The 137,868-nt window shown below is 37.6% G+C and overlaps 5 protein-coding genes and 1 long non-coding RNA gene across 12 annotated transcripts in view; 2 read left to right on the top strand and 4 right to left on the bottom strand.

Annotated features, from left to right (window-relative positions):
- Positions 1 to 1,362, bottom strand: part of LSM2 (Small nuclear ribonucleoprotein family protein) — a 2,101-nt gene extending 739 nt beyond the window's left edge. Inside the window, exons 1-2 of the mRNA XM_086589908.1 lie at positions 1,226 to 1,362; positions 984 to 1,142 (exon numbers count right to left, since the gene is read on the bottom strand). Of these exons, the coding sequence (XP_086446034.1) occupies positions 984 to 1,142; positions 1,226 to 1,228 (162 nt within the window). The 5' untranslated portion in view covers positions 1,229 to 1,362. The remainder of the gene's footprint in view (positions 1 to 983; positions 1,143 to 1,225) is intronic.
- A 49-nt stretch (positions 1,363 to 1,411) lies between these two features.
- LOC147517833 (BTB/POZ and MATH domain-containing protein 2-like) lies at positions 1,412 to 6,333 on the bottom strand. Its single transcript, XM_086589906.1, has 4 exons — positions 5,672 to 6,333; positions 4,475 to 4,823; positions 3,402 to 3,678; positions 1,412 to 1,901 (listed from the first exon to the last, which is right to left on the bottom strand). The coding sequence occupies exons 1-4, from the start codon at positions 6,064 to 6,066 to the stop codon at positions 1,723 to 1,725; spliced, it is 1,200 nt and encodes a 399-aa protein (XP_086446032.1). The 5' UTR covers positions 6,067 to 6,333; the 3' UTR covers positions 1,412 to 1,722.
- A 10,782-nt stretch (positions 6,334 to 17,115) lies between these two features.
- On the bottom strand, positions 17,116 to 58,407 carry LOC147517832 (uncharacterized). The gene is made up of 3 exons (XR_015213950.1): positions 58,278 to 58,407; positions 57,863 to 57,961; positions 17,116 to 17,177 (listed from the first exon to the last, which is right to left on the bottom strand). It is a non-coding gene; the product is annotated as an uncharacterized LOC147517832 (long non-coding RNA).
- A 40,859-nt stretch (positions 58,408 to 99,266) lies between these two features.
- LOC147517831 (uncharacterized) lies at positions 99,267 to 103,441 on the top strand. Of its 3 annotated transcripts, XM_086589905.1 has the most exons (6): positions 99,460 to 99,575; positions 99,749 to 99,982; positions 100,303 to 100,486; positions 100,940 to 101,393; positions 101,770 to 101,856; positions 102,857 to 103,441. In XM_086589905.1, the coding sequence occupies exons 3-6, from the start codon at positions 100,408 to 100,410 to the stop codon at positions 103,353 to 103,355; spliced, it is 1,119 nt and encodes a 372-aa protein (XP_086446031.1). In that variant the 5' UTR covers positions 99,460 to 99,575; positions 99,749 to 99,982; positions 100,303 to 100,407; the 3' UTR covers positions 103,356 to 103,441. The 3 variants fall into 3 exon arrangements, with proteins under 3 accessions (XP_086446030.1, XP_086446029.1, XP_086446031.1); XM_086589903.1 differs by lacking the exon at positions 99,749 to 99,982 and having other exon boundaries at positions 99,269 to 99,575; XM_086589904.1 differs by lacking the exons at positions 99,749 to 99,982; positions 101,770 to 101,856 and having other exon boundaries at positions 99,267 to 99,575.
- Positions 103,442 to 114,874: 11,433 nt separating this feature from the next.
- On the top strand, positions 114,875 to 118,385 carry LOC147517830 (uncharacterized). The gene is made up of 2 exons (XM_086589902.1): positions 114,875 to 117,617; positions 117,769 to 118,385. Exons 1-2 carry the CDS (start codon positions 115,530 to 115,532, stop codon positions 118,192 to 118,194), a joined length of 2,514 nt encoding a protein of 837 aa, XP_086446028.1. The 5' UTR covers positions 114,875 to 115,529; the 3' UTR covers positions 118,195 to 118,385.
- A 12,355-nt stretch (positions 118,386 to 130,740) lies between these two features.
- On the bottom strand, positions 130,741 to 134,944 carry LOC147517829 (uncharacterized). Of its 5 annotated transcripts, none has more exons than XM_086589900.1 (6): positions 133,174 to 134,944; positions 132,905 to 133,079; positions 132,515 to 132,827; positions 132,259 to 132,427; positions 131,251 to 131,340; positions 130,741 to 130,984 (listed from the first exon to the last, which is right to left on the bottom strand). In XM_086589900.1, exons 1-3 carry the CDS (start codon positions 133,386 to 133,388, stop codon positions 132,588 to 132,590), a joined length of 630 nt encoding a protein of 209 aa, XP_086446026.1. In that variant the 5' UTR covers positions 133,389 to 134,944; the 3' UTR covers positions 130,741 to 130,984; positions 131,251 to 131,340; positions 132,259 to 132,427; positions 132,515 to 132,587. The 5 variants fall into 5 exon arrangements, with proteins under 5 accessions (XP_086446026.1, XP_086446023.1, XP_086446027.1 ...); XM_086589897.1 differs by lacking the exon at positions 131,251 to 131,340 and having other exon boundaries at positions 133,174 to 133,490; positions 134,665 to 134,944; XM_086589901.1 differs by lacking the exon at positions 131,251 to 131,340 and having other exon boundaries at positions 133,174 to 133,436; positions 134,665 to 134,944.
- Positions 134,945 to 137,868: the final 2,924 nt, after the last annotated feature.

Here is a 137,868-nt window from a genome sequence, read left to right as displayed (position 1 = left end):
CATCAATGAAACTGGAACAAGTCCATGTGTACAATTGATTGGCTACAAAAAGTTTAAACCTTGGTGCCCTGATCCTTCTTTTATGTTTCTCTAGTTACTAGTGCCTTACTTCAACAAATGTTTCTCTACCTTAAACTTCAACAAATGTTTTATTGATAAAAATCAAAACTGAAAATATAAAAAAGAAAAACCACTTCCAAATGATGGTCTATCTTGAATAGAAATCTCTAACATTGTATCATCACCTACTTGAGCAATCTCTAACATGGACTGTTATCAGATTCCAGAATGCAAACAAAATTCCTTCAAGTATTTAACAACATGTAACACAAATCAAGCTCGAAATCCCAAATGCTCCCCTTAAAACTCTACCAAGTAAGTATCTTCAATTTAGCTTTGCAGATTATTAAAGATGATTTCGCTTCCAGCAATTTATAAGCATTTATCTAGGTAACCAAAACTATGCAAACAAGGATACAACAAACAAAAAGTTCAAGAAACAGGGTCTAGTTGCCCCTGGAAAGAACATCAAAAACCCAACAAGGAAAAACTCTGGGAAGCAATCCAAACGCAAGAAAAAAAAAAAACTAAATAATATGAGGTTTAACTTCACGAATAAATGACTGATGTAAAAATCTAGGTGAGGCTATGGGATGTGCTTCGTGTAAGTCCCTAACAAAAATGGCCTATAGCCTATGATAATCAGTCTTATTTCAATTCTTAATCAAAAGAAAAACCGCTTGCAATTTTTCCTTTTTTCAAATAAAGGCAAAATACAAAGGCTTCAATCTGAGGCAGTGTTTAGCATTGCTTATTAGTCTAAAACTTGTGTAAATTTGCGTTGTTGAGAAGAAATCAACAGTAACAGAAAAAAACCCTAAAACCTCACATCTTTTCTCATCAGCCCAATTATGTTTCACATAATACTCTAACAAACCCAAATAACTGAAAATTAATCGAAAAAATAACATAAAAATTGATACCATGTGAGGGTACTTGTCTTGATCAACAACTCTAGTATTCTCAAGCTTGATATTAAGATACTGGTCAACAGAATGCAAAGTTCCTCTTATTGCCAAATCGTTTTTCAACTCTACTGTCACTTCTCTACCAACTAAATCCTTGAAATACGAGAAGAACAACTGCACACAAAAATTAATAACAATAATATTAATATTAGATATTTAAACGATTTTATCAAGAGGAATTCGAGAGAAAACTTTACCATCTTTTGTAATCTCTATTCTCTATTCTCTATTCTCTAACTTATACTATTTCAATATTTCAATAATATCTCGACGATATTTCATACTTCTCCTTCTTTATAGCAACGATATTTATTTTTATTAAACCTACGCAGTTACTAGTTAGTTTTTGAGCCCCGTTAAACCCGTATCGGTTGTTCAAGTAATGGAAAACGAAACACCATGAGTTAATATTGCTAAAAAATGAATGTTACAGACAAGGATATAATCCTTCTTGTTCGCAAACACAGAGGCAAAGAAAATTTCACAATACACCACGTACACAGATGTTACATATCTAGCAATTCAAACTAAACAACACAAAAATAATCCTAAACTCTAGAAAGCTTTCCTTTCCCTCTCCCCTCCCTCCCCCCCCTTTTTTTTTTGTCCTTGTTATAGATACACGCGTGTCTGCAGAGTTCATCAAGGTACCCTTTCTTTTTTATCCTTATTGATACAGCGTATCTCCGTGGAATCATATTCTTTGCTTCACGCGTCTTCCATTGATATCACTACCATCGAGCATGGCTTCATTACCGTGCCGGCAGATCATAACAGAGTGCTCTCCAACCCTTGCAACATACTCCAAAAGCTCTGTCAGGACTGAAGGGCAACTCACTTTCAAGTAATCAAAACCATCAGTCTGCATCACAGCTGCAAACAAAACAAAATAATTTGGTCAATCATGATATATTCATCACACAAAGTGAGAGAGAGGGCCAGAAAGAAAAGTAAATTGTTAAATTCCAATCTACAAAGAAATAATTCCATACAAACCTCAAGGTCACCACTATTAAAAGATAATAACTAAAAGCTGTGGTGAATTCCTAAACCCAATACATTGCCTATGGAAATACGAATCTGAGACCGACTTCCCTCATCACCAATTAATCAGAAAAGTAAGTATCATGCATGTTCTCGCGTCTTCATAATGTAAACCAAACAGCGTAAGTCAATTTGTTTGAGGTATGTCCAGTGATAGCACTCCTAGGACACGGTCTCCACAAACATTCGTAGACTGACTTCCCTCATCACCAATTAATCAGAAAAGCAAGTATCATGCACGTTCTAGCTTCTCTATCAAGTAGGCCCAAAACCAAAAACCAACTCATCTCAGATGTTTCCCCTGATAAGGCTCCCTACGACACAATCTCCACAGCTCTCCACAAACAACCATTTCTATTAGAGGATTAGAGCAGTAGTGATCCTTTCAGGTGTCCACCCAGACAAGCAAAGAATGGCCCTTGTATATCCACTGGACAATCCAATTCGGTTCAAGTGTCAGGCTCCGAAGGAGTAAATAAAGTTTTGCTATTGGTTGCAATATACAGTGCCACCTTATCACGAATCCAGAAAAGACAAACTCCAACGATATTAGTAAAATAATGTAATTCCCTCAAATTTATCCCTTTGACTATAACAGGATACCATTCTCATCTCCAATTGTTTAAAGAGCCACACCCCACATGACATGGTGTATGAAAAAACTTACAGATCCACATACCACAGGATATGGTGTATGATAAATTTCCTTCTAAACTACCCCCGAATCATCCCATTTTATTTCCACTTTTCTCTCCTTGTTCCTCTCTCCTCATCTCACACGTCATATCATGTGGTGTTTGAGCTCATTGTTTTCTGTCAAAACGAATCCTATATATGAGAATGAATATGATAATCTAACTGAAATAAGGTTGACATTATCACAGTTTGCTTATTTGTTGGTGGGTTTCTGTACATATAGCAGTTTGGTATTGGGTTGGAGTTAGTCTAGACCACCTTCACAAATCATCAACTAACTGGTAACTAACCATCCAAAACTTTAAATAAAGCTGCAACATAGGCTGTGCTTGGTATAAAAAGAAAGTTGCAAAGAAAATTTTGAATGGACTTCTAAGGAGTTAAGAGTGTGGTGGTGCCCAAATATAAGTTTCACTGTCAAGGCCAGGAGGTCTTGTATACCTTGGAAGTGGCAGCAAAGTTGTGACTCTGATCTTTAATGCTTAAAGGCAACTAGCCAGACACACCAAAATATTCCTTCTTTTACGTCCATTTTGCCAACATTTCTACCATATAAACTCTAACCAAGTAAAGCAATAGATACTGAATACCAGAAGTTATCTAACAGACAAACTATAGAAAAATCAAACTTACCTCTCAAATTTTCAGGCAACGCAACGAATTTGAGACAAACAGCTTTCAGCTGGAAACAGTGGTGCTGCTCTGCCAAGGCTAAGGTGGTTGCAACTGTGTTTATAGCAACATCCTCACAAAGCTTGGCCTCACAGAGCAACCTTAGCCTCTCAAGTCCATACCGGTCAGCTGCTGCAAGTAGATGCTGGCTCATTAGTGTGGAAGCCCACTTTGAGTTCAAACCAGTAAGCTCTACCATGTCAGGCAAATCATCCCAGTATATGAAATGTAGTAGTGCCTGCAAATGCACAAGACCAATGAAGTAAGGAGACCATATCCAAGTTAAGAAATATATACATCAATATCCACCCTACAACCACAAGCCTATCATACCAACAATATATTGTATGCAACAAATTTTAGTTCTAACAGATACAAGAGTGCTGCTTAGACAAATGGAACACTAGGTTTTTTTATTAAATATAATTTTAAATTACCCCCACCACCACACCCGCTATCCCTCGCCTACTCGCTCCTGCTTCGTGCAACTAAGGTACAACTAAGTAATATCGTAGTCAGGATACGGATACGTGTGTCACTATCCACAACGGGTACTACCACTGGAGTGTTCAACAGAAGACCTATATAAAAATAAGACTAAAGACAACTGCTACTGCATGCTTCCGATACTATGTCATTTGGGACACAACAAAGAGACCCATAGGTATATATGGGGTGTAATCGTATCACATTCTGTTCTGCAACTATAATGAAACTTAGTTCTAATACCTTCTAAAATATACGTTCTCATACAATCGAGCACATATAAAACCATAGCCTCAACATGTAACAGTCTTACTGTATAAGGAAACACGCAGAAAGTAAGATATTTTACTTGAAAATTTTGACTTAAAACATATAACAAGCATCACCTAAAAGATGCATTCACTATACTTAACACACTGCATCATGTACATTTTGAAAGTGTAATTGATATTAGAGCCAAAGGGAATAGAAAATTTTGCATATAATCATGCAAGTTTGAAGAGTGAAAAGAAATAGAAGAATGTGCAAAGAAAGTAAAAGTGAACCACCTTAAAAACGGGAGCTTCCATGTCTTCCACCTTTATACACTCTGTATTTCGATCCTTCATTGGACCATAAAGCTGTGCCCTAAAAACAGGTGAACGAGCTGCAAGTACCAACTTATGAGCAGAAAAGATCTCCTCTCCTACTTCAAAATTGGCATCAATTCCTTTCCCACTTTCAAGAAGCTTCCCAAAGTGCTGACCTATGTTAGATGTTGGCACCGCAATGGAATAAATCTTGGGTCCCTCTGTCTGTGACTTGACAACACCGACACTACAGTGAACCGAGAGACAATCATCTTTAAGGTAATCCGATGTCTCTAGAGAAGTTCTTTTGAAAAAACGTTTATAGCCCCTGTCACAAATAGGCAGGCATATAGAGTGAGTGAGTTACATACGTAGTCCTAAACAAAGCGACATACAAAGTCCAGCGAGTTGCCATAAATGAGATTAAAAAGTAAGATTTGCAAAAAACAAATAATGGTGTTCCTGAACCCATTGAAATACTGTGAAACTACACAAATTTTATGAATATCAAATAAGCCATTTCAGCTTCTGCCAAATCCCAAAACAACTGATGCTATCTTCAGGGCTGTTGTAATGGTAGACCAATATATGTGTATTTGTCTAACTAAACTACAAAGAGTTATCAACTGGTAGATTAACATATTTTTTCAGCCTTACGAAATGCATATGACATGCAAGTAACACGCAAGAGGCATGGCTTGTTATATACGCAGTCATCCAACATCATATGAATCACCATCACAGTCGAACTCTAGAATATACTCTTTTAGAGGAGGGATCTAGACCTCATCTGCCTTAATCACTCTAATTGTAGTTTCCTAGGCATGGAACAACGGACAACCAATTGCCAAATTTTAATAGCACTCTATGCACACTAAATCACTAAATAACATTTACACAAAGAAATAAAACAATACATATTTTCTAAATGTCTAAAAGCTAACAGCACATCGCAGCTCCCATAACTAAGGCTCATAGGAACAGATGCTATTATAATAAGAACTAGTCTATCTATCTCTAACTACGTCAAAATGTCATAGCTAACCAACCTAAAATCATCAATAACAATAAGCAACTCTATCAAAAAAACTCATAACAACGATAGCATACGAACAATTAAAATGCACAACAAAATGTCAATTCCATAAATATCCAAAAAAAAGAAAGAAAACATACCACATACTACCGCGATACTTAAGCGTATAAGGACCACTTTCAAGTGCTCTACCAAAATGACTATGAACCTTATGCCTCTCCTTCCCACTCTGATCCAATAAAGTCAATTCAAACAACGCCCTAACATCAGTCCCTTCACTAGCAAGCGCGATAAACAAAGAAACATAAGTTCCATTATCTTCATTACTTTTCCCATCTGGATAAAAATATATAGCCCAATCATAACCACCAACCATAAAAGTATCTGATGCAATATATTTCCCTATGCCTAAACCTTTAGATAATGAATACCCAGTTATTTTAAATTGATGGGAACCATTTACTGTTTCTGTTATTGATGTTGATGATGTTGGATTACTATTAGAAGTGGTTTCTCTACATATTGGTTTACCCATTAAGGGAAAATTGAGGGTTTTAGGGAAAAGATTGAAACTTTGAAGGAGATCTTGGGTTTTGAGGAATTGACTGGTTTTTGGATTGGGGAAAAAGGGTTGTTCTAAGGGTCAGGGGAGGGGAGAGAATTTTTTTTGTTTTTGTAAATAAAAAAGAGTGGAACGTTGATGAATTATTGGACGGGGGTTTATATCTGGTGTTCCGAGTTTTTAGATATGTCGGTGGGAGTTTTTGGTTGATTTGAAAATGCTCAGAGAACGAGACATTATGCCAAAATATTAACCATACTCAGATTTGTCACAATATTTGTAATTTTCAGTTTTTTGCAATTAAGCTAAAATACTTTTATATAGATCATGCACGTTCAGTTTAGTGTCGTGTTCTCCACGAGACGTGTAAAACTCTACGTTGTTCACGAGCCTCATGAGCGAGTTACAAAAGAATATTGAAGTTAAACATCATCAAAGACATACAACTAAGAGTTTTTAGTATGCTAAAAGTTACAACGTTATTTTGATTTAGTGAGTATTTCCTTCAAACTCAAAAGATTGGAAGAGAGACAGGATAGATTCGAGAGAGTTGAATAGAGAGAGGATAGACCCTTATAACTTAATCAACTTAACTTCTCAGGATAGATTTGAGAGAGTTGAATAGAGAGAGGATATAACTTATAACTTAGGGTGTGTTTGTTAAATTTTAACTCATGGAAAGGAAAGAAAATAAAATGGGTGGTCCACTATGGAATGGAATGGAATGGAAATGAAATAATTTTAAATGTTAATCAACTTAAATTCTCAAAATAGTCGATAATTTTTTTTTTTTTTTTTTTTTTTTATAGAAAAATAAGACTCCAAACAATTTTTGTTTGAGTTTTTTTAAGGCTTATTTTGAAAACATATATATATGAGTGAGGAGAAATAAAAACAGAGATACTTGAAAAGAAATTCTTCAGCATGGATATTTGTCTAATTTTATTATTTACAACAAAAACAACTTATAAAACCAACTCTATTAAACTTTGGATAGTAGTATGCCAAGGGATATGCTACATAGTAAATTATAGGTTTTAGAATATTCATCATATGCTTCTACATGCCCCCCTTCATAAAAAAAAAAAAAAAAAGACTAAACACAAAATAACGTGTAACAGCGTTTCACTAGTTATGACATGGCGAATCCAAGTGATTTTTGGATTTGTGCAATCAAAGATCATTAATACTGAGTAGTAGGGAATGCTCCCAGTGACCCACGCCAGCCCATTTTTTTTCTCTGAGATTGACACATCAGATTTTTCTTAAAAAAAGTAAATCTACGCCCTTTTTTCCATATTTCAATTGTTCGTAACCCAAACAAAGATAATAAAATAAAACTCTTCGCCATACAAAAAAAAAAAAAAAAAAAACCTAATGGAACCATCGATCCAATGCTAGCACTGTTTCTTCTAAAGCAGAACTCTCTCAGCATCAAAGTTGTCCATGAAGTTCTCTTTCATTTTAGTACTGTGTTTCAGTAACGTCAATCTTGAAGCAATCTTACATGAATTGTCCATATTGATCTCATTTCCAGGTACGTTGACATATTGTTAGTGGTGTTACCATCTTTGAGTTGGTTCTCCCCAACCAGTGTTGCATTTGTTTCGGCTAAATTTTCCTCTGTAATCGCATTCGGCAGGGCACTCCTCATGAATTGAACTTCTTCTAGGCCAATATCTTCCTATCTCTTGACCGTTCAGCCAAGCTAGGCCTTTTCCCATGTCTATCATGTCCAGACCAATCGGTTCATCTCCAGATGGGGGATCCACAATGGCCTGCAATATCAACCAGGTTTGTTTTCTTAAAGAACCGAATAATCAATTTCTTAAAAAGCGGGCTAGAGGGATTACTACATCATCAATTTCTTTACTATTCCATATACACGTGGTAGAGTCCTTCATTGTGTTATTGTACTGCATTATTACTGCACTCACCTTATACCATGTGAGAAACTAATCTTTAAGTGGCTCTGAACTTGATTGCCACTTGACACTATTCAGGCCAATTTCCTGGTAATGATGGCTGCGTTAAACGAACTGGTATTTTTATAATTAATTTTTCATTATGTTTTTTAAGTAGTTGTTTCATTCTTTGTTTTACATGTATCTTGATTTCTTATGGTGACTGCGTTTGCATGTTTTTGGTGAAGGGATCAAGAGTGCATCACCGGAACCTGGTTGCTTTGATGGGATATTGCGAGGAAGAAGGTCAATAGATACTTTCTCAGTTTTTCCTCAATTCCTGGATTAATTTACCCATTGATTACCATTTGATGTCCTATTAATCACTTTACATACTTTTCACATTAATCTCTTCAATTTGTCAGAGCACATTGATCTTCAGGGGAATAATCTCAATTGCACATTTTATGGCAACAGCTTGCCAAACCTATGTCTGAAAGAACCCGCTGTCCATGGTGGTGCTCTTATTGTGTCAACCATCCTTAGTAGTCCGGACTTAAAGAGCACGTGGTGAAGGAAGTCAAGGTAACCCCTAAGTTCTAAGCGTTTCACAATATTATCTTAAATTCTTAATTGTTAACTATGATATTTTTTCTCAAGTGCAGTGAACATAAGCTGTTCTATTCACCTTTTAAGGATTTAATTTGGAATATATATCATTCAATTCATTTAAGTGACGCTGAGTGTTATTAGAAATTAACAAATACGAATCCCAATAATAGTAATGGTTTGCGGTTTTATTTATAATGGTAGGAAATTGCAACATTTTTTTTTATCCCTTTCATTGCTTTGCAAATCTGTTTTAATTTGAAAAAGTGGCGAATTTCTACTCATACGTTTTCCACTGTTGCTTTGTCCATAGGTATTTTTCTTCAACTTTGTTTCATGTCGTTTACATAAGTTAATAGCTTAATATTCTTGACCTCATTTCTAAATACTTAAATACAAGTTGAAGTAGGTTTCATTCACTAGAATTAAATCTGAAATGTATCCACTATCAATTCGGTAAATCGATACATTATGTACACAAGCTCACACAACGTAATTATTAGAAACCAGTACTTACTAACAATGAAAAAGACGGTATTTGTTATTAGACTTCTCATTGCCAAACCTATACAAGTATATGTATATTCTTATTTGCTATAAATTTTTGATGTATATATGAATTTCTAAGGATTCATCGTGATTTTGTTAAGTGTGAGGTTGTGGGGCAGAGTTTTATGCTTCATCATATTAGGAAGCTGGTCAGGCTTGCAGTTGCTATCTTGAGGGATTGCGCACCGGAGTCTTTGATTGAAACAGCTCTGCAGAAGTAAGTACTTTTCGGTTATGTTTTTTGGAACTATCAATTTCCTATTGTTTGCAGTATGAATTTGTTGTTTTTGTGAAATTTAGGGATGGATTAATGTGTCCATAGCTCCTGAGGTTGGGCTTTACCTGGAGGAGTGTTTCTTTACTTCATATAATCAGAAGTGGAAAGACACGCACGACGAAATTTCAATGGAAGCCTATGTGGAACAAGCGGAAGACTTCAAAATGAAGCAAGTGTACTCTCATATCGCTTCCATGGAGCAGAAGGAGGGTTCTGTGGCTGTTTGGCTTCACTCCCTAAACCTTCGAAACTATCCTGATTTGCGTTTTGTGGAGGATAATGAAACTTGCACCATTGGAGAAAATGTTCAAGTTGAGAGCATTGGTGGCAAAGTATGATTGGCTCTGCTACATCATCTATGAGGAAATATCAATGTTCCAAAGTGGATGCCAATCAAGGGCTGGTCACTAACTGTGTACGTGCCTTACATTTACTTTTTGGATACTAATTATCCTCCACTGAGCATGCATCTAGACTCTGGAGTAGATTTTGTAGGAAAAACAAATATGGACCCAATTTGTTGCAATTAATAGTTACAATTATTGCCTTTTGTTAAGGATTTTTCTTTGGACTTGCTTGACTTTCTCAAATCATACTATGAATTGCTAAAAAGGTTCAAAATACTCTTCTTGACCTGTGGACATTCCGATGTTAGGAAGGATTCATACTTTGAGCATGCCTACATGAATATTGAATCTCACCACTTTATTTGAGCCTCTGTTTATGCTTACTGTTTTGTTATGCAACTGATCCATTTGTTTAATTTTGTGGCAGATCCTTAGTTGGTTGGATATTTACATGTGACTGCATTTGTAGGGATTCATCGTGGTAAATGAGGAGAGAGGTCTCATCAGCAGCTGTTGCATGCCACTTGCATCCATCAATAACTGTGCCACCCCTGCTCAAGCTAGCATGGTTGCACCATTCACTGGCCTCAAGTCCACTTCGGCTTTCCCCGTTAAGGTCAACGACATCACCTCTATCTCTAGCAATGGAGGAAAAGTTTCTTGCATGCAGGTACAAAAAATGTTCACATGAATTAAGTCTGTACATTTTATATTATTATCTTTTTTTCCAATTACATGTTTAATTGCTATTTTGTAAATTCGGTCAAGGTAAGCAATATTTGTTACAGTTGAAAGTTGAAACTAGAAAAAAAAACAGTTGAAAGTAGAAAGCTACTAAAATATGTAAGCAGAGCAGAAGCATAGAGTCGACTTTTATATATTAGAAGGTTACAAGGTCGACTTCTACTTCTTTAGATGTGAAGAATCTTACTTTAGGAGGAGGCATCCCAGCAATATGTAGTGTCTTTGAACTAGGGGGTATAGATGGATTGGATCCCAATGGTTAAATTCATTGGAAGCATGGGACTAGACCAGAAGATCTTTGACATATCCATTATGAGAATGTGGAACGTACGTTGAAGAATATATCCGGCTGACCCAGGTGAACTGTGTTAAGGTTTCCTTAGTCCACTTGCGTGGTCTGATCCAACCATTCATCGTCATGCCATTGCAACACGAGTTATGCTCATTTTGCAGTAATTGATAAGAAGTGGACGTAGTGTTATATGCTAATGTTACTAACGAATAAACTAATCTCCCATAACCGCTCTCTCTCTCTTTGCGGCCTGCGAGATCACGGAACACAATCAGCCTATTCTGGATTTAAATTGTGCTCTGAGCATACAGGGTGAAGTTTTCAATTATTTTTGGTTTTTTCTTCCTTTTGTTCTTTTATTGCCCAACACTGTTGTTTGTGAATGTAAGTAAATTTGTGCAATGCGTTTCAAGCTTATAACTAATTTGATTAATTCTTTGGCTGACTACGGTTTTGCTTTTATCAGTTTTCAAAACAGCAAAATACTCAGTCCTTGGCAAAAGCAGGCCAAGAGAAGCGTACTAGAAACTGAGCTTAGAGGGGCCAAGAGAAGTGTTTATGAAGTTTTTGAAGACATGAAAGAGGACGCCAGTTTCCATGTGAAGAAACTACTGACAGTGTACCTTGTCCATAGAGGGAGAGGTTTTGACATGTCTGTAAGTACCCAACCAACACGCATTTTATTTTTTTCTTGAATTTATATTGTTTTTTTTTTATTCATTTTGGGGTTTAGACTATTTTATGAATGATTTTTATTTGTTAATGGACATTTTATTCATGTTTTGTTGAATTTGAGTGATTTTATTGTAGGAATGCAAGTGTTTTATTTATTAATTTAAGTTGAATTATTTATTCCATATCTTTGAAACAAATGTAATTACATATCTTTGAAACGACTGAATTAAGGAGACTCTTGGAATCTCTAACCAAGAGCTATGAAGAAGGTAAACCGATTGATATAAGTGGCCTGGTTACGACAATGACTAACAATATTATCTGCAGAATTGTCATGAGCACAAGATGTTTAGATAGTTGTGATGAGGCTGAGGAGATTAAGAAATTCGTTAAAGAAACTTTGAAGCTAGGAGGACTACTGAGTGTAGGAGACGTGTTGGGTCCTTTATCGAAGTTTGATTTGTTCGGACATGGGAAGAAGCTAAAGGTGGTGATGGGATTGTTTGATAAGCTGCTGGAAGGGATCATGAGGGAACATGAAGAGAAGAGATGTCATGATAAAAGAGGAGGGGATCCGATGGATGTTTTACTAGAAATTCTGAGAGATGAGAATTCTGAGGTCAAATTGACTAGAAACGACATCAAGTCTTTCATCCTTGTGAGTGATCTTTTGTGTTTCCATTTCACCAAGTAGTGGGTTTTTGCAGAAAAGACACTACTGCTGAAGTGTTGCTGTATGTAGTGCTGTCGTATACATATGCCCGAGTCCTTGACCAATGGCTAGAAGCAAATCCGCTTAATTTTTTTTTTAAGATGAGACCATTACATGGCTATAGGGAGTTTTTCTATATTCTGCAAACCAATACTAGAAAATAAATTTGACCCGAGATAGCCTGTTAAACCTTGAAGTTTATTGGCACCTTCACGAAAACAGAATCAAATGGATGAGACATGAAAGACAAACACTAGGACTAGCATCATTCATAACTTAGCAGTTTTTTGTTGAATTGCCACCCTATTTTGTTTTGTTTTTCACTATTACAACTTGAACATCCTTACATTCGGAATCTAATTGGCTATTAGTCGATTACTATATCCTTTTTAGGAGCTTTTTAAGTAGCAGGTGTACTGACTTCTTCTACTTCAATCCAATGGGCATTGGCGTAACTTATAAATCATCCAAACAAATTCAAGAAACTTCGAGAGGAAATTGATGTAGTCGCCGGAAAAGTAGGCTTCTTCAAGAATCTGATGTAATCGCTCTCCCTTACTTGCAAGCAGTTGTAAAAAGAAACACTAAGGTTACACCCTCCAAAGACCCTTTATAATCCGGCATTGTGATGAGGACTGCAACATTAAAGGCTTCAACATAATGAAGGGTACTAGGACAATTATTAATGTGTTTGCTTGTTATAACCGCGCCTATGAGCCAATTTCTTGAGAACAAAATGTCCAAATCCTTCGTACCCGGCAACTACAAAGGGAAATGGATCCTAGAAGCTCTCTCTCCTTCGACACCACTATTATCAAGCTCTTACACAAAAAACAGGGCCTCTTTCACCGACGCAACACTTCTTACCAACATTGGTTCGGCCAAAGAGCTAGACAACTACGAGAATGACAATGCATTCATGGTACAGTTTTCCAAATCCATGTTGAAGATGGGAGCAATAGAAGTACTCACTTTGGAAATGCAGGGGAAATAAGGAAGAAATGTCGTAGTAAACCCTTAAGTTATTGAAAAAAAAATCGATAAACCCTGAATATCTCAGATTTCTTTATGTGCAACCAAAAAGTGTAAAATGTAATATGTCGTGTTTGACCTACACGTTTATACCGTAAAAAGGTTCTCAAATGAAAGTTTCGGGCATAAACAGAAGGAGATAAAAGGACAGGGTTTTCATTAACTAGGGTGATTAATATCTCAGTAATTTCTATTATGATGTTAGTTGGTTAGGTTCACTCTTAAATAGAAAGTGAAAATGATGATGAATTTCAAGATGAGATGAAGCTTAGGAACTCTAAAACTTCTGAAATTGGAGTAAAAGATATTCACAACTGATTTGCCGAACTCAATACTTAACGCCCCAAAACTATCTAAACGTTGTCTTGTAGCACCTATATATTATCCACAACAACTGATGGGGCTGAGCTTTATACTTGCACCCCATAATTATCTAGACATTATCTTGCAGCACCTATATCATCGGAGAGGCTTATTTTGCAGTGAAATCTTAACACGAGCTAGCACAAACATGAACAGAGCTATTATATAGGATCTAGGAATAGGATCCTATTTTATCTTGACGAAACTAGGAATTTGATTTTGTTTCACACTCTTTATTCAAATAAGTAGATAACCTAATAAATTACTACAAATGTTAACATTAAATTAAATACACACAAATTAAAAAACATTATCTTACTTGCATAGAAATTCAACTCAAATATCCAAGGATAAATTTAAGAAGTCTTATACAATTAAAACTCTAAAGCTAACTTAGTTCTTACACAATTACAAATCCTATACAATTAAAAGTTTAAAGGTAACACAACACTAACAAAAGCTGTAAGCAAACTGTTTTTTCTGCCGCTCAAGATCCTCTTCAGTGTCACATATCTTACGGTAAACAAATTGCCTGCCGAAGTAGTAAACTCCCCAACGCCCTTAGCACCTCCAAGAGTTTTAACACCCCAAGCACAACTGACAATATAAATAATTCCCCCAAACACTTGCAACTTAATCATAGCACTGATTATATCCTAAGGTTTCTAATATAATATTTATACTAACACCATAAACCCCATCAGCAAGAAGGGCACTGGAAGCCAACCCAAACGTAAAACAAATCAGCGTCAAAATCGGCAAAGCAACACAACAAGCAATCACTCTCGGCGTCACAAGGTAATCTACTGGGTCAGTACCAAGAACTCTCAATGTATCAGTCTGCTCCAAAACCTACATTGTTCCCAACTCCGATGCAAATGCACTTCCTATACGCCCCAAAGGAGTGCTGTCCAAGAAGACAATTTCTAAATTATTATCAGCTGCAGTGAATAAGAGCAACAACTATAAGAAGAGTTAAAGCTTTAGCCAAAGAGAGGAAGAGTTGTTCAGGTTTACCTTATGGATGACGAAAAAATATATACCTCCAGAATTGCTCAGTACAATAGACAATGTATTCTTGCACTGAAAAAGAATAATGGTACGAAGTGTTAATTTTTATTTTACATACTTGATAAATATTCTAACAAAAATAATATATTGAAGGGTATAACCTTATGCTTAATATATTGAAGGTTCTAACCTTATCGTCATAGAAGAATTATGATGTCTGCAAATACAAAGAGCAACCATAGAGAAAAAGTGTTAAAAGAGCATAGAAGAAAACATCCACAACTAATGGAATATCAAAGTCACACTGGTATGTAACTTGAGAAATAAAAAAAAATGCCATTTTATACTCTCATTTGATTTTAAGATATTGTATAGATGTAAGTAACTGATATCTATATTTTTCTTTATGCCTTTATTACAGAGGAATTGATACACAGACAAGAATTAAATGAGCAACAGAGCAATCATTTAAGCAATAGTACTGGTATGAACTTACTGATTTTATAATGACACAACAATTTTAATATCCTTTCCACAATAAATGGCTAAAGTTGACCCTTTTTTGGTATAATTCTCAAACAGCGAATGTTGAATCTACAAAGGAACAGACTGCTAAAATAGCTCGCCTTAATCGAAGTCGTTTGTTGGCTTTAAAGAAACAGAATCGTTTGTTGGCATCCAAGGAACACAACTTGCGTTCAAATAAAGGTAAAATTGTATTTTATATTTGGTTGAGGATTAATTAAAGTTTTTGAAATTTGATATTTTTTTATTACACAGGCCAAACAGGTACTTTGAATCTTACAGATGCTATGCGTCGTATAATAACTTCAATATCTCAAATCACAAATATTAGTGAAAGGAATAAACATTTGCAAAAGCAAAAAAAAAATTCATCGTGATCTAAGCAAGTATACTAACAGTGATGGTATGTGTTTTCTTCTTCAATTTTGATATTTTATTCAAAATGTTTGCCAAATTCACAACTAATTTTTATATTTTAGGAGTTCATGACTTTGGATCACCAACTAAAGAGTGTATGTACTGTGGAGCAATTCTTTGGGAAGAAGAAAGAAATAACAAAGGAAAATTATCTGTTCCAACATTCTCTATATGTTGTGGAGAAGGAAAAGTTCAACTTCCACTATTTGAGGCTGCCCCTGAGTTTCTTAATAAACTTTTAGACTTGAAAGGAGGAATAAGATCTACTAAATTTAAAAGATATATATGGACATACAACTCCATGTTTCAATTTACTTCTGCAGGAGGGAAGATAGATAAGACTATCAATGATGGAGGAGGTCCTTACGTTTTCAGAATAAGTGGGCAAAATCATCATAAAATTGGGTCTCTTCTTCCATTCGAAAATAAGCCTCCTCAATTTGCCCAGTTATATGTATACGATACTCAAAATGAATTGAAGAATAGGATGCAAATATTCAATGAATATAATGAACTTCCTGATCCTGCAATTGTTGATGGATTGATCAAAATGTTTGATCAACACAATAAAGTTGTATAGTCTTTTAGGATGGCTAGAGACAGATTTAAAGAAGATGAAATGATTGATGTCCGCCTAAGACTTATTAATTCTCAGCAGAGTGATGGAAGACAATACAATCTGCCAACTGGCAATGAAGTTGCAGCTTTAATTGAAGGGGATGGATTTAATGTTAATGATTTTAGGGACATAATTGTTGAAACTAGAGGAGGTTTGGAGAGAATAAATGAATTGCATCCTAAATTCATGGCTTTGCAATATCCTTTAATGTTTCCCCGTGGTGAAGATGGCTATAGACCTGGGATTCCTTATAGAAGATTTCCTAATAGTGAGGAAAATGAAAGAGTTTTTAATATAGATGATCATAAAATAGATACGGTTAGTATGAGACAATATTGGGCTTTTAGACTACAAAGAAGGACACTAAAAAGTCGATTACTCTGGATAGGTGGACGTTTACGTCAAACAGTCATTGTTGATGGTTATACATGTATAGAAGATCAAAGAATGTGTTGGTATCGGACATACCAAGAAGAAATTAGGGCTGATTTATACAGCAATGTGATGGATGCAGTGGTCGCAGGTATATAAGTAATATTATTTAATTTTTAAATTTTATTTCCATTAGTTTATGATTTGTTTTAATCTATCAATAACCCGTTTTAAAATAAACACAGGTGATACTACAGCAGCATCAATTGGTAAACGTTTGATCCTTCCATCAACATTTATAGGAGGCTCTAGATACATAATACAGACCTACCAAGATGCTATTGCCATATGTAGATGGGCGAGGACCACCCTCGATCTTTTATTACCGTGACTTGCAATCCAAATTGGAATGAAATTCTTAGTTATCTACAAAAAGACCACGAACTATTGCCTAATGATGTTCCCGATGTTGTGTCGAAAGTATTCAAATGAAGTTGGAGTCCATCATGAAAAGATTGCATTATGGAAATCATTTCGGCAGAGTCATTGCAGGTTATAATCACATACCTTTTTTTTTTTTTTTTTTATAGAATAGATAATGTCCAGTAAGACTATAAATTGACGTAGAGGAAAAACCTGCAAAATGTGAAACAATAGTTAATAATTTATTCATAAATGTGGAATTCATGTTTGCTATTAACTGTAAAATGTAAATTTACCTTTATAATTATTTAAAGACTGCTACTAAATAAATTTTTCTTTTTTTTTTTGTGCAGTATTGTACGTTATTGAATTTCAAAAACGAGGACTGCCACATGCTCACATTTTATTGTTTTTACATCCGGAAGATAAAGCTAAAAGTGCTTCAGATATAGACAAGATGATATCAGCTGAATTGCCAGACAAATCCAGTGAACCTCTACTATATGATATTGTAGTCCAAACAATGATTCATGGTCCGTGTGGTGAGAAGAAAAAGGGTTCTCCATGTATGGACACTAAGAAGAAGAAATGTATAAGGAAATTTCCAAAGGATTTTTGAAGTGAAACGACATTTGATGAGAAAGGTTTTGCAGTTTATCGAAGGCGAGATATTAAAAGAACTGCAATGGTGGGCCGTCAAAATCCGGTTGAAATTGACAATCAGTGGGTTGTTCCTTACAACCTTGAACTTACCAAAGAATTTCAGTGTCACATCAATGTTGAACATTGTAACCGTTCACGGATGATTAAGTACTTATTCAAGTACATTTCAAAAGGGCAAGATCGAGCTATAGGTATTGTTGAAGAAAATAATGTCTATGACAAAGATAACCATAAGCGGGTCGTACATCAAGTTGATGAGATTAAGCACTATCTAGACTTCAGATATGTATCTGCATCAGAAGCAAGTTGGAGGATTTATGAATTTGACATCCAAAGACAGATCCTTCATTTGAAGAATGAGTTTCCATCTTGAAAATCAGCAGAATATTGTTTTTCGTGCAAATGGGGATCCAGCTGAAATTGTTGCAAGTGAAAAAAGACAAAAAAATATGTTCACTGAGTGGATGCATATTAATGAAAAAGACCCGAGTGGAAGACATCTTACATATGTTGACTTCCCTTTACAATTTGTGTGGGACAGAAATGCAAAGGTCTCAATACATTACAATTTCCAAACAAAAATATATATTTGAAATTACATATAAAATTTATATTTATTCATAACATACATGTTTGTTAATTTTTTCAGGAATGGAAAAAAAGAAGCCAAGGATTGAAGATTGGAAGAATATTCTATGCTCACCAACACAAGGGGAAAGATACTATATCGCGACGCTTCTAAACATTGTAAAGGGAACTAGAAATTTTGAAGAAATCGAATGTTAATGGTACTCTCTATGATGATTACAAGTCACTTGCCGCGGCGCTTGGTCTTTTACAAGATGACAATGAATGGCATCTTGCCATTAAAGAAGCAGCTGAATGGTATTCCAGTCCGTCATTACGCCAGTTATTTGTAACACTCTTAGTGTTTTGTGAGTTATCCAATGCTATTGATATGTGGAACTGCCATTGGGAGTTACTATCTGATGATATCTTAAGGGCTAATCCAAATTTATCTAAATCGGAACTGGAAAGGAAAACACTTCTTGAAGTTGAAATTCTAATGAACGAGAATGGGTGGAGTCTAAAAGATTATAAGTTTGATATCCCAGAACCAGATGAAGCTGAGAACAGAATGATACAAGAGGAACTAAATTATAATTGCAATTTACTTTCCTCACAATACTTACAGCTTCATGGGGGATTGAATGTCGAACAAAAAACTATTTTTGATGCTGTCATTAGCGCTGTTGAAAGTAATGCTGGAAGTCTCTTCTTTGTATATGGAAGTGGAGGAACAGGAAAAACTTATCTATGGAATACAATAATTGCAAAGTTGCGCTCTAAAAGAAAAATAGTTCTACCTGTAACATCATTAGGCATAGCATCTCTTTTATTACCAGGTGGTCGAACTGCCCAATAGAGGTTCAAAATTCCCATTCGATCAGATGAATCTACAACTTGCAATGTTACACTAAAGATGCACTTGGCAAAACTCATTCAGAAAACAGATTTGGTCATATGGGACGAAGCACCAATGAGTAAGAAAAATGACTTTGAGTCTGTTGACAAGACATTTAGAGACATAATGTCTGTGATTGATAAAAGCTTGAAAGATAAACCATTTGGCAGAAAACAGGTTGTTTTGGGAGGTGACTTCAAAGTGACAGACGCTTCGATTATAGAAAAGGCTCAAGAGAAGCTATTGTATCAGCTTCGATAAACAGATCCTACTTATGGCGTCACTTCAAGATTTTTTGCCTTTCCATAAACATGCATTTGAGTAGAATAGATTCTACATCACCAAGTACCCAATGATGGTCGTTCGTAGGGGTATGAGTACATTGGTACATACACCGCCCCATCTTCGTCAGATGGAATACGTTCCTTGCGGCGAAGAATAAACATAATATTACTGCAAAAGAATGGAACAGTGTGATTGACATATCTGCGGTGCAAGTGCATGACAAAGCTGATAGTAGCAACCTCCCGTTTGACATGACATCTGTTAATGCTAGTGTTGGTATTGCTACCAAAAAAGTCATGGAGTGGGTGATAAGCACCCAAAACTGTAATATTAAACCCCGAGAGACATAGCATTTTGGTCGATTATGTGTTTAATAATCATGTAATAATTATATTTTCATACTTTTGCAGGATTCCACAATTAAAATAAATATAGTGATAAAACATGCATCGAAGTACGGGAATACGGGAATAATTGAAGTTTCCCACTCGACCCTCATGAAGCCCAACAAAGCCTGACTAAAGCCGAAGTTTCCAAAAACAAAACCAAAGTCTTAAGCGGGTCCATATATAAAGAAGCAAAGAAACTTCCGGCTCAAATCGGATAAATCTAGATGCCGACGCGTTGGCTAGTGAAGCCGCCAAGTCTGAATATCTGGGAATATTTGGAGTTTCCCACTCAATCCCCGTGAAGCCCAACAAAGCCCCGACTAGAGCGAAGTTTCCAAAAGAACAAAACCGGTCTGGCAGGCGGGTCCACATATAAAGAAGCAACAAACTTCCGGCTCAAATCGGATAAATCTAGATGCCGACGCGTTGGCTAGTGAAGCTGCCATAGCGACGCTTAATTTAACTCTCAAGAAGGACAAAAGTCGTAAAAACGCGCCAAAATCGGGCGGGCCACACTAGACACACTCTGCGGGCCCGTAAGGCATGACGACGAAGCATAGGCGGTGGTAAAGAATGGTTTCAATTTGGTACCACCTGGCAAGAGAGAAGACATGTACCAATTCAAACCAGGTGGTTTGAATTGAAATGAGCTAACAAACAAAACCTTAAAAGCAAAAAGACAAAAATTAAAACAGTTAAAACAAAATTTTGTTTGAACCATTCAATTAGCATAAAGCCAAAATCTAAAACATTCACGGATAGCCTTCCCTATCGACTATTATATATATGAGGGGGTCGCCTTCATTATTACCCCTTCAGCATATTAATGCTTTAGATTCCGCTTAGTTAGATTTTTCCTTCAGTACTTACATTCTGCCATTTCTATTCCAGCAGCTCAAATACTGCAAGTTATTTTACCCTTAATAATAGTCATTTCTTTTCTAGTTTAATTTCTGTCATGCATTTATTTACTTAATGTATACAGCAAGTTTTATTATTCCTTCTATGACCAAGAGCTAATCCCCCCCCTCAGGGGGAGGGTTATGCTGCTCGTGTGAAAATCTGGATTGACTCGTTAATATTCTAGAATCACTACTTAGGAATTAGGCATAGAATTGACATCCGGTCCCAAAATGACTGAGACTGTACAAAGTTGGATCAAGCATGCTCCAGACAGCCTCGTCGCGACTCTACGGTGTCGACGACTCTCCAATTCGTCCAGCTGATGTGAAATCGAGCCAGGAGCTGAAATAATATACCAGAGATGAGGTATTATTGAAACTCCTTATGCTAGTGAAATCGACCTAGAGATGTGGGCATGCGCTAGGGATCAATACTCGACGTCGTCTCCGAAAATGAGACAAAGTAGAGATGTAGTGACTTGGTAATATAAACTGTTAAAAAATGATTCTTGCATGAGCATGATTAACTCTCTCCCTGTTTCTCCACCTTTGTTGTTTACCTACATAAAAATCACCGTAGTAATTTACATTAATTGCATTACTATAAAATTTATTAAACCAATTAAAAAAAAACCTAAAAATCCTACTCACTAAAAGTTGTAATTCCAGTTGTGAACCTATCCGAGCCCTAAGGTTTGGACGATCCCTTACTCGACCTATCCTACCAAACCCACGTTAGTAAGGTAACTTGACTAAAACGTACGACTATACGGACGTTGGAATTCGGACTTTGGACTGTGGACCTCAAACTTAAGAAAATAATTAACTGAAAACCAATAAACGTGTATAAAGAGTGTTTTACCAAATGGCGCCGCTGCACGCCGAAGGACTCTGGACTTAACGTAATAACTGGAATACATCTATAAAAACCCCCTCCCCTACCTCCTCATCTTTTTAATTTTCATTTTACATTTACAATACTAACGAGTTCACGGAGCGGTTTACCTTAATTTTTTTTCTACTAACAAATATCGTGGAACCAAGTTTTGTTTATTTTCATTAGCACAGTCCAAGTACTGCTGTAGGAATTTGAAGTCTTGAAATGACAAAAGAGTCTCGGGCCGAGACTAAATTAGTAACACTTGAGACTAACCTCGAGTATCAACACTCCGGTTTTCAGTCTGAGCCACTTTCCTTTTCGATTACTCTTTTGGGCTCTCCGGTCCTGTTTTTCTAGTAAGCATAAGCTCGAGTTAGTCGATCGCTATCTGAGGAATCATCGGGGGCCTTGAGGTTTGAAACTCTTAAAATCCTCAAACTTTGTTGAGGATATTATTTGTTATAACCTGTTTTACCTCGTATATTTGTATGTTGGCATGAGGACTTCTTGCATGTAAAGGTGGTTCGTCATTACATATTCACGTTAACACAATATGATTCAAATATATTTCGATATATGCGTAGCGTCAAACCATCTGCTTAGAATATTTTTGTATGTGTATGTTACATCAATTCTACACGGTATTCAATTGCATGAGTTCGTTCTCGACATTCCCCTAGCTCACGTATAACTTACATATAGTTGCACGTATAGGTAATATAGATTTGCATGGGTAGACTTTCTGCGTAAACTAGTATATGTTAGTTAGTTTCTATTTTGGCATCTATCGTCTTAATTGCATATTTCGTAATCACGTCTCCATAATACATTAATTATGTAAACAAAAAAATAAAAAAAATAAAAAATCATAGTAATTAAAAATTTCATCTAAATCATCTTAATAACACCCCGCATAATACACCATCATAAATCATCATCCTATTCCATCAGTGCCTAGGAAACTTGAAAAAAATTGAGGTTGCCTAATTAAGAAACGTGCTAGCACGAACAACCTCCCTCAATTCTCTCAGGTGACCTGGCTGCTGGAATATTCACATGTTATCCTAGCTTCCCTGCTTGAGTTAGCACCAGCTCAGGAAGACGTGCTTCAAACTCCCTCCTTCCTAAAATCTAAAACCTCCAGTCATTGTTCGTTCCTTATGAGCCATAAATTAAAATTTATATTTGTATGAGACTACGGTCCGGTAAACATAAGGAATTAGAACTTACATATCATCGTCGAAAATACAAGAAACAACTGTTTATGTTATCTCCTAGACATAGTCCCTCCTCCGTAAATCAACCTCGTCAAACATCTCCGTTGCAATTATCTCCTTTAATTATGGCTGAGGAAAATCTCACAGTCGAGAAACCCCTTTCGTATTTCTATACTGCCTTACAGGAAGGACCTGCTTCATGCATTAAACTCGATGCGATTGTAGGTGATTTTCGTATTCCGCCAAACATTTTTCGGTTTGTTACCTGTTTACCATGGGTTAGACCATGAAAAATCGTACAATCATCTTCGTCGGATGCAACAAGTAGTCACCACTTTCCGCCATCCGACCATTACCAACGAACAAGTCTTGCTTAGGTTGTTTCCCTTCACCTTAGCTGATAAAGCTTCAGTTTGGCTCGCCCGGACAAAGCCGCCGAATCCATTGACACATGGGCCAAACTTGTTCAAGCATTCATGATAAAGTTTTATACTTTCGGATGAAAACTACGTAAATGCTTCAAAGATTCAATTCTTTCGCGCCCGGCCCCGAAATCCTTTTCGAGCGTGGAGCGATTTCTTGATCTACTTCTCGAATGTCCCCATCATCAACTCGACACCGCTGTATTAGTTCGTTCATTCTTTAATGGTCTCTCTGACCATCAAAAGGAAACATTAGATATCATGAACGGCGCTTGTTTCATGGACAAGGGCGCTACTGAAGCATACACTTTTCTTGAGAAACAGGCCTCACGAAGCACCCATTGGGGAAACACTGATTCTTCTAGATCTTCTAAAGACACTCCTACCAAAGTTACGTCTATGTTCGAGGTCAAACCCGATCCGGAATTAAAAACTCTAATCGAGTCCCTAAACAAAAAGGTCGATGCTCTTTCGGTACAAGTAAATGAACAAAAACCCAAACAGGTCATGGCTGCCAACGCTTCCCCATGCCCTCTTTGTTTAAGTCTTGAGCACGCCGATTCTTATTGTCCTTTGGTATACGAGTTTCCTCCCCAACCTTCTGAAGAGGCTTGTGCTTTCAACATCCCTAATGCACCTTGGCGACAACATCCGAATTTAGCTTGGGCACCCCCAGTCCAACAACAAGCTCCTTCAGGTGGCAACAACGTTCCTGTACGACCACCTGCGAACTACAATTCCTATCGTCAAGGAAATCCTCCACAATTCTAGCAAGGGCAAAGTAATTTTCCCAACAATGCAAATATAGGGTACCAAAACAACCACAACCTTGTTCCCGCTAATCAAGGATATGGCTACCAAAATCAACCCGTGAATAATAACCGTGAACTAGTTCCTGCTACTCCCTTGGTACAATCTACAGCCGATAAAACGGCTGAAACTTTCCTGACATACATGAATCAACAGAATCAAATCCTAGCTTCTATCCAACAGTCTCTTCAGTTGTTAGCTTAGGATAAAAGTCAAAAGGGCGTGTTCCCTGGCCAAGCAGTTCCAAACCCTAAGCCTACAAACACTGCCTTTGAACTCAACAATGCACCAGGACCTAGTAATCCAAGCCAGGGTGAGGTAAATGCCATTACCACTCTTCGTTCTGGCCGAACCATCGACAATAATATACGTATGCCAGACGAGGAATTGACGAAAGTCACGACTGACGTCCTTCCAACTCCTACCTCCCAACCTATAACGGATGAAGTTGTACCTTCAAAATCTACACCTACATCCCTAGGGAAAGACGCCACTGATCCTTATACGTGATTTCGTCCAAAAGCTCCGTTCCCTGCCCGTTTGGTAAAGAACAAACATGATGAACATTTTGATGAGATCCGTGAAACCTTCAAAAATTTGACCATAAACTTACCTTTCCTAGATGTGCTAAAGCATTTGCCCAAGCATGCCAAGTTTTTGAAGGACATGTGCACCACCAAACGACGTACGAATGTACCTCAACAAGCATTCCTCATCGGCGGTTTCCCCGATTACCACTACCAATGGTGTGGTAAAGTACAAGGACCAGTGTTAACCAAACCGTACCATGCACGTTGGGCGACAAGTATACTGCTACTGCACTTTTAGACCTAGGTGCCAGTGTTAACCTACTTCCCTACTACTTATTTAAGCAGTTAGGTCTTCATGAATTAAAACCTACCAATATGACTCTGCAACTTCGCGGATCGGCTCCATCAAGTACCCAAAAGGCATAGTAGAGAACGTTATAGTAAAGGTCCAAGATTTTTACTACCTAGTAGATTTTGTCATTCTAGATCTTGAAGTAGCACGTGACTCCATCCCTATCATCTTGGGACGCCCATTCCTTGCAATCGCTAACGCCTCATAAATTGTCGGGACGGTTCAATGACATTGTCTTTTTCGAACCTTTACGAACTCAACGCGTGTTCAAATTAATGAAATAGTTTCCCGATCCTATAATGGAGGGCGAGATTAGCTTGGTTGATAGTCTGGAACATGATTATTTCACAAACTCTTTTCCCCCAGACGAGATACACCAATTTCTTTCTTTTGATAATCTAGAATTTGACGATGACTCGTGCATAAGGGATGTCCATGCATTATTAGAGTCAGTACCACTATTTGACCCTAATGCTTCGGTGCAAACTGATTCAGAAGAACTGGATTCGCTCTTTTCCATTGAAGAGATGATCCCTCACGAATCCTTGATCCCCAATCCTCCAACTCCTGATTTAAAACCTCTACCCTCTGATTTGAAGTACGTGCATCTCGATCTCGATGGTAGTCACCCTATAATAATTTCTGCTCACTTGACTACAGACGAAGAGGCACGTTTGATTCATGTCATTCGTGAACACCGCTCCACTATCGGATGGTCCTTAGATGATATCAAGGGAATAGACCCTAGCATATACACGCATCGTATACATCTTGATGACGGCACAAAGACATCGCGAGAACCAAAACGCCGCCTTAATCCCGCCATGAAGGAAGTAGTGAGAGAGGAAGTTTTACGTTTACTTGATGCGGGTATCATATACCCTATCTCAGATAGTGACTGGGTTAGTCCTGTCCACATTGTTCCTAAAAAGTCTGGCATTCAAGTTGTACAAAATGAAAATGGTGAGTGCATCTCCACTCGCATTCCTTTGAAATGGAGAATTTGCATTGACTATCGCAAACTTAATGCCAGAACCCGTAAAGATCACTTCCCTCTCCCATTCATTGACCCGGATGCTAGAACGTTTAGCGGTCATGCTTACTACTTGTTTTCTTGATGGCTATTCGAATACTTCCAAATTGTCATCGATCCCTACCGATCAAGAAAATACAACTTTCCGCGTGTCCCTTTGGAACCTTTGCATACGCATCTAATGCCTTTTGGTCTTTGTAATGCCCCGGACACTTTCCAACGCCGCGCATGCTTCACATTTTTAGTGATATGGTGGAACGTTATATGGAAGTCTTCATGGGCGACTTTTTCCATTTACTGGAAATTCCTTTAAGGACTGTTTATCCAACCTTTCTAAAGTATTAACGCGTTGCGAAGAGAAAAATCTGGTACTCAATTGGGAGAAGTGTCATTTCATGGTTACCAAAGGACTTGTTCTAGGTCATATTGTTTCAAAAGACGGGATAGAGGTTGATAAAGCTAAAATTGTTAAAATTTCTTCACTACCTTTCCCACGTACAGTTCGTGATATCCATTCCTTTTTAGGCCACGCTGGGTTTTACAGGAGATTCATTCAGGATTTTTCTAAAGTTGCTCGACCCTTAACCAATCTCCTGCTTAAGGATGCAGTATTCGACTTCAATTTCAATTGCAAACAAGCTTTTGATACTCTAAAAAACGCTCTGACTACCGCTCCTATCATTCAACCCCCTGATTGGTCTCAACCATTTGAACTGATGTGTGACGCTAGCGACTTTGCTATTGGTGCCGTGCTAGGCCAACGACGTGACGACAAACCCATTGTCATTTACTACGCTAGTAAAACTCTTAACGACGCTCAACGTAATTATACCATAACTGAGAAAGAGTTCCTAGCTGTTGTCTATGCTTTGGATAAGTTTCGCCCCTACCTAGTCGGAACATCGACCATCGTATATACTGACCATGCAGCAATTTGGTACTTACTCGCGAAAAAGGACGCAAAACAACGATTGTTCCACTGGATCCTTCTCTTACAAGAATTCACCCTAGAAATCAAAGACAAGAAAGGAACCAAAAATGTCGTAGCCGACCATTTATCAAGGCTAGTTGGTGACATCGATAGTGATTCTGAAGCTATCGGTGATTCCTTCCTAGACGAATACTTGTACTCTATTTTCTCATCCCCATGGTACGCGGATATCGTTAACTACCTAGTTACTGAGGAAGTCCCCTCCTTTTGGTCTCGTCCTGATCATAAAAAGTTCTTATCCACTGTAAAATATTATTTCTGGGATGAACCCTACCTCTTTAAGTATTGTTCCGACCAACTCATTCGTCGCTGCATTCCCGATTGGGAACACACCGACGTATTATCCTTTTGCCATGAACAATCTTGCGGAAGTCATTTCAGTGGGAAGAAAACTGCGGCCAAGGTGTTACAATGTGGTTTTTACTGGCCTACCCTTTTTCGCGATGCATACGAACATTGCATAGCTTGCATTCGTTGTCAGCACCTAGGTCGAATTACCAAACGAAATATGATGCCCCTAAATCCTATCTTGATTGTGGAAATTTTTGATGTTTGGGGCATTGATTTTATGGGACCCTTCCCTATTTCTCAAGGTTTTCTATACATTTTAGTTAGTTGACTATGTGTCCAAATGGATTGAGGCACTCGCATGTCGCTCAAATGACCATAAGACTGTCCGTGAGATTTGTAAAAGAAAATATTTTCTCTCGTTATGGTGTTCCCAAAGCTATCATCAGTGATGGGGGTACACATTTTTGTAACAAATTTTTGGGTTTTAATGAAGAAATATGGAGTTACTCACAAGGTTGCTACTCTATACCACCCACAAACGAAAGTGGCCAAGTGGAAGTCTCCAACGAGAGATAAAAATCTATTCGAGAAAACTCACAACCCCTCAAGGAAGGAAGGATCGGTCTCTCTTATTGGATGCCTTGTGGGCATACCGAACAACATTTAAGACACATATAGGGATGTCTCCTTACCGCATTGTTTTTGGAAAACCTTGTCATCTGCCAAATTGAACTTGAGCATCGTGCCTTTTGGGCCATCAAAAGCCTCAATTACAATATCATCGAGGCAGCGAAGCAAAACTGCAATTAAATGAGCCGGAGGAGATTCGAGTGATGCTTATGATCTCTCAAATCCTACAAAGCTAATATGAAAAGAGTGCACGACAAGCACATTTTCGCGTAAGGATTTCAAAATTGGCCAAAAAGTTTTCTTGTAAACTCAGTTTAAACATCTTTCCCCGGTAAATTGAAAACACGATGGTTTGGTCCTTTCATTGTGTCAGCTGTGAAACATTATGAGGCAATCTCTTTGCTTAATCCAAAAGATAACAGTGAATTTCAAGTTAATGGACAACGCCTAAAACATTACCACGAATTACGCTCACAAGATGTTGAACAGACTCTTCTTCAGAATCCAGTATACACTGACTAGATGTTTTGTTTGGCGTACTCAATCTTGTTTCTATAGAGGGTACGCCATTTTGGTAGCCGGGCCATCTTCTATCTTATGATCTCCAAAGTTCTTTGAAATGTGTGGTTGCAAGCGCCGGAACCTTAGTCCATGAAAACTCTTTTTCAGAACTGAGTATAAATGTCTTCTACAACACGAGCAAATGTACCTTTCGGTAAACGATGGGTACCTAAAATTTCACCTCCTTCCTTCTCTTCCCTTTTCTACTCTCTACCTCGCGAACTTCAGCTAATCATTTGGTGTAAGTCTCACTCATCACGAATGGGAATGGTCATAGTTCTTTTGCTCGTAAACGACGTGCGCGAAGGATGGGCTGGTGTATGCATTGCCAAACACCCTTCTGTCTATGCTCTGACTTCCTATCCGATACTAGCCAGTTTAAGGTATACTTTTGTCTAACACCAGCCGCGGGGATAATCTTCATCGCCCGCCGTTTCTCCCACGAGGTTGGGATTAAGTCTTGAGAATCGGCGTTAAAAGACTTCGATTAAGCCTTGAGAATCGGCGTTAAAAGACTCAACTCATCTTGAGGATCTGACGTTAAAAGACTCACCTTGTAAATATGTTTATATTGTTGCCTTTTCCCTTTGCATTAAGTTTTGCACATGGGATTTGTGTCAAACCTCAGATGTTGCATACTTGGAACACAAACGAGCAATGGATTCTACCAGACCAACCCTAGAATTGGTTACTTTGAGTCCCTTGGGGCGGTTTGAGGATAGCCGTATGTAATAAGGGCAATTTTATTAGACCGTAGCGCGCACGGTCTAGGATGGTACCGTCCTGCCCCTAACCCTATAATACATAGAGGTGAAGCCACAAATGGGGCTGGATTGGGTTAAATTCTCGAGCGACACATGACGGTTGTCTATGATTTAAGATGGTGACTCCCCCATCCATCCGGTTTTTTCCGATATCTCCCTTGTATGTAAATAAAACCTTTGTTTATAAATAAAACACTCTCCTTCTTTTAAAAAAAATAAAAATAAAAAATAATAATAATAAAATTTGTGACTTTCAAGAATGACTCATACAATTGGATAGCATTTTTGTGCCGATCGTTTCGGTATCTCATTCGTCCAATTCGGAGTCCAAACGAGTCGTGGGTAAGCATTTAGATTTTTTAGGTTTAAATCGAGCTTTAGGCTTGATTTGGGCTTCGAGAAATTTTTTGGCCCAACCAAAATATCAATTTCTCGGTCCATTTAAACCCAAAAAAAACCGATAACACGCGTCACATTTACATCACTCTTCTTCCTAAAAAACCTGATCTTGCCCCCTCTCGATTTAGTCTCGCACGAGACAGGCCCACACTAAAACTAGTTCTCGTGCGAGACCCTCACATCTCCGACCAAGTTTTCCTTTCGTCAGATCATCCCATTTCTTCCCCTCATCAGTAATCAATAGCCATCCTCTCTCTAAGACCAGCAATGGCCGGAAACAGACGGATTTGTGTGGAAAGAAATTTTGAAAATTTGTTTGAAAACGGGATGTTTGCTCCATTCTTTGACCACGAAATTCACTCTAGAGGATGGGAGAGTTTGCTATATGCCAATGGAGGGCTTTATTCCAAGGATTTGGTGATGAAATTCTACGACAATGGGAGCTTTAATGGCGACCATTTTTTTGGGTCACCGTCGGTGGTGTAATGCCCCGAAGTCACACACCTGTTGCTCTCGGGATCACGGGCATTCCTCTCAGTCGACCCGCGTCTTGACTCAGCAGCAGTCCGTGTACCCATGGACTTACGACCTAATGCTCGACACGCTAATCGAGGGAGAGTACAACATCGACGGGAAATGCGCGTATCAGCGCTTGGTGCGACGAAACCAGCTAGCAGTGACTCAATGGCTGGGACTGAACGTCATTGGCACCTCGAAGCCTTCGGACATCAACAAGACCTTCCTCCACCTTCTCTGGATCCTCTAGGAACGAAAGGGTAATTTCTGCATCGTTACCTTTCTTTTTGATATTATCACACATGCTACTTTTAGGTCAACCCCTCTTGCCGTTCTAGTAACGCAAGTTATGATTAATCTGGATTTTCTGTCCGCCACCCCACTACTCCCTATACCACAATATGAGAATATGCTTGTCTTCAAGAAATGCATACAGGACCCTTGGGAACCCACAAAGACCTAGGGCTGCCGAAAGCACGCTTAGCGTAGGATCCTCTCACCCACCCTACTTTGATGAGAGATCGCCATGAGTAAGATCACTCAACCCATAGAGGCCTTTACGTCTGTGAACGATGGGTCCGAGAGACATGTACACTCGCCCGGTATCGATGAGGCGCGTACCTTGGGCGAAGTTAAGGACAGATATGACCACTTTCGCCACGAGTCGATGAAAGACATACAAGATGGGCTTAATTCCAGCAGGAAATGAGAGCTTCCTTGATTACATTTCGGACAATATGCTTACTTCGCGAAACCAGTTCAAATAATGTTCATGGCGAGCCAAGATCGATTCGAGCTCGGTGATGGATACTCTTGGTGATATCCAGGAGCAGTTAGCCTCCACGGGAGCTCAGATCTTGCCGCGGCGTCGCGGACTCCTGGTTCTTCTTTTTGCGACCCCCGGATTACGCTTTCAAAGACCGAGGATCATCAGTAGCTAGATTTATTTTTTTTCCGGTCTTGTATAATATTTATATCAGATACTTTATTTACGTGTTTGCATTTTCCAGCTTAATAGTAGATGGTTCCTAAATATTTCTATCTTGATATATTAGCTATATCTAATATTATAGTATATAGGTAGGAACATATATTGGTAATAATAAATTATATAAATATATATAAAAATATATTTTAAATGTCATACTTAAACAACAAATTTTAACGTAAACTAACGTTTTATAAAACGTTCAGAAACCGATAATGAAAACGCATAAAAAACGGTCATGAACCACATCTAAAAAACGGTCAGAAAACGGTCATGAACCACATCTAAAAAACGGTCAGAAAACGGCAATTTTCTTTCTATAAATAAGTTCAACTCTTCCTCCATATTCACTCATTTCATATTCTTCCCTCTACACTTCTTATTCTAAAAAACGTTTTTAGATCACTCCAAGCTCAAAATTCATAGATGCACTAGAAAAGTTTGAGTAGCAGTAGATTGAATATGCTACTCAAGTCTTCATGCTCAGTTGTTTTATTATAGTCATGTTGTTAATGTGGCATATAGTTCTATCTAATATTTAGATTTGTATTTTTTTTTTTGAAGAAGCTAGGGGTTCGGCAGACCCCAACCTGTATTAATCATAATCTCATATACATTCTATCTTGCGCATCCTCCATTACAAGTTTAGATAGATCACCATCCAAAGGAGGTAGGAAAAACAGCAATGAGTCATGTAAAACATTACATAGTTTTGACAAAAAGTCAGCTACCCGATTGGTCTCCCTATAAACATGTTTGAACTCCGCTCCTTCGAACTGATCTTTCAAAGCAATAATGGAAGCGACGATATTAAGGCAGTACCAAGGGGGTTCCTCTTTGCCTATGATCGCCTGAATAGCACACTGTGAGTCAGACGCAATAGTTACTCTTGTAGCTCCAATGTCTACCGCACCCTTCATACCAGTTTCAATGGCTAAAAGCTCCTGTGTCATAACTGACTTCTTAGTAGAACTGCCTGTGAATGCCAGTTTCACTGCCCCTGTTTCATCTCTAATCACTCCCCCAAATCCATTTGAGTCCTCGGTAACCGACCCATCAGTATTTATCATCAGCTCACCTAGTTTAGGCCTAAGCCACGAGCACCAGCTGGGGTTCGTTTGTGTAAAGGAGACTTGTATACCGATTCTGTCAATCAGTAATCTAGCTGCTACAGTCTCTGGAACTTCCTTCAACACAGTTTGTAGATATATCTTCATCTCCTTTTGCACTCTGCTGAAAACTTGCTCTTCAGTACGTTGTTGCTGCTGAAATCTCCTCGCATTCCTTTCTCTCCAGATGGCGTAAACTGTTGCGAAAACAATAGCTTTTATAATTTCAGCTTCCATAGTAGCAGGACGACATAGCCGTAACAATCTGTACCATTCAGAGGTTGACGCTCTAACACAACAGCTCAAACCCATCCACCTCTTCACTTTTGCCCACACTCCTCTTGTAAACTGGCAATCAAAAAACAAATGTTTTGAATGCTCTCTTGAGGTGTTGCAAAAACAGCAATTCGACTGGGTTAATACCTTCCTCTTAACCAACTTGTCCTGAGTCGGTAATGCATTTGCAAAGAGCTGCCACCCTGTAAACGAATGTTTCGGAAGAACAAGCCTGCCCCATATCAACTGTACCACTTCACCTTGTTTGGATCTGCTTAAGAGCTGGTATCTTGACCGACCGGTGAATCTACCCGATCTTGTTGGCGTCCCAAATTACTTGGTCTAGAGAGAGTAGAGGTTCAAATCGAGTTCCTTCTATTTTCCTCTTGAGCTCACCGTCGGTCGCAAACCGGTAATGATCTGGTTCCATCTCCCATCAGAATAAGCTCACTCACAAGCGCATTATCCGGAACATGAAGTAGTTGAACTGCTTCTGCCCACTGAATTAATGGTGCGTCATGACACCACGGATCATGCCAGACATAGGTCTGCCCACCCTTCGCTAACTGATGCCTTACAAACTTTTGAGTTGCTCCCCTGTGCTTCAAGACATTTCTCCAGACCCACGAGGCATCGGTCGGTACTTTCATAGTCCAAAAGTGTTGGTTTCGGATATGATTTTCAACTATCCACTGAACCCATAAGGAGTCTTCATAGCTCGCAATTTTGAAAACTAGTCCACAATAGGCAGCCTTATTCCATGTCTTCGGATCCACAATGCCCAAGCCTCCCTGATCTTTACCAAGTCTGAGAGTAGCGTGACTTGCATGATGCATTTTGGAGTTCATATCTGGCCCTGACCAAAGGAATCTATTGCAAATCTTTGCAATGTCCTTCAAAGTTCTCTGGGGTAGGATGAAGGTTCTCGCCCAGTAGACATGAAGAGAGGAAAGGACAGATTGTATCAATTGGAGCCTTCCAGCATGTGTTAGAGACTTATTCTTCCAATTTGCTATCCTCTTTGTCACCATTTCTATCAACGGCAGGCACTCCTTAATTCCCATTCTAGAAGCAGTGAGGGGAAGGCCTAAGTATGTTACCGGTGGCTGGACTAGTTGCACTTCCATTATATCCGCTAACTCCTGGGCTTCATGCTGACTCATACTACCCGCAAGCAGTGTAGTCTTCTGACTACTCAACTTCAGACCAGTACATGCAGAGAACTCCTCAATGGTATTCTTCACAGCTTGAACCGTGTTGGGATCACCTTTACAAAATAGCAAGATGTCGTCTGCAAAGCTAAGATGTGTAATGCTCAATTTCTTACATTTAGAATGGTAAGAATATTCCTTCACTGCCACCTTATTCCTCAACATGCCACTGAGCACTTCCATTACTAAGACAAACAGATAAGGCGAAAGTGGATCCCCTTGGCGAAGACCTCTAGCACCAGCAAAATAACCTTGAGGTGTTCCATTTACTAAAATGGAGAAATACGGTGAGGAGTAGCACATTTTTGTCCACACAATGAACTTATCTGGGAATCTAAACCTTGCCATCACCATCTCAATAGTTTGCCAGCTCACGGTATCATATGCTTTGGTAATATCAATCTTGATAGAGCATCGTTTAGTCCCATGAGCCCTTGTGTATCCTCTAATAAGTTCATGAGCTAGTAAAAGGTTATCCTGAATGGATCTGCCCGGAATAAAGGCAGATTGTTGCATGGAGATGATATCAGGCATAAATAGCTTCATTCGATTAGTGAGCATTTTGGAGACACACTTATAGAGAACATTGCAGCAAGCTATCGGTCGGAACTCTTCCACCATGGATGGTGTTGCACATTTCGGGATGAGACACAAGTGAGTTGAGTTCACTCCTCTATGCACAGACTGAAGAGAGAAGATAGAAAGAATAGCTTGAACAAACTCATCTTTCACCCATTGCCAGTTCTTCTTAAAGAAAAATGCATTGAACCCATCAGGTCCTGGGGCCTTATTATCCTCCATCTCAAACAGAGCTTGTTGAATCTCGGCCTCTGTAAACTCCTGTATCAATGTCTCTGCTTCATCTGGGGACAGAACCCTAGAAAAGTGCAGCCTCTCAAGGTATTCAGGATCACATCTAGCTGGGGACGGTTGTCCCAATAAGGTCTTATAGTAGTGAACAAAGGCTGCGGAGACTTCTTCATGCCCTTCCCTTCTAGTACCAGTATCATCATTAAGAGCCCAGATCAAATTACGACCTTTTCTCTCTTTAATCATCTTATGGAAAAACTCATTACATTTATCTCCATATTTCATCCAAATCCACATCGAAAGCGGTGCACGAGATCCTCTCCTTCCATGATGATAAGCTGACAGAGTGTTGACCGTACCTCTTTTTCCCTAGTGCATAGTAGAGCATCCATTGGATTACTTTGCTGTGCTCTCTGTATATACTTGAGTTCCTTCCTAGCAGCCTCAGTCTGCTTAGTTAAGTCCGAGCAGAAGAATTTTGCCCAGCTTTTCAACTTGCTTTTCAACAATTTGAGCTTTTGCGTCAGAATGAAGAGAGGGCTGCCATTCACTTGCACCCTCCAACATTTCAAAAAGGCGCCCAAGAACTCTGGATGGAGGATCCAAAAGTTACTAAACCTGAAAGGAGGACTAGCGGCAACTCTGTTGATGATAGTGATAACTATTGGAGAGTGATCTGAAGTACCCGAGGGCAGGTATTCTACATAAGAGTAGGAGAATGTAGTACTCCAGGCACTATTCACCAAACATCGATCAATTTTAGACCACTTCCTATCAAAATTGGTCCATGTATAGAACGCTCCAATAGCTTTGAGATCATACAGCTCAGATGTGACAAGACAATCCCCGAAGGGTGGTTTCCCTAGGGTGCACCTTCACCACCACCAATCCGCTCAAACGAATAAAGAACATTATTGAAGTCTCCTGCAACGCACCACTCTCCTTGAGTGCCATTGTGAATATTGCAAATTTCAGCCCATAGCCTCATTCTATCTGCACTATTGTTACTTGCATATATCACAGTAAAAAAGAAAGTTTTTAGAGAAGGGAGCAGATCAATCTTACAATGTATAAGTTGCTCAGTCTCCTTTATTTTCGATAGTGCTATAACCCCCGAATCCCATGATATCCAGATTCTGCCACTGTCACTGCTACTGTAGTTGTTTACAAAAGGCCACGAAGGACAACAGAGACTACTGATAAGCTGAAACTTCTCTATTCTGACTTTCGTCTCCACCATAGCAAAAAGACATAAATTATTCACCCTTCTAAATTTATTCAGGTAACTAGCTTTATTGAGGTCATTAAGGCCTCTTACATTCCAAACAGCGAGCTTCGACATGGCTACCGTTTATGTTTCCCCTTCCTCCCAGAACCCTTGTTCTTACCCTTCCCTTTGTTGCTGAAATTTTGTGGATTCTGTTGCTGCTTAAACTGAGCCCTTGTTATCACTTGCAAAGGAAGTAGGGCTAAGTCTTGAGGACTATGCTCATCATCAAAGAATTCTTTTTCAGTTTCGGAGAGATCATCATTGATGGTTTCTTCCTCCAGGGCAGCTGCTTCATATAGAGCCTGTTCTCCTTGGAATTGTGCTTCCCCGCCATCTGTTGATTCATCATAAACCACTATCTCATTGTTGTTCCCGGGAGACTCTTCACCCTCTTGTAATAAGAGAAACCTATTCCCATACCTAGCTTGGTTCTCTTGTACTATAACTTCACCCCCCACTGGGTACCCTGGTTCTGGTATTGACTCCTCCTCCACATTGACTGCTACTGGAGAAGTAATACCCATCTCCCCTGTTATAGGACTAGTACCAAGGGCATTTTCATTATTCAGACCGATTGATCGATCTAGTCCTTGCGTTGTAGCAACCCCACACACTCCTCCTTCCTATCGAGAATAAGGACCTACTGTATTATTTTGATCCTCCTGTAGGGCTGGTCCTAATATCCCAGTCTGATTGTTGGCCCCCAAGTTGGTGCTATTCCGCTGGTTTTCAATCCCTTCAACATTAGTTTCTAATCTAGTAGCGCCACTAGTTTCACCCCTCACCATTTTTCGAGCATTCCATCTCCTCACAGTTCTAGCCCCACATCTGCTTGTGGAATGACCAAACTTGTTACACTTCTCACATGACAACGGTTTCCATGTATATTCAACTCCCACCACTACTTCTCGTCCTTTCACCTTAAGCCGAACAGTAGGTTCGTATTTATGGTTTACAGGGACCTCTACACATACCCTTGCAAACGACAGTCTCTTTCTTTTTGCCGTTGCGTCATCCATGAACATTGGAGCTGTTATCAAACTGGCAGTATAGGATAATCCATCCAAAGTCCACATTTCTTTAGGAAGGTCATGCAGTTTCACCCAAACCGAACTGCGTGGTGAGAACACTCCTCCGGCAGTCCATCTCAACACTCCACCGCTTAATAACAAAGATCCTCCCCCAATAAACACCGGCCCCGATTCCAGAACCATCTGCCGATCTTCATTACTGGTAAAGCTCAAATAAAATAGCTCCTTATCAGTTGTAATTTCAAAGCTTGCTTTAAGCTTCCAAGTCTTAGTGAGGAAATCCCTGACAAATGGGAAAGACAACCTCTTATCTAAGAAGTACCCAACTAAATAGTCATCCCATTGCTGGATACCTTGGTCGACCAGATCGTCAGGAACCATGGCAACCCCATCATTGAAGATTGGAGAGAAGCTTCTCAAAGGAGTGAGAGACGATACCACCCTGAACCATGGAATGAGCACTCCACGAAGATGGAGCAGCATCTCTTACAGGAACAGTATTACTAGCTTGATTGTTAAGACCGCTAACCATAATTACAGGAAATTAGCAGTACAAAGCCAAGAGTTTGAAAAACCGGATATTGCTTAAACTGGAAGGAATTGGAGGGAAGAAAGAGATAAGAATCTATTACCAACCAAAAATTACCATTCTAAGTAATAATTGGTGCATCGGATCAGGAATCAGGATATCATTAAGTTACTCCTGGTCTCCCTTTGAGTGACTCCATTGTAAGTTTATATGTCATGGTTTTGTTTTAGATTTGTAAGTAATATTTAGATTTGTATTTAAGTCATCGTATCATTATGTTGTGTTTCCATACCGTTGTACGTTATTACATCTTATTGTAATCGTATATCTACAATTTCCTTGTCCTTCTACTTACGTTTTTCTACAAAAAAAAAAAAAAAAAAAAGGCACTCTTTGTCACATGCCCCATTCTTCTCATCCACACTACATCCACTTTTGTGCATATCTTAGAAGATACACGTGATCTAATTATCCTGTGACACCTCGAAACGTATCTTTTACATTTTCGGATGGGTGCCTACTTATAACAAGGATAGACACCTCAAAAATTTAACTTCCCTTTTTTCAAAATAATTTTTTTTTTCACCACTCCATCTTTAATGACCCTCACTCGAAGTTTCGTGCCCGAGCAAAATTTTATGGAAAATTTCCAAAATGGTCTTTTTCATCCTTTTTTTGACACTGAAATATTACGTCGAGGATGGTACCCTCTTTTACACCATAAGCAAGCATTTTATTCAAGAGAATTGGTTTTGTTATTTTACAAAAGCAGTTATTTCCAAAACAGACAATTCTTTGTCCGTGCTAACGGATGCGAACATGAATTGACTATGGAAATCATCTCTGAGGTACTTCAAATTCCTATTACAAACCAAGGAGTACACCTTCAGGATTCACCTTTCGATAATATCCGGCATCTGATGTTTGCAACTATCCTTCACGGCGAATACAACCGGAAAAACCGTATTGTTTATCAGCGATCTTTACAAAAGAACCAATTATTTATGATCCAATGGGTAGCTCATAATGTCCTAGGCACGTCTAAGACTTCCGAAATAACCAAACCCCTCCTCCATTTACTCTGGGTCTTGCAGAGCAACTGCAATGATTTTTGCATTATTAAATTTCTCTGGAATGCAATCGCACGTGCTAGGAAAAAGGCAGCTCCTTTACCAACCATTGTGACACTTATCATGATACATTGGGGTTTTTCTAGTACTTCTCCTCATACACCTCTTCGAACAACTAACATTCTTACCATTTACTCAGTATGTAGGAACGGATTCTGGAACCCCGACGTTGCAAAGAACCATGTCGGTGCAGGAACAAACGAAGATTGTTCCACCGACAACATCTTTACTAAAAATGCATTAAGCAACGTATTTAATCCCATGGAAGGGCTTCGCTTAATTCAATAAGGACTGATGACATTATTCAAACGTCAGAACATTATTATCACCAGCCTTCTTGAATTTCAGGACCTGCGGACAATAAACGAAGAGGAATAAGCACAATTCTTGCACAGCCACAACCAATTCTTGGCAAATCACACTCTCATAATGGAGAACCACGCCGAGATTTACCAGACATAAAACAAAATGTTGCAACAGGCTGTTGCACGGATTGACGGCATAGAAAATCTTATAAACGGATCCCTCCCACAAAAGGATCCTCGCCGTTACTTGGGCCAATGAAAACATTTAAATTTTACAATTTTATATTATCTATCATTTTCTTTTTAGTTTTTAATTTTCGTATGGTAATTTGTTTTTACTTAATTATTCTCATCATACTCTAATATTTGTTTATCCTTGTCTAAACAGGTCACAATCTTTTCACAATGGAAGCTCCAAAGATGATTCCAGAACAATCTTTCCATTCATTGCTGAATCCTCCGGCATATGGACATCTTTTCAGAGACTACATCACTCAAGTTGGTTGGAACTCTCTCATTCTACACCCGGAGCAGACATACTCTCCAGGTTTGGCAACTTATTTTTATGATAACATGGAAGATCTACCGGTATCGGGGTTTCCCTTTAAATGGTTTTACACTACGTATTGGTAACACCCGACACGCTTTTTATGAGCCAACAGTGGCTATGGCTCTAGACCTTCCACCTCTTCAGCCAGATCTCCCCATTCAATACATGATAGAGAATGACCTTAATGACTATTCTAGGGAAGATTTTGCTGCCCGGTATGGCAATGGCCTCGCCCACGTCAAAGAACGTGCCGAAGTTGGCCGATGGCCGGAATTTACTATTTCACTAGCTAGTATGACCATGAATGTTGGAACTGCCATGCTATTTATTCTTCTCAACATCATGGGGGATTGACATTTTTCCACTGCATCAAAATCAGCATGTAAGACATTCCATGCATTGGCCCAGCAACATACCACCTTCGACATTACAGAACTAGTAATTGAGAATCTTAAGAAGGCTCGGTCTTTTCGGCAACACTATATCACCCCGCCGATTCTGAAGATGCGGGATAGTGAGGGCGATACTTCCACGAGTTCGCGGCCACTTTTCGGGATGGGTAAAGGTTGACTCTATGTGTCCAACAAACAAGATAATTCGTTCTTTGGCGATTTCGGACATGGACACCCCTGCAAGGTATCTTAAGAAAGTTCGTTCTTTCCCTGATGATGATAAAATGATAGCTCATCTAGACAATGCAAAGAAAAGGAAGTGGAGTGAAGTCTGGAAAGCTATGATAGATTGGTGGGATGCAAAGGAATGACATTTCTACAGGGACGAGGCAAGGAGGGACTATCCCCCGCCAAGGATGGGGCAATGTGAGTTGATGTATGTACATATTTGTTTTATGTTTTGATGTGAAATAAATAAATAACCTAACAAAGTGCTACTCTAACAAGTGTGTTTCTACTTTTATGATGTATAATATATAGTGTGTTACAATAAATTTACGTGGAAGATGTCGACTTTATTTTTTTGCTCAAAGCCTCTCGGGTATACTCTTTCTTCCTCTTAACACTTTGAGGACATAGTGTCCGATTTGTTTGGGGTGGTGAGAACTTTTGCAAAAATTAGGCATGCATAGTTGTATATAGTTTACTTAATGTCTAAATAAACGTGTTTAGTGACAAATTATCGTTTCCCTTTCTATGATGAAAAATATTTAGAAATCTCCCCAGCATCGAATCGGGGACTTGTTCTTAGAAACTTAATTTAATAATTATGCAATAGTTTTTACATCTTTTCATAAGCATTCATGCAATCGACTATCATTAAATGTACAAAGACTTTTCGGGACCCACGGTTAGACAACTTAGTTTCCATATCCCGTAAGAATCTAACCAAAAGCCTCAAAATGTATGATATATGAGTAATGACACACGTGAGGAGTAGTTCTTCCGAATAGAGAAGTTCACACGTCTACTTACTTGATCACTACCCAAATCCTAGGTGAGAATTTAGGCCTTCTTTGGATCGATATAGCCAAAAATTCACACCTGCAAAAAAAAAATTTACCGCTAGTCGCCCCACTGAACCTTTCATTAATACTTTCTACTTCACCAAAAAAATCATTACCCATCTAGTAACCACAAATAAATAAGCCTACCTAGATGATGAGTATGAGAAATAGGATGAAGTGCAGAAAAATGAAGAGAAAAACCTTGTCACAAATCAAAATCAGTTACCTGTTTCAGAAGAAAAGAAAAAGAACAAAATAGAAATATGTTTCCAAAAATCAAAAGAAATGTCAAGGTTAGAATTCCCCCAAAAAAAAAAAAAAAAAAAAAAAAAAAAAATCAAAAAATAAAAAGCTTGAAAAATCCAAGTATGGAAACCCATGTTAGAAGCAGGAAAGAAAATAAGGATTCTCTAGTATAAATATCTTGAAGACCTTATTCTCTCATACTTATCATTTTTGAACTTTCCATTCCATTTTCTTCTACACTACCACCTAAGCCCCATAACACCTAATAAAGACCTCTAGCTCAATTAGGAATAAGATACTGTGATAATAGATAGTAGTTGTGACTTCTCGACCTCGGCTCCTATAACTGTCATTGAGTATGTGAGGAAACGTGCCCACCGCGACACCGGAGATAACAAAGCTTGAGTGGAAAAATAAGAGAAAATTGTGTTTCGACACATACCGTGAGAACCTAATTAAGGGCGCTTATCCAAAGGATCCGTAAATGGCCCTTTCATTACATTTCATTATTAGATTACTGCATGCATGCTCATACGTAGATGTTTCAATTATTTTATGTATATTAACTTGAATTTCGAAAGAATAAAATCCTTGTTTCCCCTGCTAGTGAGATGTCTAGAGACCGGAGATTAATTAAAGAAACAAGCCTTTGTTACTGAGTCGTTGTAGTATAAATAACGTTTGTGAGTATCTTCTCTAGAAAACTCTCACGAGGCTATAACTCGTCCACTAGGGAATTCCTAGTAGTTCAAGACCTTGTTGCATATGGTCAATGCAACCGCACTCTGCGAAATGAGATTTAGCTTAGGACAACACATTTTTGACCACTTATCGTTTTAATGTCTTTTCTTTGCATGAGGACAAGCAAAGTGCTGTTTGGGGGTGGTGTGATAAGCACCCAAAACTGTAATATTAAACCCCGAGAGACATAACATTTTGGTCGATTATGTGTTTAATAATCATGTAATAATTATATTTTCGTTACTTTGCAGATTCCGCAATTAAAATAAATATAGTGATAAAACATGCATCGGCACGCGAAATACGGGAATAATTGAAGTTTCCCACTCGACCCTCGTGAAGCCCAAACAAAGCCCCGACTAAAGCCGAAGTTTCCAAAAGAACAAAACCGGTCGCGAATCGGGTCCACATATAAAGAAGCGACAAACTTCCGAAGCTCAAATGGATAAATCTAGATCTTTGACGTTGGCTGCTAAGAAGCCGCCAAGTCTGAATATATGGGAATATTTGGAGTTTCCCACTCAATCCCCGTGAAGCCCAACAAAGCTTGACTAGAGCCGAAGTTTCCAAAAGAACAAAACCAATGCAGAGCGGGTCCACATATAAAGAAGCAACAAACTTCCGAAGCTCAAATCGAATAAATCTAGATGCCGACGTTGGCTAGTGAAGCTGCCATAGCGACCCGGGCGATGAACTCTGCGCAAGGACAAAAAGTTGTAAAAATGCCAAAATCGGCGCCGCCACTGGACACACTCTGCGGGCCCAGAAGACATGACAAGTCAGCATAGGCAGGTGGCAAAGAATGGTTTCAATTTGGTACCACCTGGCAAGAGAGAAGACACGTACCAATTCAAACCAGGTGGTTTGAATTGAAATGATCTAACAAACAAAACCTTAAAAGCAAAAAGACAAAAATTAAAACAGTTAAAACAAAATTTTGTTTCGAACCATTCAATTAGCATAAAGCCAAAATCTAAAACATTCACGGATAGCCTTCCTGTATCAGCCTATATATATGAGGGGGTCGCCTTCATTATTACCCCTTCAGCATATTAATGCTTTAGCTTCCGCTTAGTTAGATTTTTCCTTCAGTACTTACATTCTGCCATTTCTATTCCAAAGAAATTTTAAATCTTCGTAAGTTATTTTACCCTTAATAACAGTCATTTCTTTTCTAGTTGAATTTCTGTCCTGCACTTATTTACTTAATGTATACAGCAAGTTTTATTATTCCTTCTATGACCAAGAGCTAATCCCCACCGGGAGGGTTATCTTTACTTCGTGTGAAAATCGGATTGACTTCGTTAATATTCTAGAATCACTACTTAGGAATTAGGCATAGAATTGACATTCGGTCCCAAAATGATCGAGACTGCACAAAGTTGGATCACGATGCTCTAGGACAGTCTCGCTACGACTTCTGCGGTGTCGACTGACTCTCCAATTCGTCCAAATTGATGTGAAATCGAGGCGAGAGCTGAAATAATATACCAGAGATAAGGTATTATTGAAACTCCTTATGCTAGTGAAATGCGACCTAGAGATGTGGGCATGCGCTAGGGATCAATACTCGACGTCGTCTCCGAAAACGAGACGAAGTAGAGATGTAGTGACTTGGTAATATAAACTGTTAAAAAATGATTCTTGCATGAGCATGATTAACTCTCTCCCTGTTTCTCCACCTTTGTTTACCTACATAAAAATCACCGTAGTAATTTACATTAATTGCATTACCGTAAAATTTATTAAACCAATTAAAAAAAAACCTAAAAATCCTACTCACTAAAAGTTGTAATTCCAGTTGTGAACCTATCAGAGCCCTAAGGTTTGGACGATCCCTTACTCGACCTATCCTACCAAACCCACGTGAGTAAGGCAACTTGACTAAAACGTACGACTATACGGACGTTGGAATTCGGACTTTGGACTGTGGACCTCGGACTTAAGAAAATAAGTAACTGAAAACCAATAAACGTGTATAAAGAGCGTTTTACCAGTGGGCAAGCAAGCACGCCTCATTAGTGGGCGACTCTTATAGTAGTACCCAATGATGGTCGTTCGTAGGGGTACGGTTTTTTGGTGCATGGAGAGAGGTGTTGAAAACGCAAACTCCATGATTTTTTGGTGCATGGAGAGAGGTGTTGAAAACGCAAACCCCATGATTTTTTGGTGGGTGGAGAGGTGTTGAAAATGCAAACTCCACAACTTTCTGGTGCGTGGGGCAAGATGTTGCATACGCAAACCCCACGACTTCTTGATGTGTGGAGTAAGGTTTTGCAAACGCAAAACTCCACGACTTTTTGATGCGTGGAGTAAGGTTTTGCAAACGCAACCTCCACGACGTTGTGATGCGTGGAGTAAAGTTTTGCAAACACAAACTCCACGACTTTTTGATGCGTGGAGTAAGGTTTTGCAAACGCAACCTCCATAACTTTTTGATGCATGGAGTAGGGTTTTGCAAACGCAAACTCCATGATGTTGTGATGCGTGGAGTAAGGTTTTGCAAACACAAACTCCACGACTTTTTGGTGCGTAGAGTAAGGTTTTGCAAACGCAACCTCCACGACTTTTTGATACGTGAAGTAGGGTTTTGCAAATGCAAACTCCACGACTTTTTGATGCGTGGAGTAAGGTTTTGTCAACGTAAACTCCACGACTTTCTGATGCGTGGAGTAAGGTGTCGTAAACGCAACCTCCACGACTTTGAATTTGTATAGGCCTTGAACCCAAAACGAACTGAGTGCTTAATGGTTGATTTATCTGGCTTGATAAAAACACATCCTAATCCAGAGCCGGATTTGTTGTGTGAGCCATTCGTGTAAACAATCCATGAATCGGATGACGGGTCAGAATGTTTTGGCAGGGCTTCCTCGCCCCCAACTATAGCCGTTTCGCTATAGATACCGTTGTCTTGGTTGACTTCGGGGACAAAATCGTCGATAGGGAAATCTGCCATTAAGGATGCAAGTGCATGACCCTTTTCTGAAACGCGAGGTTCAAAATTGATGCTATAAGCACTTAAGTAGATGTTCCATTCTGTGAGTCTACTTGATTCCTGGGCACTTCGGAAAACTTTGCGTAGAGGATATTCCATGTATACTTTGATCAATCTTCCTTGGAAATACAGCTTGAGGCGTCTGGCAGCATGAACCAACGCTAGAGCAATTTTTTCAATTCTCGAATATCTGCTTTCCGCCCCCGCTAATGTTTTACTAATGAAGAAGATCGGACGACCGTCTTCTCCATCGATGAACAGGACTACATTTACTGCAGTATCTGTAGCGGCCAAGTAAGCTCCAACAGGTTGCCCTGTAGCTGGGCTGGCCAAGATTGGTGGCGAGACCAGGTAGTTCTTGATTGATTGAAAGACATTTTCACAATCATCATTCCACCTTGCTGAGTCTTTTAACGTCTGAAAGAAAGGATGACACCGGTCCGAATATTTAGAGATGAAACGATTTAGTGCTGCTAAGCGCCCTGTGAGCTATTGAATCTCCTTTTCTGTTTTTGGAGAGGGCATGGCTTGAATGGATTGGATTTGTTTTGGGTTAGCTTCGATGCCTCGATGAGTTATCAAATACCCTAGAAATTTTCCTGATATCAGTCCGAAAGCACATTTCAAAGGATTTAGCCGCATGTTGAATTCGTCAATTCTATCAAAAACTAATTGTAAGTCAGAGATGTGATCGCCACTATGCTTGGATTTTACAACCATGTCATCAATGTAAGCCTCCATTGTCTTGCCCAACATATCTCCGAATATGGTATTGATCATCCTCTGGTACGTAGCCCCTGCATTTTTTAAACTGAAAGGCATAACTTGGTAACAAAAAATCCCTTGGTCAGTGATGAATGCAATTGCTTCTTGGTCTTTAACAGCTAGCGGGATCTGGTGGTATCCTGAATACGCATCCATAAATGATAAGTGTGGGTAGCCAGACGTGGCATCTACCAATTTTGATATTCGTGGAAGAGGGTAGGGATGAATCGGGCAAACTTTGTTAAGGTTCGTGAAATCAATGCACACTCTCATTTTACCATCTTTCTTGGGCACTGCAACCACGTTAGACAACCACGGTGGATATGAAACAGGCCATATGAACTGAGTTGAGAGTAACCAATCAATTTCCTCTCTGACTTTGAGTTTTCTATCCGGGCCATGCGCCTAGGCTTCTGCCGAATTGGCTTGATGGTAGGATCCATGTCAAGTGTGTGGCATACAACTTTTGGGCTGATTCCTGGCATCTGCTCGACTGACCAAGCAAAGATCTTTTTGTTCTTTCTGAGGAGTGCTACCATTTCTTTTTGTTCATTTTCCGTCAGTTTTGCTGATATGAAAGTTGTTTCTCCGCCTAAATTCCCAATTTGAACTTCTAATAGGCGGTCGATAGTCGGCGGTCTTTCATTTTGTGAACTAGCAGTATAAATCTTTGTCGTGGATCGATTCTCGATTTAGACACCGCCGAATTCGAGAATTGTATTTCCCCGCATATCCGACTGACGATATTCCTCCAAGACTTTTTTGTGACAGCTGTGGGAAGCCATCTGGTCGCCGCGCACCTTACAAATTTTGTTAAGAGATGGGAATTTTACTGCCTGGTGAAAAGTAGAGACTACTGTGCCCATGCTGTGGAGCCAATCTCTTCCTAGGATTGCATTGTAAGGGGACTTGCAATTCATCAGGGGGAATTCAATGTCAATGAACTTGTCCATGAGCGTGACTGGTAGAGAGACTCTTCCTACTGGGGTTGTTGCGGTTCCATCAAACCTAATGATTGGAGTATTTTTTGCAATAATTAAATTTTCTGACAGTTGCATGTTCTTGTAGCAACCTGCAAAAATGATGCTGACAGAACTTCTAGTATCTATCATGATGCGCTGAACTCGCCATAATCCAATGAAAGCTGAGATGGCGACAGCATCATAATGAGGATGATGGACGCCAATTAGATTTCTATCACTAAAACATAGGGGATCATGCTCTGTGGTTTTTGAACGAAGTCCTTCAACAAAATCAATGTTATTGACGTGATAAAATTCCCGCAAGAAACCAAACTTGGCTCGTTGTTCACACTTTTGCCTTGTTCGTGAAACATCATTGATTTTGGCATGACCAGCTAGTATGACATTGTGGCTAGTCATTGCTACATTTTGCTTCACAGTTTTTGAAAGCACAAACTCGTCTAATTGTCCCTTGTCGACTAGCCTCTGTATTTTTCCCTTGAGGGATCTGCACTCTCCTGTTTCATGGCCGAAATCATTGTGGAAGTGACACTAAAGATTTTTGTCACGTGTAGACTTAGTGTTTTCAGGCAAGGGTAGCGGAGGAAAAAGTAAGTTGCGTCCCTTGATCTTTTCATATATCGTATCGTACTTGACATTTAATGGAGTGGAGCTTCATTTCCTCACGAACTGTGTTAACCTTGTTGTATTCTGACTTATGTTGTGGCCCTTCCAATATATTTTGCTTCTGTTTGCCTTTACCTTCGTTTGAGTATTTACTCCAAAAGTCTTTGTTTCTTGAGGCTTTTGATTTAACATCTTCCTTCACGTTAATGAACTGCTGCGTTCGTGCAAACAAATCAGATTTTGATTGTGGGGGGTCCCGTACAAGGGAGTTATAAATTCCGTTTTTATCAAAATTGACTCCTTCCTTAAATGCATGAATGATCATTATATCAGGAACATTGGTGACCTCTATTTGCACTTGGCGAAAACGAATTACGAACTTTGCCAATGCTTCATCCTTTTGCTGCTTGGTGTTGAGCAAGCTGTTGACATCTGATAAGAGCCCAAAACTGTAGTTTTAACCCTGTAACAGTCATACTTTTAGACCAATTATGTGAGTAATAATTAAGAGTTAACACTGATTACGTGTTTTTATGCATTTTAGGTTTCAAAGTCCATTATGTGCAGAAATGTGCCACTTTAGCGAGATAAAGGAGCAAAGGTCGGTTACTAAGGAGTTCTGTGATTAAAGGCCAAGATTCAAGAAGACAAAGCCTTTCTACAGCCCGGTCAAAAGCTGAAAAGTCGACGCGCGGCGTAAAAACAAGACACAAGTCGCCAGAAACTTCCGAAGGCCGTATCTTTGGACTCAGACCTCGGAATGGGGCCTACCTTATATCAAAACAACCGGCTCGGAAAGAGCTTTCCAATGGTCTAAGCCTTGATCCAATCAGAGGAGTAAAAGTGGACAAAAAGTCTGTTGAAGCCAACTACAGTTGAAGAGGCCCTTTTGGACTGAAAAAATTAGGTTTTGGGCCTGATTCTCTGGCCCAAAACATGGCTCCAAGCCCATGCACGATTTTTGGATCTGAAAGTATAAAAACCAAAGCTTAACTCTTTGTTAATGGTAGCTAGTTAGACCTAAAAATATATATATAATTCTAGATCTAGTTTCAGTAGAGTAATTAAGTTTAAGTTCCAATTTCAATTCTTGCTTTAGATTAAGTCTTGAATCATTGTTCTTGATTGATTAGATAAATAAAATAGTTATTTCTATCAATTTCGATTTTTGTCATTTCAATTTATAGATCTAATTTTAATTCTTGTTGATTATCATTTCATAGTTTAAGTAGATTGAAACATTGTTAGTTAAATTAGTTAAGTTAGAATTTTAATATGATGTGTAGTTATAATTCAATGGGAAATGATGGGTTGATGACTCAAGGCTAAAACCTCCATTAGAGGGGTTGATGAAGCCTTGATGAAAACTTAGTGGTATAGTGTAGAAGCATTGTAGAATCTATTCCACTTTAGAAGGTCGTGATTCGCCATGAGAATGGGTGGACGGCCTCACATGCTAGTTAGTATTTGGTAGAAATGCCATGAACACTAGGGATTAGAACTCGAAATTCTTGCCGTAAGAACGTGAGAATCGAGATACAAGAATCTATGCTAGGTTACTAAGTTGGATTCGAGGTGGATTCAATTCCCCTCTAATCCTTTATCTAGATTAAAAAACAATCATATTTCTATAGCATTCGTAGTTTAAATTCAACATAATCAATTTCATATTGTATCGTAGTATAACATCCTTCGTAAAGCTCTCATTAGACTTAAGACCGATTAATTAGACTATAAAACATTCCATGCTAGAGAACTAGGAGTGGAACGAATTTGTTAACCCACTCTATTTCGATAGAATTGAGAGTAGAAACTTTGATAAATATAGACACATAAATAGTTTTAGTTTACTTACATTTTGAGAGTTCATCGTTCATTTCGTAGGTAAACTATTCAATTTTATCGTTTATCAACATCCTTAGGACGTGTCCAATTATGCTTAAACCGATCTGTGAACTAGTTTGCTAATTCCTGAAATGACGCGATAGATTGAGCTGGCAAGCTGGAAAGCCAACGTAGAGCTTCTCCTTTTAACGTAGACGGAAAATGTTTGCACAGGAGGGGGTCATCTTTGTGCCATAGAATTAGCCTGCTTTTAAAATCCATAACATGATCATTCGGGTCTCCTCCGGCTTCGTTAAACGTAGGAAGGTCTGGTTGTTTGAATCCTTTCTGATGCTCTGCATTTTGTATCTTTAGGGAAAATCTCCCGACGACATCTTCATTCACTACAAGGTATTTCCATCGTGCTTCAGTGACACCCATATTGGTCATTGTTTTCTTGATGATGTCTTTGATTTGTTGTTCTGTGAATGGTGCACCTGTGGCTTCTAGATTTACGACTTGAGGAGTAACTTCACTACGTTGCATCTCACGGTGTTGTCACCCCCAGTTGTTGCTTGCTTCTATATTTGGCTGGTTCCTTAGGTTGCGAGACCTATGCCGATAAAACGGGCTAGGCTGTCGAACTGGGGAGCCATTTCTTTGGTGTTGCCATATTCTGGGCTGACCGTCGTTAACCTATCTGTATCGGTTTGCTGCATTCAAGCCATGTCTAAGGTCATGTTGCAATTTGTCTCTGAGGTCCTAATCTTGGCGTTCAGCATTGCATCTTATGGTGGATGTTGTCCACCTTTCTGATGCGCTATGATCAACATTCAATGATCTTGTCATGTTATGACCACTTCTACGCCTAGTGTTGTTGGTATTTCGAGATCTGGATCGTCTTCTTGAATGGGATGAATGTCTGCTTGACCTTGAGTGATGATGCTCAGGGACAGGCTCTAATGGACGAGATGTACCATAATTAAATTGTAGTCGGTTGGATACACTCCAGTTTTCACCGGATCTGGGAGCTCTTGCTGGTGTGGAAGATGCAGCATCAGCGTAATCCCTTTGTACTTGCTTCTCTTTGTCCAGTTGCTTCTGCAAGTAGTTGCTATGCTCTTTCTCTCTTCTGAACCTCTGACGCAGTACTTCTAACGGTACGTCTTCATCTCATATCTCCATATTTTCCGAATCTACTTCGTTTGCATTTGTAACATCTAGATCTTGAAGGTGAGTTACTGGAGCCTGAGATGGCAGACGTCTAGATTTGGGTTGTCATAGCACTTGGAGTTGAAAAGGCTGATCTTGCAGATCTGTTGCAGCAGGTTGTTCTATCACCTCCTGATTGATTAGTACTTCCGGATTTTCGTCTTGTTGTTGTTGTTGTGTTCTTGCATTCTTGTTCGCCTGAGACCTTGTAGTTTTTGCCATTATTGGTGCTTGGAAGAAGGAACGTGGACGAAGGTTCGTTGGTAATCCCCACAGACGGCGCCAATTATGTTTGGGTGAGAACTCACACAAACACACCAATGATCTTGTTGGAGAGGTTGATATAGAGTGAAAGAGACTGTACCACCAATGATTGCCTACGTATCCAAATTATTCTCTGGAATCAAGTCTAAAAAATGCACGTAGTTCTTTGTTTGAAATGATTGTCGGGTATTTATAGGAATCTTATTGCTTAAAATACCCTTTCCTTATTTGATGAGATATTTTCCTCTTTGTATGAAATCTTTCCCAAAGCTTCATATGGAAAAAATCCCTTGACATATCTCTGGACCTGCTATATATAACTTGGGTGCCATATTAGTGGCCAGTGTCATTGCTCTAATAGAGGGCATGCCCGAATGCCACACTAGTAGGCAAGCGGGACTGCCACAGTAGCGGGCAAGCAAGCCCGCCTCACTAGTAGGCAAGCGATGCCACAGTAGCGGGCAAGCAAGCACGCCTCATTAGTGGGCGGCTCTTATAGTAGTACCCAATGATGGTCGTTCGTAGGGGTATGAGTACACTAGTACATACAATAGACAAGATGATATCAGGTGAATTGCCAGACAAAGCCAGTGAACCTCTACTGTATGATATTGTAGTCCAAACAATGATTCATGGTCCATGTCGTGAGAAGAAAAAGGGTTCTCCATGTATGGACACTAAGAAGAAGAAATGTACAAGGAAATTTCCAAAGGATTTTTGCAGTGAAACGACATTTGATGAGAAAGGTTTTGCAGTTTATCGAAGGCGAGATAATAAAAGAACTGCAATGGTGGGCCATCAAAATCCGGTTGAAATTGATAATCAGTGGGTTGTTCCTTACAACCCTGAACTTACCAAAGAATTTCAGTGTCACATCAATGTTGAACATTGTAACCGTTCACGAATGATTAAGTACTTATTCAAGTACATTTCAAAAGGGCAAGATCGAGCTACAGGTATTGTTGAAGAAAATAATGTCTATGACAAAGATAATCATAAGCAGGTCGTACATCAAGTTGATGAGATTAAGCACTATCTAGACTTCAGATATGTATCTGCATCAGAAGCAAGTTGGAGGATTTATGAATTTGACATCCAGTACAGAGATCCTTCTGTTGAAAGAATGAGTTTCCATCTTGAAAATCAGTAGAATATTGTTTTTCGTGCAAATGGGGATCCAGCTGAAATTGTTGCAAGTGAAAAAAGACAAAAAACTATGTTCACTAAGTGGATGCGTATTAATGAAAAAGACCCGAGTGGAAGACATCTTACATATGTTGACTTCCCTTTACAATTTGTGTGGGACAGAAATGCAAAGGTCTCAATACATTACAATTTCCAAACAAAAATTTATATTTGAAATTACATATAAAATTTATATTTATTCATAACATACATGTTTGTTAATTTTTTCAGGAATGGAAAAAAAGAAGCCAAGGATTGAAGATTGGAAGAATATTCTATGCTCAGCCAACACAAGGGGAAAGATACTATATGCGTATGCTTCTAAACATTGTAAAGGGAGCTAGAAATTTTGAAGAAATCAGAACTGTTAATGGTACTCTCTATGATGATTACAAGTCAGCTTGCCGTGCGCTTGGTCTTTTACAAGATGACAATGAATGGCATCTTGCCATTAAAGAAGCACCTGAATGGTCTTCCAGTCCGTTATTACACCAGTTATTTGTAACACTCTTAGTGTTTTATGAGTTATCCAATGCTATTGATATGTGGAACTGCCATTGGGAGTTACTATCTGATGATATCTTAAGGGATAATCCAAATTTATCTAAATCGGAACTGGAAAGGAAAACACTTCTTGAAGTTGAAATTCTAATGAACGAGAATGGGTAGATTCTAAAAGATTATAAGTTTGATATCCCAGAACCAGATGAAGCTGAGAACAGAATGATACAAGAGGAACTAAATTATAATTGCAATTTACTTTCCTCATAGTACTTACAGCTTCATGGTGGATTGAATGTCGAACAAAAAACTGTTTTTGATGCTGTCATTAGCGCTGTTGAAAGTAATGATGGAAGTCACTTCTTTGTATATGGAAGTGGAGGAACAGGAAAAATTTATCTATGGAATACAATAATTGCAAAGTTGCGCTCTGAAAGAAAAATAGTTCTACCTGTAGCATCATCAGGCATAGCATCTCTTTTATTACCAGGTGGTCGAACTGCCCACTCGAGGTTCAAAATTCCCATTCGATCAGATGAATCTACAACTTGCAATGTTACACTAAAGATGCACTTGGCAAAACTCATTTAGAAAACAAATTTGGTCATATGGGACGAAGCACCAATGAGTAAGAAAAATGAAATTGAGTCTGTTGACAAGACATTTAGAGACATAATGTCTGTGATTGATAAAAGCTTGAAAGATAAACCATTTGGTGGGAAAACAGTTGTTTTGGGAGGTGACTTCAGGCAGACGCTTCCAGTTATAGAAAAAGGCTCAAAAGAAGCTATTGTATAAGCAGATCCTACTTATGGCGTCACTTCAAGGTTTTTTGTCTTTCCATAAACATGCGTTTGAGTAGAATAGATTCTACATCACCAAGTACCCAATCCGATGTAGAATTTAACAATTGGATATTAGCTATTGGTGAAGGAAAACTGCCCAGTCAATCATTATGCGAAGGGGAAGAACCATCATGGATTGAAATACCTGAAGATCTAATTATTCGTTCAGAAGGAGATGGGATAGAAGAGATTGTAAATACTGTTTATACGGAACTTTCAAGGAACTATAAAGATAGAATACTTGAGAAGTCGATGCATTCTGACACCTACGAATGCTTCTACAGATGAGTTAAACAAATACGTTCTCTCATTAATTCCAGGTGAAATATATGAATACTTGAGTGCAGACACATTAAGTGCGGCATTTGATAAAATCGCATATCAAGACATTTTGTATCCTACAGAGTTCCTTAACACTCTTCAAATATCAGGGATTCCAAATCATCAAATTCAACTAAAAGAGGGAGCTCCTATCATGTTTATTAGAAACATAAACCAGAGTAAGGGACTTTGCAATGGCACTCGGATGAAAGTGACAAAAATAACAGATTATGTCCTAAAAGCATAAATCATTACTGGAGTACGAAGTGGAGATGAACACACCATTCCTCGGATTGTGATGAAGTCAGAAAATAAAAATTGGCCTTTTTTCTTACGCCGAACGCAGTATCCAATAAAGCTTTGTTATTGTATGACAATAAACAAAAGCCAAGGCCAAACTCTAAGCAGCGTTGGAGTATATCTCAAAAATTCAGTATTCTCGCATAGGCAGTTATATGTTGCAGTGTCACGTGTGACTTCACGCTCTGGCTTGAAGATTTTATTAAACGACAGAGAAGACAAATTGCACCAGCATACCAAAAATATTGTCTTCCAAGAAGTCTTCAACAATCTTCCTTGACATTCTCTACTCATCATTGTCCTTGTAAGTTTTTTTTTATTTACCTTTCTTTATTATGTTGTTACTGTTTCTCATTTGTTGCATATTATTTTTTGGAAACTCCTTTCACCAGTTGTAGCTGTTCACACTTTCTCCGTTGATTCCTCTCCTCTCAACTTCTCGACAATAGCTATGGTTTCTGACACTCCAGATTTTCAATTGATGTGGATAGGTAGGTTTCCCTAATTCCCTTAATCAAACCACCAGTAATCTATAGTTATAATAGTGTCCTTTTTATTATTCCTGTCTCATTTTCAATTATCTGCTTTATTTAAATTTTTGTATCGAGTCATTTCGAATGTTACTATGACACATTTCTTTAATATACTTTTACACCTTTGTTGGTAAACTAATATTATTTCATCTTTATTGAACAATATTCTTTCTTCTAATATATATATTCACTTCCAAGTAAAAATTAGGCCACCTCATTTGAGGCAATCAGGTGTTTGTTTTGACTTTATTTCCTATCTCTCTACAGTAAAATACGAAGGTGGAAGCAGTACATCAACTACAATGCAGGAGACGGAGAAGGAATTGCTGCTGTTGTTAGTTGCGGTGGTGGAGAAAGTAGAAGAAGATATAGCGGAGTAAGACAAATCCCTTGGGAAAAATGGGTAGCAGAAATAACAATGCCTGAGTTTCGATATAACTAGAGACTATATTCAGTATTCCCAGTTTCAGCAATCGATTCGAAATATCATATGAGATGAGATAAGAAAGTGTCATGATTATACCTCTTTCGGTGGGAGGAGTGTTTTCATACGAGTACTGAACCATATATACATTTAACCGTAGGAACATCATATGGTGGAGAATGTTGCCGTGGTAGATGGTGGTGCTTTCTGAGTGGCACTTTCTGTGTTGCTATCTGTTCTTCTGTTTCTTGGTTTGATCTGTATTTTCTGTTTGGGGTTCTCTTAGATGGGAGTGGGGTGTTCTGTAGTTTGGTCTTTAGACTATTAGCTTCTAGCTAATTGATGTATCTGTTTGCATCATATCAATAGATTAGAAAAAATTGGATATTATTAATTTATTAAGTTTTATTGGTCAAAAAGATATATATATATATCATTTATGTTTTATTTTCTCCTCATTATGTTGACAATTGCTAAACTCCATATCCTACTTACAGCAACTACCCAAAAGTCCAGAACATACAAGAAGCTTACCGCATTCAACTTACAGACCACACTCACCCCCACAGTACGATAGCCCTTCTACTTACAGTTCATATAACAAGTACTTGCTGTCAAACCAGAAATACACTTTTACAGTTTTACCACATTGTACTTATAGTCGCCATATAACAAGTACAAGATGCTTGCAGCATTTTCCTGACGCTTGAACCAAAAATAGGATCAACGCAAGAATGAGGAACCCATTGACGTGTCAACAAAAAAGCTAGAGTTGTCTGATTGTATCTTACATCTTCCTCCTGTCACCACTATGGTGAGTCCAAATATATTCCGCTAAACCATAAGTGGAACACTATATACGCCCATTTGTCGAACCAGATGTAATTAATCACGCTGCCAGGCAAAATTACTATCATTTTTTGTGGCATTTCTTGACGCCCAGGAATTGTTCTTTGCCAACCATGTTCCTTCAGGAACACCCATACCTCTTCCGAGGCCTTGATTGGCTCCTACACCAGCCCATCCCCGTGCTGATGGTGAAGTGACCTTTGGTGCGTGTACTATCATATTAGACTCAGGAGTTACTCAGGAGTTTGATCTTTCCATAACACTATATGCTCCTTGCCTCTGACTGGGACATTCTTTGTACTGGCAAAAGGTGAACCAGATAAGGCCTGCATCTGCCCGGAATCAGAAATCATGTTCCATGATGATCCCATATATTTCACATGTGCCAAAGACAGGTTAACTCGCCTACAAGAATCAGAATTTCGATTCCATGATGATTGGATATCATCCATCTCTCCACCTCTGCCCCACTTTCCTATTTCAAATGAGGAGCTATATGATGTTGTAGGTCTCATATTGTTTGTTGCTCCATTTCCTCTGCCATATCCACTTGCTGCAGGAGAACCATGTAGAGACTGAATCCTCCTACGCAAGTCGGGAGTTCTGTTCCATTGTGATTCCAGAGTCTTTCCTCTACCTCTCCCCCACTTACCAATTTCCAATACATTATTCGCTACTCCAATTCCTCTATGAGAGCTGTTGTGAGTAGAGTGAATTGCTTCTATATTTCCTCTTCCCCTGCCTCTCCAAGCAACACCTGTATCTTTCTTGATTTTGCTTAACCGCTGATAGCAGTGAAGAAGTCCCGAAAGCCTATCTTTGCCTTGGTGTCGTGCGATGGTGGAATGTTACAAAAACTCAAATATTCAGAGGAAACTCACTGAATACAATCGTATTAAAAATCTTTACTGGCTATCTCTATGTTCACCAAAGAACTGGAAGAGATGAGGCAAAAGGTTAAGTTGAATTAGTTAATGGATCTTACGTTTGGTCCCTTTTACATTTTAGGCTTGAAAGAAAAAAAAATGTTGTCTTATCTGATTTGCAGAAATATTTCTGCAGTAACCTTGGGATCAAGAAAATGAGAAGAATGCATCCATGCTGCTTAAAAGAATGAGAAATGCTGCCAATTGAAACCCATTCCTCCACCACCAGAAGGCGAGGTCAAGCTTGCTAGGGAGGGAGAGGGGTATGTTTCCCTTGCTTTGATCCATTAACCCTATGTCAACGTCTCTTTGAATTCATTTCTAAATTAACCTTTGTTGTTTTTTGGATAACAACATTGCAGGATCATAATAAAACATTACATAACCTTACCAATTTGAAGAAGCAGGATTCATGTGAACTTGGCAAACTGCAAATGCTCATTGGATGACCTTTAAATTAAAACGAAGAGGGAGTTACTTATATAGATTGAGATCTGACAGGTATTTAGTGATTACGATTGCTCTTTCTTCAAGATATTTAGAAGTTAGAATTGCTAATTTTTAAGTTTGAGTAGAATTATCATGGGAGTGATAGTCTAGGCTGTTCAAATACGGTACCAAGGGGGACCACCTCAGCGCGACAGAGATAGCAGTTTTTTAGTAAAAAAGTTGTAGGCTATTTTTAAAGGCGTGTGACCAAGGCGGTGCCAATGCGGCCCAAGACACAACTTAGGAAACCTAGAGCCTTGGCTCACTCCTAGCAAGAAAACTGATATTTCTCCTGTTGTGTGAACCAGGAATAACTTGAGATCCTGGGAAAAATGCAATTCCAAAAGGTTGCAAAGGCCTAGAAGCTTGGTTAAGAATTTGATGAGGCTATTTTTTATGGTGGTGGGGTTGTGTTATTTAAGCAATGTTTAGGAGATGAATGTAAGTTGGTAATACTAATTTCACTGTTTGGCCTCCGGAGTTCAGGGTGGACCTAATAGTTATTCTTTCCTGTTATTGTACTTTTGATTTTTAGTAGTTTATGTGAGATGTAATTTATGTGTTTTCTCTAACAACATTCTTGCTACTTGAGTAGTTGTCAACTCAACTGCGTTAAGATAGGATTGAGTTCGACCTGGTGACTGATGAAGTCAACTATGCTCCAATGACTGACAATCCCACATGACTTGATGCATAAGCAGGACATATACCTCACATAAGCACTTCCAAAGTTTATGGAAAAGTGATTAAGTTATCCATTTTGCTTCTTTATGGTAGTCCCTTTTTAATGTCCACCTTTTTTTTTTAGTTCCCACTTTTGATTTTTGTTTAAACTATTCTAATATATTGTATGACTTTTCAGTCTTTAATCACCACAGGACCAATTTCATTTACAAAATCTTCTCTATTCACATACTCTACTCTGAAGAAAATTTCATTTTTTTGGGATTTAGTAATATGTAATTTATTTTAATCAATTTCTTTAAGTTGGCCCACTTTAAATTCATTCTTAAAGATATATGTCTGCATAAATATTAAGCATCAATACGACTATCACAGGTACAAATGCTATAGAAATATAAAGTTTATCTCAACTTACATACCTTTCTATGAATACATACCTTTGTGTAGGCTATATCCTGCTTTTCACATCAGTGTTAAGAAACAACCTTATCTTGCTTCATTGGTGGTTCAGATTCTTATGTTGAGTAGTTATTACCCTACATAACAAAGATAGTTACAAATATGATACAAATGACACATCAAACAATGGAATTTAGAAACACTTTTGGTCACCAAATGAAAAAGTTCTAGATGGAGAGTTCAAGATTGCAGATTAAGAAGCATTGCAGGATCAGAAAAATAAAAATGGATTCTTCATAGAATTTTGATTTGACTTGCCAAAAACATAACAAGAACATGACCGACTTTAAGCTTATAAAGAAGACCAGCCTGTGCTTATACAGACAAAGATCTAGACAAAAGAAGACCAGGAAGTAAAGCAGAAAGTAAAGGTAAAAAAAATTCGGAGTTTACCACCACACTAGCTAAAATAGGCCGAGAGAACCCAACACCAAGCATCTCAGTTATTTGATGCTCAGTAGCTCTTTTATCAGTAAAGCACCACACCAGAACTGCAATTCCAACCCCGCACTCGACCATGAGCTGAGAAAAAGAAGTCACCGTTCAATTTTAGCTACAATACAAGCCTCAAGAAATTATAGGAAAGTAAAGCATCAAACCTATGTTACTCACCGAAAGAAGACTAAATGCCATTAGAGACACAAATGTGATGTAATTTTTCCTCCCAACGCAATTATTCAGCCACTGCACAAATACAGGGATTTTGCATTTTTCATCAAATTCCAACAAGAAAATGATATACATCGGATAGGTGGTAGAGAGAGGCAAACATAAGAGGTTTTGCCAAATAATAGTCTGATAATTGTATACCATCTCTTAAACACTGAATACCAGAGCATGGACCAGATAAAGAGAGTCAAACTCCACCCCACCACCTCGCTTAACTTAACTGCTTGAGCACCTTGATAATTTCCACCAAGTTAATTTTTCTTTTTTTTTGTGGTAAATATCCAAGTGCATTATCTCAACATTTTAACATTGTTCACTTTAGAGATTACTTCCTGTATCTTATTAACCAGTCAGAGTCAACTTAATGCCATACATAATTTGTGTCGGTGTGAGTGTGTGTGTAACCATCTTATTCATTGATTTTGACTAAGGAGATCTTAATTTGAGCTGTAGCATTGGTTTTCACCCTACAGGGAGCAAGTTCTAGTAATTAAGGTGATTACATACCCGACAATGATGATAAAATCCATCAACACATTTGTCACAACTTCTGCAATGTTTGCTGAACTTGCGCACCTACAAAAATAACGAAGTTACTACCATGTATAAATATTGATTATGGTGTCTACAACCCAGAACCGGCAATCTCCAAAATTGACCAACTCTTACGATAAGTTTATAAAGATCAAACACACTGATCAATGGTAAGTATCCTCACCAAATTAGCTTTTGACTCATTTTCAGAGGTCCCCAACTAAGGCAATGAAAGGATTCAAGAAAACGAGTCACGTGACCCCCTCAACTTATAGTGGTGAAGGTAAATTAGTTTTTCTCATATCCCTATCCCCCTTCCCCATGTATAAGCTCAAACCTGAAGACCTTCAAGAACAGCTCCCTAAACTCTTGCCAGTGGAGCCATGGCTAAAACATTTACTTTGAAGTTGCTTTAATCATGAAGAAACGTGGTTAAAATGTTATGAGCCACAGATTGTTTTGTTAACCGTATTTAGTAAATAATCTCCATAGAAATAAGAAGTACAAAAGATGGCAAACAAGGTTATCATGGGAAACGGATCTCAAGATCACCTATCCCCTAGCTTTTGAACCCGTTATCCCTCACAGGCTAACATTATCAGAAACTTAGATATATAAGGAAGCTATCATGGACCACCACATTGTGTGTGTTTCGGTATTGAGGAGGTTGAACTGTAATAAACTTACGGCAGAAAAACTGAAAGATGCTTTGCACAGTTATTTTTTCTCTTATTTTTTTTATCCATAAAAAGAAATGAATTGATATATGTCTAAAAACAGTGCATCAACACCTAAGGAATTAGTCAGGAATTAGTAACTAGGACCGGACCGCATTACCACGCACACTTTTATACGTAAGAACGACCCCCACCCACAAACCGAGAAAGCAAAGAAAGGAACAACAAGCAAAAGATAGATAGCTTCAAACATTTTCCTATTTTTTAGGAATTGATACATACTAATAATAACAAAAAGCACTGTTACATTGGAGCGGCGGAAATGTGAAACCAACTACAATTCTCACTATCCACTGCACAAACAAGTAGCACTAAACTAAGTATGCACAGAACCTCACATTTGGTGATCCATGTGGGGATTTACATAAAAACACAAAAAACTACTTCACTGCCTTGGAGATTGACTGCATGAATGCTTTGCCACCTGATCCACAATTAAATTGGCATCCCTCCATGTTGCAGTTAAGCTGCAGTTCTTTAGTCCTTCTGTGCATCTATGCCATCTTTGCCTTCGTTCACCTTGGCACATTTGAACCACCAAATTCATGAAATGATGCAGTAAAATCCAATCCCACACATAACTTCTTCCAATTTGTATGCAGAGTATACTCCACACTTTCTGATATAGCTAGACATTCAACTATGAAGTTAGTCCCATGACCTACATGTCTGCACACAATAGCTCGGAACTCAATCATGAAAAACAGCTGAAAAATTCTTCTAATATGCCCAAAACCCAGCTGCCGACACCGCAACTAGAACCTAATCCAATATCCAGAGTGAGATTAGTACAAAATGAAATATGAATTCTTCTTTTCGTTCTATGAAGATCAGGATGACAGCTTTTAATAGTTAGAGTTTGAAGAGTAGTCAGATGACGCAGTCCGTCTAGCAGGATTCTCAAACTCTTACAGGAGGAAATCTTCATATAAGAAACTTTTCTGAGACTCCTCATCCAGTCAGGTATAGACTCAAGGCAGCAGCCATTTCCATAGCAGCAGATACAACTAAATGGGTAAAAGGAACAGCGGAGGTTGTTGACACATAGAGAGGACGAAGCTCTTCAGTTGTGAGCGCAAAGAAACACACTCTTCGCATGCAGCCCGTACCATCCTTGCAGAGGCATGTCATATACTGTGCAGGGTGAAGCCAACACTCAAAAACTCCATGAGCATATTCACATAAATCACCCCTCCTGCATGCTCCCTTCCATAACTCTGGCAAGGAACACAACTGTAGTGAAACTTCCTTGGGTATCTTCTTCTAGCATTTGGTCATGAGAGTATGCCCTTGAACAAGGTCTTCAAGAAAAACTTAATGACTAAACCATGTGATGGCTCTGCCTTGGGTTTATTTATCATTCTTTACAAAAGAATTACGCCTATCAGTTTTCAAAGGTCACACAAAAGTATGTTGTAGAGTTTTATCTGAAGTCATCTAATTTTGATCAGGGTTATCCAATTGGAAGTCAGTCTAGAGCAAACTTTGAGGACCGTGTATGGAAAGATTACATGAATATGCTTGGTCGCTACTGTTATGTTGAACTCCAAAGGCGTTAGCATGGCACTATTATGAGGTGCTTTCTTCATTCACAAGTAATGCAGATTATACTCTTTTCCCTTACAAAGATGAACCACCTTTTGTACATCGACCCATGTCCTAATTACAATTCAAATCTATCATTAAAAAGAGACCTAACATAAATACAATTCCAAATTCAAGACTTACTTAAACAAACAAACTACTATTACCAAAAAAGATACCTTACTAAGTTGGATTCCTAAGATTACATCGACCTATCCTAATTACAACTCAAATCTAACGAAGTTATCATTAACAAAAGACCTAACATAAATACAATTCCAAATTCGATAGAAGTTTACCAGTAATAAAGTTTCTTAAACAAACAAACAAACTACTATTAGGACGATATATAACACATCAAGAAAACCTGAAAATTTTCCATCGACCTTTTCTCTTTTCCAAGATCAATTTTAAAGGTATTTGATTAGTTTTTAAAAATTAAATTATTTTCTTATTTTATGTTCCTTAATCTAACTTTTATGAAATTGGTTACAGGTTAAGATTATGACAACTGAATATCATTCATTGAAAACGATCAATAAAGCAGATACTCCATGGAAAATTCAAGTTAGAGTTACCAAAAAGTGGAATGACCTATTCTTCAATGATCTTGCACTTAAAAGCAACGACGTTTTACTAATGGACGAACAGGTTTTATTTAACACATATATATTATTATAAATTGTTCACTTATATATTATTCATTGTACAGGGTCATGAAATTCAAGCTACATATTCATTAAAATTAACAAAGAAGTTTGAAAAATTCATTCAAGATGACAATGTCCTAATCGTCGAAAACTTCAAAGTGAAAGAGCCGTCAGAAAAATTCCGTATTGCAGCACATGAGTTCAAGATTGAATTTGATGATAAAACAATGCTGAAATTAGCAAGCAATCAGGACGTTGAAATTCCAAAGGACCTTTTCTTCTTCACATTCTTCACAAATATTCATTCAAAAAAAAATAACATTGTTCTGATTGGTAATACATTCATTGGAAATTTTTATGCTTACTAACATATGGTGTACATGTATACTTAATAATCTTTTACATGCAACAGATGTGATAGGTGTGCTTATAAAAGTCAAGGAAATTGAAACGTCAGTTACCAGATCTGGCAGGGAAAGACAAAGACGAGACATTATATTTGCAGATACAAGGTATGTAAGAAACATGTTACAAAATTTATATATTTAAATAAGTCAATAATACTATTTTATCCTACTTTTTAACTGCAGCAAATCTACCATGAGAATAACTTTATGGGGTAACACCATGGACCAAATTCCAGCTGATTTCATTAGATCACCCCATAAAAATTATGTCTTAATTGTTACATCAACTTCATTCCAAAATTTTAGAAGTACATATCTCTTACTCAACCAAATTCAAATAATTATATAAATATTGTAAATAAATAAAAATACTACTGTATGATTACAGGTGATTATCTCCAATCAACATTTGCTACAAAGGTGTATATAAATAAGAATATTCTTGAAGCTGCATCTTATTTGGAAAGGTAATATAAAACTACTTTTCAGTCAATTATTAATTTATGTTTGTTCCTGCATTTCAACATATATTTTTATTTAAAAAAAATATGCAGAGCACAGCAGATCAAAGTAGATGCACTCGAAAACGAACAAGACACCAGCAAACAGCAAGTAAGCAACACAACAGAAGAATACCGAAGTTTAGCTGACATATTATTTCAAGAAAATGATGTAACAACTAATGTTTATTAATCTGATTTGCTATCAAATTTCAAAATATATATCTTTATTATCTAAGTTTATCTTAAATTTATTGTTCTATAACAGGGTAAATCATACATGTGCAATTCAAAGGTTTCGAAAGTTTTCAATAATGAAAGAATGCCATGTTACTATAAAGGTTGCCCAAGTTGTAAAAATAAGCTTGAAAAAATCAATTCAAAATATTGGTGCAAAAAGTGCAAAAACCATTTAGAATCTAAGCTCAGGTATCAATAAGGATAATTTTTTACAAATATATCATATAAGAGATATGCAATCTTACATGTTTTTCTTTAATATGGAATGTACAGATACAAGTTAAACTTTGAAATCTCCGATGGCTTAAATTATGCAAGCACAATAGCATTTGGGAAGACTGCAGAAGTAATGATCAAGCATACTGAAAAAGAAATTGCTGCCATCGAAGATAAGGTAAAATGGCAAATGAAAAATCTACTATTTTTACAATTATATATTGTTGGCTTTCAAATTTGCAACAGGACAATGGAAACGAATTGGTCAATCAGATTTTACAGAGTATAGTTGGAAAAGAATATTGCTTTCGCATTAAAGAATCTGCAAATAACAGTAACTATAGTAGAAAAACGTACAATATTTTGTATGTCTCTACCATGAACACCAATGAAGAAGTAAGTATACTTAAAGTTAAAGTGATATTTCAATTTTATAAATTTACATATTACTACTTCCAAACAAATTTTCAGATATTGCAGCAAACTATACAATCAACAGCAAAGGAATCACAAATGGAAGAGTTTATACAAAATGTACAATTAAAAATACATATATATGTAATTCTATACATTTAAAATTCAATTCATAATATCAAATTCTAATAATTTTGTTTCTTAATACTAGGAAGCAAGTACAGAGAAATGTGTTACAGCTATATCAACACCAAGTGATCTAACAGAAAAGGTATATTTCTTACTTCACAATAATAAATACACATTAAAAAACATTTTTGTAATACTAAGGTACTGCTACTATTCATCTATACAGGAAGATACATCCAAAATCAAAAAGAATCGCAGCAACACCAATCTTTCAAATAAATCTCCAAAAGCCAAAAAAGCTTGCAAAAGTTTGCATTTCAAGGTAACTTTTCAATTTCCCATCATTAAAAAAAAACCATTATTGGTGATGTACATTGTTTATAGATGATACTAGATACTAATGTTAATTCCTTTTTCAATACAATGACTCTGAAGCATGGCATTGGTTACGAAACTGCTGTGGAAATTACCCGGTTCTTAATAAATGGAAACTGTCGTTTTTAATATTAAAATTGCAAAGTCTACTTTCATTGTTTTCAATAGTTGGTTGGTTAACATTTTATCTATATAATTAAAAATTCAATGGTCTTTCATCTTAGCATAAAAATGAAACCACTAGGTATTAGCAGTTGCATGTATTGATTTAACATTATATTGTTCACGTCATAGACTAGGCGACGTAATAAAATATTGATTGTGGATTGTGTTTTTCATACCGGGCCGTTAGGGGCTGTTTTTAGCTAAATAAGGATTTGTGAGTTTGACACATAGAATGAGTGTCTGGAATTGCTGTGGCAGTAGTTATATGAGCTGGTGTTACTTGATGGGATGAGATTGATTTTGTAGGACAGGAGTTGTATGTTCATTTTGAGAAGTACTTATTGCCTGAGTACTAGGAAGTTGTGAAGATTAGATATGTTGTTGATTATGAATATGAGATTATGATTGGGAGTGCGGAATGACATTAGAATGTGTGTCATAGAATCTGTCAGAATAATAAAGTTGAGAAGGTGTCAGAAAAGTATTATGAGTTTCAGTGATAGGAGTTTGTGAAGTATTTGAAGTCTGAGGAATGTTGTTTTAATGTGAAAAAGTATGAGAAAAAGTGTTAGAGTTGAATGATGGTGGAAACAGAGGTATAGAAGTATTAGGTGTCGAAGACATGTCAGAGATGGGTGTTGTATGATGGTTGTTTGTTTGAGACTTTAATAGAAAATCTTTCTCATCAAATATGACATACCTAAAGATATAAACTCTTCCTGTTGTGATGTCTAAGCATATGTCCTTTAAAGAATGTACTATAACCAATAAAGTTGCAGGGCTTACTTACTAAACTCAAGTTTGTTCTTTGTATAGGGTTTCAACTTTCAACCATAGATAGTAAATGCATCCAAAAGCTTTTAAGAATGGATAGTCAGTTTTTGTGCATTCAATCTCTAACTAGGGTGTCTTTATATTTTATACCCTAAAAGACTAAAAAAATAGTTAATTAACATAGTTACAACTCCTTGATATGCCACTTTCATGGCTTAGAGTAGGTGTAATATGTTATGGAACAGTGATTGTCTGTGACCAATTTGTGTACAGATAAAAGTTAATGAGCTATATGTGAAACATGTAAAACATTTTTTCACAGTTGTGTTGCTAAGGATGATGGTGTAGAATGCTGGAAAGCATTTTCAAAGGGACTTGAGGAAGTAATTGATTGGGGGTGGGAAGATTCAACGAGAAGGAAGGGAAAGTGATGCTGAGAGAAATAGGAGAACTAATAAGCTGGTAGATGATGGGTCCTACAGTGTTGTGCTGGGTTAGAAATGGAAGTGTGTAGTACGGCAAGAAGGGGCAAGATGGTGGAGGTGGAAGACAGATTTAAGAATAAACTAAAGGAGGTGGAAGTAACGACCACACACCTGCTTTGCTATGGAAAAAGGCGTTGATTACACACGCTTCCACAAAAGTGCAAGGATGGGGTTGGGTTGTTGATTGGATAAAGCTAAGACACTTATCTTTGGCATTGCACCTTAACTGAGACCTTACGCTATAACTAAGGTTTAAGGCCATTTTTTCTCATCAATGACCAGAGTTAGAGAGAAACAATATGGACGAACAATACAGTTCATACCCAGATGGCTGTGATAGTCGTCTACTTGGTGAATAATTCAAGATAAAAAAGATATATGTTCATAAATAAGCACCAAGGGACCACCTCACTCAGACTCGGCAAATATTGATCGAGATACAACTCCCCACTAATCTTCAGAATTCTATTACAGTATTACGAGAAGAATCTCATAAACCTTCTGAGTATCCATATTCAGATAAAATTTAGCGAAAATATTGATGGGTCTTAACCAAATTTCTGCCTCCTCCAAAACACTAACAAGCAAAGCTACATTATAAAACCTCAAGCTATAAGACCAAACTTACCTGGACAGGAAGAGTAATCAAGCCACCCAAACAAACACCAGCGAAAAAACAGTCAGCAGATATCCCCTGCATAGATAAACTCATCCGTTTCAGCAGAAATGATTGATAGGACAAACATAGATGCCACAAGTCCACAACTCCAATAAAAATAGAACTAAAATAATCCATAACTGTATTAAAGGGAAAAGGAATCTGTTTATGTAAAAGTTTGCTATGTGCTCTGATAAACTAATTTCGTCATTTTAGTGCAATGCAGATCATGTAACTTTACTGCAGTATGTGAACTCAGCATTCGGTAACAGAAGTTCTTATCCCACGTGAGCACGTGAGCATAACTTACCAATGATCCTGCCAAGAACGCCATTGGATTTCTCACTCAAATAGAAAACCGTTCCACTGCATGAGACGGTGAAATAAAAATTATCAACAAGCAATATCATAATGACGTCAACAAGTCAGATGTACAAATCACAAATAGTAACAAAAATTACTACCTTATTCACAAATAGCACAAACAAAAGGTAAAAACTGTACAAGACCTCCCTTATTCACAAAGTGATCATAGCAACTCCAAACAAAATCCTCAACCTCTGACTTCAACCCATACTTTCAGTTGAACCCAAAAGCTCTGTACAAGGGACTAGCAGTCGCAGAATGGTAATAATTCTTCATCTTTACACTACCAGACCCATCATGAACAGCCAACCCAGACACCAGACCAAGTAAGGCATGAGCCGACTCTAGCGTCAACCACCCCATAAGTAGTCTTTCATTTTTGCCACCAGTGGAAGTATAATATTATGTACAGTTTTTCTCAAGAGTCCTTATTATGGTTTCGTGATTGCTACTTGATTGCCAAATATTCTGATGTCCAAAGTATTTTTTGTGTTCTAGCTGGTGAAGTTGATAAACCGCAAAGTACATTTCCTAAGGCATTGTTTTTAGCTAGAATTATAACATGTTCAGTATTTAAAGGTATTATAAAAATGAATGCACTCTCCTGGAATGTTTTTGGGTGGTATGCAAATGATGCAATCCACATAGCCATATTCATCCGAATGATGATCGATCTGCTTTTGCGCAAACTATGCACAGACAAGTACCCCCCTCATAGTTCAGGATTCTATTATAGTATTACGAAAAGAATCTCATAAACCTCTGAGTATCCATATTCAAATAAAATTTAGTGAAAATATTGATCGGTCTTAACCGAATTTCTGCCTCCTCCAAAACACCAACAAGCAAAGCTACATTATGAAACCTCAAGCTCTAAGACCGAACATACCACCCAAACAAACACCAGCGAAAAAGTAGTCGGCAAATATCCCCTGCATAGATAAACTCATCCGTTTCAGCAAAAATGATTGATAGGACAAACATAGATGCCACAAGTCCACAACTCCAATAAAAATAGAACTAAAATAGTCTAGAAGTGTATTAAAGGGAAAAGGAATCTGTATACGTAAAACTGATACAACTTGATAAAGATAGTATGCCACAGGAAGCAAAATACACTATTCCACAGACATGATGATTAAGACTTCTTTCATCCCGTTTAACCTATCATTCATATCAATCCAACTCATTCCAACACTACCCACAACAAGTCCCGTACTGGAAGATTGTTGAAAGTCATATAGCCCCCGGTATAAAGAAATGCTAGGGAAAATCTCCATAACAATAACCAAGCTTCCTAAGAAACAGAGTACAATGTAGTACAAAACATTATATATAAAAAGATTTAACCAGATGAAGACTGATATAAGAACTTCATTCACGAGATCGCCGAGTTCACATCTTACCGGTACATTCTGCAGATAAAATAACGAAATTAGTTTATGAGAGCACATAGCAAACTTTTACGTATTTTTCCAAAAAATTAACTTGATTGCTTGATAGTCTGCTAAAGTGGATAAGGAAGTTATAGGCTGTAAGCTCTTCCCCTTTAATGATATAAAGAAGCTCACTTAAGATGTGCTTAGTTTATCACTATCTTTTTAGCACTTCAATACATTCTATTGTAGTCCTTAGACTTAACATTTTCTACGAAAATTGAACCTTACACCTCGAACTACCCCAGTATCCCTCACAAAGCCAAACTGCCCTAGATACAAGTACGACTTAGGGGTCGAAACACCCTTTGCATGGGAGTTATTTAAAAGAAATGGTGAGGGTGAAGTTTAAAAAGAAACATTTACATTGCAACAACTGTGTTCTCTTGATTTTAGTCTTGATCTCTAACAACTACAAAGGCTTGATCCCCACTCCGTCGAATGGTTTATAGGACCTGAAACCAATCTCTTTGCTGAAGCGTGCCCTGGAAATAATGGTTGACAAAACAATGTCAAGAGGATACCTGAAACACTGCTCCAGAGCATCCAACATCATTACTGCTGTCCCGAGAGATTTCCCCTATCTAATCTTCCGCCATGCCTTATCCAAACTCAACAACTTAGTGCAACACCCTAACCTTGCACAAACGAAAGGTAAAAAATGTACAAGACCGCCCTTATTCACAAGATAGGAATTGTCGGACACGGCAAAATATCAAAATTCAAGGTAAATTACATATATTATGTGTCCGACACGGACACGTATCTGACACGGATTTTTTTTCAAAATATGACGTGTCCATGTAGCCTAGATATAAAGCAAGACGATTGTCACATGCATGGCCATCATTCGTAATTCTTCTCATTCTTGACAAGGCCACCGTCATTAAATAAGACTTGATTATGGATTATTTAGGCCAGCAGAGGGTTCCTTCCAAGTTCCAAAGAAATAGTTACATAACAACAATTTGAAAAAATTGCAGAGCTCCTATAGGATCTTGAATATAATAATATTAGGCATTGCGATGGTTTATATAAAATGTCAATGTTTGAACATGGGGTATCCTTTGCAGCAAGTTTCTAATTTATCAAATGGATGTATGTTGATCTCATTATAGTAGTTACACTAACACTTAGAATCTGCTTTCAGAGTATTTCCAAGGATCGGTATCTAATAGATTCAATGGCTACTCCGCGTTGTAGTCTTAAATGTATCCCAACCTGCAATCTCTACACATACGTATACAGGTAACACTATAGCATAACAACTTATTTGTGAGTCAAACACATCTGTGCCTATAGATAATTATCTAACTCATGAACTGTTGATAGGGACGATATCCGACGCACAAAGTGCATAACATTGAAGGATATGGGCAACCAGAATAACTTTCTGATGAAGATATATTGGAGCACCTCACACAAGTTGAACTGGAAATATACCAACAAAATGAGATTGAACTAGACGTTGTTACATACTTGCTAAAGAATGAAGGCTTTCTGTCAAAAATGAATATCGATTGCAAATGCTGTCGTGGAAGAGATTATGATATAAAAGACTTTATTCAATTTAGAAAGAAATTTATGAGATTGTCCAAAGGTTCTACCTGTTCAGTCCCTGTTAATGGACGAAATCTAAATATTATATGTACATAACTTTATGTCTTCCCTAGCAAATTAATATGACTCGATCCTATTTTTTAACACCCAGTTGCTTGGGTTGTTCTTTAATTTTCACTCAAGTTCATTTAATCAGCCAAATAAGAATATCAAGGTCCAAGTCATCCCTGGACACGAAAGGAGTTCAAGCTAAGTTAACTCATTCAACTTTAATCACACATATATTACCGAAAGGTTTTTAAAATGCCTACTCTGTAAGAACAATTACAACATTCGTATTGTTATTATGAAAAGATTACATCATAAAAAATGCCTCAACAGCTCCTTATCTAACGCATTTCGAATTTGTCCATCTCTAGCCTTTGAAAGCTATACTAATCCTCTTATCTTCAGTTCTTAGACAATTAAAAGTCTTATACAATTAAAAGTCTAAAACTAACACAAGACTGAGAGACTTAGAAATCTTAAAACTTATTACTATCTCCTACGAATCTTTAACCAAAAAAAACTATAAATCACAAACAAACACCATACTCCACTAATCTCCAAACCTTCTCTCCTCTAAACAAAGGTATTATTAGAAAACGCAACTACTATACATATAATAAATTCTACAATTTATCAAAATATTTTGACAGTTTCTGAATTTTTCTTTTGTATATTGCAGGCTATTCTATAATTCCAGTAAAGCAATCGTACAGGTACAACATTTTCCTCTTATTTACAAAATTTATAAAGTAACAGATCATATTAAATTAAGAAAATTAGTTGATTGATTCTTTCATGTTTGTCAATTGGGAATGCCATTTTTTTTATAGACACAGCTAATGTTCAAGAAGAGAGCAATCTGTTATGTCTCTCTCACATTAATGTCATGGCTTTTCTGTACATGATATGCCAAATACTCCTACTCCCTATCAGACTATATATAACTTATGGGTACTACTTTCGCTTGATACATTTTATCACACATTAATGTAAATTATCATTAGCTAACATTAAAAGTCTGTGTCTTATCGTAAGGGTGTAATCATAATTAGTAAAGTACAAAAATTTAAAGAACCATATATTAAATATCATAAGTTTACCCTTGATATATATATTTTTTGACATTTATTATTATTAAATATTGCAGGATATGGATTACGAATATAAATACTCTACGTCACAAAAAAAAAAATGCTTGAGGAAATACTTGATTCACTTCACATAGAAGAAGCAACTTGATAAGCACCCAAAACTGTAATATTAAACCCCAAGAGACATAGCATTTTGGTCGATTATGTGTTTAATAATCATGTAATAATTATATTTTTGTACTTTTGCAGGTTTTTGCATTTAAAATGAATATAATGATAAAACATGCATCGAAGTACGGGAATACTGGAATATTTGAAGTTTCCCACTCAACCCTAGTGAAGCCCAACAGAGCCTGACTAGAGCTGAAGTTTCCAAAAGAACAAAATTAGCGCAGAACGGGTCCACATATAAAGAAGCAGCAAACTTCCGAAGCTCAAATCTGATAAATTGGGGTGCTGACGTTGGCTAGTGAACTGCCAGAGCGACCAGGGCGACAAACTCTACGCAAAGACAGAAAGTTATAAAAATGCCAAAATCGGCGCCGCCACTGGACATACTAAGTGGACCCACTCTGCGGGCCCAAAAGGCATGACGAGTCAGCATAGGTAGGTGGCAAGTGATGGTTTTAATTTGGCACCACCTCGCAATATGGAAGACACGTACCAATTCAAAATAGATGGTTTGAAATGAAATTGGCTAAAAGACGAAACCTTAATAAAGTAAAGGACAAAACAAATGGGTAAAAACAAAACTTTGATTCTCAAAGTTTTGAACAACTCAATTAGCAAACAAACAAAAGCCAATTAAACCGTTTCCAATCTTCAGCCTATATATATGAGGGGGTAGCCTTCATTATTTTCCCTTCAACATTTTATGCTCTAGCTTCCGCTTAGCAGTAGTTAGTTTTAATTCAGCACTTACATTCCGTCATTTTCATTCTAGCAGCTTAAATACTGTAAGTCATTTTACCCTTAATAACAGTCATTTCTTTTCTAGTTTAATTCATGTCCTGCATTTATTTACTTAATGTCTACAGCAAGTTTTATTATTCCTTCAATGACCATGAGCTAATCCCCTCCCTCGGGGAGGGTTATCTTTACTTCGTGTGAGAATCGGATTGACTCTTTAATATTCTAGAATCACTACTTAGGAATTAGGCATAGATTAGACATCCGGTCCCAAAATGATGGTAGACTGTACAAATTTGAGGCCGATGCTCGAGAAAAAGTCTCGGTACCCCAAAATGTCTCGCTGCGTGACTCTATGGTGTCGATAGCTTTCTAATTTGTCCAAATTGATGTGGAATCGAGCCAGGAGTTGAAATGATATTCCGGAGATGAAATATTAGTTCAACTCCTTATGCTAGTCTTGATCGCGGCTCGAGAGATGTAGGCATCGCTAAGGATCAATACTTTCGGCGTTGTCTCCAAACACGGTGCGAATTAGAGATGTAGTGATGTGGTAATATAAACTGTTGAAAAAATGATTCTTGCATGAGTATGATTAACTCTCTCCCTGTTCTCTATCTTTGTTTATCTACATATAAATCACTGTAGTAATTTACATTATTTGTATTACTATTAATTTAATTAAAACCAACTAAAAAACTTAAAATCCTACTCACCAAAAGTTGTAATTTCAGTTGTGAACCTTTTTCGAGCCCTAAGGTTTGGAGGATCCCTTACTCGACCTATCCTACCAAACCCACGTGAGTAAGATAACTTGACTAAAACGTACGACTATACGGACTTTGGACTTGGGACTTTGGCCTTTGGACTTTGGACCGTGGACCTCGAACTTAATTAATCAAGAAAACCAATAAACGTTAGAATAAATGTGTGTTTATCAAATGGCGCCGCTGCACGCCGAAGGACTCTAGACTTAATGTAATAACTGGAACACATCACGTAAAACCCCCTCCCCTACCTTTTCATTTTTTAATTTCTATTTCTTTTAAGATACTAACGTGTTACGTAACTGTTTGCCCCAATTTTTTTTTCTACTAACAGATATCTGTGAACCAGATCTTGTTTATTTTTATTAGCACAGTTTAAGTATTCCGTAGGAACTTGAAGTACTGAACTGACAAAAGAGTCTCGGACGAGACTAAATTAGTAACGCGCGAGACTAACCTGGAGTATCAACACTCCGGTTTTCAGGTACATGCCACTTTCCTTTTCAGTACTCTTTTGGACTCTCTTGTCCAGTTTTTCCAGTAAGTTCATGAGCTCAGGAGTTAGTTCGATCGTGTACGAGGAATCGCGGGACGCCAGGTTTCAAATTCTTAAACTCCACAAACTTTGTCGAGGATATTATTTGGTTGTTACTATAACCTGTTTTACCTCGTACGTTTGTGTGTTGGCATGAGAACTCTTTGCATATAAATATGGTTCGTCATTATATCTTCACGTTAACACGATTAATATGATTCGAATATATTTGGATGTATAGGTAGTTTCAAACCACCTGCTTAGAATATTTTTGTATGTGTATGTTACATCAATTCACGTACGCGGTATTGATTTGTATGAGTTCGTTCTCGACATTCCCCTAGCTCACATATAACTCACATATAGTTGCACGTATAAGTAATATAGATTTGCATGTCTAGACTTTATGCGTAAACTAGTATATGTTAATTAGTTTCTATTTTGGCATCAATCGTTTTTAATTGCATAGTTCGTAATCACGTCTCCATAATACATTACTTACGTAAACTAAAAAAATAAATAAAAAATACAAAAATACAAAAATACAAAAATAAAAAATAAAAAATCCTAATAATTAAAATTTCATCTTAATCATCTTAATAACACCCCGCATAATACACAATCATAAATCATCATCTTATTCCATCAGTGCCTAGGAAACTTGAAAAAAAATTGAGGTTGCCTAATTAAGGAACGTGCTAGCATTAACAACCTCCCTCAATTCTCTCAGGTGACCTGGCTGCTGGAATAATCACACGTTATCCTAGCTTACCTGCTCAAGTTAGCAACAGCTCAAGAAGACGTGCTTCACCTCCCTCTTTCCTTAATTCTAAAACCTCCGGTCATAATTCGTTCCTTATGAGCCTTAAATTAAAATTTATATTTGTATGAGACTACGGTCTGGTAAACATAAGGAATTAGAACTTACATATCATCGTCGAAAATACAATAAACAATTGCTTATGCTATCCCCTAGGCATAGTTCCTCCTCCGTAAACCAACCTCGTCAAACATCTCCGTTGCCGTCATCTCCCTTAATTATGGCCCAGGAAAATCCCACAGTCGAGAAACCCCTTTCGGATTTCTATACTGCCTTACAAGAAGGACCTGCTTCTTGCATTAAACTCGATGCTATTGTAGGTGATTTTCGAATTCATGAAACATTTTCGGTTTGTTACCTGTTTACCATGGTCTAGACCATGAAAAACCGTACAATCACCTTCGTTGGATGCAACAAGTAGTCACCACTTTCCGCTATCCGACTGTTACCAACGAACAAGTCTTGCTTAGGTTGTTTCCCTTCACCTTAGCTGATAAAGCTTCAGTTTGGCTCATAGGCGAAGCGCCGCAATCCATTGACACATGGGCCAAACTCGTACAAGCATTCATGATAAAGTTCTATACTCAGAAGAAAACTACAGAAATGCTTCAAAAGATTCAATTCTTTTGCCAGCACCCCCAGGAATCCTTTTCGGAAGCATGGAGCAGATTTACTGATCTACTTCTCGAATGTCCTCATCATCAACTCGACACCGCTGTATTAGTATGTTCATTCTTTAATGGTCTCTCTGACCATCAAAAGGAAACCTTAGATATCATGAACGGCGCTTGTTTCATGGACAAGGGCGCTACTAAGGCATACACTTTTCTTGAGAAACAGGCTTCACGAAGCACCCATTGGGGAAACACTAATTCTTCCAGATCTTCTAAAGACACTCATACCAAAGTTACATCTATGTTCGAGGTCAAACCTGATCCATAATTAAAAACTCTAATCGAGTCCCTAAACAAAAAGGTCGATGCTCTTTCGGTACAAGTAAATGATCAAAAACCCAAACAGGTTATGGATGCCAATGCTTCCCCTTGTCCTCTTTGCTTAAGTCCTGAGCACGCCGATTCTTATTGTCCTTTGGTATACGTGCCCTCCCCAACTTTCTGAAGAGGCTTGTGCTTTCAACATCCCTAATGCACCTTGGCGACAACATCCGAATTTAGCATGGGCACCTCCTGCCCAACAACAAGCTCCTCTGGGTGTCAACAACGTTCCTGTACGACCACCCGCGAACTACAATTCCTATCGCCAAGGAAATCCTCTGCAATTCCAGCAAGGGCAAAGTAATTTTCCCAACAATGCAAATATAGGGTACCAAAACAACCGCAACCTTGTTCCCGTTAATCAAGGATATGGCTACCAAAATCAACCCATAAATAATAACCGTGAACTAGTTCCTCCTGCTCCGCTGGTACAATCCACAGCCGATAAAACAGCTGAAACTTTTCTGACATACATGAATCAACAAAATCAAATCCTAGCTTCTATCCAACAGTCTTTTCAGCTGTTAGCTCAGGATAAAAGTCAAAATGGCGTGTTCCCTGGCCAAGCAGTTCCAAACCCTAAGCCTACAAACACTGCCTTTGAACTCAACAATGCACCAGGACCTAGTAATCCAAGCCAGGGTGAGGTAAATGTCATTGCCACTCTTCGTTCTGGCCGAACCATCGACAATAAAATACGTATGCCAGACGAGGAATCGACGGAAACCACGGCTGATGTCCTTCCAACTCCTACTTCGCAACCTATAACGGACGAAGTTGTTCCTTCCAATTCTACACCCACGTCCCTAGGGAGAGACGCCATTGATCCTTATGCGCGATTCCGCCCAAAAGCTCCGTTCCCTGCCCGTTTGGTAAAGAACAAACGTGACGAACATTTTAATGAGATCCGTGAAACCTTCAAAAATTTGACCATAAACTTACCTTTCCTAGATGCGCTTAAGCATTTACCTAAGCATGCCAAGTTTTTGAAGGACATGTGCACCACCAAACGACGTACGAATGTTCCTCACTAAACAGTTTCCCTCGATTACCACTACCAACGGTGTGGTAAAGTACAAGGACCCAGGTCGACTAACTGTACCATGCACGTTAGGCGGCAAGTATACCGCTACCGCACTTTTAGACCTAGGTGCCAGTGTTAACCTACTTCTCTACTACTTATTTAAGCAGTTAGGTCTTCATGCATTAAAACCTACCAATATGACTCTGCAACTCGCGGATCGCTCCATCAAGTACCCAAAGGGCATAGTAAAGAATGTCATAGTCAAGGTCCAAGATTTTTACTACCCAGTCAATTTTGTCATTTTAGATACTGAAGTGGCCTATGACTCCATCCCTATCATCTTGGGACGTCCTTTTCTTGCAACTGCTAACGTTCTCATCAATTGTCGGGACGGTTCAATGACATTGTCTTTCAGGAACCTTTCTGTCGAACTCAATATATTCAAATTAATGAAACAACTTCTCGATCCTATAATGGAAGGCAAGATTAGTTTGGTTGATAGACTGGAACATAAGTATTTCACAAACTCTTTTCCCCCAGACGAGATACACCAATTTCTTTCTTTTGATAATCCTGAGTTTGATGATGACTCGTACATAAAAGATGTCCACACATTATTAGAGTCAGTACCACTATTTGATCCTACTGCTGCGTTGCAAACTGATTCAGAAGAACCGGATTCACTCTTTTCCATTGAAGAGATGATCCCTCACGAATCCTTGATCCCCAATCCTTCAACTCCGGATTTAAAACCTCTACCCTCTGATTTGAAGTACGTGCATCTCGATCTCGATGGTAGTCACCCTATAATAATTTATGCTCACTTGACTACTGACGAAGAGGTACGTTTGATTCATGTCATTCGTGAGCACCGCTCCGCTATCGGATGGTCCTTAGATGATATCAAGGGAATAGACCCTAGCATATGCACGCATCGCATACATCTTGATGACGGCACAAAGACATCGCGAGAACCACAACGCCGCCTTAATCCCGCCATGAAGGAAGTGGTGCGAGAGAAAGTTTTACGTTTACTTGATGCGGGCATCATATACCCTATCTCTGATAGTGATTGGGTTAGTCCTGTCCATATTGTTCCTAAAAAGTCCGGCATTCAAGTTGTACAAAATGAAAATAGTGAGTGCATCTCCACTTGCATTCTATTAAAATGGAGAATTTGCATTGACTATCGCAAACTTAATGCAAGAACACGTAAAGATCACTTCTCTCTCCCATTCATTGACCAGATGCTAGAACGTTTAGCTGGTCATGCTTACTACTGTTTTCTTGATGGCTATTCCGGATACTTCCAAATTGTCATCAATCCCGCCGATCAAGAAAAGACAACTTTCTCGTGTCCCTTTGGAACCTTTGCATACAGACGAATGCCTTTTGGTCTTTGTAATGCCCCAGGCACCTTCCAACGCTGCATGCTTCACATTTTCAGTGATATGGTGGAACGTTATATGGAAGTCTTCATGGATGATTTTCCATCTACGAAAATTCCTTTGATGACTGCCTATCTAACCTTTCTAAAGTATTAATGCGTTACGAAGAGAAAAATCTGGTACTCAATTGGGAGAAGTGTCATTTCATGGTTACCAAAGGACTTGTTCTAGGTCATATTGTTTCGAAAGACGGGATAGAGGTTGATAAAGCTAAAATTGTTAGAATTGCTTCGCTATCTTTCTCACGTACAGTTCGTGATATCCGTGCCTTTTTAGGCCACACTGGGTTTTATAGGAGATTCATTCATGATTTTTCTAAAGTTGCTCGACCTTTAACCAATCTCCTGCTTAAGGATGCAGTATTCGACTTCAATTTCAATTGCAAACAAGCTTTTGATACTCTAAAAACCGCTCTGACTACCGCTCCTATCATTCAACCCCCTGATTGGTCCTAACCATTCGATTTAATGTGTGACGCTAGCGACTTTGCTATTGGCGCCGTACTAGGCCAACAACGTGATGACAAACCCATTGTCATTTACTACACTAGTAAAACTCTTAATGACGCTCAACGTAATTACACAACAACTGAGAAAGAGTTCCTAGCTGTTGTCTATGCCTTGGATAAGTTTCACCCTTACCTAGTTGGAACATCCACCGTCGTATATACTGACCATGCCACACTTCGGTACTTACTCGCGAAAAAGGTCGCAAAACAACGATTGTTCCGCTGGATCCTTCTCTTGCAAGAATTCACCCTGGAAATCAAAGATAAGAAAGGAACCGAAAATGTCGTGGCCGACCATTAATCAAGGTTGGTTGGTGACATTGGTAGTGATTCTGAAGCCATCTATGATTCCTTCCCAGACGAATATTTCTACTCTATTTTCTCATCTCCATGGTACGCGGATATCGTTAACTACCTAGTTACTGAGGAAGTTCCTTCCTCTTGGTCATGTCCTGATCATAAAAAGTTCTTATCCATTGTAAAATATTATTTTTGGGATGACCCCTACCTCTTTAAGTATTGTTCGACCAACTCATTCGCCGGCCGTGATTCCCATTCCGGGGAGCACAATCGCGGCGTATTATCCTTTTGCCATGAACAATCTTGCGGAGGTCATTTCAGTGGAAAGAAAACTGTGGCCAAGGTATTACAATGTGGTTTTTACTGGCCTACCTTTTTTCGCAATGCACATGAACATTGAATAGCTTGCATTAGTTTAGCGACACCTAGGTCGAATTACCAAACGAAATATGATGCCCCTAAATCCTATCTTGATTGTGGAAATTTTTTATGTTTGGGGCATTGATTTTATGGGACTTTTTCCTATTTCTCAAGGTTTTCTATACATTTTAGTCGCTGTAGACTATGTGTCCAAATGGATTGAGGCACTCGCATGTCGCTCAAATGACCATAAGACTGTCGTGAAATTTGTTAAAGAAAACATTTTCTCTCGTTTTGGTGTCCCCAAAGCTATCATCAGTGATGGGGGTATACATTTTTGTAATAAATTTTTTAGGTTTTTAATGAAAAAATATGGAGTTACTCACAAGGTTGCTACTCCATATCACCCACAAACGAGTGGCCAAGTGGAAGTCTCCAACAGAGAGATAAAGTCTATTCTGGAGAAAACTGTCAACCCATCAAGAGAGGACTGGTCTCTCCGCTTATCGAAAGCCTTGTGGGCATACCGAACAGCATTTAAGACACCTATAGGGATGTCTCCTTACCGCATATATTGTTTTTGGAAAACCTTGTCATCTGCCATTTGAACTTGAGCATCGTGCCCTTTGGACCATCAAAAGCCTCAATTACAATATCATCGAGGCAGGCGAGAAGCGAAAACTGCAATTAAATGAGCTTGAGGAGATTCGGAGTGATGCTTATGACCTCTCGAAATCCTACAAAGCTAATATGAAAAGAGTGCACGACAAGCGCATTTTGCATAAGGATTTTAAAATTGGCCAAAAAATTTTACTGTACAACTCCAGATTACACATTTTTCATGGTAAATTGAAAACACGATGGTCTGGTCCTTTCATTGTGTCAGCTGTGAAACATTATGGGGCAATCTCCTTGCTTAATCCACAAGATAACAGCGAATTTCAAGTCAATGGACAACGCCTAAAACATTACCACAATTAATTACACCGGATGTTGAACAGACTCTTCTTCAGGATCCGGTCTACACAGACTAGATGTTTCGTTTGGTGTACTCAATCTTGTTTCTATAGAGGGTACGCCATTTTGGTAGCCGGGCCATCTTCTATCTTATGATCTCCATAGTTCTTTGAAGTGTGTAGTTGCAAGCGCCGGAACCTTAGTCCACAAAAACTCTATTTCAGAACTGAGTATAAATGTCTTCTGGAACATAAGCAAACGTGCTTTTTGGTAAACGATGGGTACCTAAAATTTCACCTCCTTCCTTCTCTTCCCTTTTCTACTCTCTACCTCGCGAACTTCAGCTAATCATTTGGTGTAAGTCTCACTCATCACGAATAGGGAATGGTCGTAGTACTTTTGCTCATAAATGACGTGCACGAAGGATGGGCTGGTGTATCCATTGTCAAACACCCTTCTGTCTAGGCCCTGACTTCCTATCCGATACTAGCCAGTTTAAGGTATACTTTTGCGACACCAATTTCCTTGCGATAATAATCTTCGCCGCGCTTCCCTCCACAGGTTGGGATTCGTCTTGAGAATCTGACGTTAAAAGACTCGATTCGTTTTGAGAATCTGACGTTAAAAGACTCGACTCGTTTTGAGGATATGACGTTAAAAGACTCTCCTTGTAGATATGTTTATATTGTTGCCTTTTCCCTTTGCATTAAGTTTTGCACATGAAATTCGTGTCCAACCTCGGATGTCGTATACTTGGAACAAAAACGGGCAATGGATTCCACCAGACCAACCCAAGAATTGGTTACTTTGAGTTCCTTTGGGGCGGTTTGAGGATAGCCGTATGTAATAAGGGCAATTTTATTACACCGTAGCGCGCACGGTCCAGGATAGTACCGTCCTGCCCCTAACCCCATAATACATAGAGGTAAAGCCACAGTCTGGCTGGATTGGGTTCGTTCCAGAGCCGACATGATAGTTATCTATGATTTAAGATGGTGACTCTTCTGGACATCCAGTGTTTTTCACATATATCTCACTTGCATATAAATAAAACCTTTGTTTATAAATAAAACACTCTCCTTCTTTTCAAAAACTTTTGTGACCTTTGAATGACTTATACAATTGGATAGCATTTTTCGTGCCGATCATTTCGATATCTCATTCGTCCAATTCGGAGTCCAAACGAGTCGTGGGTAAGCATTTAGATTTTTTAGGCTTAAATCGGGCTTTAGGCTCGATTTGGGCTTGGGAAATTTTTTTGGCCCAACCAAAATATCGATTTCTCTGTCCATTTAAATACGAAAAACCCGAAAACATGCATCACCCTTACATCCTTCTTCTTCCCAAAAAACCGGATCTTGCCCCCACTCATTTAAGTCTCGCACGAGATAGGCCCACACTAAATCCAGGTCTCGCGCGAGACTGTTACAATTCCGACCACAATTCCCTTCCGTCAGCAAGTCCCATTTCTTCCCCTCATCATTAATCCATATCCAGCCTCTCCCTAAGACCAGTAATGGCCGGTAACAGGCATATTTGTGTGGAGAAAAATTTTGGAAATTTATTTGAAAACGGGATGTTTGCTCCATTCTTTGATAATGAAATTCACTCTAGAGGATGGGAGTACTTGTTATATGCTAATGGAGGGCTTTATTCCAAGGATTTGGTGATGAAATTCTACGATAATGGGAGCTTTAATGGCGACCATTTTTGGGTTACCGTCGAGGGTGTGCGCCACGAAGTCACACCTGTTTTCCTCTCCGTGATCACGGGCATTCCTCTGGTCGACCACGTGCTGACTCAGCAGCAGTCCGTGTACCCACGGACTCACGACCTAATGCTCGACACGCTAATCGAGGGAGAGTACAACATAGACAGAAATGTGTGTATCGGTTAACTTTCGGTCGAACCAACCGGTACCGGCTGTGACTCAATGGCTGGGACTGAACGTCATTGGCACCTCGAAGCCCTCAGACATTAACAAGACCTTCCTCCACCTTCTCTGGATCCTCCAGGAGCGAAAGGGTAACTTCTGCATTGTTACCTTTCTTTTTGATATTATTACACATGCCACTCTTAGATCAGCCCCTCTTGTTGTTCTGGTAACACAAGTTATGATTACCTTGGGTTTTCTGTCCGCCACCCCGTTACTCCCTATACCACAATATGAGAATATGCTTGTCTTCAAGAAATGCATATAGGACCCTTGGGAACCCACAGCACCTAGGGCTGCCGAGCACACTAGCGTAGGCTCCTCTCACCCACCCTACTTTGATGAGACTGCCATGAGTAAGATCACCCACCCCATAGAGGCCTTTACGTCTGCGTGAGCGATGGTCGAGAGACATGTACACTTTCGCCCGGTATCGATGAGACGTACGTTAGGCGAGTTAAGGACATATATGACCACTCGCCACGAGTCGATGACAAACAGCATGGGCGAATTCCAGCAGGAAATGAGAGCTTCCATGACTGCATTTCAGGACCATATGCTTTTCGCCGAGAACCCGGTTCAAATGAATGTTCATGGCGAGCCAAAGATCGATTTCAAGCTCAGGTGATGGATACTCTTGGTGATATCCAGGAGCAGTTAGCCTCCACGGGAGCTCGTACTGCATAACGTCGCAGGACTCCTAGTTCTTCTTCTGCAGCCCCCGAGGATTCTTCTGCAGCCCCTGAGGATCATCAGTAGCTAGTTTATTTTTCCAGTTTTGTATAATATTTATGTCAGATATTTGATTTACGTGTTTGCATTTCCAGCCTAATAGTAGGTTATTTCCTAAAAATTTCTGCCTGGATATATTAGTTATGTCTAATATTATATTTTATAGGTAGGAACATATATAATAATATTAGTAATAATAATTTATATAGATATATATATATATATACATATATATACATATATATTTTAGATGTCACACTTAACAGCAAACTTTACCGTAAACTAACGTTTTATTAAACGGTCATGAAAACGCACAAAAAAAGGGTCATGAAAACGCACAAAAAACGGTCAGAAAACGGCAAAGTTCTTTCTATAAATAAGTTCAACACTTCCTCCACATTCACTCATTTCATATTCTTCCCTCTACACTTCTTATTCTAAAAAATCGTTTTTAGTCCGCTCCAAATTTCAAGCTTCATGGATGCACTAGAAAAGTTTGAGCAGCGGCAAATTGAATATGCTAATCAAGTCTTCATGCTTGTTTGTTTCATTATAGTAATGTTGTTAATGTGGCATATAGTTCTATCTAATATTTAGGTTTGTATTTCATTTCCTGTATCATTATGTTGTGTTTCCATACCGTTATACGTTCTTACATCTTATTGTGATAGTATATCTACATTTTCCTTGTCCTTCTACTTACACTATTTAGTGTAAAAAAAATCACTCTTTGTCATATGCCCCATTCTTCTCATCCATACTACATCCACTTTTGCATATATCTTAGAAGATACACGTGGTCTAACTACCCTGTGACACCTCGATCCGTATCTTTTACATTTTCGGATTGGTGCCTATTTATAACAAGGATAGACACCTCAAAAATCTAACTTCCCTTTTTCCAAAAATATTTTTTTTCACCACTCCATCTTTAATGGCCCTCACTCGAAGTTTCGTGCCCGAGCAAAATTTTATGGAAAATTTCCAAAATGGTCTTTTTCATCCCTTTTTTGACATAGAAATATCACGTCGAGGATGGCACCCTCTTTTACATCATAAGCAAGCCTTTTATTCCAGAGAATTGGTCTTGTTGTTCTATAAAAGCGGTTATTTCCAAAACGGACAATTCTTTGTCCGTGCTAACGGATGCGAGCGTGAATTGACTATGGAAATCATCTCTGAGGTACTTCAAATTCCTATTACAAACCAAGGAGTACACCTCCAGGATTCACCTTTCGACAATATCAGACATCTAATGTTTGCAACTATCCTTCACGGCGAATACAACCGGAAAAATTGTATTGTTTATCAGCGATCTTTGCAAAAGAACCAATTATCTGTGATCCAATGGGTAGCTCATAATGTGCTCGGCACGTCTAAGACTTCCGAAATAACCAAACCCTCCTCCATCTACTCGGGTCTTACAGAGTAACTGCAATGATTTTTGCATTATTAAATTTCTCCGGACGCGATCGACGCGTGCGGGGAAAAGGCGACTCCTTTACCAACCATTGTGACACTTATCATGATACGTTGGGGTTTTTCTAGTACTTCTCCTCATACACCTCTTCGAACAGCTAACATTCTTACCATTCACTCAGTATGTAGGAACGGATTCTGGAACCCCGACGTTACAAAGAACCATGTCAGTGCAGAAACCGACGAAGATTGTTCCACCGATAACATCTTCACTGAAAATGCATTATGCAACGTATTTAATCCCATGGAAGGTCTTCATTTAATGCAACAAGGACTAGTGACATTATTCAAACGTCAGAACATTATCATCACCAGTCTTCTTGAATTCCAGGACCTACGGACAATAAACGAAGAGGAACAAGCACAATTCTTGCACAGCCACAACCAGTTCTTGGCAAATCACACTCTCATAATGGAGAACCATGCCGAGATTTACCAGACAAAAAGCGAAATGTTGCAACGGGCTGTTGCACGGATTGACGGCATAGAAAATCTTATAAATGGATCCCTCCCACAAAAGGATCCTCACCGTTACTTGGACCCATGAAACCATTTAAATTTTGCAATTTTATATTATTTGTCATTTTCTTTTTAGTTTTTAATTTTCCTATGGTAATTGTTTTTACTTAATTATTCTCATCATACTCTAATATTTGTTTATCCTTGTCTAAACAGGTCACATTTTTTTTCACACATCTTCTACAATGGAAGTTCCAAAGATGATTCCAAAACAATCTTTCCATTCGTTGCTAAATTCTCCGGCATATGGACATCTTTTCAGAGACTACATCACTCAAGTTGGTTGGAACTCTCTTATTCTACACCCGGAGCAGACATACTCCCCAGGTTTGGCAACTTATTTTTATGATCACATGGAAGATCTACCGGTACCGGGGGTTTCCCTTTGAATGGCTTTACACTCCGTATTGGTAACACCCGACACTCTTTTTACGAGCCAACTGTTGCTATGGCCCTAGACCTTCCTCCTCTTCAGCCAGACCTCCCCATTCAATACATGATAGAGAATGACTTTAATGACTATTCTAGGGAAGATTTTGCTGCCCGGTATGGAGATGGCATTGCCCACGTCAGAGAACGTGCTGAAGCTGGCTGATGGCCAGACTTCACTATTCCACTAGCCAGTATAACCATGAATGTTGGAACTGCCATGTTATTTATTCTTCTGAACATCATGGGGGATTGGCATTTTTCCACTGCATCAAAGTCAGCGTGTAAGACATTCCATGCATTGGCCCAGCAACATACCGCCTTTGACATTACAAACCTAGTAATTGAGAACCTTAAGAAGGCTCGGTCTTTTCGGCAGCCCTATATCACCCTGCCAGTTACAGCATGCAGGATAGTGAGGACGTACTTCCCACAATTTGCGGCCACCTTTCAGGACTGGGTAAAGGTCGACTCTATGTGTCCAACAAACAAGATAATTCGTTCTTTGCGATTTCGGACATGGCGACACCCTGCAAGGTATCTAAAGAAAGTTCGTTCTTTCCCTAATGATGATAAAATAATAGCTCATCTAGACAATGCAAAAAAGAGGAAGTGGAGCAAAGTCTGGAAAGCTATGATAGATTGGCGTGATGCAAATGAATGACATTTCTACAGGGACGAGGCAAGGATGGACTATCCCCAGTTCACGGTTGGGGCAATGTGAGTTGATGCATGTACATATTTGTTTTATATTTTGATGTGAAATAAATAAATAACCTAACAGTGTGCTACTCTAACAGTGTGCTTCTACTTTTATGATGTATAATATATAGTGTGTTATAATAAATTTCTGTGGAAGATGTCAGCTATATTTTTGCTCAAAGGTTCTCAGGTATACTCTTTCTTCCTCTTAACACTTTGAGGACACGATTGTCCGGATTGTTTGGGGTGGTGAGAACCTTTTGCAAAAATTAGGCATGCATAGTTGTATATAATTTACTTAATGTCTAAATAAACGTATTTAGTGACAAATTCTCGTTTCCCTTTCTATGATGAAAAATATTTAGAAATCTCACCCTAGCATCAGAATTAGGACTTGTTCTTAGAAACTTAATTTAATACGTATGCAATAGTTTTTACATCTTTTCATGAGCATTCATGCACTGACTATCATTAAATGTACACAGCAGTAAGTTTCTGGGATCCACGGTTAGACAACTTAGTTTCCATATCCTATAAGAATCTAACCAAAAGCCTCAAAATGTGTGATATATGAGTAATGACACAGAGGAGTAGTTCTTCCGAATAGAGAAGTTCACACGTCTACTTACTTGATCACTACCCAAATCCTAGGCAAGAATTTAGGCTTTCTTTGGAGCAATATAGCCAAAAATTCACACCTATAAAAAAAAAATTACCGCTAGTTGCCCCACTGAACCTTTCATTAATCCTTTCTACTTCACCAAAAAAATCATTACCCATCTATTAACCACAAATAAATAAGCCTACCTAGATGATGAGTATGAGGAATAGAATGAAGTGCAGAAAAATGAAGAGAAAAACCTTGTCACAAATCAAAATCAGTTACCTATTTTAGAAGAAAAGAAAAAGAAAAAAATAGAAATATGTTTCCAAAAATCAAAAGAAATATCAAGGTTAGAATTCCCCCCAAAAAATCAAATCAAAAGGGAATACAAAAGCTTGAAAAATCCAAGTATGGAAACGCATGTTAGAAGCAGGAAAGAAAATAAAGATTCTCTAGTATAAATATCTCGAAGACCTTATTCTCTCATACTTATCATTTTTGAATTTTCTATTCCAGTTTCTTCTACACTACCTCCTAAGCCCCATAACACCTAATAAAGACCTCTAGCTCAATTAGGAGTAGGATAGTGTGATAATAAGTAGTAGGTGTGACTTCTCGACCTCGGCTCCTCTGACTGTCATTGAGTATGTGAGTAAATGTGTGCCCACGTACTGCAGACTGGAGATAGCAGAACTTGAGTGGAAAAATAAGGGAGAAATTGTGTTTCGACACATACCTGTGAGAACCTATTTAAGAACGCTATCCAAAGGATCCAGAAACGGCCCTGCTCGTACATTTCATTATAAGATCACTACATACATGCTCATACATAGATATTTTGATTATTGTATGTATATTAACTTGAAATTCGAAAGAATTAAATCCTTGTTTCCCCCGCCAGTGAGATGTCTAGATACTTGAGATTAATTAAGGAAACAAGCCTTTGTTACTGAGTCATTGTAGTATAAACGAAGTTTGTGAGTATCTTCTCTGGAAAACTCTCACGAGGCTATAACTCGTCTACTAGGGAATTCCTAATGGTTTAAGGCCTTGTTGCATATGGTCAATGTAACCGCACTCTGCGAAATGAGATTTAGCTTAGGACAACACCTTTTTGACCACTTATCATTTTAATGTCTCCTCTTTGCTTGAGGACAAGCAAAACGCTGTTTGGGGGTGGTGTGATAAGCACCCAAAACTGCAATATTAAACCCCGAGAGACATAGCATTTTGGTCGATTATGTGTTTAATAATCATGTAATAATTATATTTTCGTACTTTTGCAGGTTTCCGCATTTAAAATGAATATAATGATAAAACATGCATCGAAGTATGGGAATACTGGAATATTTGAAGTTTCCCACTCAACCCTAGTGAAGCCAATGAGCGACTAGAGCCGAAGTTTCCAAAATAACAAAACCCGGTCTTGAACGGGTCCACATATAAAGAAGCAGCAAACTTCCGAAGCTCAAATCTGATAAATCGGGGTGCCGACGTTGGCTAGTGAACTGCCAGAGCGACCAAGGCGACAAACTCTACGCAAAGACAGAAAATTATAAAAACGCCAAAATCGGCGCCGCCACTGGACATACTAAATGGACCCATTCTGCGGGCCCAAAAGGCATGACGAGTCAGCATAGGCAGGTGGCAAGTGATGGTTTTAATTTGGTGCCACCTCGCAATATGGAAGACACGTACCAATTCAAAACAGATGGTTTGAAATGAAATTGGCTAAAAGACGAAACCTTAATAAGGTAAAGGACAAAACAAATAGGTAAAAACAAAACTTTGATTCTCAAAGTTTTGAACAACTCAATTAGCAAACAAACAAAAGCCAATTAAACCGTCTCCAGTCTTCAGCCTATATATATAAGGGGGTAGCCTTCATTATTTTCCCTTCAGCAATTTATGCTCTAGCTTCCGCTTAGCAGTAGTTAGTTTTAATTCAGCACTTACATTCCGTCATTTTCATTCCAAAGAAATTAAATATCATAAAGTCATTTTACCCTTAATAACGATCATTTCTTTTCTAGTTTAATTCTCTCTCCCAGATTTATTTACTTAATGTATACAACAAGTTTTATTATTCCTTCAATGACCATGAGCTAATCCCCGCGGGGGAGGGTTATCTTGCTTCGTGTGAGAATCCGGATTGACTCTCTAATATTCTAGAATCACTACTTAGGAATTAGGCATAGATTAGACATCCGGTCCCAAAATGATCGAGGCTGTATAAATTTGGAGGCTTGATGCTCCGGAACATTCTCGGTAGCGACCCAAAAATGTCTCGCGCGCAACTCTATGGTGTCAGACAGCTCTCCAATTTGTCCAGCTGATGTGGAATCGAGCCAGGAGCTAAAATGATATTCCAGAGATGAAATATTAGTTCAACTCCTTATGCTAACGAGATGTGGGCATGCGCTAGGGATCAATACTCGACGTCGTCTCCAATCACGAGACGAATTAGAGATGTAGTGATGTGGTAATATAAACTGTTGAAAAAATAATTCTTGCATGAGTATGATTAACTCTCTCCCTGTTCTCTATCTTTGTTTATCTACGTATAAATCACCGTAGTAATTTACATTATTTGCATTACTGTTAATTTAATTAAAACCAATTAAAAAACCTAAAATCCTACTCACCAAAAGTTGTAATTCCAGTTGTGAACCTTTTCCGAGCCTTAAGGTTTGGATGATCCCTTACTCGACCTATCCTACCAAACCCACGTGAGTAAGGTAACTTGGCTAAAACGTACGACTATACGGACTTTGGACTTGGGACTTTGGTCTTTGGACTTCGGACTTCGGACTGTGGACCTCGGACTTAATTAATCAAGAAAACCAATAAACGTTCTAATAAATGCGTATTTATCACAACTTACACCTCAAAATTTGAAGACAATCTACATATATCTCAGGTTACCATATTTGATGACTCCAAAACAGAAACCATATCTGAAATTCCATCAACAACAAAAGAAAAGTCTGAAAACTCAGCAACATGGAGTGCAATCAATTACCTAAAAGACAAAAACCTTTTTGAAATTGAAGACTTAAACTACAAAGAGCTTAATGAAAAACGCCAAGAGATTGAAGAACAACAAAATGAAATCTCAGAACTACGTAAACTAATACTATCATTATGGGCGAAAGAACAACTACAAGAAGAAGAAATGATAAAGTTCCGTTAAGGGATAAAAGACTCGAGGAAGAGGAAGCAATATGTTATAGATTTATGCATTGACGAAAATAATTGATAATTCATACAACATTTATGATTAATTTATTATTGCAAACAAAATTTGTTTCTTATTTATAGATTTATTTTTAATTCGTTTGTACTTATTATTAAATTTTGGGTCTATAAATTTTCCCTCACGGGTAAATTATTTAATGTTATTGGACTCCTTTTTAGGCTGAAAAATAATTGCAAAGAAAATGGATTATCAAAGTGACAATGAAATTGGTGGATATTCGTATGTTCACTTTCCAACGCAATATGTTTGGAACAACAATAATAAGGTTTGTGATATTTAATTTTACATATTACATGTTTATTTGTAAAAAAAATATTCATTAATAACTTCTCAAACATGTTAATATTTTCAATACCTCTTCAATTGTGACTCAAATAATTATTATATTTTCAAATGTTCAGATATGGAAAAAGAAAAAGATCATTCTGTCTGGTATAAACATATACTATATTAAGGAAATTCAAGGTAATAAAATTTATTTTTTAAATTTACAATATGGATTCAAATTTATACATTCAATTTTATAGGTACAACAGGTCAATACAACAACACAAGGGCTATCAAGTATCTGTTTGAATACATTAAACAAGGGACAAACAAAGCAACTCTGAAAATCAATGAGCTATTTGAAAACAAAGAAACAAACGATAAAGGAACATAGTAAGGAAGAAAAAAAGGGAGCGATAAAAGAGCAGTACTTCAAAACAATGCCATCATTTTTTATTTTTTTATTTTTTTAATTGTGATCAATCACATTTTCTACATAGAATTTTTCTTCTCAAAGCTGTTTTGTTTATTTTCCATATTTTATTTTATTGGTTTACACCTACTCTTCTGATTCATTTTATGTTTGAGAAAATTAAATAAAAAATTATTACAGGTCAACTACATGGATAGTCTAGATGACGATGGAAATTGTAACGGAAGCACAATCATCAAAAGTGAATCTCCACTACAACATTATGCAATTACACTTGCACAGAAAAAAAAAATTGATATATCTATCAAATTAGAGCAGAATCGATTGCAATACTACACAATGAAGAAAAATACAATTCTCAAAGAAGACTATATGGGATTATCAAATGTGCAGGAAGATATATTCTGAAAAGAAGAGATTGAATATGTCAAGGCAATTATGAATAGGGAATGGGAATAGTTTTTAGAATTAGTTTAGTTATTTTAATATTGTAAGTCAATATTTATGTGAACTTGCTTCAAGTATCAACAAATTTATTATATCTCCTGATTGTTTAGAAGGACTTTCGTCCGCCTAAGCCTGAGTTCAACACCTCCGCAACCAGCGATGGCACCTATGTCCAATTTTCAGTATTTTATACAAATATGAGTTCATGTGAAAATAATATTACCTCAAGATCCTCGAGAGTTAAGTGTCTGTTTTGGAATTGTGCCTCCTGCCTCTTTAAGACATACTCAGCCCAGACACACTGAAAATCTACAAATTCACTTTCCAATGGCTGTCGAGAAATATGACAGGATATTAGTACTCATTTTTGTACTTAATGATCAGGGAATATAAGTATAACAAGGTTTAACACAATCACTCAAACGGCAAAACACAGATGCATCTTTCTGTATAACGTCAACAATAGTTATGAAACTAAATAGTCATTAATTTGGCTGCAAGAACACACCATAGGGAAATTCTTTGTTCCTTCTCCACTTGAATCTCAATATGATCACCAGTATGCGTAGATCATTTAGGCGATCGATTAAATGAAGATCGTCGCGGAGGGTATCAATCGGCGGTGCTCTTAGTCTATCCCACACCACACCTTCTTCACTATCGTCCGCCGCCCATGTGGTGGGTAACTGCAAGAGAATATTCAAATGTCAAGCCATGTCTCTAATACATACAAATAAGCAAGGAAAAATTCTGTCACTTATGAACTGATACACAAAGCGATTAATCAATCAATTACAAACCAGAAAAAAACGATAATTTAGTGAGGTTGAGTTTGAAGAAGCCATGTTGCTTATTACCTGGCACGAAAGGTGTCCGTGCACCTATCGTAGCAAAGCTCAACATCATAACATGACAGCATAAAACCAACATGCCCATGCTAAAAAAAACAATAATGTTTAGAAAATTGCCAAATTCAACCAGCACATACGTCGTCAACTACACTATGAGAATCGCAAGACTAAACACCAATCAATAACATATACACAAAGCAATATCGAAAACATTACAGGATGTAATTTGTTTATTTCCTACCTGCTAGGCATCTTTGAATTCAATACAATTTTAATATGTGTTTGGATTTTATTTCTACATTTGACCACCAAATCTAACAGTTCTTGCGTATGGACAATTGCCTCGCGGAAGTATGTCATAAGACCTGCCAAAGGCAATCAAAAGTACTTGAGTCTCTGTGATATCTCAAATTCTACATCTACAAATAAAAAAAGAAAGAAAATACAAGAAAAGAAAAATGAAAATTAAATGAAAACCAAAGGTAACAATGTTACCTATGAGAGCTGTATTCCATTTATTGAAGATGTTTGTAAATGTTGTTGACCCTGACAACATAAGAATCTGGCTGACACGATTTTCAAATACTTTCATGTGTTCATCATCAAATATTAAATGGGCCACTGCAGTACGCTCTTTTGTCTGCTCATTCTGCAAGTTCCAAACCCCATCTTTTGTGTTGCTGAAAATGTGTTTGTGGTTGGGGATAAATCTCATAGTGGGTCTAAGTTAATTTATTCGTTGCTCCATGATCTACATTACAAGATGAGGAGGCCGGGTTGGGTATGTACTGCGTAAAGACAACATAGTGGTAGAATAATCAACAATTCTGTAACATGGGAATATGAGTGACACAGCCAATAGTATGATGGACCATCTACCTACATACAATCAAACAATCGAGGCATGTGTGGGGTTCCATGGTACATTCTCAACAAGGAAACAGGTAAAATTCAGAAAGGATAACTGGATAACCATATGCCAATTGGAGATTTTGGGGCAGAAGAGAGGACACCACAAGTTCTGGAATAAGTGAGTGCGTAATAAAAACTTGAAATGCTTGGAGAAGGTACATAGCTTGCGGGGTTCAACAAGTGATGCACGACAAAGAAAGGCATTGTCCACATGCAAAAGATGTAAGATATCAACATTTATGCAGAGACATTTATGTCGTTTGTCAATGATGGGTTCATAATCAGAAATCAGAAATTGAACAAAAAACAGAGAACATATCGCATTTCGTTAAAATGCTACCTGAAACAGAGAGTGAATAATGAACAAACTAACAACATTTTCTTTCATAGATAAAACCCTACGCCTGAACAACCTTACATCAAGCTACCATTGAATGAGAAAGAACTACATATTCAATTTTCAACAACAATTATGAACAAATTTATTGTACCTTGATGTCGCTTCCATGGAAGAGTATGTACTAGGCTGACTCTTGCAACTCATTTGCCAGCTCCACCAATCTCCTTACTTAAGTTAAAGTTTCAGATCTTGGGGTGTGGGAGTGTGTTCTGTAACTTAATTTGAATATAAGTTGACGATACAAATACCCGCTTAAAATTTGAATATAAAATATGTTGGGCTTAGGCCCAATAGTACACGTAGAACTAAAACTAATGTGAGACATTTCCATTCTTACTAAAAATGAGAGAGTTTACTGACTAAGCTCTCGGAGTGAGACTCTGATTGTGAGATGGGGAGAGGATTAAAAGAGGGGTCTCCAATTTTGTTTGAAGTGGGATTGTTTTAAAAAATGCAATGCAAGGGGTTGAAATATACAATTGTTAATTACACTACGCTGTTGGGTGGGCTAGGGAAAGTTGGTAGAGCTAAATCTGTTCAAAAGCTCTTTGAAGAAATTATGGGCAAAGGAATATCTCCAGATGTTGTTACTTACACTTCCATAATTCATGGACTTTGTGTTTCTGGCTTTTTTAAGGAAGCCACATGGTTTCTGAATGATATGCTGACTAGGGGAATTCCACCAAATGTCGTAACCTATACTTCTCGATTTACGGTCATTGCAATTGAGCATTGGCAAGCAGCCAGTAAATTTGTCAATCAAATGGTGGTTTCTTGAAGAGGCTGTGGCTAGATACAAAGGATTTCTTCATATGATAAAAAGAAATAAGGAAAGGTCCATTAAACCCTTTTGTGTTCTGACTTACGATATCGATGTTATCCGGCACTCTCCACCGGCTTCACCACATTTTCTTTACAAAAGGGACCCAGTTAAGGTCTTGGGGCGATATTGGAGCATGATGACCGATTCGACGAACAAAAGGACGAAGTTGGATCTTGGATTTTCCGGAACTACTATGCAGTGGGGAAAACACATTTGGTTCTAGGTATTGAGAGCCGGGGGAATGTATAGGGGTGTTGCTCCATCTCCAGTGATAGTCATTCCTCAATTGTCGAAAATTGAGAGCAAGACAGTAGTTTCATCCACCGTGTCTCAAAAACTACTTCAGCTTCCCAAGATGAAAGCTGTAGAGGTATCTCTTAAATAACTCATAGAACCTTTTTTTCTTATGCTTCTGCTTGATACTAATAACAAGAACTACCCAGGCATAAGGATATGGTCTGCCGTGGTTCTAGCCATGAATAGCTGGTTATGACGGACCAGAATTATAAAGATGTTCGATTATTTAACCCGTTTTTGGTTGTCAATAATGAGATTAAGCTCCCTAAATTTAAACTTGATACGACTTGCCTATACAAAGTTGTTTTCTCTCCCAACCCTACGTCAAATGTCAATTGTGTACTTATGGCTGTTTATGGTCGGTGTAGTAGATTGGCCTTCTTTATGGCTGGAGACACGACTTGGACTCACCTTCGTGGAATGTCTCTTGAAGAAACCCTTGCTTTTCCTGCCATAAAAGAAAGCTATATAAAGGAGGTGGAGAATTTTCTATCTGTCTCCAAAAAAATATTTTGTAAAGGATGAAAGTCGACGAGTCAAAACTTGCTCTCTTGGTTTCCTTATCAATAGACACTTAAATATTGATATTGCTTTTGTATATTATCATAAACCTCAACTCCGTCAAAACAAGTGTGCGAGCTTACAAATCCAATCACTTTCTTGATTTTGATTCGTCGACGGACACACACTAATTCAGCTATAAAGCCCCGCACCTGGTGGATGAATTCACACCTTACAAGATGGGCAAGTTCCAATTATCTCACAGGTATGATTATACTATTTTGGTCTCTCTTATACACAACATATTTTTCATAGGTTGGAAATTAGATGCTAAGAAATGTTAGTTGATCTTTTTTATGTTGCTATATAGTTGTTTTGGCACCAATGGGTAGACAGAGATCTTATGAAAATGTCCCTCAACCGCATGCAATTTTGTATTACTCTCAACGAACCAGCAAAGGAGGATTTCTTATAACCTGAAGCCACCGGGTTTTACGTCTTGCTCAAGGGTAATAACTTTACCATCTACTAACGCCTCTGTTACTATTTTCTATCAAAGGTTATATACCTTAATTCAAATCGATTTCACTTAAGATCTCTGTTTCGTAACTTATTGGTCATGAATCCAGCTTCGTATCAATTTCAAATTCCTCACAAACTATCAGTATGTTTGTAGCAGCTTCCCCTAAGGCTAGATTCCATTTGATGAGGATATATTTGGTGGAGTCATCAAGAGATTTGTTGCAAGTCAGAAGGATATTGGACAGTAAGGGCTCAACTTACTTCACTGCTGCGTTTGAACCATTGTTTTTGGGCGATAATTCTTCAATATGTCTATCTCCATCAGACTTCCCTGGGTGCAAGACAATTGCATATACTTCACAGATAATTATTTTGAAGTACATGACGTAGCGGGACCAGATGTATTTTATGATACGGGTGTCTTCAGCTTGGAAGATGGCAGCATTGAGAGACACTGTCCAATTCAAACCAATATGAAATTCCCTCCCCCCATTTGGATCAACCCAACTCTGCAGGGGCATTTTGCTTGAATTGTCTCTTTTGCGTTTTGGTGCTGAGGTTTGGACTACTTTTTTTTTTGTATTATTGTTTGTATAATTTAAATTACTATTCTAAGGAATGTGCTTCCTATCACTGGGTCAGTTCTCTCTTAAATAGCATCTGTTTATTTGATGATAGGTAACATCATCAAAATTTTGGAACTTTTGACGATAAGTAATTACAGAGTTTTAAAGGGTATTTAACTTCAGTTTCTTTTAACCAAATGAATATTATATTCTTGGTTCTTTGGAAACTTGCCTTAATCTGCCGAAACATATTATGTCCTTCTGAACCATCTCATCTCTTATATGACTCAACCATGGCTACAATTCATCTCCCATGTCCTATCATAAGTCGGTCTTTTCGTACTTCGAAAACTGTGTGCCCTATTCACCAAACTCAAACAAGAACAACTTATCCAAGTTTTAGTTGGAAGAAGGAGAATGTGATGCACAAAGGATGCAGTAATAAGCAAGGGTTGGTCATGGCAAAGCAAGTGCCAGAGAGCGATCAACTTCAGCCGAGTAGACTTACAAGATCCGGATTGCATTCAGGCGCTCTATGATTGCATTAATGACAAGAATGTAAAAAAGATTAAGGAGTTCATCTCTGATGATTGTTGCTTTGAAGATTACTCATTTGTTAAGCCTCTTCAAGGAAAAAAAGAGGTTATGAGTTTCTTTGAACAATTAACATAAAACATGGGAAAGAATGTGAAGTTCATAATTCAAAGTGTTTGCCAAGGATACCAATAGTCTGTGACAACATTCTCAAACAACACCAAAAAACTTACTAACTCGAGCAATTACAGAATAACAAAAAATCAACATAAGCTAAACTTGCAAAGTATCAAGACAAATTACAATTCAAACGAAAACAAACAGTCATCCAAACACTAAAAAACTAACTTCAACCTTCAACTTTCCTATCCATTTCGTGTTCTTAATAAATGACACATTTGTTTTCCTATACATACTCGCCATTTTTTACTCCTAACGCAGTTAACTACCAAACCCGCATCAAATCAAACATAAAATATTCAATTCAACCAAAATAAAAATTAGGAGAAAAACAAAAAACAACGAGTAGATGATATAAAGGGAACAACCTCTTCATCAGATTCATCCAAATCAATATACTTCGTAAGAACTTCAACCAAATATTCCATACAGTTCAAGAAACTTAATCCTTCAAAGTTTTCCCTATAATACGCGCATAAATTATCCGCTTCATTATTTAACCAGAACATCTTTATAACATACGAACAAACACCAACACTTCACAAAACAGGAAAAAAAAAAAAAAAAAAAAAAAAAAAAAAAAACATCAAATTAATAACATTATAAGTAAATAAATTACAAATAAAATAAATAAATAAAACTTACTCATCTAATCTGTTCCTCATCCTTAGAACCGACTGATGAGTTTCACTATTCGCGTAAACATTAGAATCACCACGGTGTATACAACACCTCTTCTGCTTAATTTTTTTAATGAGATATTCAAAAAAAAACCAAAAATAGTCATGCACTCATAATTATATCGAGTATGCGATTTGGCAGACCTTTTGTCTTTTGGAGAACAAAAAAAATTACGAAATTTACAAGAACAATCTCTACAAAACATTAAAACAAAAATAAGATAAATTAGTAATCATAACAAATATAAACATGTAAACATAAAACAAAAATAACTCAACTTACACTTCCACTTTGAAAAAATTGCAAGAAAACCTGAAGAAAAAAAAAATAGTACATTCAATATATCATGTATCAACATAAACACATACATTTAGTTTAGGATTCAGGAAAATGTTTTATGATGTTCATACATAAATATTCTGACACACACACAGCATACCTTCAAATATAATCTAATGGGCTTTTCATGGGTTTTTTGGAAAAATAAACAATGAGGTCCAAACAATTTAAAAAGTTCAACAAATTAATGGACTATATACACTATTCGTTTTTACTATAAACTACTGTGCAAATTTATGAACACTTTATTAACTGGATACGCTGTTCGTTATTACTAGAAACTCACATTTTTTCTTCATGCTTTACAACTTCAATTTGATACACCTAACTAGAAAACTACATATGCGTTGATAAATAATAGTAGATAAATAATAGTTAAATTAATAATAAAAAAATCGTTCTAATTCGTTGATTCTTCTTCCATCACAACTTAATGTTTTGAACTAAAAGTTCTTAATGGCTTTCATAAAATACATACATATTTAGAAAATTTATTCAACCATATTGATAAATAATAGTTCAATTAATAATAAAAAAATCATTCTAATTCGTTGATTCTTCTTCCATCACAACTTAACGTTTTGAACTAAAAGTTCTTAATGGCTTTCATAAAATACATACATATTTAGAAAATTTATTCAACTATATATTCATCTATCAAGGTAGCAGGCCCGACCATAGGTTGTCGGGCTTAATGGCTAGTTTTGTTAAAACAAATCAGTACCTAGTACTGTGGGATCCATCCAAAAATCACTCAAATGTCAACAATGACAACTGGAATTATAAACACTAAGCTATCCCATAAATTGTTGGGCTTATAGACACTGTTAGGCCTCCAAATTTAACATGGTATTGTTCTTTTTGCATATAGGGCTGGATGGGTTTACTGGGCTGGCCGAATTGATACTATTGGGTTTATGGATAATGGGCTGGCCTTGATTGGGTTTTCTAGCGAATATAGTGCCTTCGCCAAGGGTGCGACGTGTTGTTCAATAATGTACGGCACGGGCAAACCCTAGTAATTAAATAACCTATAGCACTCTCATTGTGGTAAAGCTTTAAGAAAAATAAAAATAATGAAAATTGGAGGATGTTTGAAAGTAAGAATAATAGACATTACGTACCCAAAGTTGTGAATACGTAATCAAATATCTAACAACTTTGTTATTGGTTTTTTACTTGCTCATATAAAGTATATATAGAAATTGCAGGTGCCAACTAGCAAAGTTGGTAAAATTTTTGGGTGATTTGTAGATATGATATCTCCACCATGAATAACATGCCCACAAAATTTCGACTCATTCAAATATGTTTAACCTAATCAAATATTATTATGAAATTGGAAAATTCTAGACGGTTAGATAAATATTCAAAATTGAATACTAGTTTTCGCAAGGTTAGACATATCCAGGATGAAATTTTGTAGCCATACTATCTATTGTGAGAACATCATATCACAAAAAATCAGGTCTTAATTCAATTTGTAAGTTGATGGGGTGGCTTTGTATGTATGAGGAGGAACAGAGCCACCCCATTAGGGCAGGGAATCGGATCGGGTTTGACCCAAACCCGACCCGACCCGAACCCGAATAATTTGGATTCGGGTCGATTTTTGTGTCCGTTTATTTATTTGGTTCGGGTTTGGGTTCGGGTCTGTCGGATTCGAATTCGGATTCGGATATATTTTTTGGGCTTTTTTTGAATTTTTAGTGTTATCCGATCGGGTTAGTCGGATATAATCGGGTTCGGGTCAGGTTCGGATATTAAATTTCGAATATAATCGGGTTCGGATTTGGATTCGGATATTATAAAACTATTTGGATTCGGATTCGGATATAGCCATATCCGACCCGAACCCGAACCCGATCCCTGCCCTACACCCCATCAACTTACAAATTAAATTAAGACCTGATATATATATATATGAAAATTAAAATTAAAATCATGTTAAATAATGTGCTAAAATATATATATATATATATATATATATATATATATATATATATATATGAAAATTAAAATTAAAATCATGTTAAATAATGTGCTAAAATTCTATCATTGCTATTAGAAATTTAAGATGGAGATAGAATGTAGCAAGGAGAAGTGTAATTGGAATAAAGCTGATGTAGAATAATACTTCTACAGGGACTTAGGATGCTCATAGTGGAACAGTGGAACCATCCATTGCACAATACGGTCAATATCTAGTAGGAAACGAGAAATTCCTAAATTATAGTACGTGGTAATGTGGCATATCAAATTGACCCAAATTGTAAGTCTACATTAAGTAGGTCACCATGCTAAGTTGCTAACCACAAATGTGAACACCAACGTCTCAATCCAACATGCACAAACAGCCCATACTTTGATTCCCTTACCTTAATTCACTGCCACCCAAACTTCAAAACTTGCCTCCCAAAGATTTTGGATATACATTGTATCATTTTCATGGGAGCTTTAATCCTATATATATATATATATATATATATATATATATATAACAAAGGAGGATTCTCAGTTCAGTAAACTGGGTTTCTCTTGAACAATGGTGGAGCTTTCTTTGTTGACTTCTTCAACTGGGTTTTTTAATCAAGAACAAAGCATCTTCAGGGGTTCTAAGGTAATTGGTCTTCAAGTTTTCGTATTAATTCTCCTCTAATATTTAGTAGCATGCATATTGCTTATTATTTGCTTCTTGGGTAGCTTGCCAAGTTGCCAATTTAGATATGTAATATGGTCTGTCTAACTTTTCATTTCTGCCGGAAAAGATTAATGTTTTGCCATCACAAGCAGAGTTTTAGAGTGATATGTTTTTTCTCAAGATCAAAGTGCAATTGAGGAGCATATGGTTTAGATTTAGCTTCACATCTGAACAAATGTGAAAGGATGACGGAGTTGCACCAGGGGAGTTAACACTTAAGAGTTGGCTCATATTAGACAAATAAGACTCGCCACAATCTTATAACACACCAAAGAGAACGTTGGAGAAAACAAGTATATATGGTTGCAGTTGCCTGCTTCATATAGGTATAGCTATCCAATTAGTGAATACTATGGATGTTCAATTAGTTGAATGATAATAGTACTGTTGTTTAATCCATACGGTTGCAGTTGCCTGCTTCAGTATTTATTTGAAGTGTCTTGGAACTCATTTCTATTATACTACTTGTAAATCACTGCCCTTGTTATTTGCTCTCTCTTAATCATAGTTTTCAAGAGCTTTAGATTGATTACAGTTCTGTGATTCATATTGCTTTTACTGGTATTTTGCATGAGAAAATTACTTGGATGTTCTCTTTGTGTTCTTCTTTTATTAATCATATCCTGTCCATTTGTCCAATTTGCAGGAGTATCAAACATTTCCACCAAGTCCAGGAATAAGCAAAGAAATTGTAAAATCGGGATCGCTTCAAGTCAGGCCAGCTAAGTTTGACGATCAATGGAAGTCATCCATGGGTTGGATTGTGAAGTATAACCAGCCTGACAAGCTTGTTTCGACAATCAAAAGACCTGTGCTGATTGATGTGAAAGGTTTGTAGTTTACCGTTACTCCGTTAGTAAACTATGTACAACTAGAGTATGAACTGCAGTGCTAAGCGTATTGGTTAATGAGGTGATGCATATATTTGATGACCCAGCCATCTAATATGGCTTTCTCTGCAATACGTTCTTGAATTCTATCTGACAACATGCTATATCAGACTGCCCGATATTTAGTGTGCATTAACTATTAACAACTTTTATGGTGAACTTCTAAGTTTTTGTTGCTTGAGATTTCTAAAAGTAATCTTTTGGTGGATAGTTGTTTCCAGTTTGATAGTTGATACATAGATGGAGGAAAGAGAATGTTGATTTCGCCTATATATTTGGAATAAGTCTTTGAGATTGTTGTATACTCTGTACATGTCCGCATCTATACTTTCTCGTGAAGGCTGGAGTTTCTTCTTACGTATATTTACCTTACTATCACATTGTTTTTTCCAGAAACACATCCTGAGTCGGTACTCTTCAGCTTTGGGATTGCTGAACAGTGCACAAGACAGCAAAATATATTGAAATTCTTGATGTCTGGATCAAGTGAAGCAGGACGAGAAGGGATAGATTTTTCTCTACTTTCCAATTTAATGGGGCTTGATACATGTAGAAACTACAAGAACCTGCAAAAAACCTCCTTGGAGGGTTGTCTTTATGAGATTGAGAGAGAGAAGTATCAGCACTCTCTTCTCTTCCCAAGGACCAAATTATACTCCCAGACACCTGTTCAGGAGTTTATAGGGAATTTAACCAGTTTTAAAACTACAGCTCAACAAGATGGCCGAGTCTTGTTTTCAGTGACTGAACAGATAAAGGATCTACATTCGGTCGTTGAGGAGTTTTACCCTTCAAAGAGCTCAGCCAGATTGTCAAATCAATCAATTTTAGTTCCATATTTAAAAAGGTACATACATTCCCCCTGCCCCCCTCTCCTCGATAGCTAGATGTAATTTCGTTTCAATAGAAGTTCAATTGAGCTGTATTGAGAATCCAGCTTTATTATGGAAAAAAAACATACATACAGTCCTTGTATAACTGATAATCAGATATTTGGAACCATCAGATCTTCTGTTTCCACAATCATTTTTTTTCCCGAGATAAAATGTCTGTTTTGAAAGTATTAAGTAAGAATTAGAATTGTTTGTGAAAGTTCGTTGGTTCGATTTACTGGTTTTATTCTGTTAGTATTTTTTTTTCATCGTATTAGTTGTAGTGAGAAAGTCTAAACTAGTAATCAGAATGCCAACACCAGCTGACTTGATCATTATTCTATCGGACAGAAAGGAAGCAAGTAAAGCATGGACTAATATTCGATACTCTTCATCAAAATTAGAAACTGCGACAGTCACTGTCACACCTTTAAAGAGGTATTTGTTCCTTGGATCTTTGGAACCCACATACTACTGACTTTATGTTATGTTGGATTTATGATAGAAAGTTTGGTTTTCTTTGGACTCGTGAAGTTAAGGAGCTAGTGACAACAAATACAGTTTATGTTTGTGGGCTTGTTCTGCATTCATATATTCGTAATTGACTTTAAATGCTTACTAACTAAAGAAAGTCTGCAAAGCACATGCCCACACACTGGACGCACAAAATGATTAGATATATGGGGAGATGGTGAGATTGTTATGGCCCTCTCAAGGGTATGTGAGATGCATCATGTGAAAACTGAAAAGCCTAATAAGTAGGCATTTTTTTCCTTTATGGAGATGCCTTTTCTAGTTTTCTACAATGATAGAAATAAAGCCTATAAATGCCTTTATGGTAACATATGCAAGCGCACAATGAGTAATATACTAATGTAAGATGGACGTAAGTTCTGTAGTCAACTAGTCATGTTCAAACATACACTCCCAAGATAGCCTCTGTGTACCTGGCCTCTTATTTATCGGGCTACCTTTTAAAGGGCATAACATACTGATTGGAACTGTATAATTTTGTGCTTCTGAACTCTAAATGAACTTGTAAACCTTAATTCCCACTTCCCAACAAGTTATTTAGCATGTAAGTGTAGTCCTTCGGTCAGTCTTAACTAGGAGTTGGGACAATATCATCCATGGTCCATGGAGGAGGCATTGGTTTCACAGTGAAAACTAACGAGTTGGTGGTTTAATCGTCTATCAATTGTCTGAGCTCTTGCTTCAGGCTTGAACTTTTTGGTTCTCTTTTGTACATCTGTCTCTGTTTTTGATACATATGAACAAGACATTTTATTTCTCTAGATTTATTCCCACATAAAACTGATGCGTATAAGCCATTTATGTCAGTAGATTTAGTCTTATATATGCAACAGTACAACTTTATTATCTTACACAATTTGCTCTTTGAATTTTTTCTGTTCCTAACTGTCTGTCAACATTTCAGTCCCAAGGAAATCAAGCTGAAGCCATCACCAAAAAAGAGGAATCATAGGAGAGCAGGGAAAGAGAGAGATCTATACAGAAAGAGCAACTTCCATGCGTGTGAGAGCCTTTTGTCCTTTATTTTAGACAAGAGGCATGGGAATGCAGCAATATTGTCCTTGAAGAAATCTGATCCAGAACTACCCCAAGTTTTAACTCATTTCTCTGCTGGCATTGCTGGAACTGGTCTTGCGGTTCTCTTCTCTGTTGTTTGCAAGGCTGCTGGTGGGAGGGTGCCCTTTTGTGCATCCAAGCTGTTGAATACTGGGTTCGGGTTTGGGCTGGTTTGGCTTTCATGGGCAGTGAACAAGCTGAGGGACACCATCGTCTGTGTCAACAAGAAGACAAGCAAGTTAAGATTTGATGATAAAGAAATTATTAGAAGAGTCGATCAAAGTGTGAACGAGATTTGCCTCAGAGCTGCAACTGTAATGTTATTTGCAGTGCTGAGGTTTGCTTGACCAGACCTGGTAGGAAGAACCATAGGAAGATGGTGTTTTGTATCTCTCAAGCTTTTGCTATATGAAAGAAAGAACTGTTTCCATCATAGAGTCAGCTTTTTTCTAAATAGAAACTGAGCTAATTCTAGTGTACATATTTGAATGCAAAGGCAACTTACTATGATCTGTATATATCCTATATCCATAATCTTCACTTCATGGCTCATAAAACACAGTTTCTCTTTGTTGAGAACTTGAGATTGTGTTGAAATCTTCTTCTGAATAATATTGTGTGATGCGTCACTCTGGGGACACAAGCCGGGCACCAGGGCACTCATGCTTTACCGGCTAAAAAAGCCCCATGGGCATGATCTTCGTGACCGATAGTGCTAATAGGCTAGTCTGGAGGCTTGGACCTAGCATTTTGGAATTTTTGCAGGCCTAGATAGTCTGCTCCCAAAAGATCGAAAGTTCGTGCTGGACAGGTCCACAGATACTTGGGTTAAGATGTTGCTCACGTGTTCCATGACGATCATTACACAAAAGATTTTGCAAGCTTACTTCCGGTATATTGGGCAGTTTCAAGAAAGATTTTGCAACTTGTTTTCTATTACTTCATTTCAACTTTGTGCTTATTAATCTAGTAATTGGATTTAGCTAAAACCATAAGTGCCCATTTATATAATAGTACATTTCTGAACTTACAACTTATGAACGCAGTATGTAATATCAAGTTGTTGAAATCTCCATTTTGGTAGGAAATTTTCCATTCAAAGAAGCGCGTTACAGATAAAATTTCTTCGTACAGACTTTGAAGTCTAGTCTAGGAAGTATGCCAACTCGTTTACTTGCTTAAGCAACTATTATATATTCTCCAAACAGCAAAGAGATCAAATTGTTGGGTAACTATCTGTATTTCAAAATGCTTGTTAGAATTGTGTTTTGGTTCAACGAAGGATCTTGCACAGTTGCATGGTCAATAGAAATAAATAAGTTCCACTTGACTTCATACAGGATAGACTGCAATTGTATATGGTGAATATAGGAGTAAATGTGTAGCAACTGATCACTGTTTTTGTCCTAAAAGCTATCCTTCCCAGGATGAAAGAAGGTGCTGTTTACTTTCGATCTGTCTAAACTCTAAACGCAGATCGATTCACATATCATGGGATTCTAAGATCAAAAACATATAAAACTAGTACATGTTGAGCACTATGCTGAATTGATTGATGACCTTAACACAGCTTAATTTTCTTATTTGATTAATATCTCTTCATCTTTTGTTTATACAAGTAGACCTGGAAATGTTGATAGATGACGCTAAGATTTTGAGAGGACGATTAGTACCATCCAAAAGGCAGCTGTTGACCATTCGCTCACCATAACTGTTTACCAGGAAGTTTTCTGCATATTCAAGCCGAGCCGGTCTAGGATATATTTATAATTGAACATGTGCTCCATATAAGTTTTGAATTTTTAACTATATATATCCGCGAGGCGATTACTTGCATCAGGGACAGTGAAATTTTATTATAGCTTATCAAGAAGAAAGTTGAAAGAGAAAACAGGATGGCTTAATTAGGTTTTAGCCCCTCCTTACACTTTTCTTATATAGAAAAATAGTATGTTTACAATATAGAAAGTTTGATTACAAGAACTCTAACACACACACACACACCCACCCCCGCCCCCACTTCAAGCTGGAGCATAGAGATATGATCACAAATGCCCAGCTTGACACAAAGAGAATGAAATGAAGCACACAATAGCGGCTTAGTGAGTACATCCGCAAACTGGTCTTCAGAGCGTACGGAAGGAGTAACTATCCTTTTGCTCATAACTAAGTCCCTGATGAAATGACAATCAACCTCCACATACTTAGTATGCTCATGAAATACCAGATTACTCGCAATAAAAATAGCAGCTTGATTATCACAAAACATCTGCATACTCAGCTAAAAAAGAAGTGAATGAACCCACATCATCTCACAAGCTGTATGAGTCATAGCTCTATACTCAGCTTCAACACTGGACCTGGCAATAACATTTTGTTTCTTGCTACGCCATGTAACAAGATTGCCACCAACAAATATACAATACGCAGAAGTAGAACGACGATCAATACGACTGCCAGCCCAGTCAGCATCAGAATATCCAATAATAGACAGAGACTGTGATCGTTTGTACAGTAGGCCTTTACTTGGAGAACCCTTCAAATACCTTAGAACTCGAATAACTGACTCCTAATGAGGCGTGCGAGGTGCATGCATGAACTAACTAACCACACTAATAGCAAAGGTAATATCAAGACGAGTAACAGTAAGATAAATAAACTTTCCAACCATTCTCCTATACTGACCAACATCATAAAAAATATCCCCCTGTACATTATCAAGTTTCACAATGAAATCCATAGGAGTATCAACTGGTCGGGAAGCAAGCATGCCAGTCTCTGAAAACAAATCTGTTACAAATTTCCATTGTGACAAATAAATACCATCCTTGGATCGAGCAACTTCAATCCCAAGAAAATATTGAAGAAGTCCTAAATCTTTTGTATGAAAATGTCGAGCTAAATAAGACTTCAAATCTGTAATGCCACCAGAATCATCACTAGTAATAATAATATTATCAACATAAACAACAAGAACAATAGTACTAGTAGAAGATTGACGAATAAACACCGAGTGATCAGAAGAAGAACGTTGAAAATCATAACTAATCACAACAGAGCTGAACTCACCAAACCATGCCCGGGGTGACTGTTTCAAGCCATAAATTGCTTTCCTCAATCGACACACCATGCCTGACTTACCTTGCACAACATATCCAGGTGGCTAATCCATATACACTTCCTCCTGTAAGTTTCCACGTAAGAAAACATTTTTCACATCTAATTGATATAAAGGCTAATCACAAGTCACAACCATAGATAAAAGAACTCTAACATAATTTAAACGAGCAGTAGGAGAAAAAGTTTCCATATAATCCACACCATATGTTTGAGTATAACCTTTAGCAACCAACCGCACTTTCAAGCGCTCAACAGAACCATCAGGTTGATACTTAACTGTGAAAACTCATCGACAACCAATAATATGTTTTCGAGAAGGCAAAGAAGCAAGCTCCCAAGTGCCATTATGGACTAAGGCACGCATTTCCTCATCCATAGCTAACTTCCAGGCAGGCATAGGTAGTAGGAACAAAAACATATGACAAAGAGGATGCAAAACAGTGAAAAGTAGGAGACATGCGATGAAAGGAAACATAATTGGCAATACGATATTTAGCACAACTACGGTAATCTTTACGTTGGGCAATGGGTACATGTAGATCATCATCAGCAGAAACAGAAGGAACCTCAGACAAATCAAGTGGCGGCGCAGTGGCAAGAGATGGTGCTGGGGCACGTGATGACGTAGGAATATGTGATGGAGATACAGGTGGTGGCTTAGAAACACGTGTGGATTGAGGTGCAAGTGGGGGCTTAGGAGCACATTTTGACTTAGGTGCAGGTGGTGGCTTAGAGCCAGATGGGGATAGAACTGGTGATGGTATGGAAATAGACTCAGAAGACAACACAATATCAGGTGGTGGTAAAGGATCGGGTAATGACACATGCATGGTTTGATGGAGATACAGAATCAGATGGGGATACAATATCAGGTGGTGGTAAAGGATCAGGTAAGGACATAGTGACTGATGGAGACACAAGATCAGATAAAGGCAAAGAAGTGGAAGGAAGACTACCAGTGGGAGACGAACCAAGGGTGGAAGAATCATCAATATTAGGAAGTACTGGAACTGGTGGTATAACCAATGTATCTTGTCCAAGAGAAATCAAAGCGGGGTCTAACTACTGACCTGTGGGAGAGAAAAAGGAAGTGGACTCGAAAAATGTGACATCTGCACTTACGAAATAGTGACGAAGAGCAGGACTATAACATTGATACCCTTTCTGTGTCTGCCCATAACCAAGAAAAATACATTTAAAAGACTGAGGGGACAACTTATCACGACCAGCCAAGTAGGGGTGACTTCGGATCGGATCAGATAAAAGGCTTTCGGAAAAATTTCCAATTTTTTTCGGATGGCAATATCCTTTTCAAATCCGATCCAATTATTTTTCGGATGACAATTTTTTTTCCAAATTCGGAAAGTTCGAAAAATCAGGAAATTTCTGGAAATTTCGGAATCCGCAATATATTGAAGTAAATCGGAAATTTGAATTATATAATCGGATTCTTTTTTAGAATAACCATTTTTTATCCAGTTAATATATTCATTTAACTATCATTTTGAAATGTATTAATTTAGTAAACAACTTAGACTTTTTAACACGTTCATTCAACAAATTTTTGTTCATGTTAATGCATTAATTCAGTAAATATGAATATGGGATAAATTGAGACATGTACTAGAATGAGAATATTGATTTCTTGAAGTTGTGAGAGAGACAATGTTCTACTTCTCTAGGGTTTTTATTTGGTTTGTAAACTATATGTAATTTTAATTTAGTAACTATATGAAATAGACCGCTATATGTTAAAAATTCGGAAATCGGATCGGATCGGATCGGATCGGATTTTGAACACACATTCAATTCCGATCCAATTATTTTTTGAAAAAATCGGATATCGAAATTTCAGATATCGGAACACAAATATCATTGCCAAATTCGGAAAAATATCGGATCGGAATTCGGGAAAATTGGGTTTTCGGAAAAAAGAGACACCCCTACGACCAGGACTCAAATTATGAACAAAAGCAACACAACCGAAAATACGAGGTGGAAGATTAAAAGAAGATAATCCAGGATGCAAAAGTGAAAAAGGGGTTTGATTGTGACGAACAGACGATGACATACGATTAATAAGATAAGTCGCAATCAGAACAACATCAACCCAATAGATTTTAGGTACAACCATATGAAACATGAAAAGACTCATTAGCTAAAATCTGATTTTTAAACACAGCATAATTAGGATTTAAGCTGAATAGAAATAATACACACTAAAAATCCTCCCTCTATTTGTGTTGAGTCTCAACATCAGAAGTTATAGGTTGATAAATCAATAACTCTTCCCAAAGGCTGCGAAGAAGAGCATAGTGCTCATTCAATGGTTTGTCACCCTGCTTAGTAGAAACATCGTTTCAAAAATTTGATAAATCCGAGAAACATTAGAAGACTGAGAATACATCTCCTCAATGGCGTTCCATATCTTCTTTGTAGTATCAAGAAACTGAACAGTGGAAGCAACAGAAGGTTCCATACTATGCCATAACCAGGTCATTACCATAGACATCTCACTCCACCAAGTTTCAACATTAGGAGAATTTTCATCAGGTAGATCATCAGTCAAATACTTCTGTTTCATCTTAGCACGAAGAAAAACCATAACAGCTTGTGAGCACGCTAAATAATTTTTACTATCCAACTTAATAGACGTAATTTGTTTACCAATATCATCATGAAAATATCGAGGAGGTTGGTTAGAGTTGGAACTCTGACCACCAATAACAACAGATGAATTTTTACCAATATCATACATATCATCCATAATTCAACAATACCAAGATAAACCAACAACGTACAATTAACAAAAATACCCAATAAACAGAGATCAAACAATGTAACAAACAAGAATTACCGAATAAATTGAGATTTAGCCCAGAAAAATCACAATCCACCACAAATCTGAAAAGACGAAATTGACTCCCAGCAACAATAAACAAGATAACTCCAATACTTGAGCCAAACCTTCACAAAAAGACCGATCGATCACTGAAACCCTAGAATCGGGTTACAAAAAAAAATGAAATTTAGGATTTCCCAAACTCCGATCAAACCAGCAAATTTGTAGATTCAGAAAAGATGAAAAGAAGAAGAAGGAAAGGAAATGATCGGTTTTTAATTTGATGCTCCGATACCAAATGAAATTTTATTACAGCTAATCAAGAAGAAAGTTGAGAGAGAAAAAAGAACGGCTTAATTAGATTTCAGCGCCTCGTCACACTTTTCTTAAATAGGAAAATATTATGTTTACAATATAGAAAGTTTGATTACAAGAACTCTAACAATGAAAATTACATATTACAAAGAAATTAAGAAATACTATTCTTGTTTACACTAGCTAGGACGCTTAGGTGAGCGAAAAATTATATTAAAATGAAATAAAAATGAAAGAATATTAATACAAGAGCCACCCAAGTACAAGTTATATATTGACATATTATCTGCCATTAGCCATTAGCAAAAGCCAAGCAGAGTGATTGGTACATGCATATTACAGAATGCTCTAATCTTTTGTGTTTAGGTCCAATAAAATTAAGGACAGTACGTTCACAATCTGTATGGTCAACGCATATAAAGAATTTCCATTTCCACTTGACATCTTATATATATTATATACATAGGGTGCAATTTATTATTTATATTTATATTTATATATTTTTTATTTCTAAAGAACATGGATTGGATGATCCAAGCCAGTCAAAATTGGATTGGATTTGATCTATTTATTTCATATGCATATGGTCCTTTACATAAACATATTGGCGTAGTGCCTTCTCCCACCAAAAGAAAATGTTGGAACATTTAGGCAGATCCTGAATCATCCCTTATAAGCTTTGTTCTTAACATTCTTTGCCTATTAACAACCTCTTAATTAGCATAACGAGCTAGAGCAGAGAGGGTTGTTTTCCAGTTAATAGCAGATGCATGCCATGCTAATGCCATCTCAAATTAAAATGAATTGAAGCTAATTTCATAATGCGAATCTACACAATTGTGTAATATTGAGGGTATGTACGTAGTACAGCAAAAAATTTGCCTGGCTAGAAAGAACGAGGCTGCAAATTGCAAATGTAGTCCAGCCTCTATACGACTATACAGAAGACGGTCTTAGAAGTGAAGGGGGTACAGTGGTACGACTGGATGTCTGCATCCATCGAAAGGAGAAACTACCGATTTAAGAATCTTGTTCTGGACTGGCCCAATGTGATTCCGGGAATATGATGTGTCGGCTGTTTCACTCCCTGTAAGGATCTCACTCACTGGCTGACTGGCTGTACCTGATTGTGCTATTGCGCCTATCCATTTCAATAAAGATTACTTATCAAAAGTCTCTGGGTTTGTCATAGGAGATCTTGTGTACAATTTGACGCAATAAATAAAATTTATGAAAAAAGTTGATTGCATGGTAATCACTGGTGATACCGTGATAGAAAAACAAAAAGGAAAATACTTGAATAAGTGAATAACATTGGCCTATATAATAACATGATAACTACATTTACAATTTGATGAAAAAAACATGCTGTTCACAATGCTAGAAAATTAAAGTAGTGAGCATCGTGGTTCTATGTATGAACGGAAACATATAAAACAAGTGCATGTTAGTTACTGTGAAAATTTCCCGTACGTTGTAAGAACTCTATTTAGAATATCAACAAGCTTACAAGCCCATTTTCAAAGATGACTTGGGAATGGGACGGTTAATTAGTAGATAACAATAAGTTTTGACGAGGACAATCTGCATTCTGTACGAACCAATAGGGAGCTTCTGAACTTCAACTCTGTAAAACTTGTTTAAAGAAGAAAAAACTAGCTTAAGATAAGATTACCGATAGGCAACTTAAATAGTTCAATAACAAAGTCTAAATTAAGGGACAAGTTGATACATGCTGTTGCAATCTCAAAAGCGAACACTCAACGATATATCAAGCTCGTGGAAATTATGAAGCAATAAAGGGTTATGCTGTTACAGGACATAATTTTGACATATAAATAACAGTAATTCTACACAGATCCACTTATTTTACCTATTATTTGAACACGTGTGTATTGCCCCATACTTTTGGTATCATCACTTGTTAGAATATATCAGTATTAGAATATGTCAGTATTATAATATGTCCAATATGGAAAGTCCCATGTTTCTATAAGTGTGGACATCCATATCTAGTAGTTTCTATTATCATGTTTTAGGTTAGTATAAGTATGTAACTCTGGGTAGAGAACAATCTCTCTCAGACTCTCTCAACCTCTTTAACCCTAATAAATCTCTAGTCTTCTTTGGTCTTCTTCTTGGTGTCTTTAATATATCAATATCACAACTCTCCTAACATCACCACTAAACACGAATTTAACACATGGTATCGGGCGGAGGTTCAATGGTATGCTTAGGAGAGGAAACCCTCACTCAAAAAAAAATCAAAATCGGTTTGTTTTAATTTTCAATTATAGTATTCAAGTCAAGTTTCAAGAAGAAGAAGGATTTCTCACAAGAAGAAGTTCTTATATCTCAATTCAAGTTTCAATTTTTTTTTCTCTGGCGGTTTCTTTGTTCACCCTTTCGCTCACTTCTTATTCGCTCACTAACGCTGTTCATAGTTACTATTCACTGCGCTCATCGTCATGTTAAAGTAAGTTTTTGAGATTTAAGCTAGTGTTTAAAGTTTGTTTGAAGAATGCTAGGAGAGAGATCCAAGTTTCTCGATATTGGTTTCTTAGTATTGTTTAAACTTCCGCAATTTGTATTGATGCCGTCTTACGTCTCCGGTTTCTAGAACATGATCAAGTTGTTTGTTTGAAGTATTATAGGGGCACATGACCTCTATCTCACGAGGAATTATTCTTTCCATTTTCCATCGTTCGGAAGTTCGCATCATAAAAGTAGCGACCACCCTCCACCCCTATCGTGAGTTGTGTTTGATGCATGTTCTATTAGAATTTTTTTTTTGTGAATTAGAGTATGAAGTATTGTTTTTTGAAGTGGGCATTGGTTGGTTGTATAAGTTGGTATTTAGTTTTCTTAGTTTCAAGTTCAAGTCGGAATAGACAAGCCTTTGTATGTTTCAACAGACTTGTATATTCCAACTTGAAAGGGGGAATAGGGAGATATGAAGACATTCAGTAGTATATGAGGGAAAGAGAATATGGAGACGTATGAGGAAGAGTACTCATGTCTCCATATTCCAACAAGCCTTGACGAACTCTTCATGACAAGGAAATCCACTATTCAGTCTTCAGTATGACATCCCCACTGCTGAGCCTTGATTCGTAGCGATCAAGCCTAAACCGCAAACAAGTTTCGTGTAGCGATCAAGCCTCAACTGCCGCGTTATGTTTTGGTAGCGATCAAGCCTAAAGCATGCGTTATGTTTCAGAGTACCCATAATAGTATTTTGTTGACATTAACGATGATATTGATAGTAGCGACCAAGAAGCGCACATCAAGTCAATCAAGTATTGTTTTCAATTTATATTATGACAGCCATAACAACGAATGGAGTAAGTAGTAGCCAAGCAACACGCCACTACACTAGTGTTATGATTTCAGGTTTGGACCGAGGTACACCTTCATGATTCGAGTTAGGTCATTGCCTACACCGGACAGTTTCAACTCGAGCGTCTCAACAGTTGTTCGAGTTCTTCAACCAAGAGCAGTTCTATCGCGAAAGGGGCGATATTCTTATCTTTTGTTTTTGTAATCTAAGTTGTAATTTGCATAGTTTTGCGTAATTCTGAACTTGAGGGGAGTGTTAGAATATATCAGTATTAGAATATGTCAGTATTATAATATGTCCAATATGGAAAGTCCCATGTTTCTATAAGTGTGGACATCCATATCTAGTAGTTTCTATTATCATGTTTTAGGTTAGTATAAGTATGTAACTCTGGGTAGAGAACAATCTCTCTCAGACTCTCTCAACCTCTTTAATCCTAATAAATCTCTAGTCTTCTTTGGTCTTCTTCTTGGTGTCTTTAATATATCAATATCACAACTCTTCTACCATCACCACTAACACAGAATTTAACATCACTCAAAAGTTTTACCGATTTTGCTAGTTGGCAACTGCTTTTTATTTCATTATGAATATATTATTTTATTTATTTATAGTTTTGATATTTATTTGGTTACATTCTCGTCATTTTCGTTTGATTTGAATCTTGATACTAAATTTTGGCTCTTAATTTATAATAAAATTTTGAATATATAGTGAATTTTTTTAGTAATTATAGATGGCTTAAGAAATAAAGGCCTCCCTAATAAAGGTAAGGCCACATCTTGCCCTGAGCCGGCCCTGTCTAGCACTACTACATAAATAAAAGCTACTCATGATCCTTAGAGCCTTTTTAGACATTTTATATTAATTTTTTTTTGCTATGGTCTTCTCTATATATAAAAGACTTTCACAAAAAAAAAATATTCAAATCCGAAAGTTGTTCTCCTATCAAATGTATTAAACACTGAACAGATTGAAGACCATGTGTTAATCTATGTTTGGCATGTTTAGATAATTCTAAATAATTTGGTTCTTTTTCTTTTTCGAAACTGTTTCTGAAATGCGAAGATTACCCTATATCTAAAAGAAAACTAGCCTAATAGGTCATGAGTTTGTCTATATGAGCCAAAGGTTACGCGTACATGTCTCCATAAACACTTCCCCAAATTCTGAATTTGGTTCTTTAGAGCAAAACTGTAAAAGAAGTATCATATTTAACAGATAAGATGAAGGACAAATTATCAAATGCAACCAACAGAAACCCAAATAGGTAAGATAGAGGAAAACATCATCCACAATTATTGAAATTAAGGGTGGAGTGCCCATGTTTCATGTTCCATTTCATTGGTGTTTTGATGTTCTTTCCATAGCTCCATGTAACCATTTTGACAGCAACACGCGTAGAGTCCATATTACGTCTGTTTGAACAGTAAAACTTTCTATATATGGCGCCGACTTAAAACGAAAGGACCCACAAAGTTCTTTGCTTTACACAAAGAAATAATTCCTCCTCTCAAAGTCTCACCTAAGCTTGCAAGCATCATATTCAATCTAACCATCACATAAGCAAACAAGAGCCGCTTGCAACAAGCACCTAAATTAACAGAACGACTGAACGAGTCAAATGACTTGATGAGAAAAAATACAAAAGAATGTAACAGCAAGTCCAGTACATGATCAATAATTGGGTGAAATACTAGAGAATGTGCTGACTTTTGAGTGCAAGTCCTACAAGGGTAAGATTCATGAGCCGATAATAGTCAAATTCCAAAATAATATATGCAAAGTTGCATGCAAGTATGTAACCAGTAATGGCCTTAATTTGAATAAAATTCAAACTTGTATATCAGCAAAAGGCTGGATATAGCTAGCCTATTCTAATTATTAAAAACTTCCAATATATATTCTTACATCCATACAATAAAACTTAGGATGGAGTACATTTAATAAATCCAACTTAAATATTGTTTACACTGATATATCACTCGTACTTTATCCAAAAAAAAAAAAGTAAAAATTGAGACTAATAGTATAATTAGTTGATTGGATCAATGATCCTAAAAATTAATCCAAATTGAATTGTGCCCAGACTGCGAACAATTAACACGTGTACTCTACTCGATATCTAAAATAATGTAACAAGTTGGTAGCTTAATTATCATGGTCAATACTTTCAAAGGAAGTACATTACAGGAATCAAGGGAACAAACAAAAATTTCAAGCAATCACACCCTTCACAAACTCTATGTCCTTCCTTAACATTGTAAGTTTACAACTGATTTACTAATAATTCATGGATGATTAATGAAAAAACATCAATCATGGGTACCATGTTATTGTGTATAGAATGAGTTTTTCCAATTTTAGTGAAGGAAAGGTTGGTTGATATGAAAGGAGATGAGCAGCAAGGCTTTTGCCTTTTGGTTTGGGTAAAAGAGGTATGGAATATGGATAGATCGTAATTTGATTCATTAAGATAAGCGACACAAGAAGAGCCCCACACTTAAAAGACAAGTACAGAGGTAGGGAAGCACCCAAGATACAGCAAGGAAAATTCCTCTCCAAGCTATATAAAAGAAGAAAAGCAACAAACAGAAACCATAGCTTTTTGAGCAAAGGGACATAAAAAGAAGCTATATACGGTTACTCTTCAACGTCATTCCACACTATAAACGTGCCCCTCAAGTTCATTCATTTTCGTTATTTACTATATAACATCCTTCAGCATCAACTCATTCTTCTTCTTTCAACACAAAACTTACTAGCAAAAGTCATTATTCCACCAGCTCAAAAATATTATTTTGTTTCTCTTTTTTCTATATGAATCCTAGCTAAGTCGAAATATTCATTTCACTAGTGTTTTGTTAAGCTACCGACTTTGAGTAGCTGTTTCAGTCTCGCAATATGAATCATAATGGTTCACTATCGAACGCAGGCGATGGGAGCTTTAGAGTGCAGATAGTTGAGCAGAAAACGCCTAGTGATAACTGGGGCTCCTCCAACATATTTGAACCAACAGAAGCTACAGACCCAATGGAAAACAAAGACGGTAGCGTTGCTGGTCCTGCTCCTAGGGGGAGTCGAACCATGCGTGTACCAGAAAAGAAGTTGACCTTGTTTGCTCTTCGGCTTGCAATTCTTGAAAAGATTGCCACTAGCCTGGGAACACTGGGATTCATTTGGGCAACTGTTGTACTTCTAGGTGGATTTGCTATTACTCTAGACAAAACTGACTTTTGGTTCATTACCATTATCTTGCTTATTGAGGGAACCCGAATTTTCAGCAGGAGTCATGAGCTTGAATGGCAACATCAGGCCACATGGTCAATCACTGATGCTGGAATCAATAGCTTTCGGGCGTTGAAATCAAGCTCGAACTATCTCCTACATGCTGTGAAGGCGATATTCTGTTCAACTTGTACAATTCGTCCACAAAGCCACCGTGAAAGAGAACTAATACATAGTGTTCATGCAAAAAAGGCCATCATCAGTAAGAATTTCCAACAAAAGCCAACAAGGACATGGACAACATCAGATGTTCCTCTGCTTCCTTACGCGAGATGGGTGTTCCTGTCAAAGAATGTCAGTAAACTCCTCTATTGGCTGCAGTTGTTATCAGCCTCAGCCTGTGTAACACTATCCCTGATCAAGCTTATCAAACAGAACTTTGGCGATGTAAGCAAAGGAGATAGCGACAAAAGGAATCGCAATGCTGCTCTGAATATTTTCTACTCACTTGCCCTTGCAGAAGCTATGCTATTTCTATTGGAGAAAGCATACTGGGAGTGGAATATTATCTTCTATAAACTGTTGGAAGAAGTAAACAAGGAGTGCCAGTTTGGAGCTTCTGGCATGGTTTCAATCAAAAGGTTCTTCTATGATGCATACTCAAGATGTGTCAATGGAAGCATTTTTGATGGCTTGAAAATGGACTTAGTTTCTTTTGGAATGGAACTCTTGTCTTCTGGTTCTAGTGATGAGCAGCTCGTCGGAGCCAGAATTCTTCAGAAATTTGCACAAAATACCCTGTATTGTGATGATACTCTCCAGAAGATTGGGATATCTTTATCTGTTATGGAAAGATTGGTTGAAATGCTGAACTGGAAAGATCCACAACAAGAGGAAATTCGACGTTCAGCAGCTGAAATTTTGTCAAAGCTAGCTAGTAAAAAACAGAATTCACTTCGGGTCGCTGGAATTCCTGGTGCAATGGAATCCATCTCTTCGCTACTGTATACTGCCAGGGCTTCTATTAATAAAACCGATGAAATCAGTCAGAAAACTATAATCTGTGATCGAGAAAATTATGAGTTTTCTAACTTTAATCTCTTGGGTCTTCTTATACTCAAGAAACTTGCTCGCGACCATGATAACTGTGGAAAGATTGGCAACACAAGAGGCCTCCTACCAAAGATAATAGATTTCATGCATTGTGAAGAGAGGCTGCTGAGGACTGAAGTCGTGACAGAATCCCAAATTATGATTGTAAAACGATCACTCCAAGTAATAAAAATGCTCGCAAGCACAACAGGAACCACTGGGAAAGCTCTTCGCCAAGAGATATCGGAGATTGTTTTCACAATCAGCAACATCAGAGATATTCTACGCTATGGTGAGAAGCATCCAACATTGCAGGAACTGGGAATTGAAATCTTAACTAGTTTGGCATTGGGAGATGAAGCGACTGAAAGAATAGGTTGCACAGGAGGCGTTCTTAAAGAACTGTTCTACATTTTCTTTAACAAAGAAATACCAGGAGCTCAGAATCGTGTCAGAGTTGCAGCTGGCGAAGCACTCGCAATGCTGGTGTTTGAGAGTGAAAAGAACTGCCGTCGTGTACTGAAATTAGGCGTTGTGGCTAAGCTTGTGGCTGCCTTAAAGGATCCAGTTCTTCGCATAAATTCAGCTAGGATTTTAAGGAATCTATGTGCCTATGGTAGATCTTCTGACTGCTTCATAGAGTTGAGGGAAGTAACTGCTGCTGCACCCACAGTAAGTTGCACTATACTACTTTCATGTTCCTAAGTTCGCTGGCATGCTGAAATTTTAACATCATTAATGTCTTTATAGAATGCATAATACTCTTGTATATCCCCTAACACAATCAGAAAAACTAAGCAATTTTAACTTTCGTTGCTAACAGGTGGTCGAGGCAATAATGTCAGAAGAGAACAAATTACAAGAAGTAATGCTTGGGCTCGCAGCACAAGTTTTCAAATACATGACTTCTGAAGAATCAAGCAATGTGTTCGAACAGACTGGCATTGAAGAAACCGAATTGGCAACAAAACTAATCCAGATTATGCAACACTACCAGTACCCGCCACTCAAGGTTCCAAGAATAAGGAGATTCACAATTGAATTGGCTATATGGATGATGAGAGACAAGAAAGAGAAAATTCATATTTTCAAAGACCTTGGTATGGAGAAGGAGCTCGAGCGTGTTACAGAAACCACATCAGAACTTGAAAGTTTCAACGTTTTTTCGGGTACTATTGGTCTAAACCGCCATGCCACATCAATCCACTTGCTTGTGGAGACAGCACTGAAGCTTTTGGCTGAAGGGTGAAACCGAGTATATAATACAGAGTCTACAAATACGTCCTGCAATTGTTTTGTACATACAGATATTCAAGTTTTTAGCGATTCCTATATTGTGTAAAACATATCAATGGTTTTTCAGTAGGTGCCAAGGAAAAATGAAATTATTGCATTGAATTTTCATAAAGCATTCATTATGGTGCACTTAGTTCATACAAAGCTTTGTTAACTTAGAACTCTGTCCTTTCGATGTGAGATGTTGCTGGTCACAAGAACACTATTTGTTGTTTGATTTCTAGAACATATGATCCTTGACGTCATAATAAATTCGGTTCATTGGCCGAACTTACCAAGTGGTGCTTGTCGTTCGGCTGTAAGAAGCCTAATTACCTTGCTTCATGCCTTCAAGTATGAAATGAACTTCCCAATTATGAATCTCTCACCCTCTGCAGAATAAAATGTGCTGCAATACCCACAGGGACTTCAACAGTTCAACTACAAGCAAAATGTGAGCTCGAGGTTGCAGTGTTGCAATGTTGCATGCAAGAAAATATTGGGTTTACAAAATGCAGATTACTTGTGGTAAATTGACATGAGCCCCCAGTGGAAAAGCTCTTTTAGTCCTTTTCGTCAGCTATATCGGAGTATCAGACTATAGTTTAAAGAAGATAGAGTTGAGCTCTGTTTTTTTTTATACGTAAATTATAATTTTATTAATATAATTAAGGGTTTTATAGATCTACACTCCTATTTTGAAACGAAATTAGACTTGCCCCCCTCCTCCCAAACTCATACACCATGAAATGTTTCTGTTATCTCGAGATGAAATGTCCTAAATACCCTTGCGTGTGTAAAATTACCTAAATGTCCCTTTTACTTAAGAAGACTAAGTTTTTTTTTAAAAAAAAAAGAGAGCACACGTGTTAGCATCTTATTCACTCTAATCAATGGTCACGATTGAAAGACCAAAAATCTTTTACCCAAAATATCTTTTACACAATGCAAGTACAACTAGAATAACTACACCTGAATTACACTACTTACTAACTTTTTATTTAGACTTGCACCCCCAATCTACTTCTACTATCTATATACTAAAGTAGAGACCTCTAAAAGAGATTTTTCTCTTTCCTATGTGGCACTGTAATATAAGAGATAAAATTTTCTCTCTCCTATGTGACACTCTAATATGAAAGATAGGCTTTTCTAAAAACCTACAATCCCACGTACATGGAACATCTTTGGAGAGTTTTAGTGTATTTCTAATTTTTACTAGCCATTTGGCCCGGCCTATGGCCGGACTTGCTACATAGATAGTTAATGACTCAAAAACCTAAAGTCCACTTGAATAAATAATATATGTATATTGATAGCTAATGATTCACTGTTTAATATATATATATATATATACTTTGTTTGATAGGTTTATGTTTTTCTAATTTTTTTTTGAAGTATTATTGTCCTAAATAACAATTCTTATCATCCTCACCTAGGTTATTATTGTCCTAAATAACAATTCACTATCAAAATATAATACAACAATTAAAGAATAGAACACTCAAAACATACCATATGTTTAAGCGATAACCGAATCAAATTATTCTGCACAATGGTCTCTCTATCTGCATACCATATGCTTGAAGGAATGAAATAGGCCAATTTTAGTACTAACACACTACCCAAAAACACTTAAATATATAATAATGGCTTGGGAAAAAACAAAGTAAATATAAAATAAAGCAATAGATAAGAAGACATATATACAGAAAGTCGAAGCTTAAAGTATATAAATGCTAAAACATCATAAGTTAAGTATCTATGATAACAATCTCCTAAAAAATTGTTCCAAATTTGGGTGTAATGTTACCGACGCTTTTCAGTAGGCCAATAACGTCGTCTACAATTGTTTTCACAAAAATGTCGGGAGAAACCTAATCAACAAATAGCCGAGTTAACAAATTAAGGAAAGTGGTTATTGAAATAAAGTATTACCTATTAGGTGAGTTTTGTTTTCAACTTGACTTGAAATAGTGTCGAACTGAGAGAAGGCGAATTTGTGCCTTGCAATGTCAATACCTTATTCATTCATTGGCGTGACTAATGGCCAGTTTTGAAAAAGATCTTGTGATCATTCTCAATTGGCCTATAATTTTTTGCAAACCACACGTCGAATTTGTCTAATGTGTAGATATTGCCTTCCTTTAACACATTTCCTTTAAGTATATCTCCAAAATCCTTAAAGTTCAATAATACATGAGCCTTTGTTAACCATTAATTCAATTGTTTGTCATTAATTTATATAAAATGGGTATTGACCATTGATATAATTTTTTTTAATTATTGGTAATGTTTGATAATAAAAGTTTATGAATTAGTATGTATCAAAAAACTTACTTCCAAAATATATTGAAACTCAGTAGCAACGCCAATAATTGATGAGGCTAAAAGGCTCTATTTTTGTATTAATGGGCCTTAGAGTGTATTATTATTCTGATCATCAACATTTGTCATACAAACTCATGGGTGTATGATGCATACAGTACTTCCTTATCTCTGCATTTCTTGACTTCTCTCTCTCTTATCTATAGAGATCTAACAGACCCCAAAAGGAGAAAATCTCTTAAGAACAAAAAGAAGATTGGGAGAGAAGAAATGGGTACATCATACTTCTCTCTATCTATCGTTCCAGGAATCTATGTACAATCATATACCTGTAGAAGATCCCCAATATTCACTATTAGAGTTCCATACCTAGGAGGAACATCCATCGATTGACTTTGATGATGAATTTGTAGAATTGTAGAAGAATAGTGATTAAAGTAGGATCTGGCTCTGAGCATGCAGGATAGTAGTTACCAAGCAATGACCCACTTTTCATCCATTCAATGTGATCAAAGATAATCACGATTAATACCTAAAGCCTCTAAGAGAAGTGAGGAGATCGCGTCTTGGAGTTTGATAATGCTAGCATAAAGTACTCATCATGCATTCTCTCTCTGCAAAAAGGGTAGACAATTATTAGGTAATAAATCCTAAATCTTAAAGTACTAAAGCCAAAAATCACTTTAGAAACATTTCCCCCCTACAATGTCTCACTACACACAAAAATCAAATAGGCTAGCAAACAGGCGAACAACAACCCAACGACTAAACTTTAATATGTATAAGTCTAATTTGTAGGTCAAATAATACACAAATGGACCATTATATTTACTCGTTAACCAACAAATCACATGAAGTAACTCATTATTTTCATTAGTGTGGAACAAAACCTTAATAAAAACAGTTGAGTTACTTAATGACTCAATTGAACAAAATAGATGCATTCATGAGATAGGGAGGGTTAGTTCAAGAAAGAGTCTAATATTATTATTATCCATCATCATCCAAAATAAGACTATGAGTCTATGAGGAAAACAACAATTTGCAAATAGGATAACTTGTTCACGTCAATTTCCAACACTCGAAAATAAATAATGGCTGAAAATTGAGAAATCAACAAAACCAAGAAATAAACACATAAACATATATTAAACAACAAAAGTAGGCAGGTAATGTTGAAGTGATTAACCATATATTCAATAGAGGAAATAGAGAGTCAGAGTGGAAGACCAAAATAAGAGGTCTAGTGAAGTAGTCAAACCTGTTTGGGGAGAGAATATTAAAATCATTGCAGCAATGGAAAGAGATGGGAGTTGTCAGTTCATCTTTTTTGGAAAAAGTGAATAGGTAAGAGTCACGGAGAGAAGTGGGTGTAATCTAGAAAGTTGTGGTTTTTTTAAATTGTGTCTAAACTCTGATGCCCACATATAATGCAGTTTTAATGCACATACTAAATCCATTTGTTTAATATATAATCCTTGGTCCTGGGGGGAAAACTAAAGAAAGAAAGAAAGAAAAAAGGAAAAAAAATGAAGAGAAAGGGAACACTTTATAAACAAACTTTTGATTTGGCAAAACAACAAAAGCATGCATGTGAGACTGACTAAAGATAAGCTTTTGCATAGAAGGGGATCTTCAACGGAAGGTGGAGTCTTTGTATTTCCTAGCAAGATAAGAGCTCTTGGACAAAATTCAATATCAAAGAGCAACTAAATATTAATACGTACATTTGGCAAGAATAATAAGATGTTTAGTAGACCAAGAGTCACAAATTAAAGTGAAATGGAACACCGCCATTATTTTGGTTTTAATGCACTCGACTCCGCAAAGGTGTTTCAATACTCAACGTACACTTGTCTCCCCTCTAACAAAATCTTAACCTAATCCGACTTTGCCTCAACAATTCGAATTTAGAACTCAATATCATTCGAAAGCCTATGAATTGTATATGTAGTTTACATTGGATTTTTTTAAAGTATATTATCTATATATAATGGACATCTATATTCAAATATTTCCACTTCAATTGATTTCTAAAATCTTGGAAAATGAATACAGGATAACTACATATTATGGATCATTGGATCACAATATGTTTATTGGATCATAATTCGAGTTCCATGCATATTATCAGAATTCAAACATATGACAATAATCACAATATCCTTCAACAAATTGATGCTAAAGGTAGAGACAACTAAATAAACTAATTAATGCTAGAAAGAGACAACTAAAGGAAGACTAACCAAAAAGAAATAATGCATATATATTATATATCCTACCTCTTATTGGAAGCAAGTGAGAACTGTTTGTAGGCCGCTTCAAACTACCTAGTCACTTAGCTCTCTTTTCATCGTCTTTCTCCACACGTATGGAAGCTACCTTCTTCTCCGTAGCAGCTACTTCCAATCCCATCTTCTTAGTTTCAACGTCCATTGCTTTTGTTACTGTACTTTCTACCTTCTTGGCTAACATCTGTAACACCATGAGTTGCAAGTTATAGTTATAATTAGGACGTATGTACAGTGAAGTTATAACTTAAAATGAGTAGGTTGAATGATAATATTGTCTTTAAGGCTTTGGTTTTTTTTGTGCTTGGATTTTCTCAAAGCAATCACCTCTTTTTGCAACATGTCATACAACAATTAGGCACCTGACTACCTTATCCTCACTTCAAAGACCTTATAAAATCAATTGTCTTTGCGGAATTTAATCAGTAAGCATCAACATCAACTTAATAATGTCATATAAGAGGACACAACATAACAAATAACTTGTTCATAAGAAGGTTTCTTCGAAGCTAAGAACTAACCTATCAGTGGCTCTTCATGAGCTATTGTTAAATCCTTTGCATTCAGTATTAGCTCCAAAACTTATTTTTGTAATGCTCCGAAACCCAAGAAACATTCGATCAAAATAAAATGTTTAGAGCAGTGAGCGAGGTGTTTCGGTTATTGGAAATTATTCTTCTTCAGATAGATTTGATAGATATGATATTGCCGCCATAGTTTAGGTTTTGTTTCTTCTTTGGGTTTTATTACCTATTTACCCCCGGCATACAATTTAAATTTTGATAATCAGCGAAGGACTCCTCTCATGCATAGGTGTTTTCTTTGACTAAATATGAGAAACTTCTCAAAATTTCCAAATCGGGCATTATTGATTTACCAAAAGGAAGGAAAAACAAATTTAACAACCTGATTTCAATTGTACTTGATTTTGCAGAGATAAAAAATTACAATGAAGTTCTACTTTTCTGAAAGTTGTTCAAATCTCACTTAGGGTGACAATAAATTCATAGATAATAGTTTAATATGTGGCTATTAAAATTGATATAAGTGGCTATTAGTGCCTTTTCTTATTTTAAAAAAAAAATGACCTAGCTTAGCTAGTACCATTAAGAGTTTTAGTAATATTAAACATAAGACAGAAAAAAAAAATGAAAATGGCCGATACCTGGAATGAATAGGAGAAAGAAGCAATAATCGTGAGTTGAGTTTTTTGTTTTTTGTTTTGTTTTTGTTTTTCAGTTTTCTTCTTGACTACGAAAAAAGAAAAACGATATAGTTATGTATGCAATAAGTGAGAAAATACCTAAACAATAGTGGATGACATTGATCCTTCACATTTGAATAACTCTGCAAAGGCACATCTTTAACTGGAAACAAAAAAAATAAAACCTTAAATCAAATGAACCTTCTTTAATTAAGTACAAAAATGGTTCCTATGAATAAGAGCCCACAATACAATCAATGGCCTTTTCAAATATATAGAAATCAAGACAACCAAAACCTATTCTCATGTATGAGTAGCACTGTCAAATCTAATCTATCAGTATCATTATTTGCAGAAGAGGTATCACTTATCAAAGAGTCTAGGACAGCAAATGATATACTAACATGTGTGAGTGATAATTGCCCTATTACATAGATATGCACCACACAATATTCCCCTAAATTTGAGAACACTAATAGATGGATATGCACCACGGTATCTTTTCCTACTGCCTAAAAGGGAAAGCAACAAATAACAGTTGAACACATGCCTAAAAGAAGAAATAAGCATAGTGTTACACTTTCAGTGTCAACTTAGCATAGTGTCGATTAAGATGAAACCAAATAACCTTATTACAAAGTAAAACCAATCTGTCGAAAGGGATTACATACTTCTTGTGACCTTTCAAAAATTATTGATCAACAATGATAATTACTGACCAACACTAAGCTACTCAACTTGGTCATGCTTAGATTGAAAGATCTTACTATCCATTGCAAAGGAATTCCCCTACCCAGGTAGAAAGCAAAATAAATTTTAATCTAAGCTTAACAAATGAAAGATAAGAAGAACAGTAAAGAGAATAAAATAAGTGACCGTTGAAGAAATCAACATATAATTCCAAGTGATTATACTACACATGATTTTGGTTACAAATGATTTAGGTAAGCTCCAATCATAAAAATTCTAAACAGTGAAACATAAAAACACAAAACTAATAAGAGTTTCAGTTGGATTTGACATACATTATCAACAGTTATTAAAATGGGTGTCATCCAATTACAACATGATTGCATGTAAAACCTAATATCAAAAAGAAGGAATCATTTGTACAAAAAAAAAAACTTAGTCTTGATTTGTCATACATTTCCATTTAAAGTGGCTTTTACTAAGTTACCAACTTTCGATTTTTTGCCTATACCTGACAATAATCACTTAAATTAATCAAGGTACACAAATGCCCTGGCGCAAACCAAAATTACATGCGCTAGAAGCCATTAGTGGTCCTGGCATTGGATATTCAATTTTGAAACTGAAAAATAATACAAAACTTTTTCCATCACCCGAGTTAAGCTTAAATAAGCACAACAATACCAACGACCAACAAAACTAATAGTGATGTTGTTTTTCCTTTTTTCTTCTTGCACCAACGTAAATAATCCAGCAAACAACTGAGTCCTTAACATCAATCACTTGGACTGGCCAGTAAATTTCTTCACCATTCACATATTTATTTTCATCATGTTGAAAATAACTCAGTTCAACAAATTCAGAACCCCCCCATATATTATCAAAAAATAAATAAAATTATTTAAACGAAACAAATAAGAAAACAATGAACATTTCGTGTAAAAAAGCTTATCAACCATGAAGAGATAAGAAGACAATGAAGACATCTTACTTGATAGAATAGGAAGACATGATAAATTGATATGCATGAATACCTGGTGACGAAGAAGAGGCCGAGCTTCCCAGAAAAATCAAACCAAGAAAACCCACCTCTTGAACAAATTGATTACTGTATAATAATCCCTTTTTCTACAAAAACCAAAATAAAAAATCACGAAAACAACACAAAAAATGAAAATCATGATGAGATATCATCGATTACAGTCATCATATCATTACAAAATCTCGAATCAAGGCTATCAATAGTCCAAACTATTTTCGAATACAATGAGATTTCACACCTGGCGAATCTTTCCTCTTGTTAGTTCTTAAAGTTGTGATCAAGAGAGAAGATAGCTATTGTTAGTTGAAACTCAGAACTGAAGTAAATCAAGTGAAGGAGATTTAAAAAAAAAATACCCATAAATATTTGACATAAAGTGAAAGAGATTGGCTTGAGAATGGAGATCGAGGGATTGAAAAGAATGGCTTTGTTGTTTGTTTTTTGGTTGGCAAATGGAGGTTTTGTGAGTTTTAGTTGTAGAGCATGAGAAAGAAAACTCTATTTTCAAAGAGAAGAAATATGGGTTTAGTAATTTTTTATTTTTTTTGTGCCCGTAAGATTTGGTAGGTTTAAGTACTAAAACTTCATTTCTAAATGAAATCTATTTCTAAAAGAATGCAATGTACAAATGAATGGCCTCCATAGAAGCAATTGCTGGTATGATTATGCAAAAAAAATCCACAAAGACTATTATTGTAATATATGAGCATTTGAAATATATATTAGAATATCAAACAAATCAAATGGCCAAAATTTATCAGTAAGCGACTTGAGTGAATCCACTACATATACACACAATTACTTAAAGCAACATACTGTTGTTCTCTTTTCGAATCCTTAATGCACAATGTCCCCCTAATAACAACACTTGAACGCATTATCCAACATATTTGCATCTTGGGAATAATATAATCAGCTACCAAACATTGACACGCTCTCAATAGAACAAAAAGTAGGCAAATAACAAAAGTAAGAACTAAAAAGAGGGCTCAAATTGAATGAAATAAATTGTTTGAATACAAAATTTATCTATTTCACTAAGGTAACCTAGCATGTTTTTGTCTTTGAAACTTTTGCCTAGGTGTCGTTTTACTGTTTGTTTTGTTCTAAATCTATATCTGCAAATCAGTATTGTACCTCATATACTAAATGTGCACAGTTGCCCATATTTATAAAATAAGATACAATAAGTTAGTATTTTTTTTTGGGTGGAGTATCATTACAATTTGTAACTCAGATTAACGACAATCTCTGCAGATATATTTGCTTCCCTCCAAATGTGGGTAATGCAAATAGTTTGCATCTTTTGTTGGATAAAATTACATCTGCCATGTAGCTTCCAAGGTACTGATTGTATTTTGAAAGCAGTGACTGTTGTGCAGCATCGGGCTCCACTTATAAGTGTAGCCATCCATGAGTCACTGCATGTTCAACACTTTCCAAAATAGCAACACATTCCGCCCGGTGATTTGTTGCAAATTTCCATAGCCTAGTCCTTTCCCTGCAACCATAAGTATTTATCTTTACTTGTTGGGTTATGGAAGGTAGTCAAGTTCCCTTAAAAGGTGGTTTGGGCTGAGCATATCTAGAACTAATGCCCCAAGAACTGAGATCTCATCTTCATGCATGCATCGGTAGGAAATAGCTTCAGAGAGTTTTCCTGCTATGAATACATTTTGTTTAATGATGCCAACAACAGCTGCTCCCAAAGTTAGTGGTCAGCTTCACTGGGAGAGCTTAAGAGCATATCTCAGCATGTTGAAATCAAGTTTGAACTTGAACTTACCCACCAACCAGTTCGAAACATACCTTGTGAATTTGCCCTCCTAAAGAAGGTGGTGCAAGTTTTCTTCGTTTTCACCACACACAACAAACTTAGATGCCAAGCAGCCAGCCTAAGACCCTTCTCTTGATCATGTAATCTGTTGCGGTACATCAATGTTATTGTTTCTGGGATATAGCTGATACCTTAGGGTGTATGTAGTAATATAGTATGTAGTTGCACCAAATGACTATGTGCTAGATGATTTTGGGCTTCTTCATTCTGATTTGATAAAGAGATTAATTAGTGAAAGAAACTTATCGTAATGGAACAGTAGTGGCCCATTATGTGCCATAGGACTAAGTCATAAGCGGGTAGGTTGGGGAGTAGCGGAACAGTGCCGCGGAACCCTAAGGGCAGACGTGGCCGAAGTACGATAAAGGGAAGGCCGTCAGATGGAGGAATAGATGGATGGTTTAGATCAAGGAGGGGGTATATAAAGAAGTGGAGGTGGATAGAAAAGGGAGGGAGGGGGAGGGAGAGAAAAAAGAGGAGAGAAAGAGAGAAAAAAGAGTGGTGAGATCTGAGTCTTGTGTGTTGTAATAATTCAACTATTCTTTCCTACTTTGTGGTCTTAGTTTAGGTTCTTACATTTGGCGCCGTCTGTGGGGACGAGTAGCAAGAAAGAGATGGCACCCAAGAAACAGGTAGGGAGACCGAAGAAGATGGCTACACAAGAATTGATGCCCGAGGTAGTGGTGGGAGAAGAAGGTAACAGAATAGAGGAATAGGAAGCGGAAGAGACGCGACTCATGAGAGAAGAGATAGGGAGGCTAAGAGAGGAGAATGAGGAATTAAGAAGGGAAGTGGAAAGGGAAGAAGAAGAGATGGAGGAAGAGGTAGGCGAGGATACGGAAGAGGAAGAAAACAACGAGCCAAATCTGGTGGAAAATCCGGTAACCGGTTTGACGGTGGAGCAGGTGCAAGAAATGATAAACAACGACAGGGAGGCTAATAGGCAGCTGACGAAAGGTCGCGGGGGAGCAGCTAGTCAGGTGATAGCAGGGCTGAGTCGCAACCCAATGGCGGATAGTATTTGGGCTTCGAAAGTCCCAAAGCATTTCAACCAGCCTAGGTTTGAGAGGTACGATGGAAAAAGCGACCCAGCAGGCCACATCCTCCATTTCCGGCAGCAAATGCCACTCTGGTAAGAGTCTAGATATGATGGGTTGCGGTGTATGATGTTCCCGGCAAGCCTGAAAGGGGGGGGCATCGGACTGGTATTATCGATTACCAGCGGGAAGTATAAGGAGCTTTCAGGAACTAGAACAGGAGTTTATAGATCATTTCATTCATCAGAAAAAGCGGGTTGTGGATATCGCGACATTATTCAACGTTCGACAAAGGTCCACCGAGTCTGTGAGGGAATTCCTGTGTCGGTTCAAAGTTGAGACGTTGAAGGTTGAAAACCTAGATGAAAGGACTGCTGTGATTGCATTTGAAAGGGGACTGCGGCCAGGGACAGGAGTACACCAGTCGGTGGCGAAGAACGAGATTGTAACATTGCATGAGCTATATCCGCGGGTAGAGAAATACATCCGATATGAGGATAGTATGCAGAAGGAATCCAAGAGATCCGGTAAGGCAGTGTTATCCTTGGAGAAAGACAGGGAACCTAGGAGAGGGGAAGCGATCGAGAAAGGAAGGGAGGGATACCACGGCTACCCCCCAAGGGCCGAAAGAAACTGCGAAGGGATTAGAAGGGAGAACAGAGAGAGGAAACCATACCGTGAGGTAGAAGTTACGCCGCTGAATAGGTCCTTGAGTGAAATGCTACCGTTGATAAAGAACATGCAGGGATATGAGGGGCCGCAGAACACACCCGGGGAGTTGCCTGGTAAACCTTTCTGCGCTTATCATCAGATACACAATCATGAGACCGACGACTGTTACGCATTAAAATGGATGGTTCAGCGTTTGGTAGAAAAGGGAAGGATGAGAGAGTTTATAAGGGGAGGACAAAGCAGGGAGGTGGTACCGCGACAAGATCGAATCCTTGGAACCATTAACGTGATCTTCAGTGGAGAAGTGTTAAGCCATAATGCCCACAGGGATAGAGTGCAAGGAACTGCGAGCATTCAGCAGATTAACGAAGGGGCTGATAGATCACGGGGAAAGCAGAGGACAGAGATATGATTGTCTTTAGTGGTGCAGATTTGCGGGCGGTGGACGCCCCCCATGAAGACGCATTGGTCATCACGGTGGCGATGGGCAATTATATGGTGAAATGGGTATTGGTGGATTGTGGCAGTGTCGTGGACCTGTTGTTCAAAGGAGCGTTGGAAGAGATGGGGATTGATCATAGACAGTTGAGGCCGCCGCGGACTAACTTATATGGATTCAATGGAAGCATGACTGAGCCAATGGGAGAGCTCTTATTACCAGTAACGACGGGCCCCGTGACTGTGTTCGTGTGATTCATGGTGGTGGACTCGTCTTCCCAGTACAATGCTATTCTAGGAAGGCGGTGGATTCATGAGATGAAGGTCGTCCTATCAACTTACTATCAAGTGATACGGTTTCCCACTCCCACGAGTATGTGTGAAGTTCGGGGAGACCAAGTGACGGCCAAGAACAGTCATAGGGGAACATTTAAATGGTTGATCCGAGGGCCGAACGAGGAGGATTCCAATCCAAGGAAGAGGCAGGCATAGCAATTACAGAACGCCGCGGTTGAAGAGAAGGGGGAGGCGCACTACTAAAAAAATGACTTGTGATGACGACTTTTAGCTGTCATGAAACAAGTTTAATGACATTTTTTCATTTAAAAAACATCCGTCATTATAGAGCCCGTCATAAAGTTGATGACGGTTTTGGAGAAGCTGACATTAAAACTCAAACTTAATATGACAAAAATTCATTTATAAACGTCATAACTGGATCCTTTTGCATGACATGTTTTACTTAACCGTCATAGTTTATTAGAAAAAGTGTCAAGAACTAAACCTTCATTTATGACTGTTTTTATTTAAGCGTCACCCTGAGAAACAAAAACGTCAAGAAATTAACACTAAAAACTGTGAAGAATTGGTATGCCACACGACAGTTCTTTGAAAGCCGTCATAACTCCTTTTTTTTTTCCTGTAAATTTGAAATTCATGTAAACCAATACATTCAAACACCTACAACTGGAGTCCATTACGGAAACAAGAATCATACTTTTATTACCAACATAAATTATTCCAAGAACTTGTTCATAACTTCATATTACATGATTTATTCACGGAGAAAAAAAATTAAATAACTCAAGCACGCACTTGATTCAAAGTCAAGTCTCATAATCCAACAACAATGCAATTTACATAACTCATGCATCCAACAAATTTCTAATCAACCGATCCATCTCAAACAAACTTAATTGAGCTACCGTGTTATCTCACTTATAACCTAAAAAACAATATGAAGAAGAATGTGTTAGTTTGTTTAATAAGTAAACTAAAAATATAATCATATAACGACTTCTACACAGTATTAAAAAAAATACACAAACAATGTGTTAGCACACTAAGTCAATAACTACTAAACGCAAGAGATACAATCAACTATGATAGATAATCATATTGGTTAAGCCCCAAATAACGTACACCACTGTAGGATATATCTAATCTGTATATATATCTAATAGGCAAAGGAAAGAACATAAGAAATCAGACCTAAATTCAAAATGTACGGTGGGAAAACTTCAGACTAAAGCTTTTCAAGTCTACTACTATCACCATGTTCCGGGCAATTGTCAGATGTAGCTTCAAAACAACACACAAAATAGAATTAAAACCTAAAACAGAAAGAAAAATATACTTGGTTTCGGCCACTAATATGTTAAGTTATGAAAGTCAAACCATTATGTACATGGACTTTAGCTTCAACATATTCAGTATCCAACCTTTCATGATGCCCTTAGTTTAAATCTAAAGGCTCTTGCAATGCTTGTGTTAGGTGAATCATACCTAATGGGCGAAAGTTCCTCACTTTTATCACAGAAGCGGGGAAAAGATAACAAATGGACTCTTCAGATTTTATCTAAATTCAATCACTGGGTTGTCACACTTTTCGCAAGATTCCGAGGCTGATCAACATTGTATCCCCGTAAGACTGTGAGATGATATGCTAGCAACTACAAGGAACAAAACTACAGAACAGAAGCATCTAAAAGAAAATCTCATCGTAAATGACTAAAAGTACAAAGTTACATGTATATTGTTGCCTGTGCTGTAAATTATAAAGGAAAAGCTGTTAAAATCTCGAAGCAATGCCAAATGCAACCTAAAGTAGTTGAAAGATGGGAACAAGTGTGTAACCTACACAAACAACGTTTCTGACATGCACATCTTCATCAGACGAAAAAAAAAGATATATCTACTTAAGAATACGACAAACAATTAGTGCATGCCACTGGTGCCATAGCCCTGACTTCACATTTGTATATCATCAAAAAACCAAGCCATTGAAGTTGGGAACTTTGAAAACATAATGTCATTATGCTTCCATCCAAGTATCCTACCAATAATTCTAAGCTACATACTTGTATAGTTGTATTATGTTGTACTATCATATGGGTATCACATCAATGAGGATTAAGATACACAACATGCTTAATTGATACAGCACAAAGGAGAATAAGGTCACTATATAAATGTTATGCTTCCAAGGAGAAATCATACCTGCAATGGAATTATGTTAACTACAGGTTGAAGACAATCTTCAACCTGAAGAACTTCGATAACTCAAACAGTTTCACCAGGGCACACCAACGAGGCCTCTCCTTTCGAACACATGACAATCAAGCAACCTTTGTGAGCATGAAGCTGCTGAATAACTGACTGTTGCTTGCTAACAAATGTACAAGATGACAATATTGTTACAAAGTAAAATAAACCACATGTATCATTAAGCATCTTCACTGTTATGGAAGCTAACCTAAAGCAAGCATCATGGGTCGCAATGACTACAGTAGGGAGATTTTCATCAACCAATGCCAAAGGGCCGTGTTTCATTTCCCCGTAAGTATTCCTTCAGTATGCATAAGAGCCACCTCTTTAACTTTCAAAGCACCCTCTAGTACTGTTGCATAATTGTAACCTCTTCCAAACACAAGAAGTGACTGCTCAACCATAAGTAGTTTAGCCAGATCCTTCATCTGTTGGTCAAGCTTCAACACTTCATCTGCCAAACTAGCCCACAGGTTTGGTTTCAAAGATGAAATCATCTCCATGTACTCAACAGGTCTTATCTGCTAATCACAATTTGAAATATAGAATCATTTATAAGTTAAATTATATGCCAATGGAAAAAAAAAATAGTAATTACCAATCGGCGGCTGCAAGGTGTCTCGAAAGAGGCACCAAATTTGTTAGAACTTTCACAGGCAGGGAGACATAACATTGAATCCCTTGGAGCAGCAACAAAGCAGTACTTATGCAAACCAACCATTTTATGCAATCCTCTAATACTAGATATGGCATTTGGAGTAGGGCTTTCTAAGCTGAAAATATTTCAGAATTGAAACTTTCTTATTGAAATAATGAGTAACGAGTGTAGACAAAAAAAAGGGGGGGGGGGGTGGTGATTTTACTTACAAGTGAAGTGGGCTGACTTGGAGAAGATGAGAATCAGGGGAAAGAAGTGAAGGAAGGAGATCAGGTGCAATGAAAACGAGAAGAGCTTTGCGTGTAGAGAGAAGAAGAGATGGTGTTTCAATGGGTGTTGGGCAGTTTCCTAGCTGTAAAAGTCCCACCCTTGCTCTTCCAGTACCATTGCTACTGTTACTTAATGCTTTCACTGTAAACTTCATTCTCTTCTTCTTATTATTCTCTTTTTGTGCTCTTCCAGTATCACACTACTATTGAAGTTTTGAAAACCATTAAAGAAAGTGAGGAACGAATTACCTCCATAGCTGACACAAACAAAAAAAATGCCATCTTTAAATGAGCTGACACCACAACCCAATTTCGAGCATCTCTTCTTTGTTAACCCAAAACGCAAAAAAAAGGAACACCAATTTGTTTTTTTTTAAATGTGAGGCCAGTATTCAAGAATGAGAGAAGATAGAGTGCGAGACCTAACATGGGTGGGTTCTCAACTTCTCATTGATGTTACAAGACGTTAGAGGACGGCGAAAATATTAAAGACATTGTGAAGTATCCAACCTTCATATAACTATGTCACATTATTTCAAACCTGTTTTAGTGACAGTGCATCCAAATCAAATCTTCATATAACTATATCGCATTATTTCAAACCTGTTTTAGTGATAGTGCATCCAAATCAAATATTCATATAATTATTGCATTATTTCAAACCGGCCTGTTTTAGCAAAGCATAAAGTACAGTAAGTCTTAGCACCAAAATATATTTCAAAAACAGAAAAGAACAAACACAACCTAAAGTTTAATTAGTTCAAGAGAACACATGCAAAACTGAATAGCTGTTTCCTTTAGCTGGTTCAACTACTAACATGCGCTGAACTATACGAAGTTCGTGTAAACAGCCTAAAATTAAAGCAAATAAATATGAGCATCTAAAGAAAATATCACCATGGATTGCTAGTGTTAAGTACCTACTTTAGCTACATAACTATTCATCCCCATGATTTCTTAAGGATTAAAGAAGCCAATAGTACCATAAAGATACACCTTCTGGTTTCAGCAGTGCCAAGTACGTTCATGGTCTACGATTAATTAAGTGCAAAAAATAATTTCGATATGTTTAATACATACTTTTGGTTCATAATCTCAAGCCAACTCTGTAAACTCTTCTGGTGTAAGGGAATTATCCCAAATGAAAGAAGAAAATCATGTAACATTTAAATTTCATCCAATTTCAGAAAGAGAGAGAGAGAGAGAGAGAGAGAGAGAGAGGGGGGTGCATTGTAATAATTTAATGCGAACAAATTCAAATCCAAAACGCAAGATGTAACCCCACACCACTTGAAGCAAAAATTTGGTTAAAATTGAGAGTTATATGCATTACCTTGACTGATCCAACGACTCCTATGGCTTCCATTTAAATCTGACAAAAATCAATAACAACAGCAAATAAAAAATATAATTTGGGAGAAAAGGAAGCACCTTTAATTTTTCTCCAAGGATATGCACAGAAGATGCTAGAGAAGGTACAACGGAGAAGATGCCCTAGGTCTCGAAGGGGATCGGAACACAGTGGTGTAATTGCGATTTCCTCCATTTTAACTCTACTAGGTTTCCAATATTTCGAGAGAACACGGTCTAGGGGAGCTTACATTTTTCATTATCTCTTTTTTTTTTTAGTCCTGTAATTTGATGAGTGCCCGATTGAATTTTTTTGATAAGTTTTATTTTTCATTCTCTCTCCAAAAGTCTATTGACGGTTTACCACTACAGAAGTGGTAGAGTTACTGATTTTGAACTTTTGTTTTTTTGGTTAAGTTCTTGACGGTTTAGTTGAACGCCAAAATGGTCTAACAACGATGCCCCAAAAAATTGTGAAAGGTGTTGACGGTTTAACATAGTGGCTAACTTGACTGTTTTAGAAGACCTGCCATAAAATCATCATATTGTTATGACACTGGTTCCATACCCGTAACAATGTCGCATCAGCCGTCATAAAAATATTATATTTTCTTGACGGCTGTGTCATACATGACACAATATTACAACAGCTGTCATAAAATTATCATATTTTCTTAACACTTGTATCATATATGACATAATGGTGCAACAACCGTCATAAAATTTTCACCAGGACACCTATCTTGATGGTTTCGACAAAACCATCAAGATAGATAAAAAAACAAGCGTCATAATGTCTTTTTTTTAGTAGTGGCGGCAACAGGTCCGAAGATGCTGGATGAGATTGAAGTGGTAAATGTGGGAGGAGAGGAGGAGAGGTTTACTGCGATAGGGGCCAGCTTGATGGGTGAATGGAAGAGTGAATTGATCCAGTTCTTATCGGAAAATCAAGACATGTTTGCATGGACCATAGAAGAGGTTACGGGGTTGGACCCTGAATTCGCATGTCATCGGTTACACATGAGAGAGGAGGCAAAGCCTGTAAGGCAAAAGATTCAGAGCATTAGACTAAAGTATGCAGAGGGTATTCGCGAGGAAGTGGCGTGGTTGAAGGGAGCCGGAATAATACGAGAGGTAGAGTTCACGGACTGGTTATCCAATGTGGTGGCGGTACCAAAAAAGAATGGCAAGGTACGGATGTGTGTGGATTTCACGGATGTGAATGCCGAGTGCCCGAAGGACAGTTACCCCAAGCCGCAGGTGGATGAATTGGTGGATAGGACATCAAGGTTTAAAATATTCTTGTTTATGGATGCGTCGATGGGGTACAATCAGGTTGCAATGTACAGGCAAGATAAGGAGAAAATAGCATTTGTGGTAGAAGGCGGCACATATTGCTACACAAGGATGCTGTTTGGGTTGAAAAACGCCGGAGCCACGTTTCAACGGTTAGGGGAGAAAATGTTTGAAAGCAAGATCAGGAGGGGGATGGAAATATACATCGATGACATGGTAGAGAAGAGTATGTCGGAGAAGGAGCATTTAGACGGATTGAGGGAAACGTTCGAGATATTGCGAAAATACAATCTGAAGCTGAATCCAGAGAAATGCACATTTGGGGTGACCACTGGGAAGTTCTTGGGCTACATCGTTACTCATAGGGGAATAGAAGCTAATCTAGAGCAGATAAGAGCATTGGTAGAGATGACGTCGCCACAAAATGTCACGGAGGTTCAACGTCTCGCTGGGAGGATTGCGGCATTGAACAGATTCATTTCCAAATCATCGGACAAGTGTAGACCGCTATACCGATTGTTGAGAAGCACGCCGGACTTCGTATGGACGCCAGAATACGAGGAGGCGTTTCAAGAGCTGAAGAGGTATCTGGGTAAAGCCCCATTACTTTCGCAGCCAGAGCAGGGGGAGAAATTGTACCTGTACCTAGGGGCCACCGAGCATGCGGTAAGTTCTGTTCTGGTCAGACTAGCAGATAGAGTGGAGAGACCGGTGTATTTCCAAAGCAAGACCTTGTTGGACGCAGAGATGCGGTATAGCAAAATGGCGAAATATGCCTTGGCCTTGATCTTTTCCACAATGAAGCTAAAACCATACTTTGAGTCTCATTCGATAGTGGTGGTGACCAACCTGCCACTTAAACAAGCGTTAAGGGCGGAGAAGTCGGGCCAAATGTTGAAATGGGTAGTGATGCTTAGTTCTTACGAGATACATTACCAGATTAGGACAGCAGCTAGAGAAAGCTCAAGCCGACGTAGAGTTTTTGGCAGAATTCCCAGCAGAGGACCCAACGTGGGGAGAGGAGATGGTCATGGAGTCAGACAAAGACGGGACACCCAATCAGTTGGATCCTTGGGATAAGCGGAATGGGTGGAGAGTGTTTGCGGATGGGTCAGCTACTAACCCATGCAGCGGTATAGGTGTGGTGTTGGTCACGCCGGACAATAACTGAATAGAGTTGACCATGAAGTTGGGATTCACAGCATCCAGCAACGAAGCAGAGTACGAGGCCGTTATAGCAGGATTGAGAATGGCGGAAGACCTGGGAGTGAAAGATTTGATAGTATATTCAGATTCAAACCTGGTGGTGTGCCAAGCAAATGGGGGTTTCGTGGCCCGATGTCCAAGAATGGCCAAATATTTGCAGGTGGTGCATCAAAGGGCTATCAAGTTCACAAAGCTTCAGTTTATACACCTAGGGCGGGGGGGAGAATAGACACACCAACGCTCTGGCTTATGTGGCCGCCGCCATGCCGGGGTCTGAGGAAAGGACTATAAAAGTAGGAAGATTGGGGAGGCCAAGCACAGAGGAAGTAATGGAGGTGTGCCATGTTGCAGAGGAAGAGGGTGGATGGATGGAGCCCATCAAATGCTTTCTAGAAGGAGGACTGGTGACGATTAAGAACAAAAAAAGGAGGTTGGAGCAAGTGTCTCGGAGATATGTGCTGATGGAAGGGGAACTGTATAGGAAGAACTTCAATGGGCCGTTGCTGAAGTGTTTGGGGCCGCAATTATCATCAGAGGTATTGGCAGAATTGCACGAAGGGAACTATGGGAGTCACTCCGCAGGGAGGACCACGGCACATCGGTTGTTGACGCAGGGTTACTTCTGGCCTCATATGAAACGGGATGTGGTCGAATTTGCCAAAAAGTGTGATAAGTGTCAGAGATTTGCGCAGAGGATATTTGCACCTGCGGAACCCTTGCATAACGTCTCCAGCCCTTGGCCCTTTGCCATGTGGGCGTTAGACATCGTGGGGCCACTGCCCA

Source organism: Coptis chinensis, chromosome 2, assembly GCF_015680905.1.
Source record: "Coptis chinensis isolate HL-2020 chromosome 2, ASM1568090v1, whole genome shotgun sequence".
NCBI lineage: Eukaryota > Viridiplantae > Streptophyta > Magnoliopsida > Ranunculales > Ranunculaceae > Coptis > Coptis chinensis.
The sequence above is the reverse complement of the archived record's forward strand: the minus strand, read 5'-3'. Positions and strand labels throughout refer to the sequence as shown.

What these genes read in the sequence shown, in the direction of transcription:
- LOC147517833 (XM_086589906.1), bottom strand. Translation starts at nt 6,066, where the DNA reads ATGGGTAAACCAATATGTAGAGAAACCACTTCTAATAGTAATCCAACA. An exon ending in AAGTATCGCGGTAGTATGTG is followed by an intron (nt 4,824 to 5,671) that starts GTATGTTTTCTT and finishes TATTTGTGACAG; the next exon opens with GGGCTATAAACGTTTTTTCA. An exon ending in TGGAAGCTCCCGTTTTTAAG is followed by an intron (nt 3,679 to 4,474) that starts GTGGTTCACTTT and finishes GTGCATTTGCAG; the next exon opens with GCACTACTACATTTCATATA.
- LOC147517831 (XM_086589903.1), top strand. Translation starts at nt 99,501, where the DNA reads ATGGTGGAGCTTTCTTTGTTGACTTCTTCAACTGGGTTTTTTAATCAA. An exon ending in GCATCTTCAGGGGTTCTAAG is followed by an intron (nt 99,576 to 100,302) that starts GTAATTGGTCTT and finishes TCCAATTTGCAG; the next exon opens with GAGTATCAAACATTTCCACC. An exon ending in ACTGTCACACCTTTAAAGAG is followed by an intron (nt 101,857 to 102,856) that starts GTATTTGTTCCT and finishes TCAACATTTCAG; the next exon opens with TCCCAAGGAAATCAAGCTGA.
- LOC147517830 (XM_086589902.1), top strand. Translation starts at nt 115,530, where the DNA reads ATGAATCATAATGGTTCACTATCGAACGCAGGCGATGGGAGCTTTAGA. An exon ending in TAACTGCTGCTGCACCCACA is followed by an intron (nt 117,618 to 117,768) that starts GTAAGTTGCACT and finishes CGTTGCTAACAG; the next exon opens with GTGGTCGAGGCAATAATGTC.
- LOC147517829 (XM_086589900.1), bottom strand. Translation starts at nt 133,388, where the DNA reads ATGAAGTTTACAGTGAAAGCATTAAGTAACAGTAGCAATGGTACTGGA. An exon ending in CAAGTCAGCCCACTTCACTT is followed by an intron (nt 133,080 to 133,173) that starts GTAAGTAAAATC and finishes AAATATTTTCAG; the next exon opens with CTTAGAAAGCCCTACTCCAA. An exon ending in CACCTTGCAGCCGCCGATTG is followed by an intron (nt 132,828 to 132,904) that starts GTAATTACTATT and finishes TGTGATTAGCAG; the next exon opens with ATAAGACCTGTTGAGTACAT.